The sequence below is a fragment of the Martes martes genome (genome assembly GCF_963455335.1).
Source record: "Martes martes genome assembly, contig: SUPER_18_unloc_1, whole genome shotgun sequence".
NCBI lineage: Eukaryota > Metazoa > Chordata > Mammalia > Carnivora > Mustelidae > Martes > Martes martes.
The window spans coordinates 674002-818180 of record NW_027666704.1 but is presented as its reverse complement, the minus strand read 5'-3'; the positions used below and the strand labels follow the sequence as shown (position 1 = coordinate 818180).

At 46.6% G+C, this 144179-nt stretch overlaps 1 protein-coding gene across 1 annotated transcript; it reads left to right on the top strand.

The window, feature by feature from the left end:
• Positions 1–25538: 25538 nt before the first annotated feature.
• CACNG3 (calcium voltage-gated channel auxiliary subunit gamma 3) lies at positions 25539–105461 on the top strand (the record flags this gene model as incomplete). Its single annotated transcript, XM_080831709.1, has 4 exons — positions 25539–25749; positions 94896–94979; positions 99724–99864; positions 104950–105461. 4 exons carry the CDS (start codon positions 25539–25541, stop codon positions 105459–105461), a joined length of 948 nt encoding a protein of 315 aa, XP_080687835.1.
• Between the last annotated feature and the right edge of the window lie 38718 nt (positions 105462–144179).

Below are 144179 nucleotides of genomic sequence, written 5' to 3'. Positions count from 1 at the left end.
GAGGCAGTAACGCCCATTCATCCCATAGTGCCAAATCCATACACTATTCCCAACCAGGTCCCTGGTGACACCAACTAGTTTACAGCACTTGACTTAAAAGATGCCAGTTTTTGCATCCCACTAAGTGAGGAAACACAGCCACTATTTGCTTTTGGATGGACCTCACCTTCAAGCCCACAGGCTGCTCAATTACCTTGCCACAGGGATTTAGAAACAGTCCTCTCCTATTTGGAGCTGCACTCAGCAAAGATCTCCGTGATATACCCTTGTCTGAGGGGACAATGATTCAATATGTAGATGACATTCTAATCTGTATTCCCACAAAGGAGACATCCGATAAAAATTCTATAACTTGACTTAATTTCTTAGCAGATAGAAGGCATCGTGTATCCCCTAAAAAGGCACAAATAGGATACAAACTGACACTAGGTCACCGTATTCTATCTACTGATAGAAAAAAAGGCTATACTAGATCTTGAGCCTCCGACTACAAAAAACCAACTCCGACTTTCCTAGGTACGGCAGGTTTTTGCTGCCTATGGATTCCCGGATTTGGACCCTTAGCCAAACCATTGCATGACTCAGTTAAAGGCCCCGATGAGGAACACTTGCTCTGGACTAAAGCTCAGCAGGTAGCCTTTCAAACATTAAAAGCTAAACTTTTTTCAACTCCAGGCTTGGCATTACCAAATTTAGAAAAACCTTTCCCTCTATACGTAGCAGAAAAGCAGAGCCAAGCCTTGGGAGGTCTCACCCAAAAATTAGGAAATGAAGCAAGATTGGTGGGCTATTTTTCAAAGTCACTTGACAACATAGCCCCAAGGGTGGCCAGCTTGTCTTCAAGGGGTGGCTGCCACAGCCCTCCTGGTAGAAGAAGCCTCAAAGCTCACTATGGGACAGTCCCTCAAAGTGATGACTTTGAATCAGGTCCAGAGTGTCTTAGAGACCAAGGGCCACCAATGGATGATGGGAGGCTGCCCTACTAGATACCAGGTTATGCTTTTAGATACACCTGAAGTAATACTTAAAACTTGTCAGACTTTAAACCCACCTACTCTTTTTTTTTTAAAGATTTTATTTATTTATTTGACAGAGAGAGAAATTACAAGTAGGCAGAGAGGCAGGCAGAGAGAGGGAGAAACAGGCTCCCTGCTGAGCAGAGAGGCCAATGCAGGGCTCGATCCCAGGACCCTGAGATCGTGACCTGAGCCAAAGGCAGAGGCTTAACCCACTGAGCCACCCAGATGCCCCATACTCTGGTTTCTCTTCAGATCATATAAACCCACCTACTCTTATGCCTGGACCTGACCATCATACTCTACAGAACGTAACTGTTCAGAAAGCATCGATCTTGTCTATTACAGCAGGCCAGCCTTAAAAAGACTCCCCTATTAAAAATGCAGGTGATAAATGGTTTACTGATGGCAGTAGCTTCATGGATAAGGGAGGGAAAAAAAAAGGCTGGATATGTTATAGTCTAATTAAAACTACTGAGGCAAAACCCCTTCCAATAAATACCTCTGCCCAAAAAGCTGAAGTAATGGCACTCACCTGTATTCTTCAATTGGTAAAAGGTCTAAAAATTAACATTTATACTGACTCCAAATATGCCTTTCTGGTACTAGATGCCCATGGAGCTCTTTGGAAGGAAAGAGGATTATCATCAAGCCCTAACTCGCTAATCTAATATGGCCCTGAAATCGTTACCCTTCATGAGGCTGTACCCCTGCCCAAGGAAGTAGCCATGATTCACCTCAAAGGACATCAAAAGGGTATGGCCTTAGAATCTAAAGGAGATATTTGAGCAGACTGTGCAGCCAAAGAGGCAGAAAAAAATAAACAGATATTAAGCCTTATGCCAGTCTTAACTCAATGGAGTCCATAACGCCAGTCTACCCAAACCAAGAGATTCACCTTGCTCTGGAGGATATACTAAAAATACACAGGATTGGCTTGTTAACAATGGAGGGAAAATCTTTATACCCCAAAACAGTCAATGGACGGTAATACAGGGCCCACACCAGGCTACTCATTTGGACAAAGACACTTTAAAACATTTAATTAAAAATATTTGATATTTTTAATTAAAATATCAAATATTTGATATTTGATATTAATATCAATAATATCAATATTATTTATAATATTTATATTATATACATTTTATATATATTTTTATATATTTTATATTATTTTATAAATAAATTATATATCTATATATTTTATATATTTATATTTATTTATATTAAATATTTATTTATATATATTTATATATAATATAATATTATAATATTTATAAATATTTATAATATTTATAATATAAAATAATATCAATATTATTTATCAATAATAAATATCAAATATTTGATATTTGATATTAAAAATATTTGATGGGGGCGCCTGGGAGGCTCAGTGGGTTAAAGTCTCTGCCTTCAGCTCAGGTCATGATCCCAGGGTCCTGGGATAGAGCCGAGTGCATGGGCTCTCTGCTCAGCGGGGAGCCTGCTTCCTCCTCTCTCTCTGCCTGCTGCTCTGCCTACTTGTGATCTCCATATGTCAAATAAATAAGTAAAATCCTTAAAATATATATATATTTGGGGCACCTGGGTGGCTCATTGGGTTAAAACCTCTGCCTTCAGCTCAGGTCATGATCTCAGGGTCCTGGGATCAAGCCCCACATCGGGCTCTCTGCTCAGTGGGGAGCCTGCTTCCCCCATCCCCTGCCTGCCTCTCTGCCTAGCTCTGATTTCTGTCAAATAAATAAAATCTTTTAAAAAATTAAAAAAATATATATTTGATGGAATAAATTTAACAGCCACAATAAAACAGGTCTGTCAGTCCTGTATTGTCTGTGCCCAAGTAAATCCAGAAGGTGCAGCTCGCCCTCCTATTTTAAAACCAGTCCGAAGGCATGGATCCTATCCAGGAGAGGACTGGCAACTTGATTTCACACAAATGCCACCTTGCAAAGGCTATAAGTTTCTATTAGTGTTTGTTGATAGCATCACTGGATGGATCGAGGCCTTTCCACATAAAACTGTAAGAGCCGTAGAAGTAACTGAGATTTTGTCACGAGAGATGATTCCTAGATTTGGCCTTCTGTGATCCCTTCAAAGTGACAAGGGTCCTTATTTTATAGCTCAAACAACTCAACAAATAGCCCAAGTCTTAAAAATTAAATATTTCTTCCATTCAGTGTGGCACCCACAATCCTCCAGGAAAGTAGAAAAGGCTAATCATACTTTAAAACACCATCTTGCTAAACGTAGTCTAGAAACCCAGGAAAATTGGGTTACTCTCTTGCCAATAGGACTTCTCAGGATGAGAATTGCTTCAAAACAACCTCTAGTGCTCAGCCCTTTTGAGTTATTGTATGGAAAACCATTTCTTTTTGTAGATCTGTTATGAAGATTATAATGCTTTATCAAATTATAGATGAAGATTATAATGCTTTATCAAATTACTCACTGGAAGCTGGTTTACGTCGTAAGTTACTCAATGAACATACTAATCATATACTCCCCAAACCTGATTTGACTATAACTGAAAACCTACCCCATGTAAATCCCAGAAACATGGTTTATTTAAAAAATTGGAAGCCAGATACAGCAGAGAACCTAAATCCAAAGTGGAAAGGTCCATATCGGGTCATACTATGTACTCCCACTGCAGTAAAGCTAGAAGGGCACTCTTCATGGGTTCATGTATCTAGAATAAAACCTGTACCTCTTTCACAGGAACGCAGTGAGCAAATGAACATGCCTTCCTGTGAACCCATAGAAGATCTCAAACTCCTCTTCAAATGAAAATGAAGGTTGTATATTTTCTCTTTATTTTCCTTTCAACTATCTGAACTGACAGTTCCTTTCTACAGTGGGCACAGCAGTGTGCTGAACTACAAAATCAAATGGGTTGTTGGATGTGTGGAATTTTCCTATGTCAAGTACATCTGGGTTACCTTGGTGGGTTTCCCCTTTGCAGGGCACTGATTGGCACTCTCAGTGTGTCAGTATAATCAATATAATACATGATTATATTTCAGAAATAATATATATAGTATGTATTGGGATAAAACTATCACTAATAAAAATGTTTCTTCCTGGCCCATGATCAGTAAGACAAGGAGTCACCAGGACATAAGCAAACGTTTTCATAACCTCAAACTATTAAATCTTAACTGACCTTACAAACCCACAAATTAGTACCCACCGACCAGTGCCTAAGCTACAAAACCCCACTTGTCGCTATACTAAGGATGGCATATATCAAATTTGGAATACATATTTGTGCCTCACACCCACTATTGGACAGCTCAGTCAAAAGGCGGTTTTTTAAAAAAAGATTTTATTTATTTATTTGACAGACAGAGATCACAAGTAGGCAGAGAGGCAGACAGGGAAGTGGGGGGCGGGGAAGCAGGCTCCCCGCTGAGCAGGGAGCCTAATGTGGGGCTAGATCCCAGGACCCTGGGATCATGACCTGAGCCGAAGGTAGAGGTTTTAACCCACTGAGCCACCCAGGCACCCAGTCAAAAGGCAGTTTTATGCTGGGAGCAAAGAAATTATACATATAATACTTGGGCAAATAACACACAACATCTAGGACGGCTATCATTAGAAACATGTTCCCAAATAATAGTACTCTGGGCTACTGACCGTTCTGCTACTGACTGGGTAAGACGACCTGGCATCAGATGTCTAGCTCCAAATGGAACCCACTGGGTATGTGGAACTAACCTGTGGCCCTGGCTTCCTCCGGAATGGATAGGTCACCTTAGGTTTTGCCTGGATTCATGGATGCAATGCTACAACCACCACTACTCTAGCTAATCTCCCCAACTTAAAGCAAAGCTGGACATGATCTGTTTTTAAATGGTATGATCACTTAACATCCATCTTTGTTCCATCCGTAGGGCTAGAGAGTGTCATTTGGCGTGTAGAAGGCCTTAATAAACATACCATGAAGGCACTCAGTGATTCACTAAATAGCATCTCCTTACTTAATACTGAAGTCACACAGATGCACAAGGCGGTCCTACAAAATAGAATGGCCTTAGACACCCTAACAGCAGCACAGGGTGGCACATGCACAATTATCAAAACAGAATGTTGTGTGTACCTTCCAGATTATCACAAAAAAGTCACAGGACTAATAAAAGATAAGAATGCCCAAATTGGGGCTCTACAAAGTCCCTCTTTCTCTCTCAGTAATTGGTTAAGTTGCTGGCTTAAGCGAGGATTACGGTCAATGATTAAAGTTTTCTTTGTTGGACTTCTCATTCTTATACCCTCACTAATCTTAAAGTGTTGCCTTCTTCAAAGTTTCTCTACTTGGTGCCAAGACTCCACAGCTACAATGACTTCACATCAACAGATGATTCTAACCACTCACAGAGATACTTCTTTACTGTCAGCATTGGATTCAGCTGCCTCCATCGTTCCCAACTCTGCCCTACACATAATTCCCCAGCTGACCAACGTGACCCATAGGTAGAGACAGCTGTACGCCTCTACTCAGCAGGAAGAAATTACAGAAGATGGGACCGTCCACCTTCAACACCTTATAAAGATTTAAGGGTCAAAATAGTTTAGTGGGGAAATGAGGAGGGAGCAAAAGGCTAGCTAAGGACAAAGCAGAAGCTGGCACCCTATACACGCTCCCACCCTGGTGTGTGTGACACTCCTCAGGCACTCCTGGCTGCCCTACAGGAAGAACAAATGGTTAACTAAAGAGATCACAGTCCTGCGGGACAGGAGTCTCCCTCAGTTTACAAATGTCCCAGTGACTGACAATAGCCTAACTTCCAGAAGACCATGTTGGTACCTCATTAGAGAAAAAACAAACTACAAACTACAGCTTGGCTTCACAATAACCAGGCCTCCAGGATCCTCAAAGTCTTTTTTACCATATGTCAGCCCTGCTGAACACCTCCTTTGTCCTCACCTCCCCAACCCCTGAGTATATAATCAGACACTCCTTGGGATCACAGGGCAGCAACTCTTTCTGCCCACAGGTCCTGTCTCCATACTTTTACAAAATCACCTTTTTGCATTAGAGACATCTTAAGAATTCTTTCTTGGTCGTCAGCTCCGGACCTCACTTAAATTCCAAAACTTCATCACATCCATGTCTCTGTTTTGTTCTAAACCGGGGGTCTCACTGGAGCCCGACAAATGACTTAGGAGTAGCACAGGAGAAATTCGGTTCAAGATGGCGGACAAGTAGGGGATCTACATTTCCTCAGGTCCCAGGGATTCAGCTAGTTACCAAACCATTCTACAAACGCCTACGAACTGAATAGGAGATTGAAGAAAAGAAGAGCAGCAAGTCTACCAGCAGAAAAGCGACTGCTTTCTGGAAGGTAGGACGTGTGGAGACATGAACCTGAGGTGACATACGGGAAGAGAGACCATGGCGGGTCGGGGGCAGCCTCCGTCAGCCAGCTACTGTCTAGTGACAGAGCAGCAAATCACAAAATGGGAACTTTTAAAATTTGCTCTGGTGAGGAAGGTCGCTCTGGCGGCTAAATGGGGGGTGGAACTGTTGCTGGGACAGTGTGGTCTCAGGACTCTTGGGGTCACAGAAAGATTGGGGGTATAGGAGTGGGGAAGCCAGCTACAAAGACAAAGCCGAGGAGGGGGCTCTCACCTCGGGGTTGCTATAAACCATTATATGTGGCACAGTCGGGCCACTACGTTTTGGGCAGTGACCCAACAAGCGGCAGATTCGGGAGACTCACCTTCCTCTCCTGTGATGAGTGGCGTAGGAGCGCGCTGCAGGGATCTGCTGGGCTTGGAGACTCCAAACGGGGCCGTGCGCCAGAGACAGAAATGCTCCGTCACAGGTGGGGTGAGTGTGGAGCACGGCTGGAGACCAGGGAGACGGGAGGGATTGACCGCTTTTCTCCGCCCTGAGCTCTCCGCGCCTCCAGGCCGGATATTAGGAGGCCGCCATTTTCATTCCCATCCTCCAATGCTCTACGGAAGGCGTTCAGGGAACAAAAGCTCCCAAAAGCAAACAGCAATTGGCTTAGCCCGGCCCCTGGCAAGGGTGGTGCAATTCAGCCTCAGGCAAAGACATTTGAGAATCACTGCAACAGGCCCCTCCCAGAGAAGATCAGCAAGAACATCCAGCCAAGACCGATTTTACTGATCAAGGAGAATTACAGAACACCCGTGCTGAGGGAACACACCACATAGAATTCATGGCTTTCTTCCCCATGATTCTTTAGTCTTTCAAAGTTAAATTAAAATGTTTCTTTTTTCTTTTGCTAGTTTTTTTCTTTTTTAATTTTCTTCTTTCCTTTTTCAACCAACTTCTTATCAATCCTTTTTTTAAAATCCCCTTTAATTTTCATTGTTATATTCCTATTCCATTCCTTCATTATATTCACCCTTATTTTTTTTTAAGATTTTATTTATTTATTTGACAGAGATCACAAGTAGGCAGAGAAGCAGGCATGGGGGTGGGGGAGCAGGCTCCCCGCTGAGCAGAGAGCCCGATGCTGGGCTCGATCCTAGGACCCTGGCATCATGACCTGAGCTGAAGGCAGAGGCTTTAACCCACTGAACCACCCAGGCGCCCCCCTTATTTTTGTATATATTTAAGTTTTCCTTTCTTTAAAATTCTGGAAGGCAATTTCTTCTAACACACCAAAATATACCCAAAATCTAGTGTATAGCTCTGTTCTACTCACCAGCCTGATCATATATATTTTTTTCTTTTCCTCTGGCTTTGGGTCTCTTCTGATTTGTTTACTGTATATTTTCTGGAATTGTTGTTACCCTTTTAGCATTTTGTTCTTTCATTCATCTGTTCTTCTCGGACAAAATGACAATGTGGAAAAACTCACCACAAAAAAAAAAAAAAAAAAAGAACAAGTGGCAGTACCAGCTGCCAAGGAGCTAACTAACACAGACATTAGTAAGATGTCAGAATTAGAGTTCAAAATGATGATTAAAAAGCATAGAAGATAGTAGAGAATCCCTTTTTGGAGAAATAAAATCTAACCAAGTCGAAATAAAAAAGGCTATTAATGAGGTGCAATAAAAAAAATGGAGGCTCTTACTGCTAGGATAAATGAGGCAGAAGAGAGAATTAGTGATATAAAGGACCAAATGATGGAGAATAAAGAAGCTGAGAAAAAGAGAGATAAACAACTATTGGATGACAAGGGGAGAGTTCGAGAGATAAGTGATACTATAAAGCAAAACAATATTAGAATAATTGGGATCCCAGAAGAAGAAGAAGAAAAATAGGGGGGCAGAAGGTATATTGGAGAAAATTATAGTGGTAAACTTCCCTAATTTGGGGAAGGAAACAGGCATCAAAGACCAGGAGGTACAGAGAACCCCCTTCAAAATCAATAAAAACAGGTCAAGACCCCAATGCCTAATAGTAAAAGTTACAAATCTTGGAGACAAAGAGAAAATCCTGAAAGGAGCTCGCAACAAGAGGTTTGTAACCTACAATAGTAGAAACATAGTAGAAACATCAGATTGGCTGCAGATCTACCCTCAGAGACCTGCAGGTTAGAAAGGACTGGCATGATACATTGAGGGTACTAACCAAGACAAATATGCAGCCAGGAATACTATATCCAGCTAGGCTGTCACTGAAAATAGGAGAAATAAAAAGCTTCCAGGACAGGGGAGCCTGGATGGCTCGGTGGGTTTAAGCCTCTGCCTTTGGCTCAGGTCATGATCCCAGGACCCTGGGATCGAGTCCTGCATCTGGCTCTCTGCTCAGCAGGGAGCCTGCTTCCCTTCATCTCTTACTCTGCCTGCCTCTCTGCCTACTTGTGATCTCTGTCTGTCAAATAAATAAATAAAATCTTTAAAAACAAAAAACAAAAACAAAAACCTTCCAGGACAAACAGAAACTAAAGGAATTTTCAATCACCAAACCAGCCCTACAGGAAATATTGAAAGTGGTCCTCTAAGCAAATAGAGAGCCTAAAAGTAACATAAACCAGAAAGGAAAAGAGACAATACACAGTAACAGTCACCATACAGGCAATACAATGGCACTAAATTCATATCTTCCAGTAGTTACCCTGAATGTAAATGCCCCAATCAAAAGACTCAGGATATCAGGTTGGATTAAAAAAAAAAAAAACCAAGACCCATCGATATGCTGTCTGCCAGAGACTCATTTTAGACCCAAAGACACCTCCAGATTTAGAATGAGGGGCTGGAAAACAATTTATCATGCTAATGGACATCAAAAGCAAGCTGGGGTGGCAATCCTTATATCAGATAAATTAGATTTTAAACCAAACACTATAATAAGAGATGAGGAAGGACACTGTATCATACCTAAAGGGTCTATCCAACAATAAAATCAAAGGATTTTAAATATCTATGCCCCTAACATGGGAGCAGCCAATTATATAAGCCAATGAATAACAAACCAAAGAAACAGATTGACAATAATACAATAATAGTAGGGGACTTTATCATCGCCCCTCACTGAAATGGACAGATCATCCAAGCAAAAGATCAAAAAGGAAATAAGGGTTTTAAATGACACACTGGACTAGATGGACATCACAGATATATTCAGAACATGCCATCCCAAAGCAACAGAATACACACTCTTCGCTAGGGCACATAGAACATTCTCTAGAACAGGTCACATCCTGGGTTACAAATCAGGTCTCAACTGGTACTAAAAGATTGGGATCATTCCCTGCATATTTTAGGACCACAGTGCTTTGAAACTCAAATTCAATCACAAGAGGAAATTTGGAAAGAACTCAAATACATGGAAGCTAAAGAGCATCCTACTAAAGAATGAATGTATCAACCTAGGGAATTAGAGGTCATGGTCTCAGGGTCCTGGGATGGAGCTCCACATCAGGCTCTCTGCTCAACAGGGAGACTGCTCCCCCCCCTCTCTCTGCTTGCCTATCTGCCTACTTGTGATCTCTCTGTCAAATAAATAAATGAATAAATATGCATGGAAACAAATAAAAGTGAAAACACAACTGTTCAAAATCTTTGGGATGCAACAAAGGTGGTCCTGAGAGGAAAGTATATACCAATACAAGCCTTTCTCAAGAAATAAGAAAGGTCTCAAATACACAACCTAATCCTATACCTAAAGGAGTGGAAAAACAACACCAAATAAAGCCTAAACCCAGCAGGAGAAGAGAAATAATGAAGATTAGAGCAGAAATTAATGAAATAAAAACTGAAAGAACAGTAAAACACATCAATGAAGCTATGAGCTGGTTCTTTGAAGAAATTAATAAGATTGATAAACGTGTGGCCAGATTTAACAAAATGAAAAGAGAAAGGACTCAAATCATGAATGAAAGAGCTGAGACCACAACCAACATTGAAGAAATACAATATAAGAACATATTATGAGCAACTATATGCCAATTAATTAGATAATCTGGAGGAAATGAATGCATTCCTAGAGACTTATAAACTACCAAAACTAAACCAGGAAGAAATAGAAAACCTGAGCCATTACCAGCAAGGAAATTGAAGCAGTCATCAAAAATCGCCCCAAAAATAAGAGTCCTGGGCCAAACGGCTTCCCAGGGGAATGCCACCAAACATTTAAGGAAGAATTAATACCCAGTTTCCTGAAGCTGTCCCAAAAATAGAAATGGAAGGAAAACTTCCAAACTCATAAGGCCAGCATTACCTTGATCCCAAAACTAGACAAAGACCCCATGAAAAAGGAGAATTACAGACCAATATCCCTGATGCACATGCATGCAAAAATTCTCACCAAAATACTAGTCAGTATGATCCAACAGTACATTAAAAGGATGATTCACCACAACCAAGTGGGATTTATTTCTGGGCTGCAAGGATGGTTCAACACCCGCAAATCCACAAATCAATCAATGTTATACAATACGTTAATAAAAGAAAAAAGAACAAGAACCATATGATACTCTCGATAGATGCTGAAAAAGCACTTGACAAAATACAGTATCCTTTCTTGATCAAAACTCTTCATAGTGTAGGGACAGAGGGTACATCTTGCAATATCATCAAAGCTATCTATGAAAAACCCACGGCAAATATCAAAACTGAGAGCTTTTCCCCTAAGGTCAGGAACACAGCAGGGATGTCCACCATGGCCACAGCTATTCAACATGGTACTAGAGGTCCTAGCCTCAGCAGACAGCAAAAAATAAATAAATAAATAAATAAATAAATAAGAGGCATCTGAATCAGCAAAGAAGCCAAACGCTCACTCTTTGTAGATGATATGATCCTTTACGTGGAAAACCCAAAAGACTCCACTCCAAAACTGCTTCAACTCCTGCAGGAAATCAGTAAAATGGCAGGATATAAAATCAATGCACAGAAATCAGTTGCATTTCTATACACCAACAACAAGACAGAAGAAAGAGAAATTAAGGAGTCGATCCCATTTATAGTTACACCCAAAACTGTAAGGTGCCCAGGAATAAATCTAACCAATTTGAGGCAAAGAATCTGTATTCAGAAAACCATAACATGCTCATGAAAGAAATTAAGGAAAACATAAAGAAATGGAAAAAAATTCCATGCTCATGGACTGGAAGAACAAATATTGTGAAAATGTCTCTATGCTACCTAGAGCAATCTACACATTCAGTGCAATCCCTATCAAAATACCACCAACTTTTTCCACAGAAAGGCAACAAATAATCCTAAAATTTGGTTGGGACCAGAAGAGCCAGAGGAATGTTGAAAAACAAAAGCAAAGCTGGTGGTATCACAATTCCAGACTTCAAGCTCCATTACAAAGCTGTAATCATCAAGACAGTATGGTGCTGGCACAAAAACAGACACATAGATCAATGGAACAGAATAGAGAACCCAGAGATGGACCTTCAACTCTATGATCAGCTAATCTTTGACAAAGCAAGAAAGAATATCCAGTGGAAAAAAGTCTCTTCAACAAATGGTGTTTGGGAAAATTGGACAGCCACATGCGGAAGAATGGAACTGGACCATTTTCCTTACACCATACACAAAAGTAGACTCAAAATGGATGAAAGACCTCCATGTGAGACAGGAACCCATCAAAACCCTAGAGGAGAACACAGGCAGCAACCTCACTGACCTCAGTCACACCAACTTCTTCCTAGACACATCGCCAAAGGCAAGGGAAGTGAGGGCAAAAAGAAACTATTGGGACTTCCTCAAGATCAAAGGCTTTTGCACAGCAAAGGAAACAGTCAACAAAACCAAAAGACAACCAACAGAATGGAGAAGATATTTGCAAATGACACATCAGGTAAAGGGCTAGTATCCAAAATCTATAAAGAACTTATCAAACTCGACACCCAAGAACAAATAATCCAATCAAGAAATGGGCAGAAGACATGAACAGACATTTATGTAAAGAAGACATCCAAATGGCCAACAGACACATGGAAAAGTGCTCTGCATCACTCGGCATCAGGGAGATAGAAATCAAAATCACAGTGAGATACCACCTCACACCAGTCAGAATGGCTAAAATTAACAAGTCAGGAAATGACAGATGTTGGCGAGGATGCAGAGAAAGGGGAACTCTCCTACACTGTTGGTGGGAATGCAAGCTGGTACAGCCACTCTGGAGAACAGTCTGGAGGTTCCTCAAAAAGTTGAAAATAGAGCTACCCTATGACCCAGCAATCGCACTACTGGGTTTTTATCCTAAAGATACAAATGTAGTGATCCGAAGGGGCATGTGCACCCCAATGTTTATAGCAGCAATGTCCACAATAGCCAAGCTATGGAAAGAGCCTAGATGTCCATCAATAGATGAATGGATAAAGAAGATGTGGTATATATCTATAATGGAATACTATGTAGCCATCAAAACCACAAAATCTTGCCATTTGCAACAAAGTGGAAGGAACTAGAGGGTATTATGCTAAGCAAAATAAGTCAATCAGAGAAAGACAATTATCATATGATCTTGCTGATATGTGAAATTTGAGAAAAAAGACAGAGGATCATGGGGGCAGAGAGGAAAAAATGAAACGGGATGCAACCAGAGAGGGAGATAAACCGTAAGAAACTCTTATCTCAGGAAACAAAGTGAGGGTTCCTGGAATGGAGGGATATGGGAGGGATAGTGTGGCTGGGTGATGGACTTTGGGGAAGGTATGTGCTATGGTGAGCTCTGTGAATTGTGTAAGACTGATGAATCACAGACCTGTACCCCTGAAACAAATAATACATTACACATTAAAAAAAAAAAAGTAATGGTGCAGGTGGAGGACCATAGGGAAGGCTGGGGAATGGGGTCGGCTGAGACAGGTGCGCCTCATTGAAGTGAAGAGATGTTAATTGCTGGCAGGAATGGAGGCCCGTATTCAATTCACTGCAATGCTAATTGTTAGACTGGCACTGCCAGACATTAGCAGAACCGGCATCAACCAATTTACAGATTCTCCTGGAGACACTAAAAATACAGAAGGCTATAGGGAGAGGTGACCCCCATACTATTGGAACCATTTTTGAAAACTGTTTCAGCGGAAGAAATAATTGCTCTAGTTTGTCCTTCATGGTGGGACATTTCAGTGGATAACTTTTCACCAGTAATGAGGCAAGCCGGTTGCATAAGATAAAATAAGATTTCATGTTTTACCTCAATCTGAACACCTCTCAGGTTCTGGAAAAGGAAGGCTGGATTATTTTGAAAAAATAATCATTCATCCATTTATTCGACAAATACTTATCCAGCACCTACTATGTGTTGTGTGCTATTATAAGTATGGGAATAGAGCAGTGAATGAAATAGAAAAAGTCTGCATCCATGTAACTTTATGTCCTCAAGGTGGTAAAAATAAACAAAAGGCAGGAACGAGCATTTTCTGGCCAATTTCAATGTTAAGAGTAATTAGGAATTTTGTAATTAGGACTCACTTGTAGGCATTGAAAAGCCCAACCTAGAAACAATATGATATCTGGGACTTTCTTCAAAATAATCCAGTGAGGAGAGACAGTAATGGAACACAGATAAGAAACACTATGGGCCAGTAACCGCTGCAACCTTGGGGGGTAGTACAGGGGCATTCATTCATTCTATTTTCCTCCCCACTTTCAGGCAAGTTTGAAAATTTTTCATAATGAGTGTGTTTCTAAGTTCAGTTCCATCAAAATCGAAGCTTCAACCTCCCATTCAATCCAAAGCCTTCTGCTGTCTCCAGACCCAGCCTGGCCATGAGTGCTGGGCCTCTGCAGGGGGGGGGAAGGAGGCTAAGGTATCCTCCACTCCTCCTTCTTCTCTAGTTGCTGGCTTCTTTGGAGCTCAAGATGGGGAAGGGGCAAGGGTCAGAGGGCAAGAGGCAAGACTTGTCTTTCTTAGACGGTGCCATGAGTGGTAGTTGTTGATGCTGCTCGAACCGAAATGCTGATCTTTCGTGTGAAAGGTCCCTTGAAGAGAGTTTGAGCTCAGGGATTTTTCTCAGTATCCATAGAGCACTCACCGCATCTTTGCAATACTGCACCCTGGTTGTCCTCTTCCCTCGCCCTGTAATGGAGAGATGCTCCAGCCAGCATCTTGCCTTCACAGTTCTCCAGGCAGGAACCAGGCATCCCTCTATGTCCGTGTGCTCATGCGTGCTCCAACACCATTCAACACTTGTCAATTTCTCTCAAGTGTTCCCTCCTGATGCTCTGCTCTAGCAACAATTAGTTCCAGGTGCCATCCTAGAGCATCCACAGCTGAGCAAGTACTGCGAAGTGAGATGTCAGTGTCCCCTCTTGCATATCCATAATCCCTCCAAGGAGTTGATTGGAACTCTTCTCACCTGGCTTGGTGGGTGAGCGCCATCCCCTCCTCCACCATGGCAATGGGACAAAAAGAGCCAAACCCCCTTTCTCACCCAGGTCCCATTATTTCCCCCACCTCACTGAATCTTACTCTTTAGTCCATAGAGTCTAGATGGGAGTCATCAGAGGCAGGACTGCAGGACCTCTCTGACCATCTCTTCATGACCCTGGAGGAGTTACTTGGCAGCTCTTTGGCTCCAGATGTGGGAATATTTCATGCTTCTTGTTTTCAGTCTTAGGACTTTGGCCAACGTTCCAAGCCATAGGAAAAGTCCTAAACCACATCCTGTTCCACTGATTTTTAGGAAGGCATCCAAAATAATGTTAAGCCTCTTAGTTATCTATTGAGGTGTTTATCTCACCTCTCGATAAAGACACTGAATCTCTAACTGCCTCTTGGGTCATTATGCTTTCCTAGGACAGAGTTCTCATGGAAAGTGATTAACCATGTAGTAGTCACCCGCATGTTATTCTGAAGGCAGTAGATTAAAACTAATCTCGTTAAGAGGGCTGGCTTCTTTGGTACCATTGTTTTATTTATAGTTACAGCTGACATTTATTGAGCACTTCATATACGCCAGACACTGTGTTAAGCCTGCATGTGTATCGTCATATGCAATCCTCATTATATAATAAGGAGGTCATATGGACCAAAGATATAGGTCCTATTATTTATTTACAATGAAAGAGTGGCCCACAAGGATTCCGTAGTTCTCTCAAGGTCACATAGCAAGTGATGCAATTAGGATTTGAATCTGGGTTTCAGCTGACTCCAAACCCATGCCCTCCACCAATTCTTTCTTCCAGGCACCAACCAAGAACTGTGTTTGGTGCTTCTGCCCCCCGAAACCTGTTTAGGATGATAGAAGAACAAAGGCTCTTTCTCCTAGTTTTCCTGGCAAAGTTTGTTCAGGATACCATTTGGGGGTGTCTGGTTTCCTTAGTCAGATCTCGAGGAAAAGAAAGAGCTCTCCTTCCACACCCCTCCACCTAGAAGGTGGGAAGGAGAGCAAATGTCCTGGAGAAGTTCGGGGCCAAAGGACTCTGCTATTTTCTTGTTTTCTTCCTGGTCTCTGCTGTAATTTCTATTCCATGGAGCAGAGCCAAGGCTCTGATGTAACACACACACACACACACACACGCACACACACACACGCTGATCACATCATTTCCTGCTAAAACATCTCAGTTCCCCACTGCCCTCAGGAAAAAGTCATAGTCCTAAGTAACCCTAGGCTGTGATGCCAATACTTTTAGCCTGAATTAAAGCAATAGCCTCCTAATTTGTCTCCAGACCTTCATTCTTGCCCTTGGAGAGTCTACCTCCTCAGTGGCCAGGGTAAAATTTCCAAACTATAGATCAGATCATCTTACTCTCCTGCCTGAATTCATGCAGTGGTTTTATGCTATTGAAGAATATCTGTTCACCCTGGCCCCAGCCCACCTCCTGACCCCACTTGCTATAATTTTTCCTGGTGGGTTCATAAGAACACACCATGCTGTCATTTCTGTCCTTCAATGAGCCACATTCGTGCTCACCTCAGGGCTTCTGCACCTGATAATCCCTTTGTCAGGGACACTTTCCCTAGATCTTTACAGGGCTGACTCCTCTACCCCTGACTTTACTCAACTTTGTTACCTCCTCAGAACGCCCTCCCTGACCATGGTACCTGGTGCAGACCTGCCTCCACCATCAACAGTGGTCAGATCCTATCAGATTACTCAATTTTGTGTCCTTCACAGAATTTACCAGTACTTGCATTTTTGGTTTGTTCGGTTCATGTCTCTCTCACCTAGAATGGAAGTTCCTTAGGGGCAGAGAGTCTGAGCTGCTCACTGCTTTATCCCCAGCAGCTACAGCAGGACCTGGTAAACCAGTGGCCTCAGGAATGATCAATGATCTAACATGGCTAAGAGACCCTGTGTGATCTGATGTCTTCTCATCTGTAGTACACCATGAACAGTCCATCAACTTGTTATCTTTCTTCTGATAACAGCACCTTGATTTCCTCTAAAGCATCAGCCCTTTATCCCACTGTCAGACTACAGGAATTAAGGTGAGGCTGATCTTCCTTGTTGTGCATCCGGGGACAGAAAGATAAGCCAGACCTGGAAATCCATGACTCGCGTTTCCTGGCTACCACAACTGATGCAGGTGGTTATGAACAAAATGGGTCAATGAGAAACCTGCCCCAGGACCTTTACTGTAACTGTTGATGGAGAAATGTCCTTTTTCTTCTGGGGTTGCTCAGCTGGGAGAATGCAAGCCAAGAGTTCTTTATACTTGAGAAGCAAGCGGGTCTAAGAATGGCCCCAGTCTACAGGGAGACAGGGAGGAGATAAAGATGCGGATCCCAGATCCAGTCATCCATGAACTTATCTACTTTGCAGTCACGTGCCCTGATGGATTGCTTCTGTTTTTTTTTCATACACTTGGAGTTGAGTTTCTGTCAGCTGGGACTAGAAGCTTCATGGCCAATAGCCTACTTCTCTAATTTCACTTCTTGTCATCTGTATAAATTGGGATTTATGTTCATCTGCTAAACTTGAAAAGGGATGAAATAAATGGAATCTATTTTTGTCATGTAATAAGAATTTTGGAGATAAGCAGTCCTGGCCTGGAATAAGAGCTCCTTTTAAAAGCAGAGACTGAGGTACATGCAGCAGTCAAGGTTCATAGGAATGATCAAATCCAATTGAGCAGGAATGACAAAAAAATTTTCTTCCCAAGAAGGGAGGAAGTTTCCTAGTGAGCAAGGAGAAACTCCCTTATCTCTTGCTTTCCATCACCTTTCTATCTGCCCTCTGGGAGACTCCTCGGTGCATCTCTCCCCCTGGACCGAGGTGGAATGGGGGAGGACAAGCTCTCCACTGAGCCCAAGGATCTTTTTGGCATTTTCTTGTTTTGGGGTTTAATATTCACAGGTTACTATGTATCAAGCTTGGGAACTATTTGGCAACATAGTTTCCCCCAAAGCAAATAAGCTTCAAGTATTTTCTGGAAGAGTATTCATGGCCAAACATCTTATCTGTGGATAATATTCAAGCATGAGGAGTCAGCCACACTAGCCCCACTGTATACACCTGCCATACTACTTTCATTCCTTCACAGTCATCAAGCACCATCTTTCGAACACGCTAGTCCAACTGCCTGGAGCACAGTTTCCCCGGCTCTTCACTTAGCTACTCATCCTTAAGGGTCTGGTGTAAATGGAACTTCCTCTGTGAAGCCTTCTTCAATGACCCTCCATGATAGTCATTGTCCCCAACCTGCTCTTCCGCTCACAGAGCACTTGCCAGCCCTCCTTGTTTTCTTTGGCAGAATTTCCTAGGAGTGGAGCCTGAGGCAGGATTCTGCTACCAGTGACTTACAGAAGGAGTGATCTTTTTTTTTTAATATTTTTAAAATTTAATTTAATTTCTTTTCAGTGTAACAGAATTCATTGTTTATGCACCACACCCAGTGCTCCATGTAATACGTGCCGTCCATAATACCCACCACCAGGCTCACCCAACCTCCCACCCCCCGCCCCTTCATAACCCTCAGATTGTTTTTCAGAGTCCATAGTCTCTCATGGTTCATCTCCCCTTCCAGTTTCCCTCAACTCCCTTCTCCTCTCCATCTCCCCATGTCCTCTGTGTTATTTCTTATGCTCCACAAATAAGTGAAACCATATGATAATTGACTCTCTCTGTCGCCAAACTGTGGAAAGAACCAAGATATCCTTCAGTGGGTGAATGGATAAGGAAGATGTGGTCCATATACACTATGGAGTATTACACCTCCATCAGGACGAATACCCAACTTTTGCAGCAACATGGACGGGACTGGAAGAGATTATGCCGAGTGAAATAAGTCAAGCAGAGAGAGTCAATTATCAGAAGGAGCAATCTTTAAGGAAAACCTGTGAGGGAGTATGGGGAGCAGCATGATGAGGCGGGCAGTGATTCTCCACTTGTGATTTCTCAGCACCCTTAGCGTCACCCAGGAACTTACCAGAAATGAAAATTTTCGAGAACCACGCTAGAAGCTCTGGGGAGTGGAATTCAGTGATCTGTTGTTCAGCCATTGCTCTAAGTGATTCTGATGCACACTACAAGTGTGAGAACCAGGGCGGAAAGGGACAAAATCAAACAAGGGTGTGGTCCCAGGCAAAGTCTAGCCCCGACGGGGCCCAGGGGAGACTCTGGAGCATCAGCTGCACCACAGCATTGTCCCTCTGGCAAGGGGGCGGCCTTTTGCGCCCTGTTTTAGCCCCTCATTGACTGCAGGTTGCCCCTGAGGGAGGGCCTGGGAGTTCCTTGGGTTCAGCTGCTCCTATCAGCGGAGAGCAATTCTCCCAAGAATGGGCAGCTGAGAGCAGGCAGAAGGGGCTAAAGAGGTCAAGAATGGGGTAGAAATGCACCAACCCAGTAAAGGGGATCCAGGCATCTAGGGGTCGCAGCAGCATCTACTACAGCGGTGCGATTATGTCAGTCCTCTCTAGTGGACTGAGACTTCCAGATGATCAAAACGTGTCTGTCTGGCTTATTGCTGACTTTCCCGTGTCTGTCGCAGTGTGTGAAATGTAATGATTCTCTTTATGCAATTAATTGATTCATCAAATGCTAATTGAGTGCCCACTATATTCCAGGCACTGTTCCAGGATCTCCTAATTTAAATGTGAACAAGACAAAGCACCTGTCCTCCTGGAATTCTTTTTGCTCTAGTTGGGGGAGATGACAACAAACACAGAAACATATATATGTACCTATGTCCATATGCATACAGATATCCATAGGATAATGTCAGATATTAATACATGCTATGGAGAAAAACAAAACAGAGCAAGAGGACAGAAGCATGGGTTGTTATTTTGGATAGAGCAGTTAAAAAAGGATTCTGTGAGAAGGTGACATTTGAGCTGAGATGTGAATGAAGGGAGGGATTGAACCAAGAGAACATCTGGTGGCGGCAACTCTTATGTAGATGCAAAATTATTTCGAAATAAATGTGGTTGGGTTTTTTTTCCTTTAACAAAAAGGATATCTCAGGGAAGAGCATTCCAGGCACAAGGAATAGACAGATGAGTCACAGGATACACCTGGCATTTCTATACCGATAAAGCAGGAGGTGGCTGAGAGAGAGATGGACAGGTGGCAAGCTGCATAATGTTTTCGTTTATTTTTTTAAACTGACTTTAAACATTTATCAAAGTATACATGCACAAGATTTTAAAACACCAAACAGGATGGAAGACCGTATCTGACTGGTCCCAAGGGACCAATCTCAAACCTGTCCCTCTCCCCCAAAGGTACCACAGTTCGGGGGCGCCTGGGTGGCTCAGTGGGTTAAAGCCTCTGCCTTCGGCTCAGGTCATGATCTCAGGGTCCTGGGATCGAGCCCCGCATTGGGCTCTCTGCTTGGTGGGGAGCCTGCTTCCTCCTCTCTCTCTCTGCCTGCCTCTTTGCCTACTTGTGATCTCTGTCTGTCAAATAAATAAATAAAATCTTAAAAAAAAAAAAGGGTACCACAGTTCGGCGTTTCTGTCTTAGTTCAAGTTGTTTCACCTCAAATACAGTCATAGGATATTTTCAGTTCCTTTGTTGGTTAGTTTTGTCATTGTCAATAACATGCTCCAACCAGCCTCTAGTTCTCCTTCCGTCAACTCCAGGCAGCATATCTTGGCTGTTCTGTTTGTAATATCAGGGTGCTGCATCCCTGCCATCACCCCCCACTCCCCGGTCCACCATCAGGCAAGTTTAGAAAAGTTATTCTCTTTTCACCTTCGTCCCTTGGAATAAGGGCATAGACAAAAGGTGAAGCTGGTTTGGTATCATTGATGCTTAGCCCCATTCCACTCCCATCAGATGGCTCCAGTATCTTCAGAGTCTCCCAAACCCTGCCATGTTGTTTTCTCATTCTTGATCCTGTTTTACTGCGGAGACCCTGGGCATCGTGCAGGGGCTCCGAATGTGAATTGTGCAGACTTTTTTAGTAGTCTTTTAAGATGGCACAGAAATTTCTCCTACTTGGGGAGCTTTCTTTTTCTCCCTTCCTCAGCTCACAGCGGCTGGTCCTGGTAGCCATGTTTGTACCACATGAACCTGTCTCTTGACCACAGCTGATTGGGCCAAGAAATGGCACGTGACACAAGCTAGACAAATCATTTTCTGTCCCGGAAATCTAGAATTGGGACTAAAACTTCTCACGTCGGTAGAGATGATGTAAACACTCAAAATATAGGTTTTATCTTGAAGATTGAAGAGTAGAGAAGGCAAAATGATTTTCTCTTTTCTTTAAGATTTATTTATTGATTCCAGAGAAAGAGAGCAGGGGGACAGGCAGAGGGAGAGGGTCTCAGGCAGTCTGACCCAGATGGGGCTTGACCTCACAACCCTGAGATCATGACCTGAGCCAAAATCAAGAGTCAGACGCTCAACCAACGGAGCCACCCAGGCACTCAGGCAAAACAGCTTTTCTCAACAAAAAAATAAGAGTCAGAGATGAAAAATGAAGTGACTGCTTAGGCTTCTGATGGCTTTTACTTCAAGTTCTTGCTGAGACCCGGTCGTCTTTGCCCTATGGTTCCTTGAAACACCACTGTATCCTTATACACGCCCCCCCCCTTCTTAAACAAACTCCAGTGAGTTTCCACTGTTTACAGCCAGTTTACAGCCAGTTTACCCGCTACTCCATAATGGGCTCCTCTGGGGATAAGAACCATATCTTCATGGTGGGCACTCAAGTAGCATTTATTGAGTTGAAACAAGTGTCAGCGCTCCTTCCCAAATGACACAACCACCTCCAGGGGGCGCTGACCCCTCCTGTGTTGAGGGTGACTCTAATATACAAATGGATACACAGAAAAGCCGGTATTCCATGCCAGCTACTCCGTTAAAGAGTCCAATAAAAAAAAAAAAAAAGAAGAAGAAGAAGAAGAAGCCTTAATAAGAGAATCAACATCAGTTTTAAACTCCTTCAATGCCTCCCAATTTCCCATCACAAAAGTAGGATCAGAAAGGATCACCCTCAAACAGAGAGGGCCTGGCTCCATCATGGTAAAAGCTAGTGCTTTGAATCTCTTGGGTCCCTGATTGATCTGGTGAAAGAGCCCTCTAGTGGTAGAAATGAGCAATTACATCTAGGCTTAGAGGATGATTCCACACACCCCAGTATATCCACCTACGCAGTCAATTGAATGAAAGGATGAGGTCACCCCCTAGTAAGTGGGGAGTCATCATGGGGAACTAACTGATGGCCTCCCTACCTCCACACTCCCACTCCAGACAGGTGTTCTGACTTGCTCCAAATGCAGGCTCAGGACTTCCTACATTCTGTGATTAGCTTTGGCCCTGAGCAGAAGTTGCAAAGGGTAATCCTCCCTTTCCAAGCCAAAGGCTCAGTGTAAAGTTCTGTCTTATAACAGATGTGTCTTTCTCTCCTCCAGAAAAACTGTCTACATCCTGACCTACACTAATCACCTCCATCTGCCTGAGCTCCTGACCCTTCTCTCCCTACCCCACACTACCCGACTTGGTTACCCAGTTCCTTCTGCTGAAGCTCCTGGGTACAACACCTTGTCTGTCTGGCTTTATATCACAGAGCTGTGGAGTGGAGCTGAAGCTGCTCTCATTTTACTGCAGGGCTGGTGAATGCAGTGACTGGAGCATACTCTCCTTAAGCCCAGAGCCCACTTACCTTGCATCTACATGGTCCTTCTTTGAAAAAGACCTTTCTCTTCCTTACTGGAGTAAGGGAAGAAAGAAACAGATCCTGGAATGGCTGTTTGGCCATTTTTTAAAAGATTTTATTTATTTATTTGACAGACGGAGATCACAAGTAGGCAGAGAGACAGGCAGAGAGTGAGGGAAGCAGGCTCCCCGCTGAGCAGAGAGCCCGATGTGGGCTCAATCCCAGGACCCTGAGATCATGACCTGAGCCCAAGGCAGAGGCTTAACCCACTGAGCCACCCAGGCGCCCCTGTTTGGCCATTTTTAAGGTATTTTATATTATTTAAATTTCTAAGAGGAGGGTCAGAAAATTTCACAAATTTAATAGCACCTCCCAGGAAAGATCAAATTCACCTCCAAGATACAGATAGTTTTTTACCAAAAAAAAAAAAAAAAAGCCAAAGCAGAACATTTGAATAGGATGTAAGTTTTCTTTTTTAAGAAAAAAATTAAGTAACTTATAGAAGGTCTTGGATACCTTTCCCCATTGTCTCCTCTTGTTCTTTGGAGGGTAAGGTGAGCCAGGCCTGAGTTTATCTGTTCCACTTTGGTTATGTGGCAGAGTTTTCATATTTCTACTTCCTGCCCATAAAGCAGTGCTCATGACCCATGATATATGCATAAGCAATTAAATGAATACAGGTGCACAAACATGCACTATTCCTATACACGAGCATGCCTACCCTCCCACGCACACAGCTATGCATTTGCAGCAAAACTATTCACATGGCCCACAACACTGCATACAGGTATATATATATATATATATATATATGTATATATATACATATATATATATGCATACATCCTTTTCTTCTGCAACAAATTCACAGGCATTCAGAACTCATAACAGCATTGAACACAGCACAGGTCAACATTTAAACACTGCAACTGGATATTCAAACCTATGTATGCATGGATATGTTTATCTACCACCAAGAATCAAGTCTTCCAAGTGACCTCAACACCAAAGAAGAAAAAGTAGCAGAGTCACTGAGAAGTTGTGATCTACATTTGAGAAGTCTTCGATATATTGCTACTACTCAGTCGTCTGCATAGAAGCTCTCCGACAGATAGCCAGAGATGGCACCGGGAGACTCTATGTGTCTGTGATGACCTCCCATTTTATTTTCGTCCAGTTAAATAACACTCAAACATGACAGCTGGCAGCAGACGCATCTCAGAAACAACCCAAGCAACCTCAATTCCAAACACCCGGCCTCTGGGTATCCCTCCCATCATGCCATAGGAAAATAATAATAAAGGCATTCTGTGGACTGCCCTTAGCTCAGTGTGTGTTCATGCATATACCAGAGTACACGGTAATAGAAAGACGGCTGATTCTTTGCAACACTGACTATTTCCAAAGGGAGAGTCGTATTAACTTTCAAGTATGCAATGGCATTTGCACTTCACACTAACAAGGAAAGCAGACCTGATTTCTCCTGCTTCATGGTCTAACTTAGAAAAAGATGCTAACAAATGAACATTCTAGGGACCTTTGGAAAGAATCTGACATTTTCATTGACTCTCCCACCTTGAATCCATCAACCCCCAGCCCCACCCCCAACACACACAAATGTAAGAATGTTAAAATATATGAGGTGTATTCAGAGACCAATATTTCACACCCCGTCGCCCCAAACCTGGGATATGTGTACAACAGAGTCCATACACGTTTCAGTCCCTTCTGTCTTTTAGGAATACATGATCATATGTATATGAACAGTTCCGGGTCTGATCCGAGCACGGATCAGAGCTCTGTAAACCAGAGCTCCAGAGAAAGGAGGGTAGACATATTGGTTTGTTTTCTGGGGAATCAAATTGAGACAGACTATACACAGATGTGCCTGTGACAACACTTTTTACCCGCCCAAGGGAGACACAGCTCCGTCGCCCGGAGTCGCCGGTCCCTTTAAGAAGACTCCGGTCTTCCCCCCAGTGGGCTCCAGCGGCGCCCGCAGCAAAAGGCAAACTTGCCTGGCTCATTGGTGGGGGGGAAACGCCGCGCTGGGTGGGAGCTGAGAGCGCGCCAGAGTGCGCTGCGGGCTTCTTTCCCCTTCCCCTTTCCTTAACCCTTGCGGGAGCGGAGGGACAGGGCGGTGCTGCAGCACCGACGAGCCGGGGCGCTGACTGCCGTGGGCTCCGGAAACTTTGCGCCGAGCGTGGGATTGACTAGGCAGAGCCGAGCCGGCTAGCTGGCCTGGAAAGGGACGGGGGAAGGGCGGCGGGAGGGAGGTCCGACCCTTCTGCACCCCAGGTCTCTAGCCCGGGGCGCTGGAAAGGCGGGGGCGCCACGGCCGCTGCGGCGGGGGAGCTGTCCCTTCAGCACCATGGACCTAAAGCCTGGGCGTTAGGGAGGCGGAGGCGGGGCAACAGGCGGGAGCTGTCCCTTCAGCCCCGCGGACCTTTGCCCTCAGATGAAACCGCCCGGCCCCCGCCCCAGGACTCTTGTCTTTTCTCCAGTTTGAGCGGGGGTGTCAGGAGCAGGCGGAGAGCTTTCCTGGGAGGCTGGGGAAGCAATGAACACTCTTCTCAGCGACTCGCCTCCCAGCAGTGCTATTTTTTGCCATCCGCCCTCACCCCCAGCACACGCGCTCGCACACACACGCACGCACGCACACACACACACATAAACCTCTCTGGATTTCTTTGCCTAGAGTCTCCCGGGGCTGTGAGGAGCCAGGCGCATCTCAAACCAAGCTGGCAGCTCCAGGCTCCGGAGCCATGCCCTGCACGGACCCTCATCTTTACCAAGCTCCTGAGGAATGAAAGGAACCCAGGGATCCTCAGAAGGCAGCAGTGATGTGGACCAACCCCCTGGAACCTGCACCCTTCCAAGGGCCATAGGCGACCCAGGGAACCGGAGAGAGCTCCAGACAGGAAATCCCAGCTTTCCCAAAGTCCCTGTGGATGCTGACAAAAGGAGACCCGAATTTTTGGAAAAGCCTGCCCTAGGTTACCCAGCTGCAGAGTGATTTTCCCCTCTGGCATTGAACCTACCGCTCCAACCCCCAGCCATCCAGAGTACCATGAAGAATTATGAGGATGTGTGACAGAGGTATCCAGATGTTGATCACCACTGTGGGAGCCTTCGCAGCTTTTAGTTTAATGACCATTGCAGTGGGCACGGACTACTGGTTATATTCCAGAGGTGTGTGCAGGACTAAATCTACAAGTGATAATGAAACCAGCAGGAAGAATGAAGAAGTAATGACCCATTCGGGGTTGTGGAGGACCTGCTGCCTAGAAGGTATTTACAAATTCCTCTCAATGGCCCTAAATAATGCAGTTTCTGATATTCTGATATTCCGGTGGGTGTTTGGGGAGATGGAGGCAGTGATGGGGAACGAGGAATAGTTTGAATTATTGCTGAGAATGTGCAGATGTCCAGATTGTTCCGGCAAGACTAATGCTGTGTGGGATGAAGAGGTCGAGTCTTGTTGATTGTTTTTGGTTTAAGCTTCAGGAGATGAGATTTTGTGGTACTCTTAAGCAGCTTCTGCAGTTGAGCAAAGTCTCCAGATCCAAAATTCCTAAGCATGTTGTGAACTGCTTTGATCTGTGGCTTGTGATGGGGTCTTGGGCTCTGCTTAAATTGCATTTCAGTGGGGGATGGGGGGAGAGGGAGCGAGGAAGAGAGAGGAAGGAAGAGAGAGAGAGGGAGGGAGAGATGGAGAGAGAGACTGTGAGCTAGGCTGGCACACTCTGAGCTATTTCCTTATTTCTAACATAGTCTTATCAGTTTCTTCTGAGTTCGGTCTAAGTAGATATTTTCATGAACTTGCATTGCCAACAAGACTAACATATGTGAACCCCTACACACACACACACACACACACACGCACACACATGCACAGACACGTTTTAGCAAAACTTCCTTATTAATACATGTTTCATTCACTCTTTGGGATCAAAACAAAACTGGAGTGTTAGTATTTGATATCCACCTGTCTTCTTTCTTAAATCATCTCCAAACTCAACAAATATATTTTCATGACATTTGCATAAGATCAGTTCTCCAAAAATCACAGTTTCTAATTTAAAAAAAAATTGAGAATTTGCTCTAAAATATAACGAAGAGGACAGACCAATTTTTAGAATGTCAAGCTCTTGGGTAGCCTGTCTCACTCTTCAACTTGCTTTCACTACACCAGAAGTCACTCTCAGCAGCGCTGGGCAATGCCTGAATGTCAGTGGTAGTAAATAAAAAGATAGAGAAGAAGATCAAAGCTCTTTCGAGGGGCCTGAGGGAAGGCACTGGATTAGAGGGGCAGAAGGGAGTTTTCTCAGGCTTCTGAGCAATCCGTGAAGCTTGTCACAGTGATGAGCAAGGAAATCTGGGTTTCCTGTATGTTGCCCTTCCCTGTTTGCCATTGGTTCTCCATGCCTGCATTCCCACTGGCTGGCATTTGTCAGGGCTTTTTGAGAACTTGCATTTATGTAAATCACTTAGGAAATCATGCTATGACATCACTTGCTAGTGTAATATTGCATCATTCCCTGGCCTTCTTCCCATGTCCTGACAGTCTGAACAACTGCTCTCCTGACTAGCACTACTATAATCGATTCTGTTTCCAACACAAACCTGCAACTGGTGGAAATCCCAGGTAGGAAAAGACTACTTTAAATGCAACAAGGATCACTGTGCTTGAAGTCAGAAGACCTGGGTAGTGCTGCAAACTATCTGTGTGACCTTGGCTAAGACATTTACCTCCTCCAACCCTCGCTTATCAATCTGGGAAAAGATTACTTTGGAATAGGTGATCACGAGTTAGCACTATCCAAAGCTCTTAGTGTATCCAGCGTACCAAAGGAAATTTTAGAACAATTCTCTCCCAAACATTGACAGAAATCTAATATTTGTGATCATTGGTGATCAGATGTGGTGAAGTCATTTTCCTTGGGGAAATTCCACAATTCTCTTTCCTCTATTGACAACAAAGAATTGAATTACCTTTTGTAAAGCTGTGATTTGGTGGATGTCTTGGTATCTACATGGTTCTAAGAATGACATGAGAAATTTGAGCCAAACAAGGTATATATGTAGACCATGTTTCAGTTATCTCCGGTTCTTCTGACTCTTGGAACAAAACCTGGGAATGTACAATTAAACACCAATTTTGGCTTCCCCTATTAGGGCCTAAAATCCCTAAATCCTTTCTCAGAATCTTTCAACTGATGGTTTCTCTTTTCTCCAACATCATGTCCTACACCCACAGTTTGTACAAAGAATTGGAACCCCACCCAGGCATTCTGTGGGCTTAGTGGGAGAAGTGAGAATTTGAATCAAGATGGAACTGGATGCATCCAAGATATGCTCTTGGTCAGGTGAATTCTTTTGAGAAAATTTGTTGCAGTCTTCATGCAATTTGGCTCAGCCATATTTTTAAATATTTTTTGAAGTATTAAATACAGTAACTTTAATGAGTCACAGTGAATTTTTAGCTATGTGTACACCCATGGAACCAACACTTAGCTGGGCCTGGCTGGCATCTGAGCCAAGGTTTTTCTTCAGGTACTGAATATATCAAGTGTGCAAGGAATTTCAGGAACCTCTGATTTCCTGCATGCAGTAGGCAGAATCCATCCTCTGGGGTAAAGGTGTATCACCGTCTCTCATTCAGTATCTCCTGTCTCCTAGAGTCTCAACATCCTCACTCTTCTGGTCCTTTAGTGTCAGAGAGTAAATGGAGGTCCTGCAGCTCAGTGTTCCCCGATATCAAATTAGAAGAATCAGCTCATCCACACTTTTTGAAGAGCCATGAGAGAATGTGGCTCTTTTGTCCAAAAGAGAATGCTCAGGAGGGACATGACAGCTGTCTGCAAATATCTGAAGGGTTGTCATGTGGGAAAGAGATTTGAAATGTTCTTTGTGGCCTCCAGGGGGTAGAAGTAAGATCTAGAAGAAAATAGGTTTTACCTTAACATAAATAACCATGCCATGTGGAGTAGGGAGCTTTAAGAGGTATGGGTTCTCTACCACCAATGATATTCAAGAATAAGGAAACTACATCAGTGTTTCCAAACTTTGGTAGTCATCAGAATCACATAGGAAGCATTAAAAAAAAGAAAAAAAAAGATTATTAAGCCTCACAACTAGATTCTCTGCTTCCATAGGTCTGTGGTGAATCTGAATTTTCTGAAACTCCTCCAAGCAATTCTGATGTTAAAGCCAACGTGTATTGAGTATTTACAATGGGCCTGGCAACATTGTGTGTGCTAAGAAGGATCACATCGCTCAAAGGAGAGAAGGGATGTTTCCAGTTTTCATTTCTATAACTCACCAGAATGTCATTTATATTTAGTACTTACTCTGTGCTAGCACTGTTCTGACAATTTTGAAAAATTAACTTTTTCCTCTTCAGAGGAGCTCATTGATGGAGGTATTATTATTATTGTCCTGGTTTTATAGGTGAGGAAACTGAGGCCTAGAGAGAGTACAAGACCTGCCCGAGGTCACATACCCAAACTCAGCAGGCACTCCTTCACCTAAACCATGTTGCTTCTCAGAGCGTTTGCTAGAGCACATTAATTCACGCTCCAGTGGATAGGTTGTTACTGGTACAAATATTCGCTTGTGAGAATGTCCAGACACAGGGTTTTTCCATTCAGAAGCCTCAGGTCCCAGAACACTCAGCATGCCTGTGCCTCATCTGCAGGGGTGCAGGAGACATCAGACAGACACAGACTTGGAGATGGCAAAGGACACGTTTTGAATGAAGAAACAATCGACCTATGTAGAGACACCCACATTCAGAAAGCCTGACTCATTATCTGTATCTGGAAAGCACGCGAGGCATTCACAAAGTAGGGCCCCAACTTGCTGCGTGTTTTCAATGACAGCATGTGGATTTGAATGAGAACATTGTTTGGTGTACGATTTCCCCCATGAAGAAGACCCAAGCAAAGTGATGTATTTACAGAGTGCAAAGACCCCACAGGCCTGGTAACAAGGGACCCTGAGCTCTCGTCGCATTTCTGTCACTACCAGTTACAGGAATTGTGCATATTCTTTTCCTCCTTTGGGCCTCAGTTTACCCAGTTCTGAAATGAAAGCTTCAGATAAGGTTAGGGAGTGAACAAATCCCAGTGTCCATGTAGACGAGGCAGGTAATGTTAACAGTTGAAACAAGCATCTCACTGTTCTATGGGGGGAACGTCACTGCATGTGAGAAGATATATGGTAACTGAAACATGGTCTCTGTGTGGGGGGCAACAGAGAATGGTGGGGACTGAGGCACACTGGAGTACACAAGCTCCCATCCAAGGGTCAATTACTATATGACTTGAGTTGATTTTTACCCTGGGGAAATGTGTGCCAAATTCATCCCAATATTCCAGATATTTAAAAGCCACATATAAAATCTCTTAAGTTTTAAAATGTGGCCAACTAAATTAACTTTTTAAAATTGCACTGCCTGTCAGCCCAACCTTTTCTCATCGTTGAATCTGACCCATGCGCTGCCAGTTTAAAGGCCCTTTTAATCCAAATTTCTGTTATTTCCCTATTTTATTCCTGAATTGTTGTCCATTAGTCAGTGATCACTTTTTCAGTTCATTTTTTAAAAATTCTGACTAAGAAAATAAAGCCCACTTAGCTTTTAGGACAAGGAACTTAAAATTATGGAAAAGAGTTTCCATAAACTGATATTTCTTCTACAGATGGGCCTGGACGACATCAAACATCTGGCTGAAAACCTGAAAAAAAAAATTAGCCAGTCATTAGAAGTTCCCCCATATTTCCAAATCTCCAGATGGTTGACTTTTTCAGCCAGATGGGGTTGCAGCTTTATTTATGTGTTCAGAAGCCTTCGGGGAAGCTGCAAAGATGTGATTAAGGACAGGGATAAGAGAAGGACATAACTGTGGTTGAGTATTTCCTGTGTGCCGAGCCCTGTGCTGAGTGCTCTCACATACGGTAACTCATACACTTTTCATATGTCCTATCTCCCTCCAGTAGAAGAGAAGGACAGGGATCCTTGTCTGTTGGGAGCACGGCTCTACCTCTACAGCTTAGCAACAGTACCGAGTAGTCACTTCCGCTCCTCTCCTCTTACATCTGATGCTGCACCTTCCCTTAGATGGGGGTGCAGAATGCTCTGACTCTCTTCCCTACTCTTGACCTTGTTCCTGTTCCTTTCCCTGCATGGTTCCTCTTTGCTTCTAAAGCCCAAGAGGTAAACAGAGGAGAGAAGTGGACCGGAGTCTTAAGGCAGAATGTGGGTGAGTGACTATGCCTGTGTTTGTGGGACCAGTCAGGATTGGGGAGGTGGCAGAGGTTGAGGTGTGAGCATGATAACATTCAACCAGAACATGTCTGTATAGCCATATTGCTCGCTAAAATGTTGAAATACTTGCCTACTTCTTGGTAAACAGCATCTGGCCCAAGTCCCCCATCAACCCTCCCCCTCCCACCACCACTATAGCTACCCTAGCTTATTCTGGAACCTCCCAGACATCTATGAGATCTGTCCAGTAAAGGGTTAAGACCTGGCGCAACAGAGGCCATCGTGATCCGGACCCAGTGCTATGGAAACATCCGTTCTGACTGGCTGGTCTCATGTCCTACCTGTGATAAAAATTCTGAATCTTATTCCTACTTCTGTCATTGGTTGAAAAGACCTACTCCTCTTCTTTCTACCTCAAACCCAGCCAACTACCTTTGGACTCAAAGATTCTACCCATCTTAAGAAGTAGATGATTTGAAAATAATTCTGTTCACTTCATCACTTGAAATTTTATTTTCTGAATTGGAAAAAAGGCAAGGAATCTGCATTCCAAGGTTGGGTAACTAGTGTGGGTTATTAACATGGTGACTAGTGTGGGTTACTAGTGCGCATCAAGAAAAAATAAGAGAAGAAAAAAAACACACAAAAAAGATGACTGTGTCCTTTGAATGTTCTCTTGGAGCAGTGTCTAACAATCTTATCAGAAGGGTCATCTGATTCTTTAGAGAAATGTAATTTTGTTTGACTTAGTTTTATTATAGATAAAGGGCCAGTGGTATAGTTAGATGCTTACTTGTAGAAAATTTGGAAAGATGCACATGAATTTGCTCATTAGAGGTGCAAATGATTTCTGTTCATCAGAAGAGATAAGCTCAAATGTAGATTTATTGCCCTCCCTCGAGGACATGAATCAGTTTTACATCTAACTTGACATTCTTACTTCAGAAATTTTTTTCCCTGAAAAATATATATAACATCCTCCTTTGAACTAGCTTTGTCATTCTGCTAGTTCTCTCATTGATGAGTTGAATTAAATTTGACATGAGCTCTTTGTATATTTTAGGAAAATGATGTTTCTAACTATTTAAAAATTATACTCTGACATGTGGAAGCACCCCCAGCAAAACCAATGTTTCTGAGGTTAAAGAGACTCCCACAAGACTCCAAAGTTATTTTGTGTTTTCCTCCATCCACACGACCCTGCCAGAGCCCACTTTTTAGTTGTAGGAGCAAATGGGCCTTTAATCATTTGGGAACTGTTCTCTGACCACAGAGACTGGGAGAACAGCAGGGGTCTTGAGGTCAGGTGGACCTGGGTTCTTACCTGGTCCTGGTGTTTATTGGCTGCAATGCCTGGGAAGTGGCTTCACCTCTGAGCATGAGTTTCCTTGCCTGTAAAATGAAGACACACAGTAGCAAGCCCTACCAACTGTTTCTATTTCTGTGCTTCTTGTGGTTCCTTCATTCCTTCAGACCTCCAAATAATACATTGACCAGTAGTCCACTGACATCCTTTTTAGACAACGACCATTCGCAAAGACAAATGATAAGCTAGCTTTCTTACGCCACCTCCCTTTCTCCCAAAACTTGTGGTTCCTCAGCGAGTTGCCTGTGGCTCCAAGAAGAATCATTCACAACGATGGAGGGTGCCTGCAAAAAAAGAGAGGCTGGCATCACGTTCCTGGGTTGGAACCTGCTCCTCTGGCTACTTCAATAAGGAGGCTGAGAGACGGAATAGCAATACGGCTGCCTTTGCGGAATGGGGAGGTTCGACAGGTTGTGTGGATCTGGTAGTGAAGGGCTAAGCTTGAGCCATTTGGGCAGTATCCCACCTAAGAGAGAAGCCCATTAGGCACGAAGACCCCAGTCAGAGCTACATAACGTCATGACGATGTTGCCCTGCACGGGGCTGCTGGGTCTAGGGGTGAAGCAGGGACTGAGAGTGGGTCCCCACCCCATTCCCCAAACCATGCACCTTGGCCCAGAGCTGAGTCCATCCAAAGGAAGGAGGACCTTTAAAAAATGTTCACAGGGTACTGTATGATTCAACTGCAGGTCCCCCAGCATGGCGCCATGAGTTACCAGTGATGGGGGTACCAAAGGGGGATGGAAGAGACTGGCTCAGACTCCAATACCCCACATGGGGGAGGGAAGTTGCCGTGGGAAGGCCCCCTAGGGTTCTCCAATCACCAATGCACGCGCCTCCAAAAGTCAGTCACCATGTCGACCCCTGTCTTGCAGAGAACCCTGACGATCAGTGTTGGCTGGGGAAGTGGTAACAACAGACAGTAAAGGTTTGCAGACTCACCCAGCTAAGTGAAGTGACATTTTGGCCATTTCTTTTTCCTTCCTGCTCCCTGCCACAACACACCAAAGGCGCTAGAACCGAAAAGAGGAATGGGTAGAGAGAGCGCATTGCAATCTGGAAGTTTTAACAGGCAAAAGTGAGTGGAAAGTTATGACCTCCACCCAAAATGTCATTAAGAAAATGAGGGGTTGGATATAACACAGTTGAAAGCTAAAAATAAAATAGTTAAGCGTTCAAATTCCACTAATTTGAGATTCTTCAATAAACAGGGTATATGCCATCATGTTTTGTCTCTAAAATTCTAAAGTTGGAAACCCAGTGGTGTATATCTGCTGTGATCCATAACTGTATTTCAGGGGTTGGCAAACTATAACCCATGGGCCAAATTCAGCCCATGGGCAATTTTTGTAGAAACCACAGGCTATGAATATTTTGCATTTTTAAGTAGTTGGAAAAAATTAAATAATATCCAATAGATTTCGTGACACATAAAAATGATGAGAAATCCACAGTTCAGCATCTATACTTTTGCCTGTTGCCAATAAAAATTCTATGGAAATTTGTTTTCTCTCTTGTTATATATGTATAACATATAGTATCCTCAGTTTTGCTGCTTGGCCTGCAAAGCCTAAAATATTTACTGTCTGGCCCTTTACAGAAGAAGTAAAGTTTGCCAACTCCTGTTATATCTCAGTGGAGAGGCATGGAGGAATCTATAATAACGTTTTATTTCTAGAAGTACCCTTTGTTTTCCTGAGAATATTGGTTGTTGGGGCAGCGGTGGTGGGGTTTTTTTGTACTATTAGCCTTTATCCCAGACTCTTCATCGGACCAGGTGTTCTGTGAGTCCTCTTCTCTTTCCCGCAGAACTTGCACTTAGCTCTTTGCCTAGTTAGTACTATTTTAATGCTTCCTGAGACATGGAGAGGTTGAAAGAAAGTCAGTGAGATCCCTCCCTTGTAAAGGGCTCCAGGAAAATGCAGCCCCTGCCACGGTACACAGGGACCGACGTCTGTCCGGGCCGACCAGAGGGGAAAACTTTGGGAGCCGGTGTTCTGATGGTAATGAAAAGAACAGGACACCAGAGAGAGGGTGAAGGTAGACTCGATCAGACGAGGTCACCGAGTGAGGGTGAAGAAATTGACGTCCACCAAAAAAGAGGCAATTGGTATTGGAAGTCAGATAGAAATCCCCCTCCATTTGCTCTCTGGATAAGGTTCAGCAAGCTCATGAAAACATAAGACAAATATTCTGGAAATGGGTGCTTTTATGGAGATAGACTCATCCTCCATAAATGTTAAGAAACACTAAAGTAGAGCCTAGGGCAGAGGTGAAAGCTGGCATGACCTGAGGATCTCCCAAACCAAGGTGGGAATTGAAGACGTAGAAGTACACAAGGTGCGCCAGAGAAAACCCAGTGGGTATGAAGAGGGAAAGTGACAAAACCCCAAGGAGCATTAACACTTCAGGGGCAGGAAGCAGAGGAGCTGGTGAAAATTGGAAAGAAAGGCAGAGATGAAGAGGAAGTTATCAGGATTTGACTCACATTTTAAGGGGCTGCAGAGTCTTGCTCTAAAAGGGTGGAGAACGGTTCAGGCGAGACTAGCAGCTCTCCAGCCCACGAGGTTTGCATGAGAGGACCCATGTCCAGGGCATACCTGCCCTTCCACCTGGAATCAGTAAACAGGTGGGGCGTCCATAGAGATCCTGGGGGCTACATCCAAGGAAGCTGCAGAAGGAGAGGCTGGGCCCTGAAAACCCCAGAAAGCAGTGCCAAGGAAATAATAAATAGCTAACGCTTAATGAACACCTTCTGTGTGCCAGGCTGTGATTACTAGGGCAGACCATGCGTTTATTTCTGGACTAACCCCTGAGCATTGATTGATTGGTTGATTGATTGACTGATTGATTTAACAGACACATACTATATCTGCTACTGTTCTAAGTGAGCACTTGGCAAATATCATTTGATATTTAAATTACGTGTTCAGGAGGTAGATACTGCTGTAATCCCCGCTTTACAAATAGGAGAACGGAGACCCAGAGAGCACACGGTTGGTAAGAGGCAGAGCTGGGATTCCAACCCTGTCCCTGTGCTTCCTTTCGTGACTGTACTCCAGGCTTTTGGATAAGCACCTAGTGTAAACAGATGCGGCTCATAATAGCCCCGAGTACTGCTCAGTATAGACCTGCGCCACCCACAAGGAGACTGAGGCTCATAGAAGTGAGGTAGCTTGTGCTAGATCGCCCGCTAGTGTGCTCCCCACAAGCTTCACCCTCAACGCCACATTGCACTGCCTTCGCTGAAGGACTGGGCTGGTGGGCGGGTCTCCTCCAACCTGCTCACTCCTTTTTGTTTTTTGGGTTTTTTAAAAAAAGATTTTATTTATCTGAGCGAGTGAGTAAGAGAGAGAGAAAGAGCAAGCATGAGCTGAAGAGGAGCAGAGAGAAAGGGAGAAGCAGACTCCCTGCTGAGTGGGGAGCCCGATGGGGATTGATCCCAGAACTCTAGGATCATGACCTGAGCAGAAGGCAGACACTTAACCGGCTGAGCCACCCAGGCACCCCTCCGGCCTGCTCACTCCTATGTCAAGAAGGGTTAGGTGTCAGTCACTGGCTCTGAGCCATTCAACAACCAGAACATTTGTGTAAAATAATTACCCCAGCCTTTCCCAATTTTTATTACAAATCTAGCAAGGTCAGGGAAAAGAAACCGTAAAGCTAAAAATATTTAGATATTGTAGCACTGGGCTGCTGAGAAACGCCCCCTCTGGAGATCAAATGTAAATTTTCTTTAAATGGCAACACCAATCATTTGGAAGTGAGAAGAGCCGAGTTTCTGATTAGATGCAAGTGAGCAAAACATTGGAGATTTTTGCATCTTCTACACTGGATTTGGGTGTCTGCAAACTTGGGGATGCCATTAGGTTCATGGCTGTCCCACTTCCCAAGCGGTAAACTTGGACACATCATTTGTTTTACTTCTTCAAGCTTTTGACTCTGTGTCAGGCAGGAATCAAGTTCTGGTTTAGGGATCTGCAGCAGATTCTCGTGCGGCACTCAAAGAGCGAAAATCATCTTGGCAGAATACAGACACCCACTAGACATGCCATAGACCAATGCACCAGGCCTGGTTCTTGATGACCTTGGGCTTGGAGAGGCCAGAAGTGGGCAACTGAGATGAGGTTGAGGCAAGCAAAGCCTGATGCCATATACCTACCTTTCAACCTGCATGTTTTAAGAAATACCATCCACGATCTTTTTGCTGCCCAAATACACTACCAACCTTATTTTGCTGAACTGGCACATAGTAGAGGCTCAATAAATACGCAGTGAATTTGTTCCTTGAGGGTAGGCAACCCAATTACCTTGAGCTTCTCCTAGTGAACCCATGCTAATCACTACCAATCACTCTTCTGGTCTTAAGTACTTATAAACCACTTTTAAAATAATGTGTCCTATAATTGCCATCTTAATTATTGGTAATTCAGTAGCCTGTATTTTGAGGAAGTCTGGCTTCACGGTCTTGAAAATCTCTACATCATCTGTCCATCCCTTCTTTTCCATTTTTTTCCTCAACGATTACGCAGAGTCGTCCAATAATCCAGGTACAAAGCTGGGGAAAGACAAAAGTAAATACATGTTGTGTGGACATATTGTGGGCAAATCCAGCAGACACTGTTTCCATTCCTTGTGCTTCAGAGTCTATCTGTACTTGGTTACCTGCGTGTTCGGGAAATAGAATCTCCACCACTCTGCATTTTGTAGCATATGCTATGCAGCGTCACGCAAAGCTGCTTTGGAATACAATAATGCCTACCTGTAAAAATGCTTCCAAAAATCACGGGTAACTGTTGAAGCATCTTCTACCATCTCAACTATTACAAAATCCTACTGTCACCTGTAGAAATTAGTTTTGGCATGCAGCAGTTCGTACAGACGCATTATTTACAATAAATCGCTGTGACCCTTTGCAAATTGCAGGACGACAGAACCAATTAGCTGTTTATCAGCTTAAGATGCCTGAAAATATACCCTACCGAGTAAGTCCTGGTTTTTCAAAATATTACTTTTCACCGAAGACAAATCTAGCTTGTGATCAAAATGCTCTAAGTGTTTAGACAAAAATAAAAAGATCAAATCAAGAGGCAATGATGTTAATCTGAGTCAGAGGTCTACTGCACAGCATAGTAATTGCCCTCCTCTGCTTTTTCACTCTGTGCTGAGTGATGGCTTAGCTCCTGAGCACGGGGGAGATGACAGGGTTAGGTTCCAAGAGATAATAAGGTCTGAACCAAGGAAAATTCAGTCTGGACCACCTCCGAAGGTGATATTCCAGTTATAGTTCCTGGATCTGGGCTGCAGCGCTTAGGTAGTGGACGGTCCCAGCCAAACTGTCCAAAAGCTCGAAGGTTCACTGGAGTGGGAAGGGGAATGAGATTGTAAATAGGGTGATCAAGGTAGGCTTCCATGAGAAGGTGACATTTAATCCTGGGTATAAAGGAGATGAGGAACCAAGTCAGGTGGCTGTCAGAAGGAAAGAGCACTCCAGATGGGAAAAAGCAGCAAGTGCAAAGGCCCGGGGGTGGGACATGGATGGGGTGTTCAAGGAGCAAGGGAGTCACTGCAGCTGAAGAGGATGATGAGCTCAGAGGAGGGAGTATATCAGTTGAGGGGTCTAGACCCCAGATTGTGGAAGACCTTGAAGGATGTTGTAAGAACTTTGACTTTGACTCTGAGTGAACTAGAAGGCTTTGGAGGTTTTGAGCCGAAGACTGACATGTTCTTGAGTTTGCAACGTCCGGGTCTTTTCAAAGGAGTTCTTTGCTGCTTGATGGAAGGAACGCTTTGTCCTGTGACTTCCCTTGCTTTTCGCAGGCAAGAACTTCAGCTCTAGTCTTTAAAGTTTTTGCCTCATCTTGCCCTGTGGCTTCTCGAAGACTGGGCACAGTGGAACAACATCCATTCACCATCACCTTCCTTCTTCCCCTGAAAGCAAGCCCCTGGTCTCTTATTGTTTTCAGTATTGTATTTCTTCCCATGGGGAAATGGGGGGGGGCGGTTAACAGTGTTGTGGAAGTTTCTCATGTTTATTGAATCTTGCAAAGCTCTTTGACTCATCCTTCCCGATGGGCAGCCCCTCCTAACTCAGATTCTCAACCTCCTCCAGCTCAGGCCAACATCTTCTCCCACTCTGGTACCCCTTCTCAGCCCGGAGATCCAATAGGGGGTGTGAAGAGAGTGGTTTGCATGTGGGAGAACTCCAGCCTGGCTCCTGGCTCTCTACATCCTTCCTGAGCACCTACTAGGTGCTAGACTTTATGCTAGGTGCTAAGGATTCGGCAGGGAATAAAATAGACAAGTTCCCGTCTTTGGGAAGTTCAGAACTGTAGAGGGAAGACGCTGAGAAACTCCTCTAGGTGAACAGAGCGGGGTACTCCTGAAAGAGGGAGTAGGAGTCCTGGGTTAGTCAGGGGGAGGAGAGGCTCGCCACAGAATGTTCTCTTAGGGGCGTGCATCTTTTCAAGGGGTCTGGCCTACAACAAATGCCCAAAACACATTTGCCAAATGCCCTGCAAGGCTGTATAGGTTACACAGAGGAGAATGGACTTCTCCTGAGTACTGAGGGCTGGAATGGAAATGAATTCAGAACTCCTGGTTTCCTATCCTTAAGCAGACGGAAAAGAAAGCAGGGCAATAGCCTACTTCTAGAAATCCATGGAGACAAACTGAATGACTACACATTCCTCTTGGTTTAAACTCTCTTTTAAACTCTCTTTTTAAAAAAGAAAGCCTGGATATTTGATTTTTGTCATGCTTTTTGAGTGACATATTTTTCTTATTGTATTTTCTTAAAACACTCTTAACATCCAAGTAACGCAAAAACACATTCTCAGTATAAACTTTTTTTTTTCTAAAGATTTTATTTATTTATTTGACAGAGAGAGAGCGAGAGAGGGAACGCAAGCAGGGGGAGTGGGAGAGGGAGAAGCAGGCTTCCCGCTGGGCAGGGAGCCCGATGCGGGGCTTGATCCTAGGACCCTGGGATCGTGACCTGAGCTGAAGGCAGAGGCTTAACGACTGAGCCACCCAGCTGCCCCCTCAGTATAAACTTCTAAAGCAAAACAGATAAGGGTTCCTCTGTACTCTATCTGTATCACCACCCCTCCTTGCCCCCAGATGACTGTTACTTCCATGAACCTCTAATAAACATCATTTCCCTGTCTGCTCTACCACGTCAAAGAGATTAGAAAGGGTGTGTTTTTCTCTTCCAGTTCAAATCCTTCACAATTTACTCAAAAGCTTTTAAAAATTATCTTATAATTTACTAAGGCGTTTAATCATGCACATTATTTTTAAAAATTAAATCACGCAGAAGGGTTCTTAATGACAAGCACCCGTCTCGGGGCGTTTCCTCCCCCTCGCCCCAAGTTCTACTGCTCAGAGCAAGGGTGTTTTCCCCCTCTTTAACCATTTCTGATTCAGCTCTTGCGATGGTTATATCTCTATGTCTAGGTAACATCCTAAGATCCTCTGTTTCTCGATTTATAAGCTATTGACTTTCTGCCATAATAGGTGAGGATTTAGTTAAGACATTCCATCCTCTGTATTGATATCCTTTCCAATTTCTAAAAATGGCATAAATCCTTATTTCCTTTCCCATCCACCTTCAATAGAACGTGTCAGCTTCCCGCTTTCTAGAACGGTGGTGTCCACATTCCCCCTTTCCTCTTACCCATTGCTTTCTCTTTGTCGAGATTTCATTCCATTTGCATTTGACTCTGTAACTATGCTAATGCCCCCCATGCTGGGGCTATGGGTCAGTTCCGAAGTTTGAAAGCCAATGAAATTATTATGATTAGGCAGACAACGTTCAGTGCAAAGCTGTTTTCTAGGACTTCATTTTCTCTTTGTGGTTTCAATGTCACCATCTCGTGGCCATTCAAAAACAAAACATAACAAAAAAGGTCCAAATGGAGTCTTTTTTTGGTAACAACTTATCCAGTTGTTCAAAATCATGCCACATATTTTTCTGTGTCACACTTGGGCGTTTTGGTACAGTTTTCATTTTTCCCGGAGTTTCGTGAAGACTCAAAGGTTTGTTGTTGTTGTTTCTAAGCAGGTCATTTTCTGAGCAAAATTGGGCTTTTTAAATATAAGTCCTAAGGTGGGGGAAAGAACCTCAAAAAAATCATACCTCCCCCTTCTTTTTTTTCTGCTTTCTCAGGACAGTGTAGTACTTAAGAGCTCACCTCTACGCCAGATTGCTTGGGCTCAGATCCCGGGTCAACAATGCATCAGCAGTGTGCTAATGCTACCTAACCTCCCTGTGTCTCTGTTTTCATCTGTAAAATTGGGGTATGATTGCCCGTCCTCATAAGGTTGCTATAGGTATTTGATGAGTTTATACTTGTACGGCACATAGAACAGCGTCTGGCACATCTAAGTACTAACTTGGTGTTGGTTGTTACCATCTTCCTGTGGTAAACAGACTGGACAGAATCTGCCCATCTGCATCGTTCTGCCCACAGCAAGGAACCCTCCAGAACATGGTTACCACCATTCTGCTTAGTCCCCCCAAAGCTTCACATCTTTGCCTTCTGGGGGCAAAGCCAGTGATAACAGCTGATGGAGATCCTACGGGGGAATCAGATTCACCGTCTCTAGTGACATCGTAAGCCTGACTCTTCTCATTCTGGTTGCTGAGGTGGCCAAAACCTTAAAGAATCTGTATTGGAGAACATCCCCCAGAGGAGCCACATTGAGGACCCGATTAGCCCTTGATGAATAACAATGGCAAGTGCATATCAAGTGCTTTACATGCATGATCTCAGTTCTCTCAAGAGCTCCATGGGGTGTTATACCCATTTTACTGATGAGCAAATGGAACACAGCAAAGTAACTTCCAAATTCTCCCAGCTAGTGAGCAATGGAGTTGGGACTCAACCCTGCGTCTTTCAAGTCTGAGAACCGAGGTCCTTAATGCTGATGGAAGAGCGCAGTGTTCTCACAGTGTGTTCTGTTAATCCCCGGCGGTAGAGGAGGCCCCCCCCCGAGACCATTTCATGGGGGTCTACAAGGTCGGAACTACTTCCGAGTAGTAATAAGATGTGATTTGTCTTTTTCATGGTGTTGACATTTGCACGGATGATGCCAAAGCAGCAGTGGGTTAGGCAGCCAGAGCCCAAGCTCCCACAAAGGCTGCAGCGCCAACCGATCCTAGTTGTCACTGAATTCATCACCACCACTCCCTCCCAGTGAAAGAAAGTGCTAGTTTCCCTTTAAACATCCTCAGTGAAACAGTAAAGAAGTATTCATCTTATTAAATTTTATGACATCTCCAACCTCACATACAACAAAATGGGAAGGACCCAGAAAGTACTTTGGTGACGAGCCAAAACCCACTGTTAGTCTCCAGCAAAACCACTTGTGCAACTGAGTTGTGTGCTGAACTGGCTGCAGTTTTTCCATGAAACACCATATTTACTTGAAAGAATGACTGACAGGCAAATTATGGTTATTCAGGCTTGGATATTTGGCAGACATTTTCTTGAAAATGAGCTAAGTGAGCCTGTCACTTCAAGGAAAGCCAATGATGGCATCTGTTGCCAAGGATGGAATTCAAGATTTCAAATGAAAATTACAATTATGCTGGTATCTGCCCCCTTGAGTGAATGTGACTTTTTTTTTTTTATATTGTGTCATGACATGCGCCGAATTTGGAAGACCTGTATAACTCAGGGAACCAATATTTGTCAAATGACCAATACATGATGTTAAAGAATTATCCCTGGGTAAAAGATTCGGTCAAAATATGGCATTAGAACAAGGATTTTCATGCCCAAGAGCATGAAAAGTTAATTAGTATGGCTTCAGATTCCACACTGCAATCAGCCTTTAAGCTTGTTGAGTTTTGGTGTAGTATCAAAGAAGAAGATCCACAATTATCTTCAAAGGCTATTCAGATACTTCCGTCTTTGCCAACCACATATCTGTGTGAGGCTGGGTTTTCTTCCTGTGCTTCAACCAAAACATTTGGCAGCAGATCAAGTACAGAAGCATATATGAGAATCTGTCTTCTATTAAGCCAGACATTAAAGAGATTTGCAAAAATGTAAAAACAAATACTACTCTTCTATTTTTTGCAGGGGGGGGGTTGGGTGTGGAAAATATCATTATTTTTCATAGAAATATGTTATTTCTGTTAACATGCAGTTGCATTTAACATTATTTGCAAATGAATTTTAAAATAAATATTTTTACATGTTCTGAGTTATATTTTCCAAAACAGGAAATATGAGCAAATATAACCCACGTTAACAATGGCTCAATAATTTGCACAAATATAACGGAGTCCTGAGACCAAAACCTTTGAGAATCTCTGCTACAGCCTATTTTAATTCTGTTGACAACCTTCAGGTGGTTGAGGAGGGAAACCAAGGAGCCATTTTCGTACTTTTCTGGGAAGATTTCCTTCTAGTTCTGCCTTATCTTCCCCACTGGGAGATGAAACAGTCCCTTGGCGTGTTCCAGTCCCTCTGCTCTGAGTTCTCTTTAGCGGTAACTAAGCTCTGCCATTGTTCTGCCATCACTAGGATGTAAGAGGCAACGTGAAGTTCCAGCAAATGCTGAAAGCAATGTCTTTGATTAAAATGCAACCCTGCTGATATAAAGTCCGACAGGGCCTGAAGGATTCATCACGCCTTGTGTCTTTGTTCGCGAACGCCAACAAAGCTCATCCAGGACTCCACAAAGAGCTGGAGGCTCAGGATCTGTGGAGAGATTCCTTACATGTGAGACAAAGCAAAGTGCAGGAACACTGAGCTGATTCCTCAGGGTTTTAGTGGATGGGGGCTTGCATTTATAAACTGTCTCCTCTCTACCTATAATCAAAGAACGCTGTGCATGAAGATGGAGAGTTTAGGGAAGGGAGGGGACTGCAGGGCTGCCATTGATCGGGCATATCTTCTGGCCAGTCCCAGCGTTAGGCATTGGGAAGCAGAGAGAAACGAGAAATAGAAGGGAGGTTTGCGGATGCTGCCAGGAATGTCTGCTCTTGTTGGTCTGTTGGTTTGCCACCCCTACTCTGCTGGTAAGAGTATTCTGATCTGCTTTTTGGGCTACCATGTCACACTATCACTCCTTCCTCCGTCCATGTGGCTTGAGTGGAAATGACTCCAGCCTGGCTCTCAGGATGAGCACGTTACCCAGGAATGACCTTGAAGATTATCAGAAGGTATCAAGAGTTTATGCTAAGGCAGTGGTTCTCAACAGAGGATGATTTTGCCCTTTCAGGGACATTTACCAATGTCTGGTGACACTTTTGGTTGTCGCCAGGTGGGGGTGTAGGGGAGTGCCAGTGGCACATAGAGGGGGAGGCCAGAGATGATAGATGAACGTGCTGCAATGCACAAGACAGCCCCGCATGACAAACAGCTATCCAGGCCCCAATATCAACAGTGCTAGTTGGGGTGGGGAGACCTCATTGGAAGGTCATGGGAAGACATGGAAGGCTTTTAAGCAGAGGAGTGATGTGCTCTGAGCCAACATTTTTTAAAGTAGAGTCAGGTGCCATGTGGAAACAGATTATAGAGATTTCAAAGTGAAGCTTAAGAGAGGCGTGCCTGAGTGGCTCAGTCGGTTAAGCATCCAACTCTTGATCTCAGCTCAGGTCTCCATGTCACAGTCCTGAGTTCAAGACCCATGTTGGGCTCCATGCTGGCGGTGGCGCCTACTTAGAGAGACAGATAGATAGGTAGATAGATAGATAGATAGATAGATAGACAGGTGATAGATGAAGTAGAGACATAAGCCACGAGACTATTGCAATAACTCCAATGATAGAAGATTCTAGAAGTTTGATCTGGAAATACATATTTGGAAATTGTCAGTGGCAAAGGTGGGACCTTGGGTGTGAACAAGAGCCTCCACTAAGGCTGCAAAAAATAAGAGACCCAAAGACAAAGCCCTTCGCACAACCATGTATATAGCAAGTTAATTAATGACTTATGCGCCAGCTCCTATGCTGTCATTTACATGATCACGTTTGTCCCTTTTGACAAGGCCTACCGTTCCCAGTTTTCAGGTAAGAAAACTCAGAAACAGAGATTAAGTAACCCGCACAAAGTCACACACCTAGTTATCACCTGAGACAAAATGAACTCACAACAGCACAACTCCATGGCCTTTTCCTTTAACCACTAAACTACTACCTCCCTGGGCTGAGAAGTATCTTCCAAAAGAAAAATTATTTCTCTCACAAGAGCTGAAGGATGAAGGGGAGCTAGAGAGATGGACAAATGAGGCAATGTTTCAGAAAGAGCACGCGCGGCGGTCTCGAGGCTAGAGAGAGCATGGCGTCACAGGGAAAGCCAAGCATTCAGTAATGGCTGGAGGAGGATGTACATTCACAGGAGGGGTAAGTGACCAGGATAGCAGGGGCTATGTCTTGCCGATCTGTGGAAGGTATGTTAAGTTTATCCTGAGAGCTATAGGAATCCTTTGGAACATTTAGGATGGAAGTTTAAAAATCTGACATGATAGGGTTTTCATTTTTGAGGCTCATTCTTGTTGCCAAGTGGACAGTCGATGGGGGGATAGGAGAAGAATACTTGAAGGCCAGCTCAAAGTCCTTCATGCAATAATCCAGGGGCAGTGGTGGATTTCCCTACTGGGGAAGTGAGTGGTGACAGAGACACTGGCTGTGACTTTGGGAGATGCTTTAAAAACTGGAAACAACAGAATTCCCTCTTTGTTATAGGCCAAGTGTAAGGGGAAACGAAGTCAGGGGACTCCCATGTTTCCTGCTTCAACCTTTGAGTGGATGGTGGTGCCTTCTACTGATGGAGAGTTTGTAGGGGGAGCTGGTAATTAGGTTTCAAACATGTTGAATTTGCAGCTTCCCATCTCACATTCAAGTGGGGTGTTAAATGAAGGCAACTGGATTCACTAATCTTGAACTTATAAGGGACGTTTTATCTAATTACTTCCCCATATTCATCGCTGTATTTTTTGATGAGGAAACAGTCAAACATGTATGTTCCAACCGCTGCTAATTCTATTACAGACGACCAGGGAAAGGTTATTAGATGAGGCTCTGTGTGACAGGGGAACTGATGTTAAAAGTCTGAATGCAACACTGGGAGGTCGTGGCCAGTCTAGCTGGGCATAGATAGAGTTTACTGGTCGTGGAAAGCAAGCTGTGTGTACCCATTGTCTCAGCCCCTCTCCTTCCATTTCTGACTTGTCTGATTTGGGGTGAACATTAAAGAATCTATTCATAAAGGGTGACCTTTTGAGGTTTGAAATGATGGTTTCAGCTTATTTCCATTCCAGCCCTGGGGCTGCTGCTTGAAGGTCATGAGCTTGTCTCTAGTCCGTGCTCTCCACCAATATTTGGAAAAGGCCAGTGTTATCTTTATCCTTAAAATGCCCATCATTTGGATGAAGGATCATCATTCATCATTCTGTGACCACACACTGAGAATGAAAAATGTAGTGAGTGCCGAGTTTGTGTTAACAGCAAGACCCAGTCTATTCTGGTGCATTGGGGAGCATATTGTCTGAGGTCGTAATAGTACAATAATACTGCTGGGTCGTGTAGAGTTCATTCCGTTGCAAGTGACAGAAAACCCAACTCTGACTGACTTAAGAAAAGAGAGACAGAGAGACAGAGAGATCTCTGTTGGCTCACATAGTCCGTATGGTAAAGGTATAGCTTCACACAGGGATCAAGCTCACACGCACGCTATTTCTCTTACCATTCTTTCCCTGCTTCCTCTCTGTTGACTTCATTTCATAGTAATGGATGAGTGCTCGTTCATAAACTGGCCCCCACACCCGGAGGGCAAAGCGAGACCCAAGAAAGAGTCAAACCACTCCAGACTGGAAAAGGTGGCAGTTTTAACAAGCAAGGGAACTTACATATGAGGGTTATCTTGAGCAGCAACAAAACGAGGAATTCTCTGCATCTCCCGCCAGAATCTTAAAACGTACATAGAGGCCTTAACTGGGTTCAGTCACATAGCCAGTCGGGATGGTCTCAGTACCACCTTACTCTCTCAAGGCTACCTCCTTGCAAAGGGCTCCCACTGTGGGGAGAGTGGGCAGAGCATAATACATTCCAAGGATGGGGGTGGGAGCATGAGGAGTCTCCAATTGCCTGGGTCCAGCTCATAGGTCAGCCTGCAGCCACATCCTCTCAATGACCTCCTCCAAAATTGAGAGACTCAGGGATACAATATAGATAACATTATGCAACTCTGAGGGCTATATTCTTCTTTGCTTGAATCCAGGCTTAGGGCATACATTTCTTTTGCAGCAAGTGAAAGTCTCCTTGCCTTTCATTGGCGCTGGTTCGGTCACATGTCCGTTATTGACCCAATCATTGTAGACCAGGGGTCCTGAAGAGCTGATTGGCTCAGGGTTGAGTCTTGTGTTTTAACCTTGGTAGGAGAGGCATAGACCCCAGAGATAATTATGAGGATAAACAACAAGCATTATTGATTAATTACTACATCTCAGGCATTGTTCCAAGTCGTATGCTCCTTGTAACAACCCTTAGACGTACCTACCCTTGTTATCACCCTTCTAATGATGAGGAAAGCCAAAATACAGTGAGGTTAAATAACTTGCCCAAGGACCCACAGCTGGTAAATGACAAAACCAAGGTACAGAGAGGCGAGGTAACCTTTCTAAAGACGCGCAGATGGAAAATGATGGAGCCCCAGTACAAATTAAGGCAGCCTCCCACGGCGCGGGCTTTAACCCTAAATTAGGATCCAGTTACCAGATGTCTGCTGTCACTCAACACTTTATAGTTACAGAGGACTTTCATATGTGACTTCATTTTTCCTCCCAACTTTAGGAGTGATGTAGGACTTGGGAACATTATCTTCATTTTCTGATGAGGAAATTGAAGTTCAGGTTGCGTGGTTTGCTCTAACTCAAACATCAGTGGAACAAGAGCTAACACCCCAGGCTCATCCTGATTCTGCAGTAAGGTAGCCTAAGAATTTAATAAATGCTGGGGAAACCACAAAGGCCTGGAAACGTGCATTGGGCTCCTAGCAAGCTGATCCTGAAGGCTTTACCCCTTGGTGCTTACATGTTATTTTCCTTCTGTGTTTGTTGTAAGCAGATAGGAGAATCCCAAGAATGTGGACGCAAAGTTGCCCTACATATTTAAACACCAAATTAAACTATTTATGAATTACGAAGAAGTCAAGCCACACAGAGTTGAATTAGGACCTTTATCTTTTATTAAATTCACACACACCCATGTCATAATTCCGTATCTGTTTCTGGATTTTCTATTCTTTTCTTTTAATCTATATTTCTATTTCTGAGGCTCTATATCATATTGTGGTTTGAATTAACATAGCTTTATAAGACACTTCATATGAGGACATGTTTTCCATCCCCATGCTTCTTTATCAACATCTTCTCAGCTCTTTTTTTTTTTTTTAATTTCTGTTGTTCAAACCACACAGCCTGTGGTATTTTTTTTTAAGATTTTATTTATTTATTTATCAGAGAGAGAGAGCAAATGCAGGCAGAGTGGCAGGCAGAGGCAGAGAGAGAAGCAGGCTCCCTGCCAAGCAAGGAGCCCGATGCGGGACTTGATCCCAGGACTCTGAGATCATGACCCAAGCCGAAGGCAGTGGCTTCACCCACTGAGCCACCCAGGCGTCCTATCTTCTCAGTTCTTATGCTTTGATTTTTCGTGAATTTTCTGACCGTTCTATCAAGTTGCCAGAAAAACTGGAATATTATTAAAATTTTAATTAATAGAGTTATTTGGGCGCAATTGACCTCTTTCGAACATTGAGTCATCCACCATTGAAAAACATAACATACCTCCCATTTGTTAATATTTACTTTTATGTCTTTTAGAGACTTTCATTTTCCTCGTTCAACCTGTGCATTGATTGGGTACATTGTTTGTAGGTAGGTTTTATATTTTGGGTTACTAATGTTAGTGGGTGGTGTTTCCCAAGATATTTTCTGAGTGGTTAGTGCTACTGGTATGTGAGCGATTTATTGATCTGTAATGATCTATTTGTAAGCTGCTTGAACTTTCTTAGTGGTGCCAGATGCACTGTAATTAACTTAATTTGGTTTTCCAGGTAAACAATGATATCCTCTGCAAATAACAGAAATCCACCCCACCCCCGCTCTTTTTCCTTTGAGTCTTAGAGAATAGTGTGAAGAAGCCGTGATGCTCGAGGACCACCTTGCCTTGCTCCTGACCGTAATTGTAATGTCTTGCAGACAGTGTCTCTCAAAGCGCGCTTGCAGATTTGCATATAAATCCCAGAATTTGTGCAAACCTAGTGCATTTTAGCATTTTAGCCAACTCCCGGGGGTGATTCCTGGTCCCGCTACAGGGAACCACGGCTCCAGGGTTTCACCAAGAAGCCCAGTATTTGCTATTGGTTTAAAATGTTAATGTCTCGTTATCATGCTATGGAGTTTTCCATCAACGTGTAGCTAAGAAAGAATTTTAATTGGGTGTAGAGGTTTCCACGTTTGGATATCCGTTGACATTGTGAGCTTTCTGTCCTTTGGCTGGCTACTAGGCGAAGTTAATGCCATTCCTATTAGCAAACTATCAGTCATTCTTGTACTAAATCTTTTTGAGACACATTTTTATCTTTGATAATGCTGAAATAGATTTGCTAATATGTAATTTAGGGGTTTTCCTCTGTCTTTGTCCGTGACAGTTGCCTTTTTGTATGCCATTTGCATCAAGTTTGGGAATCAGAATGGTAGTAGCTTGACAAAATGATTTTCTACGCTGTGAACTAGATTCCGCGGCATGAAATTTTTCATATAAAACCTTCTGGGCCTGGGGCTTTCTCAAAAGTAGTTCTTTGACAACTTCTCTCATGTCTATGTGCCTATAACCTTTCTCTGGAGGCTTTTTGTTACCTAGAACATCATTTCACTTCATAGGAATATATAAATGTTTTAGTACAGAGTTGAATGGTGAAGGTAGCTAGTCAACTACCTTTATGCTCTTGGGAGTTTTTCACCCAGATTTAAATTTGCCTCTTGTTCAGGTTGCCATGCCTTAAGGTGAAGAGGTCCTTTTAGGGATCCAACTGTCATTCAGCAAAGTCACTAGACCTCCCCACCACATGTCATCTGCCGGGGTGACTGACTAGCTCACCACTTCAGTTTACACAGTCATTGATACAATGACTGAAAAAGAAAAGTTGAAGAACAGAGCTCTGTGGTAAAGATTTAGCTAAGCATGATTGCCATCAGATGCTTTGTCTGAGTGGAAACTCACTTCAAGTTTGGCGAGCTCCCTGGAAAGCCAGACCCCATGACACGGACTGAGTCAGTGTTCACTCATGTACTTCACACCCACTGAGGACTTCCTCTGGGTCAGGAAGGCGCCGAGCTGGTCTGAGACAAGCAAAGCTGAAAAGGTGTGACCCCCATTCCTCACGACTTGGAGTATCAAGAAAATCCTTCTTTATGTGATCCCCTACAGCACAAGGTTGTCTCAGACTTTTATGATTTCCTTACATCTGCAAATAGAGATTAAATTCTCTCTTCAGAAATTATAAGAGTGGGGCTCCTGGCTGGCTCAGTCAGTAGAGCAGGTGGCTCTTGATCTCGGGGTTGTGAGTTTGAACTCCACATTGGGGTGCAGAGATTACTTAAATAAATAAACTTTTTCAAAATGTGTGTTTAGGGTGCTGGGTGGCTCCGTCGGTTAAGTGTCTGACTTTGGCTCAGGTCATGATCTCAGGGTCCTGGGATCGAGCCCCATGTCAGGCTCCATGCTCAGTAAGGAATCTGCTTCTCCCTCTACCTCTGCTCGTTCCACCCCCCACCCCCCACTAATGCTGTCTCTCTCTCTCTCTCAAGTGAATAAATTAAATCTTTAAAAACAAACAAACATGTGTTTACTCTAAGCAGTGAAACGATCTAAAAATAGAAAAACAAGTAATAATACGTCCTGTTCAATTCCCACCCTGCCCGTTCTCTACCACACTCCAAAGGAACCAGTGTTAACATCTTCACTCTCAGAATGCATACATACATGCACAGGGTGGGGAGAGGGACATCATGTGATGTTTAAAATTGAATCACCCTGGAAATAGTCTGCCACTTGCTTTTTTCCCGCAATACATCCTGAATAGCCTTCCAGGTCGATATGCGCTGATCTAACTCGATCTTGTTGATGGTTGCATAATATTCCACAGAAGGGAGTGGCTTCGGTGTATTCAACTATTTCCCTATTAATGACCTTGTTTCCAGTTTTGGTTTGTTTCCAGTCATTCTTACACATGCATTCTTGTGTAACGGGTGCTTTTGTTTGTATGGGCTAGATTAGTCAAAGCGAGACTGCTAAATTAACAGAGGTATGGGGTATGATCTTAATAGATAGGGACAGGTGTTATCCTGAAAGATCGTAGCAACGGGATAGTTATCAGGGAGATGTCTTAATTATCAAAATAAAATACCCACATGCACAAATTCAAAGATTTTGCTTTGAAAGGAGACCCCCTAGAATGGGTTGAAGAATAAATGCAAGGGGCACCTGGGTGGCCCAGTGGGTTAAGCCTCTGCCTTTGGCTCAGGCCATGATCTCAAGGTCCTGGGATCGAGCCTCGCATCGGACCCTCCGCTCCGTGGGGAGCCTGCTTCCCCCTCTCTCTCTGCCTACTTGTGATCTCTCTCTCTCTCTCTCTCTATCAAATAAATAAATTTTTTAAAAAAAGAATAAATGCAAGCTCTTGAGTTTCCATTGTCCTTAGCAACCCCCTGTTGCCACCTCCATGCCAGCCCCCAGGGGGCACTGCTCTGAAAACAACAAAACAACAAAAACAGCCAATTTATTGAGGGATTCCCAAATCATACACTAGTGCCTTAAGTGCATGTTTTTCATTTTACCCTCCTCGCCATGTAAGAGATAGAGCCTATTAACTAGCATCTTCACTTTACAGAAATGGAAACTGAGACCTAGAAAACTTAAGTCACTTATTCAAACCCACACATGCAGTAGGTAGGAGAGCTGGAATGTGATCCCTGTCCTGCCTGGCTCCAAACCTGGACTCTTACTCACTGTGTGGGATTTCCTCCAAGGATCTCATTGCTGGGACTCTTACATATGAATCCCAAAGTGGCACAAACATCAATGTTCATCTGGATCCCTCCTGCTGTGAAGGAGGAATACTGCTCTATAAAGTATTTGAAGTGATCCTGACCTCCAGATGGGGCCTTCCTTATTCAGAGGAAACTAAGTGAGCTCCCAGGGCACCAGGTTGACATGCTTGCTTGCCCCTACTCACAACGTAGAAGCCACCTTTCTTCTCTCTCTCTCCCTCTTCATTTCTTTTTCTGCAGCAATTAAGAGAAATGGAAACCCTTGGTTTCACCTCTCCCCATTCTCTCCTGACAGCCAACCATGACTACGGTTAAAAGTATAGACTCTGGACTCAGAATGACCTGGTTGCAAACCACTTTGGGGCAGATATCCTGAGACTCTCTAATCTTCTGGTCTCCCTGGAAGCATAACCATCCTACTCAGGGCTTTGCCTTATCTATTAGAAGATCATCTCCTTGGGTCTAGGTCAATGCCCATGCTTCTTGGCTCACAGGTCCTGAGGGAACCTGTATTAAACTGCAAATATTGATTCTCAATAACTAAGTTCAGTGATGTTTTAAAGTAAAGTTGAGGGCAATATGGAGAAGAAAAATGAATTCACATTTACTAAGAGTCTATGTGCTGGACACTGAGGTGGGAGTTAGTAACCATGAACTCAACCCTGTGAGGTAGACATAATTATTCTCATTGTACAGAGGAGAAAAATGAAACTTGATGGGTCAGTCAGACCTGCTAAGTTTGCAGAGCTAAAAATGATGGTGGTGGTGGTAGTGATGATGATGGTGGTAGTGTTGATTGTGATGTTGATGATGGTGGTGGTGATTGTGGTGATGATGATGGTGGTGGTGGTTGTGATGATGGTGATGGTGATGATGATTCTGATGATGTGTTGATGATGATGACGGTGGTGATGATGGTGTTGGTGATGATGGTGATGGTGATGATGGTGATGATGATGGTGATGATGGTGATGGTGGTGATGGTGGTGGTGATAGCTATTGTTTATTGAACGTTTGCTGTGAGTAGGCATAAGGCTAAGAGCCTTGTTTACATTCTCTCATTTAATCCTCACAAAATCCAGCAGGTAAGTCCTATTAATATCCCCTTCTCTGATAAGAAAATCAAGATCCTAAAAGACTAAGTGACTTGTTAAAGGCATTCAGCTAGTCAAGTGTTGGGGCTGAGAAGTGAACCCAGGCCATTCAGATTCCTTAGAAGCATCTCTTTACCTTACTTGGGTAGTGAAGGCCTCAGTGGTAGTTATTCCAGGTAGACATTCAGCTTTTTGGACCACTCCCAAATGGAGTGTCGGGCAGCTCTACAGAAGGCCAGGCCTTTGGAAGAAGAAACCAGATTCCATCTCCGCTTGTCTTCATCCCTTCATCTTTTGGGCTCTGTGGGCAACACTTTCATGGCAAGATTCTGCATCCTGTCTCGTGGTCATACGTACCGTCTGTGCTTGGCACAGCCGGCTGTCTCCATGGAACATCTGTGGCTCACTACTACTGTGAGTGATTCTATTTTCCACACATCTCCAGCTCGTTAGAAAGCAAGGCTCCTATTTGTTGGTGGATGTTTGCAATCTGAGTCTAAAACACTGCAAAATGATGATTGAGCTGATTCACACTGGGGAAGAGTCTCTGACACATAAACACACACACACACACAGGAGACACCTAATTAGTGAGGGCTGAGCTCGCACCTGATCCAGTAGGTACACTAACATTGTCCATGGAGGGGCCATCTGGCTCCCAGTGACAGTTGCTGAGCTGGGAGCTTTTCATGCAGTGATGGTCGTCCTCCCTGGCCAGAGCTGCACTCCAAATGTCCTCTGGGCCACCCAGCCAGCTGCGGTGTCAGTATTTTAAAGAAACACTCTCACTGCTCACCCAAGGTAGCAAGAAAGCTGAAATAAACAACATCCACCCCGGCAGACCCAGGGGTCTACACAGAGGAAAGAGCTTCCCCCTCTCCTCCTCGATGCATATGCCTTAGAACTTCCTTAACGCTCCTCCCAGATTTTCCACTTCTGGTCTTTGGCCAAATGCAATCTTTAAAAATACACATTTGGCAAGAATCTGAAAAAAAAATCCCTTCAGATTGTTATATGATGGTGGGGAAAAGACACATTTTTTTAAAACTCTAAAAAAAGCACCTTAGCATTTGTAGGCTTTTATAATTCTGAAACAGCTGAAATGCTAAAACTTTCAAGTTGGCAGGATTGAAACTGAAATCTGCAAAGCCGGTTCAATTTGACAAGAGTGGGAGCCTTGCATTTCAGAGGGTTTTGATGAGCCTGTGGGCCTGAGCCATCAACACAATGGGTGGCCACCCACTCACAGGGAGCCCTTCATGCCTGGGTCCCCATCTCCCTTCTAGCTACCTGCAGCACTCACTCTCAGAGACGCTCCCGGCTCTGTCCAAGAAGGCAGCCCCATTGCTCTGGTAGCTGCTGTTAGCTTAGCAGACTGGGTAAGGATTCAGCCCATGGAGCCAGACCACCTGTAGTCCTGATTCCACTAATTCATAAACTGTAGGACCTTATTCAAGTTACTTAATTATTCTGTGCTTCAGTTTCGTCATCTGTAAAATGGGGCTACTAGCTACCTAATGGACCTGCTGTAGGAGATAAGTGAGTTGACTATTGAAAATGCCTTAGAACAGTGTCAAGTACATGAGACCCATTGTCGTGTTGGCTGTTACTTGTTAGCAGAGAAAGCTCAACTGCAAAGAAAGATTTGGGAAAGTGGCTAAGAACAACTGGAAGTGTAGTCCTGGGGAGGTCAGTGGGGGTTAGAACCTAGCACGTCAGGAGTGAGGTTAGGACAAAAATCACTATAGATGGACTGTAGACCTACTATGTGTCAGAAGCTTTACTGAGATTCAAGAGTAATATTTAATATATTTGTTGATTGATACCCATCTTTCTCCAGAAAGGATTTAAGGGAGTTTCTAGGTACACAAAATAAGAAAAAAAAATGGGTCCAATTTTTAAAAAGTGGACTAAGAAAAAAAAAGGGAACAAGACAGAGCCAAGAATGAGAGTAGAATGTACCTCATGAGGAACTACATTCTTGCTCAAGGCAGTTCATAAAGCTGTCTGTGAACCAAGCTTCCTCTCAGCCCCTTGACTAGGGGAAGCCTGGTCCGTTGCATGCCCGTGGTGCTCAGAATATGGGACGTCCGGTGGTTAAGCCATCCTGCCGTCAAACCCACCGGGCTCACAGGCTCCCTGATTCGTCCCTGGGCAAATTGCTGAATCTCTTGGCGTTTGAGTTCCTCCACTGGAACAGGGATAATAATTGTAGTCATGACCTTATTTTGAGGGCAAAATGAAATATTCTTTGTAAAGTGTTTATCACAGCACTGGCCACTTAGTTTAAGTATTCATTAAATAGTTGCTAGAATAAGTAACTTGAAGAATTTATAGACACGTACCACTCTCCTTGGTACCAAGATCAGATAAGAATATCTTCCTTCCCTAGAAGATCATGTTTCACGTAACAAACCAGGGCTCATGGCAAAACCTCAACATGGACTGATGGCAGAATCCCCAAAGCCACAATGCATCGTGCTCAGGAGCAGGACAGAAGCATGGGTTCGAGTCCCGGCTCTGCCATTAACTAGCTGTGTGATCTTGGGCACATTGCTTCACTTTCCTAGTACATGGGCCCTTTGTCTGTAAATTGGCAAAATAACAGTACCTCCCTTATAGGGTTGTGATGGGAATTAAATGAGATAATAATAGCTAAGACATTCAGCAAAGTTCTGGTAAGCATTTTCCACTCAATGACTGTGTTGTTGCCGTTGTTGTTGAAGTTAACACTGTGAGTCATCCAACGTTAGCCCAGCTTGATCCAGAGGGATACTCAGAACACCTGGGAGGTGGGTGGTCTGCATATCCTGAAATCTTTGCCAAATACTCTCCTCTCAACAGCTCTTCTGTACTTCCGGTAACCACCTTGTGACAACGCACTTGAAGACTGCGCTCTTGGGCAAACGTTCAAGAGCAGATGTTTTACCTTGTCAACTGATTACAAACCATTCAGGCTTGATTAGTGAGGGGCAGAGGCAGTATCCTGTAGGAGAAGAGGACAAAGTAGTCCTATAAGAACCTGGGCCTGAATGAAAGGCCATTTCAGTATTCTCCTTAGAAAAATAGCATTGTTGAAAGCCAAGCGCTCAGGGTTGAGTTATTATGGCTTAATGGTTAAAAAGCCATGGGGCGTTGGGGGCGGGGGGGGGATGATTTGTCAGATGGTTCTGGGTTCAAGACCTGCTTCTGCTACTTACTGGCTGTGTGGACTGAGACAAGTTACTTAGCCTCTCTGTGCCTCCGTGTCATCCTCTGTTCAACAAAAGGGAATAGACAATAATATCACCAACCTCATATGGTTGCAATAAGGACGAAGCAGATTGGCACATGTAACACTCATTGAACAGGGGCAGGCCGAAAAGCCAGCCTAAGCATTTAGTTACTATTATCACAGTTATTGACGATGTAGGGACGTGGGGACGACGGACGAGACAGACTCCTGGGCACAGGTGGAGCGGATAACCGGGTACGTGGAGGTGGAAGGCAATCGGCATGAGCAAGGTGGCAGCTAAGTTTAGTGCTGGAGGGGAGGGATTTGAATATGCATGAACTGTCCTCCCGCTGTGCCAAGCAGCTTGATTTTTCAATCACTCCTCACGGGGAGTCATGAATGGGGAAACAGAGTCAGCAGGAACCCCCCTGAGGAGTACAGCCTGTGCTTGTTTGCTGTGTTCCGGCCACCAGGTTCCCCAAACCCCTTTAGGGGACCAGAGAGAGACCTCCCTTCCCCGTATTAATGAAACCACCTGCTTAGCGGCCGTGGATCAGCAGGGAGCCGGGCATTGATTCCTCCCTGACGTAAACAACACCTGGTTTGGGGTCGTAGCTTGGACACGACCAGAAGTGCAAGAGCCCTGGCTGGTTCCCTGGTGTCAGCCCGGAGCTGGTATTCCTCTGAGTCCTGCCCTCCCCACTTCCTCTCTCCCATCCCCTCTCCCTGGCCTCTCTCTTCTCTGCCCCTCTTCTCCGGTTCCCTCTGTATCTCTCTCCCACAAATCTATATTCAGTTTCTGTCTTCCAAAAAGAAAAAGTGAGTAGGAGGACAAATTGTTTAACAGCAATGCAGCTATTTTAACAAAATGCTTTTTCCTTTGAGTCAGTCCTAAGACATTTGGGTATAGTCTAAGCCAGAATGAACCAAACAATAACCCTAAAAAATGAAACAGATTCGGGAAAATAGCCCAAACTCCACGGACAGGATGGGGAATGGGGAGGGACAGAGAGGAAGTGACTCCCTGACTCTTGTGGGTGGGAAAGGAAACCAAACCAAGGTGTTCGACTAGAAGACAGGAAAGCTGGCAGGCCGGAAGTGAAACATTATTTCCGTTTGGATGTCAAGTTTATTCCATGCCCAACATCTGGCTCTTGAAAACGTATGGATAATTGTGTAGACCTGGTTTTCCAGACGTTGGCCATTCTGAACATGGGTTCTTACCCAAGAAGTCCTTGTCCCTTTGACTTATTTATTTTTTTTAAGATGTATTTATTTATTTGAGAGAGAAAGAGAGAGAGAGAGAGAACAAGCACATGTGAGTGGGGGCAGGGACAGAGGGAGAGAGAGAGAATCTCAAGCAGACTCCTCGCTGAGCACAGAACCCACCTCGGGGCTCCATCCCAGGACCCTGAGATCATGACCTGAGCTGAAACCAAGAGTCAGACACTCAACCGACTAAGCCTCCCAGGTGCCCCTGTCCCTTGGATTTAAAGATCCTGGAGCTGTCGGGAAAGTATTTGAAGTCCCCACCGCTAGAAGAGCCAGAGTCAGAGCTCTGGGCTCAGCTCTGCTCCAGCTTACTCTGTGCCCTGGAATAAATCATGCCCTCTGGGGGCCCCTATTTCTTTCTTTATAGAATGAGAGGGTTAGATGACCTTCGGGTCTCCCAGCTCTCTCATTCCGTGTCTGGTTCTCTGGTCGCTCCACAGAGCCAGCTAGGAGCAGAGGTCCTGCTGCCGTCCTACCAAAATCTGAATCTTCCTCTATATCTGGCAGCTGTGAGTCTTTGAACAAGAGACTCCGGAACCCTTGGGGGTCGTCTGTTTCCTCATCTGCAAAATGGGTATAACAGTAAGGTTATTCGCTCCACTTTCTTTTCCCACCCCACCGAAATGAGTATATCAGAATGCAACTGAGAACAGAGCCTGCCCTCGTTTTTAAAGATAAAAAGTACCTCCCTTGCACATTTCAGAACCTACACAATTCTCGGTAATAAGATTCTTGTGATACCCTCTATAACTGATGGGGAGATATTCTCCAACTCCGATCTGGTTCCATTTCATTTTGAGCCCCAGAAAGCTGACGACCAGAGAGGTAAGTTGGCCGGGCCTGTGTCAGTCAGCAGGTGCTCTAAGTGCTGGTGGAAAGCACCAAGGGGGATTTAAGGAGGAGAGATTCTCTCTTGCCCATGACCTTGCACCTGGTTCCGGGATCCATACTGGAAACATTGTGGATGGGGAAAACAAAACCAAAAACCTTGAATCAAGAGCCTTCCATTCCTCTCGCCTCTTATCCCAACCGTCTGAGCCCCAGTTTCTTCTTCAGCTGTAGCAATGTGTTTTCATAGAAAACTGCACTCGCCTCATCTCCCTTCGGAGAAAATGTGCTGCTTCTGGAAAGATATATTCTTCCCACAAACAGTGTTGTGCACCTGTCGTAGGTCCAGGAGCAGGAAGGCAAATCTAGGTAGTGAAATTGCCTCCTTTGGCTTATCTGCAAACTCTTTGCTTAGAGAGGGCATCGGAAGAAGACACCAGAACATCTTCCCTGTGGGCGGCTGGGCCAGCAATCCCCTTGGCTTAGGAATGAGAAATCCCCTGAATTATCCAGTGTGAAGGGACACAACACCATCCCTGCTAGCAGCAGAGCTGCCTGTGCCAAAGCCGCGGGGTTCCCAGCCGCCATTCATTAATGCTGCCCACAGGCCAAGGGAGAAGTCTGTCTGCTCCGCCGGGCAGAAGGTCCGGGTTCCAGGGCACTGGAGGAGATAATTGTCTTCATAGCCAGGAGATGCTTGGCAGGGAGGTCAAGTGACTTTAACACTCCAAAAAAAGTCCAGGCAGATCATGGTGATAAAACCTATCGTCCTTAACTCCTGGCTAAACAAACAAATGAAAGATATTTTAGAAGCAGCACGCTACAGTAGAAAGAGCGAGAGGGGTCTGAGACCTGGAATCTTGCCAGTGACGAGTCCTGTGCCAGTGTATCTGGTAACATGAGGAAAATGACTCTTGCCCTGCATATTCTATAGGGCTTTTATGACAATTGAGTGAGACACTGGGTGTAAAAGGACTTTGAAAACTGTATTGTGATTCGTTCGTTCCTTTTTTCGTTCATTCATTCATTCATTCATTCACTCAGATAGATAGGAGTGTGCACTAAGTGCTGGGCTTTGGGGATTGAGCTGTGCTAGGTGGCAGCTGCCCTCACAAGGCGCTTGGGGTGAAGGACAGCTGTGCCACTGCCCCAGCCCAGGAATGGTTTTTCAGGAGCACCCTCCAGAGGCCAGGTTCTAGAAGTCCATGTGCCCGTTCAGCTGGAAGTCCATTTTCTTTCCTTGGGCCCTTCCTTCTAAGTCTCCAGGTGGCTTCCTGGGGTCCAGATGTCAGTCCATCTTCCTCCAGAGTCGCTGCCTGAACTGGAGCCCAGGGAGATGTCACCCAGGAGGCTACGATGTGTCACAATTGCCACCGTCGATTCTCGCTTCTGCAGGGATCCCCACTGCCAAGCCACCCAGCCTGTCTCCCGGGACAGGAAAATCCCAAATAAATTCTCAACTTGCTACTCTTGGCACTGACAGCAGCTAGATTCCGGTCTCCAGAGACAGTGGGATTTCTACCCAGGCTGCTGTGATCCTTTGAAGTGTGAATGTTTTAAAAAGCTGACATTTATTGAGTGATTTAGTGATTTCTGGGCTGGGTATTATCCTGAGTGTGTTTCATGCAATAGCTCATTTAATCCTTCAAACAACTCTGAGAGGTAAGTGTTAGGATTAAACCCATTTTGGAGAGGTTAAGTAACCTCCTAGGTCACCCCTAGAAGGGACAGTGCCAGGATTTCAACCAGAGCCATCACCTCCAACCACTAAGCTCCATGGAGGAGCTGAGAAGGAGAATTTTGCAGGAGGTGTAGCACACCAAAACAAGTTCAAGTTCAAGCCTGCCCTCTGGATGGCAAAGTCAGGAGTATTCCCGTCCTCCACCAATCCATGACCATCTTTCCTCTGTGTGTGTGTGTGTGTGTGTGTGTGTGTGTGTGTGTGTCTTCCCTTTTCAGTGACCTCACTTCCGGTCTTGTCTCCCTCCACCCTTGGGCTGGCTTCCATCTGGGGTGTGGGGGGGTCCACCCTGCCTTCCCACACCAGCAGCTGAGCAAGTTTGCCTTGACAGGGTTCCACAACTTTACATCTTTGTCTCCTTCTACGAATCTGTCCTCTGAATGTGCTGCTTTCCCGGAACCACAGATCAACTTCAACTGTGCCTCTTGCAGAAAACAAAATTAAACCTCTTCCTCACCAGACACCCAGCTGTGCACAAAAAAATTAATCAATTACTTTTGAGATAAGAGCTGCAAAGGAGAAGCTCAGGGGGGCAGTGGCAATACTCCTGTTATCTCTGAAAACACTCCTCAACTAGTCTCTGGAAAGGGACTTTGGGCTTTGCTGGGAATGTGTGCTCATCCCAGTGGGTGTTTCCAGACCTACAGGCTCCCCTGGAATGCCTCTCTCTCTCTCTCTCTCTCTCTCTCTCTCTCACACACACACACACACACACACACACACACATGCATGCACACACATTCCCTTAAGTGATGATATTAAAGCATTAACCCTCCTCACTCCCTGGTGTGCATGACAACTATGACTGTTTCTGAAGAATGAAATTTGCTTTCTATTATAAAACCAGGATTATCACAATGCATGGAAGGGAGGAGGGAAGGGCTGCCTGGTGCCTGTGTGAGTCACAAACGTCCCAAGGCAGTGAATGTCCTGGACCAGAAAGGGCTCCGTCATTCATTCAACGCCTGCTGGTCATTTGGGTCTGCAAATGGTCCTTACCTCCAGCTGCCCCTCACCCAGGGACAGGAGCTGCGAGTGCAGCTGGCAGGGCGGTCCTCCATCTGGGGAGTGCTCACAAGTACTGATGCCTGCCCCCTCCTCCAGACCCCCTTGACCCTGAGTCCCAGGCGATAGCTTGGTTTGAAGCAGCTCCGGAAAGTGTGATGGGTAGCCGGAAGGAGGACGGCTGTGCTACAGAAAGCAAGTCCTCAAAAACCAAAATAGAAATCCTCTCCGCTTAGAACGGGAAACAAGAGAGGGCACAGAGCGAGCAGAGCGGGAATGCATGTTTCCCTCCGTTCCAACCGTTCATTCACCGGCTCACGCAGCAAGTGTTTATTGAGAACCTACTGCACGCCAGGCAGCTGGGAGAGTCCCCCAGACTCGGCAACCTGAAGGAAGGGGAACCTCTCAGAGAATCGTCCAGGGAAGGAGCCTAAAGATGGTCAGGGAGAGACTGTGGACACACCACTGCAAGGGTCTAGACCCTCTCCCCTGTGTGAGCCGTTTTGCTCTGTTTCTCAGACGTGTTCTGCAACAAAACCCAACCACTCTCTGAGAAGGATCTTGTGTCTTTTCTAGGGGCCTTGAGAAAGGGAAAGCTGGATTTTACCCCAAAGGTTCTTGTCATGGTGGTCAAGTGGGGGTTCATGGCCTGGGCCTGGAAGGCTATGTTTTCTTTTCTTAAAAAAGGGGGGGGGGAGGTGCCTGGGTGGCTCAGTGGGTTAAGCCTCTGCCTTCGGCTCAAGTCATGATCCCAGGGTCCTGGGATCGAGCCCCACATCAGGCTCTCTGCTCAGCAGGGGGCCTGCTTCCTCTCCTCTCTCTCTGCCTGCCTCTCTGCCTACTTGTGATCTCTGTCAGATAAATAAATAAAATCTTGAAAAAAAAGATAACTAACTAAATATATAAATACACATAATATATGCCTATATTTAATACATATGTATCTATAACTATACCAATATACATATTATATATAAACATACGCATATGTATATAAACATGTATGTTTATATCTTCTTTTTTACTGTAGAAAATGCATATTATTCACTATAGAAAACTTAGGAAATAAAAATTAGTTTGAAAGTAACAAGTAATAATTATCCTCATATTCTCTTAGCACAGATACAACCCCCCCACCCAGTGTATACATTACCTTATCTCTTCTCCATACCATTATTTCTAGCCAGAATGAGATTATACCACACATTTTTTTGGCAATGTGCTTTTTTATTTACTAAAGTATCAGCTTTTCTACATTGATAGATGTTTTGCTGCCTCATTTAGTGACCGGATAGTATTTCATTTTATGATGCACCATAATTTATTCAGTTTATCCCCTGTTATTGTCCATTTAGTGTGGTTCCAGTTAAAAACAATAGACACACACATATGTCACTGTAAATATATTCTTGCACATGTTCAGGATTATTTCTTTGTGATAGCATTTTTAGAACCAAGAGAGCACTGAGTTAAGAGATGAGCATATGTTTACATAAACTTTTGACTTAGCATAGTTTTTGGTTTATAGAAAAGCTGCCAAGATAGTACAGAGAGTTCCTGTATATGCACATTCAGTTCCCCGTGGTGTTAAGAGCTTACATTAGAAGGACACACTTAGGGGACACCTGGGTGTCGGTTAAGCACCTAGCTCTTGATTTCAGCTCAGGTCAGGTCATGATCTCAGGGTCATGAGATCGAGCCCAGTGTAAGGCTCCCTGCTCTGCAGAGAATCAACTCAGGATTCTCTCCCTCTCCCTCTGCCCCTCCCCACCCCTCTCAAATAAATAAATAAAATCTTTTTTTTTAAAGGATTCATTTGTTCCAATTAATTAACCAATATATATTTTTAAAATATTTTATTTATCATTTATTTGTCAGAGACAGAGAGAGAGAGCGCAAGCACAAGGGGAGCAGCAGGCAGAGGGAGAAGCAGGTTCCCTGCTATCCCCACCCAGGGCTCCATCCCAGGACCCCGGGATCATGACCTGAGCCAAAGGCAGACACTTAACCGACTGAGCCACCCAGGCGCCCCTACTATATTGACACCTTATTAACAAAAACCCTATTTTATTCTGATTTCCTTGGTTTTTACCTAATGTCCTTTTCCTGTTCCAGGATCCCATCCAGGACACCCCAATACAGCTAGTCATCACATCCCCTTAGGCTCCTTTAGACTGTGGCCATTTCTCAGACTTCCCTCGTTTTTGATGACCGTGATGGTTTTCAGAGGTTCTGACCAGGTATTCTGTAGAATGTTGCTCAGTTCGCCTCCATCTGTGTTTTTCTCATGATCACTTCAGGGGGTGCGGGATTTTGAAAGGAAGACCACAAAAAGTGCCGTTCTCATCACATCGAATCAAGGACGCGAGCTATCCACATGACATCATTGTTGATGTTGACCTTCATGGCTGGGTCAGGGTCATGTTTGTCAGGTTTCTGCCCTGTGGAGTTGCATATCCCTCCCTTTCCATACTGTGCTATTTGGAAGGAAGTTACTCTGCACAGTTCACACCTAAGGAGTGGGGAGGCCAGCTCTGCTCTTGGAGGCGGTAGTAAGTATGTAAATAATTTGTAATCCTTCCGTACAGGAGATTTGTCTCTTCTCCCCCCCACTTGCTTATTCGTCTATTCCTTTATTCATATCACTGTGGATTTGCAGATATTTATTTCCTACTTTGGATTTTAATCCATGACTCTACTCTTTATCTTGTTGCTCAGGTGGTCCCAGCTCTGGCCACTGGGACCGTTTTCCGTTGGCTCCTGTGTCCTTTTGATAGATCCCCATTGGTTGATATCTTGAACACTTCTTGTTTCCTGGCCTACAAGATGCCCCAGGCTCATGTTCTGTGTTCCTTGCCCCAGCCCTGGAAGAGATCATTTCTCCAAGGAGCCGTGGTTCCCCGATTGGGAACCAAGACCCAGGTACCGGTTATGCTCCCTGCACCAGCATATGGTAGACATGAGCTTGGAAATGCACATGTGTATACAAGCCTATGTGTACAGACATATCTATAGTTAGTCCTATATTTCCCCATCTATAGTGATACTAACCTAAGCATGAGTTTATCGTCCTGTCTCGAGTTCAGATCCAGTATCCCATGGTTCATTCCAGTCTTCTCTCTCCTTGAAGATAACCATATCCTAAAGTCTTTTGATTTCTATCACCACGTGACCTTCCATGAACTTATTCTGGGGGGAGGACAGGAGCGAGGGAAGTATGCCCTGAACCTATTTGCTGCCCATCAGGCTTTAATGAAGTCTGTTGCACACACGCACAGTGGACGGAATGATGCCTCCTAGGATAACATTGCTCATGCTATTTGAGGGACTTACAGTCCCTTTTGCTTGAAGAGATCAAAATCTGAAAGTACTTGTGTGCACGACTCACCCACTTTGAGAACCAGAGACCACTGACATCAAAGAACTCTGGGTGGAAAGCTGTGGTTATTTCTACATTTATTTCTTGCTTTGTAGACTCCCTTTTTTGAGCTATGACTAAGATCTTTGATCCGAGTGGCTTCCAAACTGCTTTTAAGTCCAGATAAAGAGTCAGTCTTTTGTTCCCAACCTGTGGACCTGGGACCCCATGGGGCAAGCAACGGACTCTGAAATCTGGAGACAAAGGCCACAAGCTCAGGTGCTTACAGAGCTGGAGGGGTTATCACAGGGGAAGGGGTTAAGAAGAGGATGGCAAACCAGAAATCACATGCCCGATGCAGGAATGTGGGTCCTTGTTGCCAGGTCCTCTGACTTTTTGGAAGAAAGCCAGAATTCTAGATTTTTGTGTGAGCCCCTGCAGTTTTTAAAAAAAAGTTGGCGGGGCGCCTGGGTGGCTCAGTGGGTTAAAGCCTCTGCTTTTGGCTCAGGTCATGATCCCAGGGTCCTGGGATAGAGCCCCACATCGGGTTCTCTGCTCGGCAGGGAGCCTCCTTCCCCCGCCCCTCCCTCTGCCTGCCTCTCTGCCTATTTGTGATCTCTGTCAAATAAATAAATAAAATCTTTAAAAAAAATTTGGCTATGATTGTCAGTCTTTCCAAAATGCTGCCAGAGTCAACCAAAAGATGTCTCTGGCAGGATATGACCTTCAGAACCCCAGTCTGGGACCTTGGTATTTGTACTCCCTGGTTGCTAGGGGGGAAAAGAAAGCATCATAACTCAATTATCTGGGGATCCGTGGCCATCCTTTTATAGTGAAAAGTTTGGGTAACATGGGGTCATTTTGTCTTGCAAAAACATGCACTTTCCTTTCTCTCTTGGGTCAGTCAATGAATTTCCAGACAAGTGAGGATCTTTTCTCTGGAGGCTGAGGGATTAAGCCTGGAACGTTAGCCAACATTGGAGGTGGCAGTCACCTCTCTGGCAGTGTTGGGAGGAGTGCGGTGTCCCATAGCCCAACACGGTCACAGAGAGTGTGTATGTGCAGGGAAGGACCTCTGCCCACTCTGCGGAGGGATATCTTTAATCCCCCATCTTCTTCACGGCATCCTTTGCTTCTCTGGCTCATGACTCTTCCAGAACCATGGGGATTGGTCTGAAGGCATTGCCCAAGGTAGGGAGTGGGGCTTGAAGAATTATTTCTCATCCAGCAAGATCAGCTCTCCGCACAAAAACCATACTTCCTTCACCCACCTTGGCCTCTCTTTCACCCAAGAGAGCGCGATCAGTTGTCAACAAAAGAAATGAGCCATCAATGATCATTTTCTTATGGTTTAAAACAACCGTATCCTTTGCTGGTTCTCTGAGCTCTCCCAGACCTGTACCTTCTTTCTGCTCTGCTTGGGATGTTGATCTGGGTTTGAAAATCATTACTTAAGAGAGTTATTCCCCACGGGGTAGTTCTGAGTATCTATCTAGTGAGATGACATCGATAGGGATTCGAGATTAAAGCCTTGGACACTGTAAATTTGTAATCTCTCTTATGCTCTCCCAACGCCCACAGCCCCTAGGGCCCCAGGCAATGGAAAAAGCAAAGAAGTCGTTCTGCCTTCCGCGTTGATTCCTTTATCCCTTATCTTCCCGTGCCGGCTCTCTTCTCCCTCCAATGCATTTTCCGTGTGGTCGCCTGAGGAATCTTTTGAAAACATCGAGAAGGTCGTGCGATCCTCCTGCCTGCTCTTCTCCAATGGCGTCCCCCGCCCCTTTAAAAATAAGCTTCCTTATCACAGCCCCAAACCTTGCTTCTCCAAGCGTGGTCCTTGGACCGGGAGCGTCAGCGTCACCTGGCAGCTGGTTAGCAACGCAGCTCCTGAACCCAACCTACTGATTCAGAGTCTGCATTTTAACAAGATCCTCTGCTGAGTGGGATGCACATAAAAGTTTAAGAAACTTACGTGTGGGCTTCCAGGCTCCAGACGAGGGGCTGTTGCCCATGGTTGCATGTTTCATCACCTGGAGTTTTAAAACACATTCGTGCCTGGGCTGTAGCCCACCGTGATCGTGGTGGTGGTGGTTGGGGGAGGGAGTGTAGGGGGTCCAGGCACTGTCTGTTTTGGGCTTTTCTTTTTTTCCTGTTTAAAGATTTTTTATTTATTTTTAGAGAGAGAGAGCAAGCAAGGGAAGGGGCAGAGGGAGAGGGAGAGACGCAGACTCTCCAAGAGCTTGACATGGGGCTCGGTCCCACAACCCTGAGATCATGACTTGAACCGAAATCTACAGTCCAACGCTTCACCAACTGAGCCACCCAGGCACCCCCAGACACTGGTGTTTTTTTAAAAGCTGCCCAGGGAGTAGTGAAGTACCGACCTGCCCCTTCTGCCCCTTGCTTGCCTCTCCAGCTTCTGTCCCATTTCTTCCCCCTTCCCCCCTCCAGCCACAATCAACCCTTTCTCATACTCCAGAAAACTCTACGGTCCCTCACCCCTGCATTCCTACTGCCTAGAAACCTCTTCTTAGGAAGGTCATCTTATCATCTAGGAATCTACTTCAATGTCACCTTCTCAGGGAACCTTCCCTGACTCTTCACCACCCCCTGACTGCCCAGGATCCGTACCCCACGCCCCTGTTTGATCTTCTCCATAGCATTCATTGCTATCTGCAGTTGCCTCAATCTTATATTCATTTGCCTATGGACTGGCTGCTTTCCTTCATGAGAATTTCAGTTTCGGGAAGACAGAAACCTGGTGCGTTTCAGTCACCCCCAGGGCTGGATTCAGAACAAATGAAGCATGTGCTTTGGGCCAGAACACATGGGGGAGTAGAGAGAGAGAAAAGCTTTTTAAAAATGAGATTTGATATTTCAAAAACTGACCAGAGTAGTCATCATGGAAAAAATTAGAATGTGTTGTACTTTCTCGTACATATGTTAAGGAGAGTGGTTTTTCTAATTGCACATGGAAAAGGGTACCATCATCTTTTTAGGACTTAGAGCTTTTTAAATTGTTAAGCTTTTAAAAAAAAATCAAAGTGTAACACACATACTGAGAACGCATCCCACGCATACAACTTAATGAATTTCATAAACGAAGCACACCTGGTCGCCAGCACCCACCTCAAGAAAGGGCACCTGCTCAGCCTCTCTCCCCCACCTTGTGGTCACCACCGGCTCTGAACTCTAACAGTGGAAACTGGGTGCTTTGAAAGTTTTAATCCAACGTCATCACCTCGGAGGCCCAGGGACAAAGCAGTGCCCGAAAATACTAGATGACCAATCAGTGTCCGTTGAGTAAACTAATGGACTAATTGGTTACTTTCCTCTGATCAGCTCATGCACACCCTGTCTGGGGAATCCGGAGAGTGTGGCTCTCAGAGGCTGAACTAATTCGAAATTTTTTAAAAAGATTTTATTTATTTATTTGAGAGAGAGAGAAAGCCAGAGAGAGAGCACGAGCAGGGGGAGGGTCAGAGGGAGAGGGAGAAGCCGACTCTCCGAGGAGCAGGGAGCCCGATGCGGGACTCGATCCCAGGACCCTGGGATCATGACCTGGGCTGAAGGCAGATGCTTAACCGACTGAGCCACCCAGGTGCCCCTGAACTAATTTGAACCCAAAGAAGTGGGAGGCTTGGGGCCCACCTCAGTCTCCTTTTGGATGCCAGGCTGTAAAGGGAATAGGTATGGAGCAACTGGTATGGAGCCTTTTAACGGAACCTCCCCCCTCCCCTGGGAGAATTTCTTTGGTGCCTGCCCTGGTGTCGAGCGGTGCCACTGCTGTTGTGGGGATTATGACTTCCCTGAGCTTTTCTTGGAGTCCCTGTGCTCCCTGCCCTTTAGTTTCTTTGCATTTGACTGGGGCTTCTATTTGGCGCCATTGACGCTCAGGGTTCCTATTCTTTCTTCTGGGCTTTTTGCTTTCTCCCTTCTGGCTGATGAAGCCGCCATGATGGGCAAGGTAGAAAGTCTGAATGGCAGTTTCGGAAGCAGAAAGGTCCTAAACCCCGGGTTTCCTGGGTAGCAGGAGTGTTGGGGGGTGCTGACCCCAAAGGACAGGGACCACCCGGCCGTCCGCGGGCTATTAACTCTTCCTCTGTCCATGTTCCCCACCTCACACCTTTCCCTATATGGCCAGTTTCTTCAAATTCCAGTCTTCCCCAACTGTGTGAGATGCTTTTCTGAACACCAGCTTCCCCTCCCCCATCCCCCGACCACACACAAATCCCCCGGTTTGCTTTCCCTGTGGCACTCTGTGCTAACTCCAGCATAGTAAGGACTCTCCTAACACTGCCAGACCCTGCGCTGCGCCTGCCGCCTTCCACCAGTCCTCGCCCCCCTTTTATAGATGGGGAAAATGAGGCTTCAGAGGGTGACTTACCCAAGGTCTCTCGGCTAGCAAGCAGCACTCCACTCTGATCTTTGAGGAAGATGCTGGGGTGCACCAGCACGAGCTCCCTCCCCTTCAGCCCTCCTCCTCCCCATGCCAGGATGGCACCTGCTGGCCCAGCCGGTTCACAGCAGAGCCCCTAGCCCAGAATTGCCCTCAGCCTAAGGGAGCGGCTCTGAGCCAAGGTCACACACCTTTCCCAGAGGCATCCAGCTGAGATCGAGGTGGGGAGGTAGGGGCCCTGCCTCTTGGATCTCATTCAGGACGCTCTAAAATGCCTTCTCATTCCAGAGTGCCCGTGGAACAGCTGAGTCCACATCACACCCCGATGGCCATTCCTCTCTCCCTCTCATTCCTCGGGGACGGGTCCCAAGAGCTCACCCTTATGAGCCTCTGACACATAAATGTCCTAGAGATTGTGTACTCAGAACACAAACTAAGACAGCTCCCAAGTCACTGTGCTCCTCGGCTCTGTCATAAGCTGTACCCATGCCCTCCCTGTCACAGTATCCAGCGGACAGAGAAGGGACAGAGCAGCCCAAGCCCCCCACTTCTCCGTTCCAAGCACTTCCTGGAAGACCCGGAGGCCCCCACATAGAACAAAATGCATGCAGGGAACATAACCCGGTGTGTGACAGGCCAAGGCCTCGTCCCCCGGGGCAATTTCTTGCATCCTTTGCATTTCTGATTCAGGGCTCTACTTCTTGGGGTTGGTGGCATCTCCTGAAACAGGGAGTGGGTTGCAGATGCCTCCAGCAGTCCTGGGCCTGCAAGAGAAGCGTCTCCCTGTGTTGTGGCTTCATCTGCCTCCTCTCTGCCCTGAACCCTTGACTTGTTGGTGGACTCTCCTTTGCATCTGAAACTCCTGGGCATGGGACAGAAACTTTGTCTTTGTGGACACGCAGGAGACGTTGCTTGAATGACAGATGAGCTGGGGACCCACAAGGAAGGCCAGTAAAAGTGTAATGACCACACATGTTGTGGGCTGGATGCCAGGTCACCCCAAAACATGCCCCATTTCATCCGCAGTAGCAGCTCAAGCCCCTAGGGAGAAATGCAGATGATTCTTGTTGCTAGGTGCCTGGATGTGGCTGTTCCTGAAGCCATCTCTTCTAGCGCCTGTGGCTAGCCAGGGCAGGCACCAAACATTCATCACCCTCTTCTGTGCTGGGGAGTCTGTACCACTGGGCAACTTGGAGGTTGTGGCCTCGTATTTTTCCATCCCGACCATCCTCCCTGCAAGCTGTCCTGAGTCGTTATTCCTGAAGCTTCTTGTTCAGGCCTGAGACCATTGTCAGCACTTAATTGGCTAATATTATCAGTGGTAAAAGCTAATTGTTTTTAAGCATTGACAATGTGCCACTGGCCGACCGACCTCTGCCAAATTAGCTCATTTAACCGTCATAACAACTCTAAGCATCATTACTCTCATTTTGCAGCAGTGGAAACTAAGGCACAGAGATGTCAAGAAACCGGCCTGTGGTCACACAGCTAAGAAAGCAGTGGAGCCCGGCTCTGAGCGCAAACACTTCACCAGTGCTCTGTATCTCTCCAATGTACACAGAGTTCAGGCGTTTGAACAAAGGAAAAAGGACTAACGAGCATGTAGGGTAGAAAAAGAAGGCAACAAACCAGTATTTCCTGCCTCATGTGCTAGCTACTCTCCCGCGCTTTATGTCTTTTTCGCCCAACAGCAGTGCCATCAAGTAGGGAAGGCTCAGAGAGGTTAGGTAACTTGCCACAGGTCATCACAGTAAGCATCAGAGCTGGGATTCAAACCTAGGCCTCCTAACACCTGTCAGGGCAGCTTCACTCTTTACAGAAAGTTCTGGGCCATGAAACGTGTTCAGTAGGAGAACACCACCAGATCTGCTTCTCACTCGGGCTCTGACCTCCTGGTGAGCCAGCTATCATTTGTTTGTCTTGGTTTTGCACACATGTTCTAGCACAATGCCGTTTGAGTGAGCAGATGAATTACAGTTCACGTACTTTCACGCAGGGGAGGCTGGAGCCTGGTGGTTCTTCGTAGAAACAGTGCGAGAACATGCTGTGTGAGTAATGATTTCTCCACGAAGCAGGGAGAATGCTCTTCTTCCAGAATAAATCAGATCATGTCCCACCATGGATGGTGGGGAAGGCATCTCTGGGGAGGTGACATGGGAGCTGAGACCTGAGTGGGAAGATGAAGCCAGCCGTGTGAGCATGCACAGGTGTGTTGCAGCCAGACGGAATGGCATGTGCTAAGGCCCCAGGGCAGCGAAGAGCCCGGTGTGTTTGCAGCTGGTGTGACTGGGGCACAGCGACCAAGGGGGTGGCGTGGTGGGAAATGAGCCCTGGAAGTCAGAAGGGATCATGATGGAGGGCCCCTTGGGCCTGGTGGGGACTTTAGATGTGGTTCTAAATGTGATGGAAGCAGGGCAGTTGTGGGAAGTGGGTTTTCTTTGCAAAACCTCACTGGGGGCAAGAAAAGAGGAAAAGTAGAAGCAGGGAGACCTTGGAGGTGCTGGGGGCTTGGACCAGGGAGAGGAAGAAGGGTTCCCAGCAGTGACTTGCTTTGGAGAGTGACAGAATCTGCTGACAAATTGGACCTTTGAGGACAAGGGAAAGCTATCAGGTCATCAACGTTTCTGAGATTGGGAAGAAATCTCATGAAAGAAATCAAGAAATCATGAAAATAGCTATCACTTACACAGTGTTTACCCTGTGTGTGGCCCTGTTGTAATCATTTACCACGGATACCACATTTATGCCTCACAGCCACTTATGGGTTAGGTAAGGCTGTTATCCCCATTTTACAGATGGGGAGACCTGAGGTACAGAGAGGTTAAGCGATCTTCCCAAGGTCACACAGCCAGTAGGAGGTGCTGCAGGGATTTTCCCATCTGTGAAATGACAACAACGTTAGCATCCCATGGGGTTATTATGAGTTAATGTCTGTACAGTGCTTTTTAAAAATACCCAGACAATTTTAACAGCTTTTAAAGTATGTGATTAAAAAAACAACAACAGGGGTCCCTGGGTGGCTCAGAGGGTTAAAGCCTCTGCCTTCGGCTCAGGTCATGATCCCAGGGTCCTGGGATCGAGCCCCACGTCGGGCTCTCTCCGTGGCGGGGAGCCTGCTTCCTCCTCTCTCTCTCTCTGCCTGCCTCTCTGCCTACTTGTGATCTCTCTCTGTCGAAAAAATAAATAAAATATTAAACAACAACAACAACAACAACAAACAAACAACAAAGAAAAAATAGTGGTGGTGGGTGGGGGGCACAGGGAAGAGACAGGGGCTTCTCTAGGACAGGCTTGTTGTCCACAGACCAGGATGTTTCCAGCATAATCAGTCATCATGTCTGTCCCTGGACCTGAAATATTTGGGGGTTGACTTGGAAAAATGTTAGAGTCAGCCTTTATCAACCTGCCCTAAATATGGTATCAGAATCAAAAAGAAGACATCAGAGCTAAACATTGGTTGTAGGCTGGACTGTATGGGGCCGTGGGGACACACAGGTTGGACTATAAACCATGGCCTCCTGTTCTGAGGCTGCAGGTGGGAAACAGAACGGAGTGTGAACCCAGCCCCTGGGCGTCTGTGCTTGGCTGGTCGGTGATCCTCTCTTATTGACCTGTCCATAATTCAGCCCCAAATCCCTCCCCATCTACACAATCTTCGTCCCTCCCCGACTTGGCTAAGTTGCATAGCAGAGAGGAATAGGGTGTCCCAGTCCAGAGATAGGCCCACCTAGGTTTGAGGCCCAGCTCTGCCACTTGTTTGCTGGGCTTCCTTGAATGAGTCACATGCCCTCTCTGAGCTTCAGTTTTCTCAGCTATAAAAAACTCGGATGAAAACAACAATATGTATTTACAGTGCTCTTGGAAGTACATGGAAATGTATTTCTAGCACCCAGGAGGCAGTGAATAAACAGCAATCAGTGTATATAACGATTTGCCTTTTTAAAAAAAATAATAGTAGTAGCTAAAACTTTCACGATTCTAAGGGCTTTACAGATAGAAACGCATTGATTTCTTACAAAGACCCTCTGAGATGAATCTGTATCTCCAATGTAAAGATGAGGAAAATGAGCCTCAGGGAGAGAGAGCAGGAACCCGATACTCTGGCTCTAGAGTCAAGGCCCCTTAGCACTCTTGTTGTTTAAACCTCTATTTTTCTACTCTTTCCAGGTTCAATGGAAAGATGAAACTAGCCAAAAAGAGATCTAGCCTGTGTTCAGTGGCCCCAAATGGAGCTTCTCTCTGGTAGCCTTGGGTGGGCTGCCGAACTGGCAGCATAATTTACGGGGTCTAGGGCCCAATGGAAATGGGGAGCTCCTTGGTCAAAAAACATGAGGAATTTCAGGACAGTGAGAACAGAGCAGTAAACCAAGCACAGGACTGTTCTAAGCATAGGACCCCGCGGCGGGGCTCAGGGCCCGGGCCCACAGAGCTGGTCCCACACAGGGTACGGATCCCCTCCGCCCCCAGGGCAGCCCAGCAGCTGCCCCCGAACCTGGGCCTCCTGCCTAAGTGAGTAGCCTTGCCCTTCTGCACGCCCCGCCCCCTCACCCCGGCCACAAGCCCTGCCCTCGTGGACGAATCTAGAGAAAGGCTCTTCCTCGGGCTGAACCCAGTGCTTTTCCCCAGGATTTATTAGCCATCAGAATGTTCCGCGTGTGTGGGTGCCACAGCTCTCACACATAGATAGATGTGTCCCGGTGTTCCCACCGACTCCCCAGCGGCCGTGTGGCAGCTTTATTCTGAAAGCCTGCAAATTCTCCAAGGACTCTCACAGCTGCCCGCGCCTCCTTCCCCTCCTCTGTTTCCTCCTCCTCCTCCCCTTCCTCCTCCTCCCCCTTCCGCCACCACCCCTGTCCATTTTCATGCCAGCCAGGTCCCCCCCACAATCAGGAAATGCAGGTGGTGTTAGCGGATAGAAAACGGGAGCCAGTGGGCTCTGGGCACCACGGTGTTTGAGAAGCCACAGGCCCCAAGCGCGCAAGGTTGTGGGCCCCTGCTCCCCGCCCCCACACAAGGGAGCCGCAGATCCAGGCGCTGACTCTGATTCTCTGTGGGGATCACAGGCAAGCTCCCGAAACTAGGGAGTGGCCCGTGGCCGGCCCACCTGTACCCCAAGGAGCTGATGGCTCTAGTGGGGCCACTTCCGAGCTCCAGTCGGGCTCCGGCGCCTCCCTCACTCAGCACCCCCAGCCTCATCCCCATGGCCCGCAGAATTATTTTTGGAACTCTGTTAATTCAACAAGTCTTCACTGAGCACTTCCCCGGGGCCGGCCACATTGTCATCCGGCCGCTTTGTCTTGTTTCTCTGGCTCGAGATTTAGCCGTCTCTGGGCTCACCCAGACATTCCAGGACAAAGGTCTTCTCCAAATCCAAGGGAGGGACATTTGGACTTCTCGGGAGTATCTCCTCCTACTCTGATCACCACCCTCAACATCCCCGGCATCCAAGGTTCACCGAGAACACTCTTGAACGCGTAGTCATTCAGGCTCCGGGCTCTCCGGGAGTCGTCTCAGCTCATCCTGCAACACACCTGGGGGGCCTATGCTCTGATGCTGCCTCTCTTACAGAGGAGGAAACGGAGTTTCAGAGAGTGTGAGGGATCCAAGGTCACACAGGGGCTGGGCTAGAGCAGTAACCTTGAGGTCTTCCCCACTTGGAGGATCTCGGGAACCCTTTGCACCTTCTCCGCCCTGAGGGTGTCAAGAGCAGGCACAGCCATCCTTTCCAATCCCAGGCAGGAACCCTCTCCCCCTCCCCCGCCCTGCCTGGGGATGCCACCCAGGCTTGTGCCGGCTCCTAAAACACAACTGCCCCACGCCTTTCACTCGGTGCCTTGGCTGGGGATTAGGCTCAGACTTCCGGGCAGCCCAGCCCGATGCCCAGCGCTCCAGGAGCTCCTCTGAACCCTGAACACTCACTGCCCGCTCCAAATGGATTCCCTCTTTGTGAGTCTGTGCTCTCTCTCCCCAATGAGACAAAGCTCCCGCGGGAAGGTCCTGGCCTGCTTCCTGACGTCCCCCACAGAGCCAGCCTGGTGCGGGCAGCCATGTTGCTCACTGGGGCGACAACTGATGGATCGTCTGTGGCTTCATTCTGCTCTGGGCGCCTTTCCAGATGGCCTCCCAGCAGCCCAGCTGAGACACCCCAAGATTTCACCCCACCCCCCTCCAGACACCCCCAGCTCCCCAACTTGACTCGAGCTGTGCCTTGTCTGCCCTTGGCTCCTGGGAGCGAGCGACAGTTCTGCACACTTGGTCCGGCATCCCCCGAGGTCTTATTATGGTGGCCCCTTGGGGAGTGGAAAAAAACAGACCCAGGTTCAAATTCCAGCTCAGTGACTTGGCTGGGCCAGCCTCAGATCACTTCCCTCTCTTCCTTGAGCTGTGGGGCCCTCACCCTTGAGACGTGGGCCAAAATGCACAGGGAAAACCGTGGCAGGAGCAATGCCTCATACAGTCCTGGGACAAGGACACCACAAGTAGGACCAGCTTCCCAGACTGGAATGAGGCAATGCCTATGAATGAGAGGCTCCCCCGCGTGACCCACCAGGCTGCAGAGTGGCCATCATCATTATTATTGTCCACAGAGTCTGTGTCCCAGGCCTAGGCTAAGTGCCCTATTTATATCATCTCATTGATTTGTCCCCCTCAACTTTTCAGTTGAGAACACTGAGCTTAGAGATGTTGAGAACCTTGAGAACAAGGTTGCACAGGCAAGATGGGGGCAGGCGGGTGCGAAGTTGGGGTTGGCTATTCTTCAGCCCGAGCTCTTGACTACAAGTTCTCCTGCCAGGCTGCCTCTCTCTGAGGCCGCTGGACAGCACCGATGCACCTCGTACAGGAATCAGACAACGGGAGGCGAGGCGAGTAGAACAGAGGGGATGGGTGTGCCCCCAGCTTGCTCCAGGACCAGAGCAGGACATGCAGGAGTCTCTGCTCACCAGGAGGGCTGAGACCCCAGAGCCACAGGGCTGAAGGGAATGAGTCTCCTCTTTCTGCTCAGGCCAAGGAACAACTCTGGTAATGGGAAGTCTGGAGAGCCCAGAGCCTGGTGTTGGCATGTGGAGCGTTGGCCAGGTTTGGAAGCCCCAAGAGGCGGCCCAGCCCCATCTGGGCTGGGGAACCCGTGTCTGTAGACGGCACCCGTGGCTGTAAGGGGGTGAGGAGCCCCTTCCAAGGAGCACTGCCAATGCAGTGGGGGTGGGGCCTGCAGCATAGAGAGACCCAGGACAGCCAGCCGCAGCGTCTCCTGGAGCTTGCGAGAATGCTGAGCTACAGGTCCCGCTCCAGACCAGCCCGCTCAGAATGTCTATGGGAGGCTGACCTTTAAGCAAGTGCTGCAGGCAATTCTGCACCCCCTGATGTCTGAGAAGCACTGCCCTTGAGGATTCTAGCCTCTGGGCCTTTTCACCTGCCGGCCACCCCACCAGAATTCTCTCCCTCTTTGTCCTTAGCGTGGCTGGCTCATGTCCAGCATCCTGCCTCAGTTCAGACACCCCTTAAGGGGCTTCCCACCCATCCCACTGTGACTAGCGATCGTGGATCCTATTTATTACCTTCATAGTATGCCCCCTGTGCACTGAGGAGCTTGCTCCTAGCTCCTTCTCCCCCCACCTCCACAAAGCAGGGATTTCATTCATCATTCATTCATCACATCACCTAGAGCCCAGCTCCTCCAGCCTCTGCCCAAACCAGCTTCTAGGCTCACCACCCCCCTGGTTATGAAAAGGTGCCTCCCTCCAGACGAAGTCTCAGCAACACAGACCCGAGGCCCTGGTGGATCCAAAGGAAATTTCCTGTTACAGGTGGGGGCAGGGGGGGGCACTGGCAAATTGGGGCTGCTCTCATCCCATGAAGTGGGACCGTTGATGTTCCCTGTCTCCAGGCATGGAACTTCTGTGCTGCCCAGCCCCGATGGAAGGGGGTCCCTAGCCACTTCCTTCTACCAGGGAGCTCCCCGACAGCCCACCAGCAGGAGGCTCCCAGGCTTTAGGGGCACCTGCCTCGCCCAATGCCTGGTATCCAGTCCAGACACTAAGTAACATCCCGCCACATGGTGAGAAAGCTATTTTCTTTTCAATTCACAGTATCCAGCTAGAATTTAATAACATCACTTTGTTTCCATTGTATTTATTTTTGCAATGGACTTCTATTTATGGCCAGCGGTACTTGTACTTGCTTTCCATTTACAGTCGGGTTATAAAGTGTCCTTTGAAAATAAATCTCCATTTAAAAAAAAAGTGAGTTGATTTAAAGAGCAATATAAGACAAATACCCAAACATAGGATATAAATACACGGAGAAAGGCAGAAGAATGGAGGAATGTGTGGTTTGTTGTAGCTGCCCCTCTGGTCTCTTCCTCAGGCATTTCAGGAATCAGAATGGTAGGATTCCAGAAAGGTGCTAGGGGATGTCTCCCGGAGGTGGCTGGGAACACCTCCGGAAGGGCACCCTGTGGTCAGATAGGTACAGTCATCACTCGGCAGCAAACCTTGAAAGAGTTCCAACAAGTGAGACCAATAAAGACCACAAGTGCTTGCCCACGTTAGCTCAGGTCAGGTTCCCCCATCAGACGAGTCCATGCGACAGCCTCACGATCTTGCTCCCAAATAAATGATAAGGTGTTTTTATTTGTTCAGGGCTGTTTGGGATTCAGAATTTTGAATTAGGAATGGTAGCCCTGGAGGGAACCTGGGGGGCTCCGTCGGTTAAGTGTCTGACTTGGGCTCAGGTCTTGATCCCAGGGTCCTGGGGTCAAGCCCCATGTCAGGCTCTCTGCTCAGCAGGGCGTCTGCTTCTCCCTCTCCCTCTGCCCTACTGCCTTCCCACACCACCCACTCATGCGTTCTCACTCTCTCCCTCTCTCTCAAATAAATAAATACAATCTTTCAAAAAGGAATGGTAGCCCCTGGAAATGATACTCAAACTAATCTAAGCTGGGAGTTAATGAGTATTTCGCTGTTCTATCTGCTTCATTATGGTGATTATACCCATTTTTCAGATGAAGAAACTGAGGTCTCCAGGGATTAACTCACCTACACAGCTAACACAATGGTGGAACCTGAACTGGAAGTCAGACAAGTAGGGAGGGGGCAAAATGGTCCAGAATTCACACCGAGCCACCCTCGTGCCCTATGATGACTCCCACTCTCCTACTTGGTTTGAAATTCTCACATCAGCATCGTTCCTTAGTTTGGTGAGAAATAGAAGACCACCTCCAGGTGCCCCAGAGAAGCGCAGCCCAGCCAGCACCTGAGAACAGCTTTGTGATCTCATTAACACTTCCACGGAACCCTGGGGCACCCCGGGCACCCACCAGAAATGAGCTGTAATCTTCATGGTCATGGTTTCTTCCAGCCTCTAACCTGCCCTTTCCCCCTTAAACATACTCTTGATTGCCTCATTTTCCCCTTTAGCTACCATGTTTACTGAACACAAACCTCACACCAGACAGTGATCAGGTAGACATTTCTTCACACATTACCTCTGCTTTTAGAATAATTTTGAATTTGAAAAATAGGGGAAAATGGAGCCAAAAAAGCAAAAAAATCACTCATTATCCACTTTTACAAATAGAGAATAAGAGGCAAAAGTTGTCCTCCCAATTCTGCCACTCAAATTCTATCCCCTCCCCACCCCACAGAAGTAACCACTGTTGAAAGTAACCTTCTCAATCCTTTCCTATGCCTGCTGAGACATATCTATATCCAGATCTGTATCCATGACGATTCTCCATCTAAATCAATATCTACCTATCTAGCTGTCAATCCATAAAATAACCTATGTACAGTTGCTCAGGTGGTGCACTACTCAACTCCTAGCACCACCGTTTACGTTAACTGCCTTATAATCCATTTGCACACATTTTTTACTTACACAGACGAGATGAGGCCTTCCATATAGAACTGCAACTTTTAGAAAATACACCCCTTATGGATATCTTTGCTGGTCACCCATATAGTGGGAGTGATGGGTCCCTAAAAGGTCATAACATGATTTACTTCAGTGAATCCAACCCTTCCCACCATAAGATTTGTCTAAGACTAGGGCGCCTGGGTGGCAGAGTCAGTTAAAGGTCAAACTCTTGATTTCGGGCTTGGGTCATGATCTCAGGATCGTGACATTGAGCCCCACATCAGGCTCTGCGTTCAGCACGGAATCTGCTTGAGACTCTCTCTCCTGCTCCCTCTGCCCCTCCTGCTCATGCTCTCTCTTTCTCAAATATTTAAATAAGTAAATCTTTTAAAAAAAATTGTCTAAGATGCTTCCAAGCTTTCTGGCTCTTACTCTGCCCCTTGAACACTTACAGCAGCCCTCGGAGGATGGCGTCCATATACCCACTTTAAGGTAAAGAAACTAAAGCTCAGAGAAGTAGGATAACTTGCCTGAGGATGAACAGCCAGTAAGTGGTAGAGCCAGCAGGCAATCCCAGGCTGCGGTGACTCTATGTTTATGTGAAGCACTTGATACTCAGCATGGGTCACAGCAACTCTCACTAAGTCAAGGTCACCATCTTCCCAGATTAGTATCAATAAATATCAACCCCGTACCCCAGAGAGAAATCTGACCTTGGCTGGGAAGGACAAAGGGAAGACAACTAACCTTTATTTAGCACCCAGTATGCGTCAGGCACCTTAGTAGGTGCTTCGTATACAGTATTCTATTGAATTCTGAGAGAAAAACAATACTAGTAAAGCCGTTTAGAAAGCTACCAGTGTCCTCGATTATGGAAAACTCAAGTTCAGGCAAAGTAAACCACTCCAGGGGGAAGTGGGGGAGCTGAGATTCAAACCCACTTCTTTGCCTCTATTTCTACCGGATACAGACAGCAGCTCACAAACTCAAGTGTGCATGAATGCAACTTCATTCTTCTGGCAGTGAACTTAGAGTCTTAAATTTCCTTCCTCAGCCTGCCCCTTGCCCTATCTCCTTTCCTGGTACCAGTCCAGTCCCACAGGCAGGAAACTGAGACAGCCCTGATGCTTCTCTCCCTCCACATCCACCACCCCAGATCTTGCCAGCTCTGCCTTCAAAATTTGGGATTAGCCAATTAGCCAATTGGCTTCTTCCACCTCCTGGGCTGCCTGTTCCCACCAAGCCACCACCAGCCACTGCTGTCACCAAGGATTGGGTGGCCCCAGCTGCCCTTGGTTTCACACTGCCACCCCCTCTGATGGTGGGACCATTCTCCACCCAGCAGGCAGCCTGAGGGTCATTGAAAGAGTCTGCATCAGGTGGTATCACTCTCCTGCTTATCCTTCCTCTCTGAGCCCCCACTGCATTTGGGATAAGACGGTGGTGCCATTCCATACTTCACAAGACCTTGCTCTCCTCTTCCTCCTCCTTCCTGCTCCCTATTGGGTCCTCTCTGTCTCTCATGGCCCATGTCTCTTGTGCCCCAAGTCATTCCCACCACAGGCCCCAGCACTTCTTCTTCCCCTGCCAGAATGCACTTGACCCTGGTTTGGAATGGAGCTGGCTCCTTCCCCATTCAGCCCTTGGGTCACACGTCCCCCTGAGAGACACCCTCCCAGATTGGCACCCTAAACCCCTCATCCTGCTTTAAATCCTTCATAGCTCTGACCACTGTCTGAAATCATGTGTTTAACTGTTCTCCCACCACCCCCTCCCAGGAGGGCCCCAGGTGCTCTCCGGGTCACGGCACAGTGGTCACCGTGCCTAGAACAGTGCCTGGTACCCAGTAGGCAGGGGGCTAATAGCTATTTACTGGGTGATGTGAGTGAATGAATTTCTGTTACAAGCCCTGTTCCACTGGAGGATACAGGAGTTTCATCATAGCCAATCTCCTTCCATGAAAGGCACCTAAACCCTGAGGGCTAGGAGGTGTGTGGGTGCATCTGGTCTGGGTCCTCTTGTAGCCATCATCATCTGCTGAGCTATTCTCTATTGCTGGGGCAAAGCAAAGGATGATACCAGTAAGGGTTGGAGAGCATCCGTTGGTCTATGAGATAGCCACCCACCACATCCTTCACCCTGCTTCGTTCCTCCACACACTGGAGACGCAGTGCAGTGTACAGCTCTGTTCCTGGGGGACGATACTGAGTGCTGCTTAAGTGCAGGTTCTTCTGACTCCAGCATCTGAGTGTGCTTCCTTGTGACTAGCTAAGCAGGCTCTCCCAGACCCTAATTCCTCCATAAGGTCTTCTCCAGGCATGAGGGCTCTCAGCCATGCTGCAGCCTTGGCCCAGCATGGACCCTTCCTTTTCATTAAGTAGGGGTCTCATCCTTAGGAATCCAGAGCTCCTCTTCCTTTTACTCTCTAAGTTTTTCTTATCTACATCCTTCTCAAGTATCTCTTGTGTAAATGAATGAGTGTGCTTCCTGCTGCAAGGACCAGGCTGGCCATCAGCCATTACCAAATTTCAGCAGTTACTGATACATCCAAGAGGTGAAGCTGATTCAGGCATGGCTGGATCCAGGGTCTCAAAGAAGTTCATCAGGATTTGATCTCTCATCACTCCTTTGTGGTTTCAACTTCCAGCAACTGTCTGAAAGGCTACCTGTTGAAAAGAACCAGGGGACTCCAGTGCAAAACAGATCTGTCTCCCAGTCCTACTGGCTTTGCCCCAAAACTGCACCGCAAACCCAAGACCTCAAATGACCCTTCCTGGTCTTGGTGTCCGTGTTTGTGAAATGCAGATTCCTTGCCTTACCCTTCCTACCTCACAGGCTTGCTCTGGGAATCAAAGGACGTGATGAAAGCAGGTGATTTGCAGACTGTGGGTCACTGGTCCTGGCACAGGAGCGGTGCTCAGCATCGTCCCCCAGGAACAGAGCTCTATGTTCCCACCTTGGATTCACCGTCAAGCTTGCCCTCTCCAAGAGGAAGCCCTTGGCAGCTCCAGCTCCAGCCTACTGTCTTAGCAAGCCAATGGGAGAGAACATGTTTCTTTCTCAAGAGCCCTAGCCAAGCCTTCAGAACTACCCTCCCTGGGCCAACCAGGTCCCGTGCCCATCCATCCCTGACTCACTCAGGTCGGGGAGGTGGAATTTGTTGACTGGCCAAATCTAGGTCACGTGCCCTCCTTTCAGCCAACCATAGCAGCCAAGCAAATCTGGAACTCTGGTAATGACTGAATCGCATGCCCACCACTGAGCTGACCGTGGGCTTCCAGCCCACCACACACACAGGCTGCATTGAAAGAGAAGTGGTTCCCTGCAGTGGAATCAGGGTGCCCTTTGGCAGAAGACAGGAGAACGCATACATCTCAGACTGTGGGAACAGACATCCCCTCCAGAGTCCCCGTACTGACTAGTGACCTCAGCCTCCCTGACCATCAGGTAGGGATACTCCGTTCTCCCTCCCCACAGACCCCTCCCTGGTCCATGACCCCTGATAGTAGGCTCCGGGCCTGAGGCTGGCTGGGATACCCAGGGGACAGGAAGGGGGCATGGTGAATGTGCTGTGAGCTCGAGCATCCTCCTCACAAGGAATGATGCATGTCTCTAAAAAAAAATAATAATAATATTCCACAGTCCTGGGAGAGAGAAGAGGGAAAGGGATAAGCAGACAGCCCAGGCTCTCAAAGGTTCTGGAATAAAAGGAGGGTCTCAGCCAGTGAAGAGATGCCAGCCAACACTTCTCAAAGAAGAATCTAGATTTGGAGGAAATGCTCAGGACTCACCCCTTCAGTTACCTATTTGTTTATTTGATGACCTACTGTGTGCCACGCACTGTGAAGATAGCAGGGAACAAGATGGTGATGCCCTCTTGGAATTTATAGTAGCAAAGAATAAACAGACCTGTAATTAAACCCATAATTACTTATTTATAATATGCCCCTCCCCCCTCAAAGAAAAGCATGGAGCGCAGTGGAAGTAGGTAATTCGACGGCAGCAGCCTGAGGACATGCTCATGGTAAGCTCTTTAAGACAAGTAGGAATTAATCAGATGGAGAATGGATAGAAGAAGGATGCAAGGGGCAGAGAAGAGGGGCAAAGGTCCTGAGGCAGGTACGAAAAACACAGCTATGCAAGAGGACTGTGGGTAGAAGGAGCTGCAGCAGGACAAGGGCCAGATCACACAGAAGCATGACTTTTGCCATTATCCCACTAGAAGCCGCCTTGTCTGAGGTTCCCGCGGATGTAACACACAGCAGACAGAAAGTCAATCAATAAGTATGAATTATCTACTTTGTACGAGGTCTCGTGTACGATGTTTGAGATACAGCGGTGCTTATATGCCAGCGAAGGGGTCTGAAAATAAACAAGGCAATAAATATAAATGAGATAATCAGCACACTCACATGTAACCATAAGCTCCATGGAGGAAGCGACTGGAAGTATTTAAGGCAGCCGGAGATCTAAAGGCTCACAATGAGCCGGCTCCGCGAAGGGCCAGCAGAGAGTGGTCAGGAAGACAGGGCAGCAAATGCAAATGCCTCACAGACATAAAATGCATGTTAGAGGAACAGGAAGACCAGCAGAGCAGGAGCCGCGGTTCTCAACCCCCTGCACGTTCGAATCCAGGACCAAGAGCCAGGCCTGGCTCCTCCAAGTGTGGTCCCGGGAGCGGCAGCATCGGCAGCTCCCAGGAGCCAGTTAGAAATCCCAGACAGGGCAGAGGCTCAGGCCCTCCCCAAGACCGACAGGCTCTGAACCGGGCTTTCCATGGCATGCCCAGTCTAGTCACATACATAGCACAGTTTCAGCATGGCTGATCTAGAGGACAGCAAGAGGGAAAGGTGTGAGCAGCGGGTTCTACTCTAAGCACACGGCTTTGTTCCAAGGACAACGTCAGTGTGCTCACACACACCGCACACACCCTCGCCAGCACGCGCATCTATAGTCACATCCACACCCGGGCACCACACACATCCAGTCTCTGCCTTTCTGGGGTGCATTTTCATCCACCTCTGCGAGCCCCAGATGGCCCCCTCCACCCACAGCCCTACCCCACCACACATGCTGCGGCCCTTACGCACCCCACCCAGAGACACCCCGCCACACCTCTATCATACTGCAGCTCAAAAAGTCTCTGGTGTGTGAGTGGGCAGGGGAACGGGGAATCTTGAAAGGGAGACCTGCCTTCTTTCTCCTGCCCCAAACCCTGAGCCAGGCAAGGAGCCCCAAGCAAAGCTCAGACGCAGGGGAGAAACCACAATGTCCACACAGGTTGCAAGGTTACCTTGCAGAAATAAATCCCAGTGTGGTGTTTGCTCAAAATGCCAGAACTATTCCTGGATGTCAGGTGCAGTTAATGGTTGCCATGGCAACCACCCATGCTTAATGAATAGAAGAGAGTAAAAGATGCTGGATAAATGTCAGGGCCTGGGATGGATTTCCTTGGGAGCAAATCTGTTAGCGCTGGGCAGACCTGACCAGTGAAGGTTGAAATGAGCAGTCCAGGGTAGCGGGAAACAGATCCAGCAGGCTCCCTCTCCCTTTTCTCCATTTAGCAGAGTCAGAATGGCACAAAACATCAAAAAGCATGACTTTCTGGAGAGACAGTTTACAGGTAGGCTCCACTGTGGTGGGTTTGATATTGCAACATGTTTACAGAGTTTGCAGGGGCAGAAGTCTGAGCCCAGCTCTCTCAAGAGTTCAGAAGTGCCACTTCTTTAAAAAAAAAAAAAAAAAGAGTCTCCCGAATTATTGTTTTTTAATGAAGGGAGTGCCAAATCAGTGTTTAAAAAAAAAATAAAATAAACTTTTAGAAAGACAATGTCAAGAAGATGAGAAGACAAGCCACAGGCTAGGAGAAAATGTTTGCAAAAGACACATCTGATAAAGGACTGGTTTTTATTTTATTTATTTATTTGAGAGAGAGAGAGAGAGAGACCATGGAGTGAGGGGGATGTGGACAAAGGGAGTAGCAGACTTCCTGCTGAGCAGGGAGCCCAGCTCAGGGCTCGATTCCAGGACCCTGAGATCATGACCTAGGTCCAAGGCAGACGCTTGACCCAGGCACCCCTGATAAAGGACTGTTAGCCAAAATATGCAAAGAAGTTTTCAACTCAGCAATAAGAAAAGGACCCGATTAAAATAGAACAAAGACCATAACAGGTACCTTAGCAAAGAGGATATCCAGATGTCAGATAAGTGTATGAAAGGTAGCTCCACACCATACATCATCAGGTAATGCAAATTAAAACAACAAGGTACCTCGACACACCCATTAGATGGTCAAAATCCAGGACAGTGGAGGCACCAGATGCTGGTGAGGTTGTGGAGGAACCGAAACTCATTCATTGCTGGTGGGAAGGCATCAACAGAACAACCACTTTGGAAAACCGGTTGGCAATTCCTTCCAAATCACACTGACTGTTGCCGTGTGATATGGCAATTACACACCCGGGGGTTTACCCAGAAACTCCTTAGCATTTATGTCCACACAACCACCTGCACACGTATATTTATAGCAGCTTTAATTCGTAGTGGCCCAAACCTGGAAACCACCTAGATGCCCTTCAGTAGGTGAAGAGATGAATATACTGGGGGTGCCTCCGGACAATGGAGTATGGTTCAGCGCTAGAAAGAAATGTGAGCTATCAAGCTATGAGAAGACACGGAGGAACCTTGAGTGCATATTGCTAAGGGAAAGAAGCCCATCTGAGAAAACCACATGCTGGATGATTCCAACTCTGATGTTCTGGAAAAAGGCAGAAGTCAGAGAGCAAACGGAAGGGTGCGGTCATGAGGGGTGGAAGTTGCACACTGAACGTCCCTCAAGCATCAGTGTGTCTCCATGACCGTGTGTGGAGCTGCATTTGGGAACGATGCCGAAGTCCACTGACACCAGTGAACGTGACTCTGTCCAAAGGACAGGCCCACTCTGAGCTCACAGCGGGTATCAGGGACTCAGGCTGTGTGGTTCTCATTTGCTGGAAGACCTCAGACAAATCCCATATGTTTCCAACCTCAGATCTGGTGAGAGGGAATTGCCATTCATGAACTCCCCAAGCTCCCAACCCCCCTTGCTTATCCTCCCTCCAAGGTCTCTAATCAAGGCTGAGTCCTTCGTGTGTGGGACAATGACCGTGTGTCCACCTGGCTACAGATGGTGGCTCTCAGACGCCAATGTGCATTCGACTCTAAGGCAGGATTAGGAATCTTGCAGAAGCGTGTAAGTGATTATGGTGACCACCCCAGCCTCATAGATAATCCACCATCAGAATAAAAATACTAAGCTATTCAATAAGGGAGATCAACAAGCTTCTGATTTTTAACATGCTATCTTAATGCTCGTTTGTAAAAGTCAAATATCAAATAACTTCCAACTGTCATTCTCTCTCTGTACCCCTGTTTTGCTGGTACCCCGAGTACACCCCTAATTGGCTAATCCAGCTCCAGAGCCTATGCAGTTCCAGTGCTGTGTTGGGTGCCAAGATGGGCGGGGAGCCAGAGGACAGGTGTAGACCAGAACCATCTTGGCCAGGATGGGCAGGGCTCTGGGCTGCAGGCTCTGGGCTCTGGCACTGGCTAGGACCTGAGCTCTGGGCGAGCCTGGTGTTCCATTTGGACCTGCATTTAGGCAAATAATTAAGGACCAGGAAAAGCATTTTACCCTAAACCCACCCAGTGGGCTGATCAAGCAAGGTGCCCAACACCAGGCTCTTCGAAAATAAAGCAGGGCTATCAGCTGGGTTCCGAGAAGGACAGGTGGTACCCACAGTCCCTTTCTCCTGGATAAATTTTCCGTACTAGGTTCCAAGACAGGACACTCTCTCCATCAGGCATCTCTCTCTGGGCGGATGTGGGAAGACTCTGGCTGGCTTGCCTTTCCACCCCCAATCGCCAGCTACTTCTTCAAAGGGTTCACGGTGACTTTCAATGATTCCTCTGAAGGCATATTCCATTCCCACTCCTCAGCAAGCCCCTGGCGCCCAAAGAGATCTTTTAAAACTATAAATCAGATTGTGTTTCTCAGCTGCTTAAACCATTGTCTGGCTCCTTCAGAGACTTGCTGTCCCCCTACTCACCTCTCTTGGTTCCAGAAACACACTGAGCATTATCCTTCCCCAGGGCCTTTGCATATGAGATACCCTCTTCCTAGAAAGTTCTCTCAAATCTCCCCATGGTTGGCTTCATCTTGTCACTCAGACCGCTTTGTCAGAGAAGCTTTGCCTGTCCATCCAACCTCATGAGTGTCCCTCTCCGAGTGACTCCCTCCAGGGTATAGTATTTTCATGGCACTTGACACTATCTGAAATGACCTTTACCTTTTTGCAGAAAACTTTGTAGCATTTTTTTCTTCATTCATCGCAGGTCTTTCCCATTAGAATATAACAGCCTTGGGGCCCCTGGGTGGCTCAGTCAAGTAAGCATCTGACTCTTGATTTTGGCTCAGGTCATGATCTCAAGGTCATGAGATGGAACCCATATCGGGCTCTGCATTCAGTGGGGAATCTGCTTGAGATTCTCTCCCCCTCCCTCTGCCCCCCTCCACTCACACTCTCTGTCTCTCTCAAACAAACAAAACAAACAAATAAAATCTTTAAAAATAGATAGATTGGGGCGCCTGGGTGCCTCAGTTGGTTAAGCGACCGCCTTTGGCTCAGGTCATGATCCTGGAGTCGCAGGATCGAGTCCCTCATTGGGGTCCCTGCTGAGCAGGGAGTCTGCGTCTCCCTCTGACCCTCTTCCCTCTCATGCTCTCTCTCTCATTCTCTCTCTTTCAAATAAATAAATAAAATCTTTTAAAAATAAATAAATAGCTATAGATACAACAGCCTTGAGATCCAGAACCTAGCCTATCTAGTTCACTGATAAACCCCCAAGTGTCCACAACAGAGCTTAATGCAAAGCAGGCAACCCCATAGACATCGCCGAATAAAAGAATGAATCGGGATATGCACCAGCCACGGCTCAGTAACATCAAAAGAGGAAGTTTCTTCCTGCTGAACTCACTCACTCCTGTGCTTCTCTTACTAGGAGCAGCAAGCCGTAATTGCTATACGCCACGTGCTTCTTCAGACCGATTAGTTCAGGGTCCCCACTATCCAGGAATTCATCCCCCAAATCCTCACACGTGCTAGGTTGCATGGACGAGCAAGCAAACTCCATCTTACTATGAATATTTGCATGAATGGCCTGACCACTTACAAAACCAGGCTCAATGAAAACACCTCCCAACCCCATCCCATGCCCCTCCCCACCCCATTCCATACCCCGCAATCCTCGGTCTTTGTTGGCAGCCTCTCTCAGATTGCTAGCTCTTGTCAACATGGGACAATCCAATGCAAATAGAGGCAAAACGATTGCAAAGTGAGATTGCAGATCTAGCAAAATACACAGAGCTTCACGGTAATGGAGGTGAGGAGTGACGTGCTATGCCAGCCGTGGGCCCCCGCGAGGGGGTGGTAGAGGGACACCCGTTAGCAACGCAAGAACTAAAAAACCAAGAAGTATGATGAGCTAGGCACATCCCATGATTTGAATATCAAAGGATTAAGAGAAGCTCTTGAGAGAATGATGATGTGCTCAGATATTTTTTGCAAAAAAGGACCTACTTTATGATCCTGCTGTGAAAGTCAAACTTTACAATCCAGCTGGGAGAGTGAAGGATTTCATATTGGACTGTCGTGTGATTTTTATCAGAAAAAATTATGTTCCCTTCCCAGCGAAAATCAACACAGCTTACTTTTTTGTTCGTCCTGGTACATAGTTAGAAAAGATAAGACAAAATAAACATGTTCTCACAAGCGATCATTTCAATTTCAAGATACAGGTGGAAGGCATGTCTTTGAACCTCATTATTTACTATGAAAGAAACCTCCCTGCTTTCGAGGGGACTCACCTGGCAGGCGGTGGTTCTCAGCCTCCACTGAACAGTTAGACTCATCTGGGGAGCTTGGAAGACTCCAGGTGCCCAGATGGATTAAGTAGGAATCTCTGTTTTCCTGCATCCACCCCAGTAATTCCCGTGTGCAGCCCATGTTGAAAACCACCGCTTTAAGGTCTTCTCCTCTGTAATAGAGATCTGCTGTTACACCAAGAACCTAAACATGCTTACAGTCGGCGGTCAGTTTTGCTTTCTTGAGTATTCCCCGTGCATAAACAAACCTGATACTCATTCTTTCCTGTTTCCTTGAGGCCAAGTCATCACGACAGAGACCTAACAAATGGACGCAGAGCTCTGGTCTCCAGCTGGCCTTGGTTTTGAGCTCTGAGCTGGACTATGGGAGCTCGAAATTTGGTTGCCCCCACTGGGCTGGTGGCTGAGATGGGTGCCAAGTTCCAAGCACTGGGTTGGCAGGGTGTCTGGGCTGGACCAGGTGCTGAGCTCTGCCGCTGGGCTGGGTGGGCTGGGGAGGCGTATCTGCCCTCACTCTGAGCCCATGGTAACTGTCCAGAGACTACTCAGAAGTGACGTCCCTGTATTAGGTTTGGGGGTGGGGGGAGGGTGCCACCCCACTAAAACCTGCCCCGGGACCACCATTGTGGGGCACTCACAGTCCACAGGGGCAGGTGTGGAGGGTCCCTCCAGGAAGAACTGCTGGAGGTTCCGCTGACGTTGGAGGAAGGACAGGCAAGGGACAGGGACAGCAGCCCCTTCAAAGGGTCTCCCTTCAGGACTGCAATCTTGAGAAGGTCGGGGGAAGTAAAGCAATGGCTCACCCCCCCCATCCCCCCCCACTCCCCCACCCCCGATCTGTCTGCCCTGGATCCAGGATTTCCGGACTTAAGGCCAAAAGCACTTAAGCAGAGCTGTCTTTAGATGACCCAGAAAAGCTCTCTCTGGCCCTTGCCCAAACTTGGCATAGCAGGTGGTCTAGGCTTGTTCTCGCTACAGTGTGACCTGGTAAATCGGCCACCATAGGCTCTCTTTCGCCCTGCTGGCCTCCCTTCTGTTCCTCAAATGAACCAAGCTCCTTCCTGTCTCAGAGCCTGTGCACCTGCAGCAACCTCTGCCTGGAAAGCCCTTTCCCTGGCTCTTTGCATGACCAGCTCCTTCTCTTTGTGCAGCTCAAACACCCCCCCCCCCCCGCCAGCGCCAACCCTACCCCAAAGGGCTCACCGTCGGCCCCCACCCCATGCACGATCACCATCATCTCATCTGCTCTGTTTCCTTCAAAGCACAGGGATCTTGTTCATCTCTTTACGAGTCTGTAGACTCTTCCCCAACAAGAATGTTAGGTTCTGAAGCCCAGAATCTTCTGCCTTGGCCACTAGTGAATTCCTAGGGAGGGAGGGAGTGAGAAGGGAAGGCAAATGTTGAACCAGCCAATCTTCACAGCTCAGATCTCAGAGCCACCGAACCCCAGTTCCCACCGCCTTACCACCTCTCCCCTGGAGGCACAGGATCTGCCTCCCAGACCAACCAGTAAACACCCCAAGTTACTCTGAGCTCCCAAATGACTTTTCCGCTCCCACTCAACCACGCTCCTGCTACCGCACTTTGCCTGAAGCAACACACCTCCCTTACTCTGACGAACTTTAAACTACCCTTCAGATCTCAGCGTAGACACAATTCACTCGACGTTCAGTTAACAGAAATCACCCAACCGAGTTACCAGGTGAGCGAATTTTCGGGGATGAGGGAAAGGCTTTCACTTCCAGTCTTACGCCTTTCTCTACATACTGTTGGAATTTTCCAATTATGAACACCTCTATTCTTTTAATTTAACTGGGATTAAAGGAACATGGGGTAACGGACTGCTTCTTGCTTTCCCTGTGATATTTCTCTGCATTGAAATATATTCTAATCAATGTTATTTTTAAATGTCAGTACCACAATGATTTAATTATCATCACTTCCTTGTGTGGTTTAGTATCTTGAAAGAAGTCACCTGACTGAGCTCTTCCATTCATTCTAATATTTTGTCCAGCAAACTGCCTGGAGCTTTCCGAGTAAGACTATTCTCTCACCTGGAAAAAAAAAAAAATGATAACTTTGTCCTATTTTTTCCTATGGCTTGTTACTCTTAATTCCATTTTATTTCTTCTTGCACTAGAACTTACAGAACTGCAGTGAATGAGAGAGGCAATGGTGAGCATTTTATCGTCTTGATTTTAATGGGAATATTTCTAAGGTCTGACCTTTTATTTTATTTTTATTTAAAGATTGATTTACTGAGTGAAGAGCGTGAAAGAGAATGCAGGAGAGGCAGAGGGAGAAAGAAAGTCTCAAGCAGACTCCGTGCTGAGTGTGGAGCCCAGCACAGGGCTTGATCCCACCACCTAAGCTGAATGCTTGACCAACTGAGCCACCCAGGTGTCCCGCTACGGTCTGGCCTTTTAGAAGGAGTTTTGGTTGAAAGGAAGTCCCCTTCTTCTTAGGAAAGATGTGTTCTTCCGTTGTCTGAGCCAGAGATAAACCTATCGGCATAATCTTTTCTGGTAAAAACTGGTCTCTGCGATGTATTCACTTCAGCATGTCAGGAACTGTAGCCTGGCTCTATTTTCCATTCCAGACTTCTTCCTGGGGTCCCAGGGTCTCGTGGCCCCAGGGTCGCTGCATTCTCACAGCCTAACTCTCACATCTGCCTCACCCTGCCTTCTCATCACCTCCCCCCTGTAACCACTGAATCTGCTCCCAGACCATCCCCCAGTGATCCTCCTCCTAGTTGACCACATTCCCAGGTTCTGCTTCTCTCTGCCCTAGGGCCTTGGCTTAACCTGGGCTGGGACAGTGCTTGTCCCTGAGTCCCGACTTCGTCTTTGCAGGGTCTATGTTTTCAACATCTCTCTCGGTTCCATCCTCTGCAGCTCATGGGCAAGTCCAACCCCACCCTATCTTTCTTAGGTTTACTGAGATGGGGAAATACTCCTGAGAAAATGTGAGAACAGCATGATCTCAATTTTATAAAACCATTTGTGTGTGAAAGCTTGGGGGGGGGGGGTCCTAGAAGGAAATATACAGAAATGCTAAATAGTGGTTATTTCTGGAAGCTGGCAATATGCTCCTTGTATGAATGGCCAAATTCACTTTTTGATGAGTGTATGACTTGCGGTGCCAGCAGCTTTGTCTTCCGCGTGGAGTCTTCCTCGGGGAAATTCTTGATTCCCTCTCGTTTTATATTGCTTTTTTAAATCTCATCATGGCACCAATGTGTCTCGTCTGGTCCTAAAATACCTACTCAAACCAATGGTAGTAATAGCTAGAATTTATTGAGTTCTTACTATGTGCTAAGAGCTGTCCTAAGTGGTTTACGTCATTGCCCGCTTAAAAGCGTACGTGCTGAGAATGCCAACCGACTCTCCGTCTACTCTTATAGCCTCAGTTAATCCTCGTGACAACTCCACGACGTTGTTATTATTACTATCATCATTCTATAGAAGAAGAAACTGAGGTTTGACGGGGGTCATTCGCCGTAGGTACGTCAAGTGCCGTGAGGCCAGGTGGGGAATTCGACCAGCTGGAAAGTTCATCCCCGGGGTCTGCACGGGTCTGCAGATGCCCAGCTTCAGGGGACTGTTTACGTGTGCAAATGCGGGACAGGGCGCCCCATTTTTTTAAAGAGAAACTGCCAATGAGGCTTTCATCTGACAGATCCTGAATTTTAAATTGCAGCAGCATATTGAATTTTTTTAAAAAAAAAATGCAACAAAATAGGCACTAACATACTGCAGGCAAAAATAAATAAATAAATAAATAAATAAAACAAAACAAGCCAAAATGCCAAACAAAATATTCTGTGACCCAGATTTGCCCTAAACGTCATGTCCTTTAGAAGAACCAGTCTGGACGATGTCCTCTGGTGCCCCATAAGGCCCAGACACCTCTGTGTGTCCTACCACACAGGACAGGGCTCTTTAGACCCTGGATCAGCACAATCTTCCTCAGCCAGAGAGCAAATATTTTTGGCTTTGCTGTTTCTGCCGCAGCAACTCAGCTCTGCCGTTTTGGGTGGACGCCGTCAGCAAAGGGGCACGGTTGTGTTGCAATACAATCTTGTTTACTGACGCAGAAATTTTAATTTCATATCATTTTGTGCTTGTCGTGAAACGATATTCTTCTTTTGCTTTTTTCCCCCAGCCATCTAAGTACGCAGAGACCATTCTTAGGCCGGGGGCTGTGCGGGAACAGGTGGTAGGCTGCTTTAGACCCTGAATACTGGTGACTGTTTCTCCAGGAGCTTGCGGTGTTCGCAGCTCTAAGCTCTAGGACCCAGCTGCCCTCTGCTTCCTTGGGGAAGGCCCTTGGCACAAGCAGGTGCGGGCATGTGTGTGGCTCCTCATTCCCACGTGGTTCTGACTGGTCCGTCTCGGTGGTGTCCACATTCCATTTTCACCCGAACCTTTTCTTCCCATGAACGCCTTTGTGGGGGCGCCTGGGTGGCTCAGTTGGTTCGTGTCTGCCTTCGGCTCAGGTCATGATCTCAGGGTCCTGGGATCGAGGCCTGCATCGGGCTCCCTGCTCAGCGGGGAGTCTCCTTCTCCCTCTGCCCCATCTTGTGTGCTCATGCACATGCTCTCTCTCTCTCTCTCTCTCTCTCAAATAAATAAATAAATAAATAATAAAATCTTTTAAAAAAAATAGAAAGAAAGAAAAAAGAAAGCCTTTGCAGTGTATGTCAAACAACTAACAATAGTTGGTCCCACAACCACCGCCTTTGCCCTGCTCGGTAGACCCCAACGCAGATTACGGAAAAACCACGGTTGATGGAAAAACCACCGATCCCGTTCATTGCCACAGTCAAGAGCTGTGGATGGACCCCAAAATTATCATAAAGCCGCCTGGTGACAGACGTTGCTGGAAGAGAGCGTAACTCACCCTAGTGGTTAAGAACTTCCGCTTCGGGGTCGGGCAGAGTTCCATCGAGCCTGCGCCTTGTAGCCGTGTCCCTTCACTGAGCCTCTTTCCTCACCTGTCAAAAGGGATCGTGATACCAGGTAGCTCATAAGGCTGTTTTGAGAGCTGAAGAGGATAAAGCACGTACAGGGCTTAGGACGGCACCCGGGACGTGGTCCGGGCTCCGCGTGTGTGACTTCTTCTGGCTTCTTATCCAGCTCCCCGGGAGGGAATGGGGATTATACACGAAGAGGAGTGTGTGAATGGAACGCTAAAATCTAAACAAGAGAAAAACAAAGGTGTTTTGTGTTTGTTTTTTTTTTTTTTTCATATCAGGGAAGAAGTTATAACTTTGTGTTTTCTTCCAAGAATATCCTGGAGGCTGCCAAGTCTTCTCTCCAGGACCCCTCCCCCACCACCCCCCATCCCCCACCCCCCACCTCCGCCTCTGTTGGTGCTGGGTCCATTCTTTGCCTGGTGAGCGGAGAATCAGAAGCAAGAGGGTGCTTCACATACGGCATCGTGTTTATTGGGAAATGCCTCTGGCTTGGAGCCTACTTATAGCAGGGGTTAAATGCATGGCACTCTTTATTATAAGATAATTATTGACATACTAATAATGGCCGCCATCCACAGTGCAACCGTGAAAACCACAGGCTTTGAAGCTTGGATTCAGATATCGATTCCTTTCCTCTCCAGCTGTGACACCTCAGCCTCTTCTGTGATCTGGGTTACCTCATCATCAAATGTCAGGATCAATAGCCCCTACCTCCCAGGGCGGTGGACAAGAGTAAATGAGAGAAGGGAGGTAAGGTTTCAGCTCTGCGCTTGGCCCACGGGGAAGCATTAATAAGCGCCGGCCGCTATCACGGCACGCCTAGAGTTTTGCAAAAAAATGCGACAATGATCTCATCGTCATACATGGCCTTATTTAATCCTTACAGTAGCTTGGCTGAAACAGGAGGGCAGATCCGCCTGGTCTGCGGTCCACGACGCCGCCCTGCCCCTCCCCCTCCACACCCGGTTCTCAGGCGGCGACAAGAACAGCGATGCGTTCATTCCGTGCTGTGTTACAGTGAGGAGTTCGGAAATTGTTGTCATTTATAAGAACTGGCAGAGCCATTAGCTGCCCCAGAGATCGGTTAATTGGTTGGTTAACAAACACCCACAAGGATTCTCAAACACCCAGAATGATTTAAGTCAAACTGATATTGAAGAAAGAAAAGGAAGCAAATGCTGGCAGTTTCCCCCAAGATGAACCTGTGCGGTCTGTGCCTCCTGGAAGCCGTGGGCCACACAGCAGAGCACAGCGGGCTGTGACCAGGGGCGGGGGGCGGGGGCTTAGGGGGCCTTGAGGGGACAGTCCTGTGTCCGCTAAGAGCAGGATCAAGGACAAGGGGCTACTCCTGAACCCCTGCCCACAACTGACACTCGGGAGTCCCCCAACCTTGGTTGGAAAGCAGGCTTTCCTGCAGACCGTGTGAGGGCACGCAAAATCCTCGTGCCCAGGGGCACCTGGGTGGCTCAGTGGGTTAAAGCCTCTGCCTTCGGCTCAGGTCATGGTCTCAGGGTCCTGGGATCGAGCACCGCATTGGGCTCTCTGCTCAGCAGGGAGCCTGCTTCCTCCTCTCTCTCTCTCTCTCTCTGCCTGCCTCTCTGCCTGCCTCTCTGCCTACTTGTGATCTCTGTCTGTCAAATAAATAAATAAAATCTTAAAAAAAAAATCCTCATGCCCAGTTTCCTCATCTGTAATGGGAAATTAACGCACAAATTCCATTTCCTTCTCCTTTCCTCTCTCGCCCAATGGAGGGTGGGGGATAGATAAGGCAAGACAGTCCTCATAATGAATGATTGTGTTCCATGGCTATTTGCTCTTCTCCCTAGATCCCAACATCATGCAAAGTCTAGGAAGCAGATTTTCTGGGAAATGAAGTCTTCTGCTGCTTTTTTTTTTTTTTAATTAATTTTCCTCCACTGCCGGTCTCTCTTGTGTGCCCTAGGACAGGTGCAGATGGACCACCGTATGCACAGCCTGCAACAACCAGGAAAGGTTCTCCACTGCGGAGGGTGAGGACCCAGGGGCACTGGCTCCTCCCCCCAGCTCAGGCCCACATTTGTTTCCACAGGGGCTTTCCGAGGAGTGTGCAAGAAAATCGATCACTTCCCCGAAGACGCTGACTATGAACAAGACACAGCGGAGTATCTCCTGCGTGAGTTCCCACTTCTGGGGTCTCCCCTGGAGGGGGTGCGGGCAGCCCTGCTGTCGCCCGGCTGCCTCTGAGGCTCCTCGGTACCCATCCCTGGAAATGGATCCTTCCAAAGGAGCTTCCGGGGACCTTGGCTACTAGACAGAGACTTTCAAGTGATTCTGATATCTGAGTCTCTTTAATGTCCATGAACTAGAAATACAAGGGGGAGAAGTAGGTGAGTCAAAACTAAAAGGCTCTTTTTAGTCTGCTGAGGAGAAAATCCAAGGGATTTTCTTCAACCGGAATACCAGTTTTCACCTTCCCGAGAGAGCTGAGTCGAGGTGCTAATGGGTGATGAGCTAATGGGTAAAGCACAGTCCTAAGGGGCAAGCCCTGGGAGGTTAAATGCAAACCCAAATGCACCTCTCTGCAGTCCTATTGGGGCAGGGCCAGCATCTTCCTGGGACTGTCCCCAGGTTGCTAAGCTGGATATGACGTGGGATAAGGCAGCACTTGGGAGGCAGCAGAGTGCAAGGTGGCTTAGCGCGAGGGCTCTGGGTCCTGGTTGACCTGGGCTTGTATGCCCTGTCTGACTCTCTACTGGCTGGGTTAAACCCGAGTGCACTGCTTTCTCTACCTTTCCATCTCCCAACTATCCTTCTCCAGTCAGAAATGGAGATGATAGCATCATCGATGTGACAGGCTCGTGAAAATTAAATAAGCTCACGTGCATTATGCTCAGCCCGGGGCCCAACGTGACGTCAGTGAAGCAATATAGGCCGGCCCCTCTCTGTTGCAGGGGACAAGCACTAACACAGTCCAGGGGCAGATACGCACCTGCTGTTGATCCAGGCCCAGAGGGACTTCGACACGTCACGTAATCTAAATGTAACTTCTTCAACAAGAATGCGTGTCAAGTTCACTCAAAGGGGAATTTCAAAGGCGTTGACTAATCTATTACTAAGGAATATTAAGTGTAACGTTTGCCCCCTTTTTAACTGTTATTATAAATAAAAACTTTAAGAAATTGTCCTACGCAAGATTATGTTTGTAGCTTGTAGCTCAAGAAGAGTGGTTTTAAAATTAGAACCATTTGTGGCCGTGCTCACACCTGTTAGTCTGCAGATGAATGAGCCCTGAATCGTGTAACAATGTTAGTTATGTAGTTATTATAGCAGGGTCAATTAAGAAAGTCAGTTTTCAGCTAATTTTTGAAACCTAAACACACCATTTCCTTTTCTAGTCCTTATGCAGCTACTAGGATTTACCCAAATGCCTACTAGGATTTGTGCCAGCAGCTCAGGAAAACTTGGTACGGGAACACGGGGCCTGCCTAGAGTTGGAGCTCTGTGCTTGGACCTCCTCCGAAGAATAGCTTGAAAGTCATCTCCGGTGGGGTTTTACTGAGCTCCCATCATTTCTCTTTGTTTTTCCTTCCTGCTTTAATGAAACATTGTGATGTTTGCCCTGCTGGAGGTGAAACAGAGCTGTAACTTCTATTTCACAACTCCCCAGACGGATTTTCAGTTTTTCAGCTTCAGATTTTGAGCTTCCCTGAGGTGGATTGCTTTTCCAACAAAATACTTGGCTCCTCTCGGGAAAGGTGAGGTCCTCGCCCCTCCCACAGTCCACCCCTGCCTCACCATTAGCCACAGAACCAGGCTAAGATTCAGGGGAAACCTCTACGAGAAGCCTCTACGAGCACACAGATGTCCTGTGAGGATTTTGGAATCCTTGACCCCAGCACACAGAGCCAGGGCACGTTCTTATGGGGCTCTCCAGACCCCTCCAATGTGTCTCCAGACCTCTCCACTCCATTCCTGCTGTCACCGCCCCGTCATGGGACTGGGACTCATGTACTGATTTTTCTGCTGTTTCCTCGTTCTTGAGTGCTGTTGGGACAGGTTACAGCTTCACCATAGAGCATAAGGCTCACTAACCCACAAGACCTACGGACAAGAGACTCCCCATAATATAGCCCTGACTTGGCCAGGTCCTACTCCGATGCCCATGGTAGAATTACACTGCAACAAACGGCCTTCCCCACCCTTAAGACCACAACATACCCCCAGGTAGCTGGGGGTAGAGAAACGGTGAAGGAAGGAAGGCGGGGAGGAAGGGGGGAAGACAGTAAAACCTTTTTGTTTTGAACCCACCATGTGCCCACGGGTTTAAATGAAAGTAGAGTAGATAACCCTGACTCGGAGAAAATGGCAGAAGCAAATGTCCTGAGGCAGACACCTGCAACCACATATCTCATCTGTGGGCTAAACAGTGGGGTCTGGCCACCAGTTGGTTGCCACAGGGCTACTTCAGCCACAGTCACAAATCTCACAGCCACCCATTTCAATCTGTGCTTTAATAACCAATGCAGTTCAATAGCGTCAAACATCCATAATTATTTCCTTTGGACATAATCATATTTACCAAAAAATTTTTTTGAAACTACTCTTTTAATCGATTGATCTTATCCCATTGAATATTCAAGCAATTCCTGTCAATACACAATGCAAATGAACACTTTAAAAGTTTGTTCACATTCAAGTTTGTTTGAAACCACTGAGGCAGATCAACCCCTATTTGTAGGGCCCTGGGCTAAGGGTCCAAATGGAAACCCATAGGTCATATGCGTAAATATCGAGAAGTTATAAAGAAGCTATGCCCACGGTTGGGCTCGTGTATCCACTTAGGACCCCAGAGCCCCCTCCCCGGGGTTACCCCTGACCTGGGGACTAAAGGAAGCAGGGGGTCCAGCCTTTCCCAAAACTTGACCATGGAAGCAGAAGAATGGGAGGGTCTGCCCAGATCCCAACACTGGGTGATTTGGGGTAGCTGTCCTTAAGCAAAAGCAAGAACTTTTCATTTTCTTCTCATTAAGAGAACATCAACCCTGTGTGCCCTCAGACTCTCCCCCCCATTGCTCCATCACCCCTCACAGGCCACCCTCTTGGCTAAATCAGCTAGCAAACTTCCAGAAAACTTTTTCCATGAGACCGAATAAAACACCAGTCATCACGTTGTAAAAACCGCCTGGCTGTTGGCACGTAAGCCCCTCTGTGCAGTGGGGGACAGAAACAGCGGGAGGTGGGTTGCCACAAATACAGGGCTTGAAAGCCTTAAACTTTCAGCTTTGAAATCCCCAAGGCCAAAAATGACCTCGTGTCCCTTCCTGGTGCGCCATCCCCCCTGCTGCACCTGCTCGTGCCCCGTGGCATTCTGGGTGGCACCAGGTACTCAGCGGCCGAGCTCCAGACAGAGGCATTGTCCTCAGCTGCTCTGTCTCCCACTGCCCACTGCCACTGGTGGCTCTACCTTAGAAATATATCCTCAGTCCCACAGCTTCTCACCACCTCCAGCCTACCACCCCGGCCCCAGCCAGCTCACATCTGGCTTCCATGGACTTGCGGCCCCAAGGGCTCGCCCTTCCAAGAGCCCCACAGTGTTCAGCGCTCTCCCATCACTATCTTGACATTTTTCATGATTTTGGAACAAGAGGCCTTGCCTTTTCATTTTGCACGGGGTCCTGCAAATTAGGCAGTTGTTCCTACCTGTCAACTCAACTGACTTGGGATCCCATGAGGCTAGGGATCCCTGTTCTTTTGTACACTAATGAACACAGAATTTGTTCAACTGGTATATTCTGGTCTGGACATAGAAGGAAATACCCTTATACCGGTTGGGTGAATACTGGGACCCCCACCTTTATACTGGTTGGGGGCATACTGAGGCCCCCCTCCCATAAAATCCCTCCCTCAGAACCTTAGGGACCCCAGGACCCAGCACAGCACAAGTGCATTTAATAGGTACACAGTGACATCGTTGAATGAATAAATGAACTCATTTGTTCCTTCGGTGACTGAGTGGATATTAAGTAAGGATTGCCAGAGCCAGTGCTATGCAAATGTAGGTGTGTGCCGGGAAAGATTCTGCATTTTGGTGAACAGCATGTGATCTGATGGGAATCTTTGGATGCGGGGCTGGCACCATAACTGGCAGGGTCCAGTGCAAATGAAAAAAAACCCCAGGTTCCTCATTCAAAACACAGGCAAAAATGCTTTTTCTTTTCTTCTGTTCTCTCTCTCTTGATGGGTCATGGTGTCCTTTATTTGCTATTTCATGTCAAACTACCCCCAGGGTTGGGGGCACAGAGACAGCCAAGAGGGGAATGCGTAGCTTTGCGTGCCTGGGGTTTACACCTAACCCTGGTTCTTCCTTTGCCGGTGCCCAGCCCCCACCAGGAATGAAAGCTAGCAGTGATCCCTGGTTGGGGCAGGAGAATGGACAGCTAAGGTCCCGACCCCGGGGGAATGGGGAGGAAGAGAGCTGATGGGTGGTGTGGGGTCCCCTGTGAGTCAAGGCTCCAAGCCCCCCACCGCATGCCCCATTTCCCCATCAGATTTCACTTCTAAAACATAACGCGAGGGGCGCCTGCGTGGTTGACCGTCCAACTCTTGATCTCAGCTCAGGTCTTAATCTCAGGGTCGTGAGTTCAAGCCCCGCGTTGGGCTCCATGCCGAGTGGGAAGCCTACTCAAACACACACACTCCATTCAAAGACAAAATGATTAAGAACTTCAGGATGGTGACTGCAGAGCCTTACCAGCAAGCACAGGGCCCTGAGCAACGGTGCTAGTCTTACGCCCATGTTGGAAGCATGTCCTGTCCTGCTCATGTGCTATTTTCCCCCTGGCACCGCGTGCCCCAGGTTGGGTGGAGCCTGGGGCCTACAGGGACGCAGTTGGAACCGTCCCCCCTTCTCTCCGCAGGGGCTGTGAGGGCCTCCAGTGTCTTCCCCATCCTCAGCGTCACACTGCTCTTCTTTGGCGGGCTCTGCGTGGCAGCCAGCGAGTTCCACAGAAGCAGACACAATGTCATCCTCAGCGCGGGCATCTTTTTCGTCTCTGCAGGTGAGCAGCTGGCCCCCGCCCGGACATCCTCCCAGACACCCAACCCAAGCCGGGCCCGTGAGGACAAAGCAGTGCTATTCGGGGTTCCGTGCAAGGGAAGGGAGAGAAAATACTCGACTTGTGTTAAGCATGAGGAGCCAGAGACTTTCATGAGAACCAAAGGTGCTGACATGCTAGTGGGGGCACGATGGAAAGGCGAGGGGAGATGGTGGAGAAGGGTCAGCAGAGAGAGAGAGAGGCTGCTTAGTAAGAGAGCGTGTGTGACCCTGGAAAGACTTGGGTTTGAACCGTGGGGGTCCACTGATACCCAGATTGTTCGACAGATCCGTACGGTAGTATAAATGTATTTTCCCTTCCTTAGGATTTCCTTAATGACATTTTCACTGCATAGAAGACATAGGACATACAAAGTATGTGTTAACGGACTGTGTCTGGTAAGGCTTCCAGTCAACAGTAGGCAATTAGCAGTTAAGTTTTTGGAAAGTCAAAAGTTAAACACAGATTTCTGACTGGCGGGGGGGGTCAGCACCCCTAACTCCATATTGTTCAAGAGTCAACTGTCTGTGTTCACACATAGAGGGCATGTGTATGTAATGTGACTGGCTCAGCTTGGCTCAGCTTATTTTAACACGGTCCAACTTTCTGTTCGCTGGGACATACTCACATATGGCTCTGGCTGTTTGAGACATGTCAGCGTTCCAGGGGCTCAGATTCTCATATTGTTCAAGGCATCTCTGGGAGCAAGGTAGGAAGCCAGCAGCCCCAGATGCTCTCCAGGAAAACCTCATAATCAGTAGCTGGCCTGACCAGAAGGTGGCAAGAGGGATGAGAGACAGTCTTAGTTCAGGAAGGGGTCCCCTGCACTGCCTTCTCTCTCCTCCCTCCTCCGCCCACCCCATGTGTTCTCTTCCCCTTGGATTTACATCCTCTCCCTAACTAATAATAGTATCTACTTCATGGTGTTGTTGCAAGGAGGCTGAGCATAAGAAGCACAATATTTTTATTTATTTATTTATTTATTTATTTATTTATTTTGGTTTACTTATTTAATTTTTTAGTAATCTCTACAACCAGCATGGGGCTCGAACTCACAACCCCAAGATCAAGAGTTGCGTGGTCTTCCAACTGAGCCAGCTGGGGCACCTCAATATCATTTTCCAGTCCTGGAAAAGCAGTAAGAATATAGTTTCAAAGTCTGAGGCCCAGCATCCTGCTCCCCTCCAAGACCTTGTTCCCATTTCTTCCCCCACTGTGTCCCCTTCTGGGAAATGAGAAAGCTGGACTGCATCCAGCTCCAAGTCTCTGGACACCAACTCCAGCAACAGACCAGGGAGGGAGCCGCCATCTTGCCATGGGGGTGTGGTCAGCCCAAAGGTGGCCGCGGCCCCTGACCTCGCTGTGTGCAGACTGATGGTAACGACTGGCAAACCCAGGGCTTTGTGTGGTTTTGAGGCACTTTCTAGTCACTGGTGGCCCATCCAGACCCCCTGGGCTCTGACCCACCTGGAGGGAATTGGATTGTGCTGACATTTGGGTTTCCCGTACAGAAGATCATTATTTTGTCCCCCAAGGGGATTGTCAGGAAAGAGTGTGTCACCAGCAACATTTTTTCTCACGAGGGGTACTGTGAGAGATGGCAGGTGGACAGGACACATGGGAACCGCGAAACAGGCAGGGCAGGGGTCAAAGCCCTGAGGGGAGGCGAGAAGCTTGGGATCTATTCCAGGATACCCCCCATCTCCCCAAGGAACCTGAAAAGCCTCAGCTTTTCTACCTATAAAATGGAAGTTTCAGAAGAACCTACACTCTTTAAAGCTCTTTCTTGCTCGGCTATTCTAAGGATTTGTGGCTTGGGGCAAGCAATCAAGAACTTTTATTGAACACCTAGTACCGGGCAGGCACCATGCATAATGCTAAAGAGTGAGGGCTCTGAAGCCGGCTGTGTGGTGCCAATCTTGGCTCTGCTACCTCCCAGCTGTGTAACCTTGTGCAAGTCTCTTAACGTCTCTGTGACTTCGTTTCCCTATCTGAAAAGTGGGGGTAATAATGTCCGACCTCTTGAAGCTGTTAAGAGGCTGACATAAGCTGGTATCCGTAAACTGCCTAGAACAGCACCTAACACAATCTCACTGCTTACTACGTAGTAGCTGAGGCACGAGACGTTGCGCTGTTGAATTCTCACGCCAACACCATTCACTTTCTCGTTTTGTACATCTGCACTGCACACTCGCTCCAGTCAGACTCTCAGCGAGGACATGAGGCCATCGCAAAGAATGAGACCAAGGTAGATCTGCCCTCAAGGAGCTGAGAGTCCGGGGGATTGCCCACCCACCTCTCGTCCTTCCTAGAATTTGTTCCTGAAATCTAAATCCACCATGGCCAAGAGACACTGCTGGGTTCAAATCCCACCTCTACCATTTCCTAGCACTGTCAACATGGGAAGTGATGTACATTCTCTGAGCTCAGTTTCCCCATCTAGGAAAGAGGGTCAGGGGTGCCTGGCTAGCTCAGATGGAAGAGCGTGCAATTCTTGATGTTGGGGTCGTGAGTTCAAATCCCACGTTGGGTGCAGAGATCACTAACAAATAAATAAACTTTAAAAGAGGGTTAAATTTTTTTTTATAGCAGGTCTGTTGCAATACTTGAGATGGTGCTTATTAAGACTTTGCCCAGTGCCTCGCGCATGGGAAGCCCCCTATAAGTAAATGGCAACCCCCTTCGCCCTCCCGCCTCCTTTAACCTGGTCTGACATCTAAGTCTCTCTTTAAGTTGCTCCCCCTCCTCTCACCCCATCGAGACTTCCTTTGGGGGCTTCCCAAACTTTGCCACCAAAATTTCCCTGCTAGCAGAGAAGAAAAAAAAAAAAAATGGCCCTGGGGAGTGGAGGGTAGGGTAGGGGGGCATTGCTAGAAGCAGCCTTCAGTGAGCTGAAATGTCTTTGAAGTCTGTCTCCCATTTACACTTAAAAATTCATGTGAATTCTGCTCTCTTCTCCTTATTATATCCGTGTTCCTTTTAATATAAAAGAATGTGTCTTCCCTACTAATCTTCAAGCCGAGTTGACACTCCAGACAGAGGAGCAGTTTTTCATCCCGTGGTTTCCTGCAGCCTGACATACGGCTGTCTGTGTCAACCCCCGTATTTAGAAATAGCTCAGTAATTAGAACTCACACCCGACCTGCTGGATGCCTGCACAGGGTAATGCCAAGAGGAGACAAGGCAGAAGCAGACCACCCCACCCCGCCCCCACCGTCTTCTAGAAGCAAGTCCTAGATGGAGCAGGCCAGAGATCATAGTCAAATACTAACTCCCCCTTAATACATGTGCCCCAGTGAGTCAGAACGGCCCAGCTTTAACCCTTTAGTTGCTGGACTGTAGGGAGATCGTGGGGGCCCCCAGGAAGAGTCTGGGGCTGTAAGGACCAGAGATGGAGCACAGACGGCCAGTAGATACGGTTATTTACCAGCTGGTGCTAGGAACTGTAACGAGGGCCAGTCCCCATTTAGCATCACCTAAATTTGGAGACAAGGAGATACCAGCTGATACACCAACCTCCCTGAGTCATTGTTGGCATCAAGGCCTAGATGAGGCCCTTGAAGCAAAGAGACAAAAAGAGACATTCCACCTTTGAAACAATAATGTGAGAAAGGTGGGGTGTCCAGCTCTTGGTTTCGGGGCTCAGGTCATGATCGCAGGGACGTGAGATCAAGCCCCACGTCAGACTCGGTGCTCAGCGAGGAGTCCACTTGAGATTCTCTCTCTCTCCATCTGCTCCCCACCCCCTCATTGGCACTCTCTAAATAAATAAATAAATAAAATCTTTTAAAAAAATAACGTGACAAAGGTGGTCAGAGATAATCACACCCCTGGGCCCTCAGGTTCTATTGTTTTCTTACCACTCCCTAGAAAATCAGTTTACCTCCAGGTGACCATTTCCAGCACCTCTCCATTGGCACCTGGGGCTCGCTGTCTGCACACCTTGCCTGCTGGGGACAGCGGCTGCATGGTCCCTAATTCCGATGCTCAAATGACAGCTTATCTAAAGCACTATCTTATCCTGTGCAGATGAAAAGACTTAGGAAGCTACTCTCCCTGCCCCTTGGGTTCACTAGCTCCCCACACTGCAAGGGCAGAGCCATCTACATCCACCGGACAGCAGCATTTGGACCCTCCTTAAGCACGTCCGACCAACATGTTCACATGTCCCCTCTTCTCTAAACCTGTTATCTTTGCTGCCTCTTATTTTAGCTCAAGATGCCACCAACCTCCTCGTCAGCCCAGTGAAAACCTTAGCAGGCCATTCTCCATCTCCTTCTCTCACCCGGTGCAACCCTATGCAAGGTCCCCTTGTCTTCAAACCCCAGGGGCTTACCTGGTCCGCCTCCCTTTGCTTCTGAACTGCTTTATATGAGTCTCTGGCCGAGCCCTTCCTGTATTTTGCTCTAATTGCCTTTGTGTGTCCATCTCTCCTACTAACATGGAGGAACTCAGGAGCAGGGACCTGTATCTCCCTCCTTTTAGCATCCTCATGATTTAATGCCAAAGAGGGTTTTTGTTTTGGGGGGGTTTGTTTTGTTTTGTTTTGTTTTTTAAGATTTTACTTATTTATTTGACAGAGAGACACTGAGAGAGGGAACATAAGCCCGAGGAGTAGGGGAGGAAGAAGCAGGCTTCCCACTGAGCAGAGAGCCCCATGTGGGGCTCAATCCCAAGAGCCTGGGATCATGACCTCAGCTGAAGTCAGGTGCTTGACACCTGAGCCACCGAGGTGCCCCGCAAAGATTAGGTTTTGATGGAATGAATGGCTTGTAAGGGAAAACACAAGCATCCTGAGCCTGCCCACACTTGCTATCGGAATAGGGTATATTCTGTAGCTAAACGCATGCCGCCCGGGACCGGGCAGCAGCATCCCTCATTTCCCAAGGGACACGCCGTGCGAGAAAGGCCATAAGGTGCATTTCCAGCCATAAACCCATTCTCCTTGCCTCCCTGTTCCTTCCACATTTTCTACAAATCCTTCAAGGCTCAAACGACAGTTACCTCCACCATGTACAGAAGGTGTCTTTTTCTCTTCCCCTCTCTTAGGGTTAAGCAACATCATCGGCATCATAGTTTATATATCAGCCAATGCTGGAGACCCCGGGCAGCGTGACTCCAAAAAGAGCTACTCCTATGGCTGGTCCTTTTATTTCGGGGCCTTTTCTTTCATCATCGCAGAAATTGTGGGAGTCGTGGCTGTGCACATCTATATCGAAAAACATCAGCAGTTACGTGCCAAATCCCACTCGGAGCTCCTGAAGAAATCTACCTTTGCCCGCCTTCCGCCCTACAGGTATAGATTCCGGAGGCGGTCAAGTTCCCGCTCCACGGAGCCCAGATCCCGAGACCTGTCCCCCATCAGCAAAGGCTTCCACACCATCCCTTCCACCGACATCTCCATGTTCACGCTCTCCCGGGACCCCTCAAAGATCACCATGGGGACCCTCCTCAATTCCGACCGGGACCACGCTTTTCTACAGTTCCACAACTCCACGCCCAAAGAGTTCAAAGAGTCGCTGCATAACAATCCGGCCAACAGGCGCACCACGCCCGTCTGAACTTGACCTCTGCCCTCTGGCCTCCAGCCCCAGCACAGCCTGGGGGCAGCGTACAGAGGCAGCTTTGAGGTTGCATGGCATGGTCCTCGTGATGGTATTACTTTTTACAAAGAATGAAACCAAATGGACTCAGCCCTCTCCCACACTCGGCCCCTGGCCCTCCCGGGTCCTAACCCACCTTCCCCCCCCTCCCCCCCCATCTTCCCCAACTTTTCAAGCCCATCCCATGATGTCATTTCTCTCTCTGTGTATCTGTGCCAGATGTTTTCCTCTCTTCCTTCTTTACTGGAAGGACCTGCACATTCTTCCCTCCTTGGAAGAGGACTTTACTCAAAGTCACTGGTGGTGGCTGGGGGGCGGGGGTGGATCCCCGAGTCCCCAGGCGCGTGCAACTGTCCCCACTGCCCACTCACACAAATCCTCGGGACACCAACCGCTCAGGTGGCCCTGAGGGAGGCATTCACCTTTACGTGTTAGAAAAACATGACCAGAAATCAAGATGTCAGAGCCCCCAAAGCAGCTAATGTAATAAGCACCCATGTTATTAAAGGTTTTGCCTTGTTGTAACCAACCAAGCTGGGGGTGTTCTGTTTCTTCCGGCCACTTCCTGCGCAGACTTGCTGCCTACCCATGGGACTGGCTCTCCTCTGTGTTGGAAGCGGAGCTTTGCTCATCTAACCGCCGGGAAGATTCCCCGCCACCCTGTCCCCCCTTGAGACCAGCAAGGTGCCCCCGCCAGTGTCAGAGTGGGCCTGTCCCTCACCAGAATCCCTGGAGGCCAGCTGGCGGCAAGCGTGTGTCCCCAAAAAATCTGGCCCTGGCTCCCAGGAGCTCTAGGAGCTGGGACGAGTCCACCTCGCCGCCTTCAGGCCTCAGTCCTCTCACCTGTAAAATGGAACACGGTATAGCGCCCTCCTCCACACAGCTGTGAGGCTCCCATCGAGTGCCCTGAGTGAAATGAGTAGCACATGGTGAAGAATTGATATATGCAGTTTTAGCGTTTGGATGCGTTCTCAGCAGCGTGAGCGTTATCGGAGTCAGCTTGGGCTGCTGTAACCCAAAACACCACAGACAGGGGGCCTGATGCTGCAGACGCTTCCTTCGCACCGTCCTGGAGGCTGGGAAGTCCAAGCTTGGGGAGGGCACCCGCAGATTTGGTTCTTGGTGAGTGTGGGTGAGGGTCCAGACTGGCTGGGGTCTGGGGGCGCTGTCCAGGGAAGAATTCTCCCCAAGGTGGAACAAAAGAGATAAAAGGTTATCAAATACACTGCAAGGGAGCCACGGGCAGGGCAGCAGAGAGACTGCCTGCCACGCGGTGGTGGTGAGGGGCCATAGTTATAGGGCAGAGCGAAGGAGTAGGGCAGAGCGAAGGAGTATGGGGGCAGACGGAATTTTCCCTTCCTTGGAAAGCTTAGGTTGGTTGTAAGTCGTCCGTTGGTCGGTGAGGGCCTGTGGCTTAATGAGCCTGTTTGCGTTCAGCCTGCTGGTCGCCGTGGGCCCTTTTGCCTGGTTCGACTTTCCATGGCTTGAGCCACTTGCTTAAAAGCAGCCTCTCCGGGGCACCTGGGTGGCTCAGTGGGTTAAAGCCTCTGCCTTCAGCTCAGGTCATGATCCCGGGGTTCTGGGATCGAGCCCCGCATCTGGCTCTCTGCTCAGTGGGGGGCTTGCTTCCTCCTCTCTCTGTCTGCCTCTCTGCCTACTGGTGGTCTCTGTCTGTCCAAAAAAAAAAAAAAAAAAGGCAGCCTCTCCAGGGAGGGTTCTCCTCCTGGTTTGCAGAGGGCCGCCTTCTCGCACGGCCAGCGGAGCGCGGCGCTCTTGACCTTGATCTTGATTTTGATCTGTCTCTGTCTCTGTCTCTCCTTAGGAAGCCACTCATCTCAGCACAGGGGTCCCACCCTCATGGCCTCATGGACCCCTCATTACCTCCCAAAGGCCCCATCTGCAAATACCAACACAATGAGGGTCAGGGCTTCCACGTATGAATTCAGGGGGTGGGATACACAGTCCACAGCAAGCATTATTGCAAGAAGACAGAAGCCGAATGGGAACAGTTCTATATGGGGCGGTGGGGGTGGGAGGGGGGCTTCTGCTGCCAACACCGACTTCCTGGAGTGCGTTTTTGGCCCACGCCCCACCATTTCTCACTGCCCGCCTAGCTGTCCCACCTAGGGCTCCAGTTCCCGCAGAGGGCTCAGGCAGGGTCCCGAGAGCTCAGGCTTACCGCGTGCTGCCAGGTGTGGGGCTGAGTTCTAGCATGGTACACACCATCCCAGTGACCGTCCCCAGTCCAGTTGCCAAGGAAGAGAGGTTACGTGACCTGCCCAGACTTCATCCCCACTGCGGGCCGGGAGCCCCAGGGAGCAAGGCACCTGCCTGCACCTACGAGGTCACTTTGCCCAGCACAGACTCCCGCCCACTGGTTTCTTTTAACGCTTAAGAGTCATTGCATGCAAATCACACTCACATACATCAAATGATCTCCTTGAATCCTTAAAACAGCCCTGCGTGTAGTAGGATTTACTCTCCGCGTTTTGGCAAGCGAGGAAAGGGGAACAAAGAAAGTGTCTTAGGTGCTAATGAGCAGAACTGTAATGGATGCCCCTCTTGGCTCCCGAACTTGAGTGACAGCTTCATCTTCCAGCATTTTCCAGACCTGTCATCGGGGTACTACGCCGACCCCTGAGAAGTTCCTCGTTTTTCTTTAAACTAACTCGCTTTTTACTTCAATAAATGGATCTGGCAGTGAACATTCTGTCACTCCCTGAAAAGGAAAGGGGGAGTCGTGAGCTGTAAGCAAGTGGCAACCGGGAAAATAAATACAATAAAAACAAAACAATCATGCCGTCTTCTAGCTGCTGCCTGATCTTTGCAAAAAGGATATAACCAGAGTGTTAGGAAGATCTTCAAGATATTCTCATACCAGAGAAAACGCTTCCCTCGGCTAATCAGAAACCTCAAAGGAGCACTGGGAAAGGGGGTGGCTTTCTCACTGTGGGATCAGGTCCCATTGTCTCATCCCCTCCCTTTGGGCATGGAGGCTCTGGGGTTCCCTTGGAGAGGGAAGGATCTGAGAGACGGAGCACGTGGGTGACGAATCCTGTGAAATGGAACAAATGGCAACCTACAGACCTGGGAACCGGGACTTTGTCAAAAACAGGGCATCTGGGGGCGCCTGGGTGGCTCAGTCGGTTAAGTGTCTGCCTTTGGCTCAGGTCCTGATCCCGGGGTCCTGGGATTGAGCCCCACCTTGGGCTCCCTGCTCAGTGGGGAGCCTGCTTTTCCCTCTCCCTCTGCCTGCTGCTCCCCCTGCTTGTGCTTGCATGCTCTCTCTCTCTGTCAAATAAGTAAATAAAATCATAAAACAAAAACAAAAACAAATAAACAAACAGAAAAAAATGGGGCATCTGGGGAAGCTGATGGGGATGGAGAGAAAGGTCCCAGGGTCTTCAGTAGGCGGACGTCTGCTCTGTATACAGTACAAAAGGCCAGAGAGCAGGAGGAGAGAAGTCCTGACCGCTGGAAGGACCCCCTGCCTGCCCCTCCCATGTCCCGCACCATCTAGGTCTGCTCCCTGCAATGCTTGGGCATGTGCGGCCTCAGAGAGCTTTTGCTTAAAGACTGCTCAGCTGGACCTAGCTGGCTGGCATCAAATAAATATTAATACCACTCACAGTTCGCAGCCAGGATCCCAGCCAACCCTTGTCATTCAAATCCCTCCCTGTGAAGAGTATGCTTGGTCACTGGGCCCCCACCCAGGGTGCTGTGAGCTTCACTTATTTTGTATCATTTAATCCTCACCTTTGAGGGTTTATTGTTAAACCCCCTGGATAGATGTTGAAACTTGCCAAGAGACAGCAAAGCAGGTACTGAGTACTCCCCGTCTGCCCTGCTCCAAAGCATACGAAAGAGCCACTCCCTAAGTTGTGCTGGTCACACTTCTCAAATGTCTTGCCCCCATTACTGAGATCCTCATCTGCTTCCCCAGGTACAGCTCTATTTACCAAGGAATATAAACAGGGGGCTCTAATTCTGATGGAGGCTCAAGGAAGAGGCAGTAGCACTTATAATCAGACCTAAAGGAAGAGTTAGAGTTAGCCAAGTAAAAAGAGGGCCACGTGAAGGGGCAAGAGTAGCATATGCAAAGGCCCTGAGGCTGCAGAGACCACCCCCGACCCCCCACCCCAGCAAAAGCCAGCAAATCTGGAGCTCAGAGTGAGAGGGAAAGTAATAGTAGGTGAATCTTAAGGGAAAGCTAGACCTAGAGGTCATAGATTGCAAGCATGTTAGGGATTTTGAACTTGAACCCTAAGTACACCAGATACAATCTAATACGTACTTTCAGAAGGCTAATGTTGGGTGTCCAGTAAAATACTAGCTTCCTAAATCTTACCTTTAGAAATACTTCTCTAAGAGCTTATATCATTGCCTGCTTTATCCACAGTCTCTAATATGTGGACATGACCATGAATTGAACATGAACTTGCCCTGGAGCACAGCTGGCCAGATCACAGACTACACCCGATTTGTAGTTAGCCAATCTTTTTTTTTTTCCCTAAAGATGTATTTATTTACTTTAGAGGAGGGGAGGAGCAGAGGAGAGAGAATCTCAAGCAGACACCCCACTGAGTGTGGAGCCCCACACAGGGGCTCAATATCACAACCCTGAAATCATGACCTGAGCAGAAACTAAGAGTTGGGTGCTTAACCCACTGAGTCACCCAGGTGCCCCATAACAGGTAGCCAATCTATTCATTGGATGCCCAGTGGCCTGGGCTTTGCAACTTGACTTTAAAAGGTAAACCGAGCCAATCAGATGGTCTCTGCTGGGAATTCTAACTGAGAGACACAGAAAGCAGCTGCTAGTAGACCAGAGGAAGCAGAACAGAAAAGGTACAAGGAAGCCTTGGGACCAGGGCAGCCAACAATGGGCTAAACGCAAGGTCAAAAGAGGACAACCCTGTAAAGGCTTCCCACTGTATGTAAATAAAATCCAAACTTTTGCCATCGTCTCCGGGGTCTTGCATTATTGAGACCATGCTAATCTGTCCAACTTTATTCTTCACTTTTCACCTTGCTGCCTACCCTACATTCATGTGTCCTCTCTTTTCAGTTCCTAGATCCAGCCAAACGTATTTCTGCCTCAGGGCCTTTGCACCTGCTGTTCTCATTGCTTGAAATCTCTTCTAGCTTTTTAAATGGCTGGCCCTTTCTCACCTCTCAGGTCTAAGCTGACAAGTAACCTCTTCCTTCACCAGTTCTCAACAGGAGATCTGCTATTTTTCTTTGGTATAGTCCATACTTATTTCCTTGATAGTTCAAAAGTCTGTAATATTTGGTGTGTATTTGTTTACTGACTAGAAGGTAAGTTTCACAAGAGGCACATACCTGACTGTCTCGTTCTCCACTGTTGTCCTCCTTGTCAAGTGTGGAGCTTATTCATCTGGTGAATGTTCCACCATGTGAAGGAAGCAAGCAAAGGATGTGAATGCATTAAGAACTGTTTAGAAGAGCGGTGCCTGGATGGCTCAGTTGTTAAGAATCTGCCTCAGCTCAGGTCATGGTCCCAGAGATCTGGGATCGAGCCCCGCATCGGGCTCCCTACTTCGTGGGAAGCCTGCTTCTCCCCTTCCCACTTCTCCTGCTTGTGTTTCCTCTCTTGCTGTCTCTCTCTGGGTCAAATAAATAAATAAAATCTTTTTTTTTTTTTTAATGTTTAAAGAAAAGCCATCATATCACAAGGAGAACATGGTTTCTTTGGTTTCTCAGAACTTCCTGTCCCATTTCCTCTGGGACACTTTTTTCTGCATCCCTTCAACAATCTCCCCTTTTCCTTGAGCAAGCCCAAGTGCCCGTCTGTTCCTAGTAACCAAACGAGCACAGACTAGAACCTGTGCCTCTGGAGGCTTCCAGAACTGGAGAACAGCCAGCCATCTGGAGATGGCTGAGAGTCCTTCTTAGGACAGCAGGACAGCTGGAGCAGAATGGCATTTAGTCAGGATGTTTATACAAGGGAAATCAGAACCTCAGAGCCAGTTTGGCTAGGAAAGTGCCAAGACAGAGGAAGAACTGGGGATCCGAAACCAGGTGACAGTGTCTCAGGGCTAATGAATCATCAGTGTAGAATCAAAACCACCCTAAGGCAATGATGAGGCCAAGTAGCCAGGCTGAAAGCAAGAAACTCCTGGATGGTAGGTTCAAACTGTGGAATGCTGATTGCTTCTTTGGAAACAGAAACAAACGGAGACAAGAACCAGTTTTGCGATGGTGGTCTGGATTTCATGGGTCTTTCTCTGATGCTGTAAATAAGAATCACTGAGGGGCACCTGGCTGGATCGGTTGGTGGAACATGCAATTCTTGATCTTGGAGTCATAAGTTCAAGCCCCACGTTAGGTGTAGAGCTTACTTAAAATCATCATCATCATGGGGTGCCTGGGTGGCTCAGTGGGTTAAGCCTCTGCCTTCGGCTCGGGTCAGGATCCCGGGGTCCTGGAATCGAGCCCCGCATCGGGCTCTCTGCTCAGCAGGGAGCCTGCTTCCTCCTCTCTGTCTCTGCCTGCCTCTCTGCATACTTGTGATCTCTGTCTGTCAAATAAATAAATAAAATCTTGAAAAAAAATCATCATCATCTTTGGGGTGCAGGTAACACCCAATTTTAGTTCAAATAGTTTGTATTCCTTAGATAGGCAAGGTTAGTCATAGAAACAAACCCCAAAGTCTCAGAACCTTACTTTCTTGCTCACACAAAGTCCAATATGGGTTTCCTAGCCGAGCAGCTCTCTTGGATGGCTCTGCTCCAGGCTCTAACTCAGGAAACCAAATTGCTTCTGTCTTATGGTTAAGTCACCTCGTGGCTCCAGGGCTGATCCTGATGTTATCCACCTGGGCAGATGGACTGAAGGGTAGGGTAGGACATGAAGGATCATTCATCTGATCTCAATCACCCCGATTCAGAAGTGACCCACTTCCTGTCACATTCCATTAGTGAGAACAACTCACATGCTTCCATCCGGATTCCAGGGAAGGGGCAGCTAAAAATCTCATCCATGGTTGGAAGAGTTTCTTCTGTTGGGGTTCAGAAATGTCCTGCCCCCTTTGAGGTCCTTCTACCCAGACTAAAGAATCAAACTGACATAGGACAGATTAACGGGAGAAAATCAAATTTAATAGAGTATGTGTGGGGAATCCACACAGACATGGAAATTCCAAAGACAGGCAAAATCAGATATACATATCATTCTGAAGTAAGGAGAAGGGGGCAAGGGTTATGAAAAAGAGTACGTGTTTAATAAACAAATGTTTCCGGATCACTCAGGAACAGTGGGCCATAGAGGACGTTGATGGAAGAGATCTCACTAGGTCCCTCCCTGTCCCCCATACCTAGTTTCCATCATAATGTGCTTATCTATGGTGATAGCTCTCTTCCTGGAGCAGTTTCTCCGCCTAAATTCTTTTTAGGCAGTTGTGGGGGAGGTACAGAGCTTTTCCTGAATCTTCTGGGTTCCGATTGCTTTTTTTTTTTTTTTAAGATTTTGTTTTATTTATTTGACAGACAGAGATCACAAGTAGGCAGAGAGGCAGGCAGAGAGAGAGAGGAGGAAGCAGGCTTCCCGCTGAGCAGAGAGCCCGATGCGGGACTCGATCCCAGGACCCCGGGATCATGACCCGAGCTGAAGGCAGAGGCTTTAACCCCTTGAGCCACCCAGGTGCCCCTTCGGATTGCTTTTTAATTCAAAATAGTCTTCATTCCAAAGTGGCCCACCTTGGGCCCACCTGCACCGTGGCCTCCACCCTTACAAGCAATAACTCCATATAACATAATAGAAGGTATGCATGAATCTTTGGCAGGTGATTAGTCCTCTCTACCATACAACCTAAGAACCATGTATCCCCTGTAAAAAGAAATCCCCAGATAAAGGGGCCCCAAGGTTAGTTCTTTCAGCAGCTCACACAGATGGGGTCACATGTCTGCCTGAGCCCGTCATCGATAAGGGGGATGATGGACTCACCCAGAGGGACCAGGACCAGTGGTTCTCAGCCCTAGGTGCTCATTAGCTTCACCTGGAGGAAATTTTTAAAAATACAAATGTCCAGACCCCACTGCAGAGATTCTTGCTGGGTGGGTGTGTAGTGAGCTTGATCTACAGATCCCTACACTGATCGTTTCAGGACTAAAGTCCATTCACATTCTTGTGTAGCTTGATCCATAGGATGTTTTGGAAAAAAAAAAAAAAAAAAACTGGGCACTTACAATGATAAAGCAGACGGGATAAAGTGTAGCAACTGGTGAATCTGGGTATAGGTTATAGAAGCCCTTGATGCCATTCTTGGCATTTTTTTTTTTTCTATAGGCTTGATGGGGGGAAGTAGGAACTTACACCGGAAAGCCAGCATCTTTGGCTTCTTTTGGAAACCAGAAAATCTGGGGAAACCGGGTCTGTATGCCCATGGAAGACAGAAAGCAGGCCCGAGTGGTACGGGCCAGACCTCGGATCAAGTACGTCCGGCGCCAAGGGCCTGGGTATCGGTATTGCTGTCGGTAGCTCAGGTGAGTCTGAGAATCAGGCTCGGGAATCACTTCCCGAAGTCTCCTCCATTTGCATCTGTTTTCTTCTCCCCTGTTCCATCCCTTTCCAACCTCTAAGTATAGCTCGGATTATTTTTTGCCAAACGCGGCACCTTGCACTTGCCCACACTAAAGCTCATCCTTGGCAATTTCTCGGCCCACTCACACAGCCTGGTGCGATCTTCCTGCAGCTCGTCACCCGTGGCCTGGCATTTCACTACCTGGCACCGCGAAGCGTCACCACGGAGTGTGGGGCTCACACCCCTCACTCCTCCGGATCAGTTAGGCAAATGTCACGTAAGACCAGCCCCACACTGACACCCCACTGTTTTCCATCAATTAATTAACTAACTCATGACAACCCAACCAAGTCTCTGGCTGCAAGTGAAAGAAGCCAACTGTGGTTAACTTCCGCAACAGAGGAATTTCGAGAGGAAAACCAGGGCTTGGATCCAGCTGTGCTGTTGACATCTGGGGCTGGATAGCTCTTTGCTTGGGGGTTGGGACGATGGAGGGGTATGGGAAGGGGGGGGACAACTGTCGTGTGCAAATGCTGTTTAACAGCAGGCCTGGCTTCTACCCCACCAGATGCCAGGAGCACAAATCCCCTCCCCCGCCCCCCAAGTGGTGACAGCCAAAAATGTCTCCAGACGTTGCCAAATGTCTGGGGTGGGGGAAGGGGAAGTAAAAGTCTCTCCCAAAGGGAAAGCTGAAGAATCAAGTTTTAGGGGGAAAAAATGGCAATCTGAGTCATTCTAGGGTTGTAGACAGTAAGGACTCATAGACGATGGAGTTTGAATCCCGGCTCCTAGTTGTGTGACTTTGGACGAGTTACTTCAACTGCCCTGTGCCTCAGTTTCCTATTCTACAAAACAAGATACTTGGGATAGATTGGTTTATGCCGTAGACACAAGCAACCCCAAGATATCAGTAGCGTAAAACACAGGTTCTGGGTCCGCTGTGGTCAGCCAGGGCTCTGCTCACATTGGCCGCTGTGGGAGACTCAGATGCCAGGGGCTCCACCATCGGGACATTGCTGGTCAAAGTGATACGATGAAAAGAAAGACAGATGATTCGCTGGCTCTTAAATGTGCCTGCCTGGACATGAAACACAGCATTCCGGCTCCTAATCTGTTGGACTAAATGAGTTACGTGGCACTCCTGGATTTGAAGACAGCCAGCCAAGTGAAAACCTACGACGTGCCTTGAGATAGAAGAGCAAATGCAGATTGCAAAGTAGCACTAATGTTGGACACAAGTCATAGTAATACCGACTTTATCAACGTGTTGGGAAGGGAAAATAGTTAATACATACAAAGTTCTTTGGACAGTGCCTGGTATTGACTAACTGCTCGGTACATACTAACTTTTTGTTACTTTTTGATTCACTGAGAATTTATTGAGCATTGCAATGGTCAGTTTTATGTGAACAACCCAGTTATCCCATCCAACACCAATGCAGGTGTTGCTGTGAAGCAGTTTTGCAATGTGATTAATGTGTATAATCACTCGACTTTAAATAGCTTATTAGCAAGAATCTGGGTGGGCCTGATATAATCAGTCGAAGGGCCTTAAGATCCCAACCAAGGCTTTTCTTCTTCTTTTTTTTTTTTTGTTATTTTTAAAGAATTTTTTATTTATTTATTTGAGGTGGAGGAGGGGTAGAGGGTGAGGGAGGGAATCTCAAGCCAGCTCCATGCTGAATAAGGAGCCTGATGCAGGGCTCGATCCCAGGACCTCGAGATCATGATCTGAGCTGAAATCAAGAGCCGGCTACCTAACCAACTAAGCCACCCAGGTGCCCCAGAACTGAGGCTTTTCTAAAGAAGAAATTCTGCTCATGCAAGGCAGCATCAGCCCCTGCCCAAGAGTTTCTAGCCTACCCCTCATAATGGTCCACTCTCCAGATTTCAGATTTGTCCAGCCAGCCCCATACTCACATCTGCCAATTCCTTGCAATAAATCTCTTTATGGCTTTAACCCTTAATATCCTTTCCCCTCCATGCCTCTTCCCCTCTCCCTATTGTCTTGTTAAAAAAGCATAAATCCTGGGGTTTATTCCTCATTTCTGGGGTTGACTCGTCTCTGTTTCTAACCTTTTTTGTTCTGACTCCCAGCCTCCTTGATAGAAGTTTCCTGGCCTGCCTCACAGGTCTTCATCCTCCCCAGTCTTTTTCTCTCTCCTGCTACTGCTCATCTCTTCGAAGACTGGCCACTTCCTCAGTGTTGAGTGTCCCAAGGGCTAACAGAGCTTGGAAGAACAGAAATATTGAGCTACATGACCTTGACCTACTGACCCTGCTGCTCCAACCCCACTTTCCTGTCTTTAAAAAAGACCAAGTTTAAGTCCCTGCTCTTTGACTTTAGGCAAGTTGCTCTTGATACTTTAGTCTACTCAGCTGCTAGAGGGGATCAGGACATGTCAGCTCAAAATATGCCCCACCCTCCTAGCATACAGAAGGATTATTCTGAGCTGAAAGCAATCAAAAAACAGTAGATTTAAGAAAAATCTCTCTACCCTCCCCCTTTCTGCCTAAAGGCAGGGCCTAAATTTCCCTTTGTGAAGCTGTCCCCCAACTTCTCATTCCCACACCAGGAAAAGGAAATGAGTCTTAATTGGAACTGGAAGTGGCACCAACTTGAACCCTTATAGACAAATCTTACTGGAATAACCCTTACCTTCCTTTAGTTTTCCCCATATATTTAATTTCTCACTATCTACTGCCCTTTGAAGCCCAAAACTCTTTCCTTTTGGCGTCACTTCTCCATAAATTTATCACCCTTTCTGAGAATGGTATATAAGCTCCTGGGCCTAACCACTTTGAGTTTTTACTCCTTTTCTGTGAGATCTTAGTGTGCATGGAAAAAAAATTATGAGCATCCTCTCCTGTTAACGTGTTGTTTGTCAGTTTAATTTACATGACCCAGGTACAGAACACAAGAGGATAAAAGGAAAAGGTTTTCCTTCCCTATACTCCAAAATGGGGATAACAGTAGAATCCACCTCACTGGGTGAGGTGAGGACTACAGGTGATGCTTGTGTGGCACTTAACACATGACCAGCTCATAGCCAACGCTTGAGAAATGAAAACCTATTGCCAGTATCCTTGTTCCTTAAGGTCTCAGGACAATTTAGGGAACTCAGAACAGCTGAGTTGCAGAAACTTAGTGGATTTTATTAACCACAAGGAAACAAGCACTCCCCACTTCAAGTCTATCTCAGAAAGAAGAATTTCTAAAACTCAAATCTGAGTTTTCTCCCTACCCTGATCCAGTCTGGCACCCCACGGTCAACGTGATAATTATCACCCACCCAGTGGAGCGGAGATTCACAGGAAGCCGCGTGCTTTGAAGTGGCTCAGTTTACCTACACTTTACATATCAAGAGGGAAGAGAACAATCATTATTGGCAAGAAAGATAGGAGGAGTGGCAGAGGTCGAACATTCTAAAGCAATCAGTTGGGACAACAGAAGGAACAGAAGGAATGACATTATGCAAATGGCAGCCATTCTACCCTGGAGAAGATAATGTCCTCTCTGAACACAAAGGAAGACAGTTAAAGCCGCCCAGTTCATTCCAATTCTGTTTGAATAGTAAGCTTCCTACTGATTAATATTGGGCCCGGGTAGCATCAGTTCTCTGAAACATTAACACTTTCATATTCCTCAAAAATTATGTTAGCCTTGACTGTATTAGACTTTAAATATTTCACAACATTGGGCCGGAGTCAGTAGAGTAATAAATCTTAACGTTTCTCCAAAATAACTCAGAACTGGCTTGAGCCCACACCTCTACCCTATTTGACAGAGTTTCCCATGTAGCCTTTTGAGGTCTACCAAAGCTGGGGTGAGGGGAGGTGCTTTGATTAGTAAATCAATCCTCAGGGAAGCAAGGAGCAAGTGTCTGATTTCCGCTTCCTTAGGAGAGAGCAAACTACAGCTGAATTGGAAGAGCATTCCCCTTTGTCCTCGCACCCCTCATCTATGGGACCAGGTTCCTTCCTTCTCTCCATGTCCCAGGAGAAAGAGAGATCAGAGCTCATCCCTCCCCACCAGCCGGAGAGCAGAGGACAGCGGCCACCGGGAATCTGCAAGCCTGGGGCAGCTCCGGTGACTGGGGCTTGATTATTTGCTGGACAGGGAGAGCAGATTTTAAGGAAAGGACTTTTGGGGACGTAGGCAGGCTTCAGAGTGGGAGGACGTAAGGACAGGATTGAGGGTGTGAAAAAGAAAGCCACAGGGCCAAGGCGGAGTCACTTGCTCCCCCAACAGCAAACCAAGATTTAATTGCAGGTTCTCCCTCTCTCCAGAATTTTAAGCCAATCAACCTAGGATTTTTCTGATCAGCACCAAGGAGGTAATAATCTCTCACCTGGGCTCCCTTTCCTGCATCGTAAAATGAGGGAATCCTCCTAACGAACCCCCCTGCCCTTCCCTCTAAGGGAAGGTGACCTTGCCTGAACAATCCTTTCTTTTCTTTTGCTAATAACCTCCTATCCCTCCTTTCTCCCTATAAAAATTTTCCATCTTGTAGGACTCCTCAAAGCTCACTCTACTTGCTGGACGGAATGCTGGCTGAGTCATGAATCACTTGATAAAGCCAATTAAATCTTCAGATCTACTTGGTTGAATTTTGTTTAACACTTGAGAAGTAATAAATCTGGCCTTATTATGCTAAAGACACAGCAACCTGGGGCGCCTGGGTGGTTTGGTCGGTTAAGTGTCTGCCTTCGGCTGGCTCCCGTCATGATCCTGGGGTCCCAGGATTGAGTCCCACATCGGGGGCTCCCTGCTTGGCAGGGTGTCTGCGTCTCCCTCTCCCTTCACCCCTGCGCTCCCTCTCTCTCATGCACTCCAATAACTAAAATCTTAAAAAAGATACAGCAACCCTTTTGACTTGGGTTTTACTACAGTGCAACCCCACATTTACTGAAAATGCCTCTACTTACCCTCCAGATACGTTATTCTCAACCTGGGCTACACATCAGAACCACCTTAGGAGTGTCAAGAAGGAAAACAGGGGGCGTCTCGGTGGCTCAGTCATTAAGCGTCTGCCTTCAGCTCAGGTCATGATCCCGGAGTCCCGGGATCGAGCCCCGCATCGGGCTCCTTGTTCCGCGGGAAGCCTGCCTCTCCCTCTCCTGCTCCCCCTACTTGTGCTCCCTCTCTCATTGTGTCTTTCTCTCTGTCAAAGAAATGAAGTCTTAAAAAAAAAAAAAAAAGAAACGAAACGATACGCCTATTTCCGGTTTGTAAACATGAAACATATACTTGCCCTACATTCTGGCAATGCCGCTTCCAACCATATGCCCAGGAAAAACAAACACGCCCAAAAAGTGAGTTACACCAAACATATGTCATAAAAATGACCACGGGAGCTTTTATTACAGTAGCCAAAAGTGGAAAACAATCAAATTCCTATCATAAATAGAATGGATGGATGGATTCGGACTTGCTCAGTCGATGGAGTGGATTACAGCTACCCCAGACAGCACAGACGAATCTCACAAACATTAAGTGAAGTTCAAGTGTAGACATAGGTGATGAAGTAAGAATAGTGGTTCCCTGCAGTTGGAGGGGGGGACGTTACCGCCTGGGAGAGACATACAGGAGCTTAGGGAGTTGATGCTAGAACGTTCTATAGCTTTTTTTTTCTTTTAAGATTTAATTTTATTTGTTTGTTTGTTTGTTTGTTTGACATAAGGAGAGCACAACCAGGGGGAAAGGCAGAGGGAAAGGGAGAAGCACACTCCCCACTGAGCAGGGAGCCCACGATGGATGCCCAGGCTCAATCCCAGGACCCTGGGACAGGGGGGGCTAGGTAGGGAGAGATAGATGGGGTATTCCGTAGTCAGGCTCACAGAAATCCCCAAAACATGGAGGTATAAGGCAACCAGAGATAAGGGAACGCTCCAGACTACTCTGCCCTAGGTGTCCAAGGGGTAAGTCTTATTTATGACAGTATCCTATGGTCAACAGAAAATAACCAGACCCTAAAAAGAAACAAACCATTAAAGATGTTATCCCTGGTCCTTAATCAGTGGTGTCGCCAGTAGTGAAGTCAAAAAGATTTAAGTTTGCTGGTTAGCTTTCCATAAAAGACCAACCCTATAAGCCCTCAGTGGCAACCCTGTCAGCTCCCCTCTCACTCCTGAAGTTTGTTTTTTTTTTTTCCCTGTACCCTTGCTTCATAACACTCTTGCTTTACTCACTCTCCTTTGTCTGCGATATTCATTCTTTGACTCCGTGAAACAAGAACCTAGCTCTCCCTCTTCAGGATCCTGACCTGAGCTAAAGGCAGATGCTTAACTGACTGAACAACCCACGTGCCCCCAGAAAGTTCTATAGCTTTATCAGGATGGTGGTACATGGGTATATATTTCTGTAAAAGTCCATTGAGCTGTACACTTAAAATTCGTGTCTCCTACTACAATACGACTCCATACAAGTATTTATAAAATTAGCAAAATTATATAAAATACAAAATCGCTTATGCCAGGACCCTGGTCCCTGAGACTCTGATTCGCTTGACTTTGGGTGGGGCTCAGAGACAGGGATATTTTAAGAGTCGGAGGATTTTTTTCCTTTTTCTCTCCCCCTACTATCATCAACATTAACATTGTGTAAGTTTAAGGCATACAATGTAATGATTTGCTATGATGTATATGTTGCGAAATGATCTCCACAAAAGGGTTAAATAACACATCCACACCTCGCATAGTCACCATTTCTGTGTGTCTGCGTGATGAGCACTTTTAAGATCTGCTCCCTTAGCAACTTTCAAATATACAAAACACTCTTGTTAACGGTGGCCACTGTGGTACAGATCACAGCAGGGGAGTTCAGCTTGAGAATTCTGCCCCCGATGAATGGACCTATGCTCAGATAGCATCTCTCTAACCCTGCAGACCCCTCCCACCCTGCAATCGTGGGGAGAAGAGGGGAGAGTTTGGGCACATGCAGGAATCTCTGGTCAACCGGAAGGAAGGAGGCCATTTGGCCTTGTGGCTTCAGAGTTGCTGGCTGCCCTGTGTTCCAGATCTTACCACCCGCTGATCTGTGAGCCAGAAGCAATGAGTGCAGGAGGAAAAAGAGCAGGAAGTACACAGGGGACCTACCCCAAGGAGGTCAGCCTCCATTCCACTTCACCTTTCTGCTGCATGGGAAGGCAGAAAGCCCCTGGGAGACGAGCCAGCCTGCCAAGCAGCAGGTCCTGCCCCACAACCTTGGCTGCCCATTCAAATCATCTAGGGAGATTTTTTTTAAAAATCCCCGATGATGCCCAGGCTTCATATCAAAATCTCGGCTTGGGGGTGGGGGCAGGCATCAGCCCTCAGATGATTCCATTTTGCAGCCAAGGTTGAGAACCACACCCCCCTACCCCCTTCCCTGCCCATGCCCCCACCCCCGACCCCCCAGTGAACACTATGCTAGAGCACAGTGACCTTGGCCACCACCTGAGAATCTGACCCAGACAGAGTTTTATGAAGCAAGGGTGCAGAAAAAAAGCTCTCAGGAGTGACAGGGGTCCCAGCAGGGTTGCCAACGTGGGCCTCCACCGACAGTCTCTTACTTAGAACTGACCAGAGAGCTTGTGGCCTTATCACTCTCGTGATGTCTTGGTTTGAGGGAGGACTAGGGATAGCGTCTTTAATGGCTTACTGCTTCTTTGGGATCCGGTTATTCTTTGTGGGTCACAACGTGATGGCCATAAAAAAGACCCACCTCTGACGCCCAGGGCAGGGTGGTCTGTTTGTTCCCTTCTCTCTGGTTCCCTTACACCTCAGCATTTCTGGGATTTCTGTGAACCTGGTCCTGTACCCTCTACCAATCCCTCCCTCCCTAACCCCCCCACCCCTCACTCGGTGAGACCCTTAGATGTGTATCGCTGGGTCATATACTTGGGGGATGATTGCCCATATGTATGGGGGTGGGTAGAGATAAAGGAAGTTTCCAAAGGAATTTTTCTATGTTAAAGTAGGCTTACGGGATACTGGGGGTCCGGCGAAGATTGCCTTTTGCCCCTCGCAAAGTGTCAACCTACAGGCACCTGAGTCCGTAGAGGAATGTCACTCTGCCCACCTCAAGGACTCGTCAACGGGCTGCAAGTCATAAGGAAACGGAGCAATTTTTCTTCTGCCTTGGTTTCCCACATCACAGCCGGAGACCTCCTGTCCCATGCCAGCTCTGAGAAAGGGGCCCTTCTGGGTGTCGTACATCTAGAACACACAGGGACCCTATGTCTTGTGGCTGGAGGACACGACCCCATGAGCCACAGCTGGTGGGCACAAACATTTGCCACTGTGCCGGCTTGTTCCGTCAGTCTACTTAGAATGGGGGCCAGGCTTCCCAGAATTGCCTTCCCTGGATGACTGCAGGTGAGAGCCACCACAGCGAAGCTGTGGGGGGTGTGGGAGGTATCCGTGAAGCGGTGCCGTCGAAAGTTCCAGAAAGTGAGAGACAGACGCAGGGGTGTTACCAGGTTCCAGCTCACCCCAGCTCTGCTCTTCCCGTGCCACGTCTCGTCCTTCTTCCTGAACTCCGGCCGCTGACCCCCAGGGACCTGATTCACCATGGGATGCTTCCGTGTGAACTCAGAGAGGCAGCAGCTCCAATGCGCCTACAGCCTGTCCTGGGTTTCTGCACCAGCCCCTCGGGGGTCTCACTCCTGGACCAGCAGGACGGGCTTCCAGGCTTCCCTACAAGCTCTGACTCATGTCCCTGTGTCCGTGCTTCAAGTGAGCACCTTATCTCAGATCTCCCTACACCCTCCTGTTATTGTTTTTTTTTTTTTTAAGATTTTATTTATTGACAGAGAGAGACAGTGAGAGAGGGAGCACAAATGGGGAGTGGGAGAGGGAGAAGCCGGCTTCCTGCCGAGAAGGGAGCCCAGCACGGGCCTTGATCCCAGGACTCTAGGATCATGACCGGAGCCGAAGGCAGACACTTAAGGACGGAGCCACCCAGGCGCCCCTCCCTCCACCCTCTTTGTGGACTTTTAGTACCCCCCCACCCAGGTGGTCCCGGTTGGGTAAGGTCAAATTCTTATCATTTCTGATCACCCCTCACTGAGGTTCTGCATTTCTCACTCCCCCCCCACAGATACTTCCTAGAAAGGCAGGAGGGAGCTTCCCAGGATGTCGGAAATGTTCTAAATCTTGATCCGAGTGGTGTTTACATGGGTCTATATATATATTTAAAAGCTCATCAAATCTTAAGACGTGTACACTTTCCCATTCGCATGCCACATCTCGAGAATTTTTTTTCTTAAGAGTGACTCAAAAGACTTTATCAGCCAAGTAAATACATTAAAGGGTAACAATACGGAGACGGAATGCAAGCCCCCTGGGACACCTGCCTGGGCCCCAGAGCCTCCGCCCCAAGCCTGCCCTGCTCACCCCAGACCCCCGCCAGCCCTCTCCCCGCTCCTGCCGCTGAATATGTAACAGCCCCTTGCAAGGCCCCCTCTGCCTGCCGGCTTTGACAATAACAGATCATGATTACAAACGGCTTTCGACTGGAGAAAGATCTTTGGTCTTCATTAAGGTTTATTTGTGACTGTTCCAATGGTGGTTTCTGAGAGAAGAGAAAGAATGCCGATGGCAATTAGGCTCTCCTAATTGCAGTACTCACTGATTGCCTGTATTAAAAACATTTGAGGAAGTGTAGCAATTAGAGCTTCGGGAAATATTTAAAAACAAAGTGAAAAGAAGTCTCCCGAGTGCAAGGACACAGAGGCAGCCAGGAGCCCCTTGCCCAGCTAGACTGGACCCGGAGCAACCCTGGATGTCTGGGCAGCTCACCCCCTTCGATTATGGCCATGACAGGTCTGTGGAGAAAGAGGCAAGTTTCCACCCAGGCACCCTCTGGAGGCGACTGTGAATCAGCCCATGCAAAGGCAATTTCGCAAACGATAATAGTGTCAGGCGTATACATATATATATATACTCATTAGTCTGCTAAATCCATACAACCAAGCTGCAGCATTATTCCCATTTTAAAGATGAAGAAACTGAAGTTTCCATCTGCAGAGAAAGTGCAAAACTTTCCAAGGTCACACACACTGCAGGTGGCAGACCCCAACTCAAACCCAGGTCTGCTTGATCTCAAGGCACACGCCCATAACCAGTACACTTATTCCATGGTGTTCTCAATCCCCAAACCCTGGATTCCGCTAGCCACCAGCACCCAGCCAGGCAAGCTTGCTTGTGAGTTCACACCACCCCATCCCACCAACCCTTTACCATGTCTCCTGCAAGAACCCTCTCCCAGCCACCAAACTAGGTCACAGGTCCCCTTGCTCTCTGTCAGCCCTCCCCAGTCCTATCCAAGAGCTGGGGAGAAACTCTCAGCCTCTTCCCACAAAGCTCCTTGAGATCTTGGGGTTTCTCTGCTCCTTTTGCCAGTCAAGGTCAAGGGTCCAAGGTCTTCCATTTGTCCTTGGAGATCTACCTTAAAGAAGCTACTCGTGATCATGACTAATCTTAAAACGTTTACTGCATGGCCCAAATTTGCTTTTTCCTTTGGTCCCTTTGGTCCCTTTGGTCCCCCCCATGACCCTTGAACTGCAATGTAAGCAACATGAGGGAAGAGATTTGGGTCTGTTTTATTTCCTGTTCTAGCCCCAGCGCAGTAGGCGCTCAATAATTAACTGCCAAATAAATGACCACTTTCTTTTTATCCGACCAGAAATACATTCTCTACATTTCTTCTGGCATCGCTTGGTACGTGATGCTTTCTTAATCACCAAAAATGCATCCTCTGTACTCCTTTTTATCAGTCACTTGTTCTAGATTCATGGCTTCACGCCTTCTGACCAAGGCCGGATAGACTTGTATGGCCACCGTTAGAGCACGAGAAGCATTTGAACTTCTAAAGCCTGACTTACAAGATAATGACCTCTAGGTCATGGTTCTTGTGCCACCCCAGGTAAAGGTGTTCTCAAATTCACCTGTGCGGCACCATGAAGAAAAGGGGTTGTATCACACGTTGTACCGTGTCCATCAGGGAACAAGATTAAAACTTTATTTCCACCTCCTAATTGGTACTGGCACCCCAAGAGAAATACTGGCCCATTAAGTAAGGAATGCTAATTGCTTACTCACCTCCTGCTGACAGTGATGACAGGCTTGGTTAAGGGTTTTTATTAAGGCCCGTAAAAGGGAAGACAATGCGGCAAGCCTCTGGGTTGCCGGGAGAGACGGCACAGAGCTGCTGAGGGGTGCATTGGGGTGTAAGTGGAGGGAGGTGTAGGTGAATGAGGGAACAGGCTTGGGGGAGGGAGGGCTGTAGGTAAGATGGGATCGGCTGCAAGTAACACAGACCGTTTGACTTTCAAATAGTTTTGAAATAGGTGTTGTTAGGGGCGCCTGCGTGGCTCAGTGGGTTGAAGCCTCTGCCTTCGGCTCAGGTCATGATCCCAGGATCCTGGGATCGAGCCCCACATCGGGCTCTCTGCTCGGCAGGGCGCCTCCTTCCCCCTCTCTCTCTGCCTGCCTCTCTGCCTACTTGTGATCTCTGTCTGTCAAATAAATAAATAAATAATCTTAAGAAAAAAAAAAAAAGAAATACCTGTTGTTAGTTTAAAACGAACCGAATCCGTATTGGTTAATGTGCCACATTCTAAGCCCTTTCTGTGCATTGTTGCATTTATCCTCGTGGCAATCCCACCAGGTAGGAATTATTACCAGCCCCATTTGAGGAATAAGGAAAGTGAGGCCTGAAGAGGTCAAGTAATGCTCTGAGTCCCTTACCCAGTCTATCTCTACAGCACATCCCTTGAACACTATATATTATGGGATCAGCACTGAGAGGCTAATGGGCTTTATGGTGTCTGAACATTTCTCCACCACCCACCTATCTGTCTCTTGATTCCATCTGAGATTAATTTGCTCAGTGCCTACAGTTCCATGGTCTGTACTCAACACATAAGCAGAGTGTTAGAAAGTTCCCCTGGAGATGGCTGGGTGGCTCAGTGGGTTAAGCGTCTGCCTTTGGCTCAGGTCATGATCTCAGGGTCTTGGGATCGAGCCCCATGTCAGGTTCCCTGCTCAGCGGGGAGCCTATTTCTCCCTCTCCCACTTCCCCCGCTCATGCTCTCTCTCTTTCTCTCGCTCTCTCTCTCTAATAAATAATTAAAATCTTAAAAAAAAAAAAAAGAGGGCACGTATTGCATGGAGCCCTGTAGGGTGCATAAACAATGAATCTTGGAACACTGAAAAATAAAATAAAATATTTTTTAAAAAGAAGAAGAAGAAGAGAAAGAAAGTTCCCTTGGAGGGAACTCATGTGACAAACTGAGTATAAGCACCCATATCTGTGTTACCCTCAAAACCCAGGAAAGAAATCTGTAAACACATGGGAAAACAAGTTAAGTGTCACTGATAGTCAGAAATTTTAAGCAAAAGCTGAAAGCAGGTAAGCAGACAGCCAAACGATAATGGAAGGAATATGGGAGGAAACCATCACCAAAACCTTCAAGAGAATCTCCAGAGAAGGTAGGAATGTGGGGAGAGGGACTTCAAGCTGTTCCTGGATGGACGAAGGAAGAGTGTGGCCCAGGAGTCCTTGTCAAGGTGATTAACCGGGGAAATAAAACAAGCACACCAAGGCCTGTGGGAACAGTGAGATGCTTACCAGAGAGAGCACTGATAAGTAAGATGAATTGAAAAAGTCCCACATTCAGATATATACTATGGTGGAACCACCAAGAATAAAGAGAAAATCCTAAAACTTCCAGAAAGACAAAAAGTTCACTTAGAATCATTGTCCCTTATCTGTCTCCCACCTGTTTTTATTTTTAATGATAGAGACTTTACATCTTGAATATGTATGAATAGAAGCTAAAGAAGCTAAAGATATGAGAGGGCATCATTCATATAGCATGACCTCTGGTGAGGTGGATCGGATTGAGAAACTCTTTATCTTCTTCTCGCTCAGGGAAAAAACCCTAAAATGGGTGGAGATGCAGCTCAGGTTCAGTGGGATGGGCAGAGAATTGAGAAAGATCATGCCCTGGTAACCTCTGTCTCTCTCTTTTGAATAATTACTGTGTGTCAAGCACTGTCCTTAACATGTAATTCCTCATTTGAATCTCAAAACAACCCTATACACAGAGACTGGGAAAAAACACGGTGCCTTTGTCAAGGGAATAGTATCTAAAATATATAAAGAACTCCTATAATTAACAACAAAAAGCAAACAACTCAATTTTTTTTTAAGATTTTATTTATTTATTTGACAGAGAGAGATCACAAGTAGGCAGAGAGGCAGGCAGAGAGAGGGGGTAAGGCAGGATCCCCGCTGAGCAGAGAGCCCGACGCGGGACTCCATCCCAGGACCCTGAGATCATGACCTGAGCCGAAGGCAGTGGCTTAACCCACTGAGCCACCCAGGCGCCCCTCAATTTTTTTAATGAGTAAAAGCCATGGACAAAATTCATGACAGAACATCTACCAATGACCCATAAGCACATGAAATGGTGTTCATCGTCATTTGCTGTCAGGGTAATGCCAGTTAAGGGGGAAAAAAATTCAGAGTAGTGCAACCATTTGGAACTATTTGGAAGTTTCTTATAAAATTAAATATATATCGGGGTGCCTGGGTGGCTCAGTGGGTTAAGGCCTCTGCCTTCGGCTCGGGTCATAATCCCAGGGTCCTGGGATCCAGCCCCGCATCAGGCTCTCTGCTTGGTGGGGAGCCTGCTTCTCCCTCTCTCTCTGCCTGCCTCTCTGCCTACTTGTGATCTCTGTCTGTCAAATAAATAAATAAAATCTTTAAAAAAAATTAAATATATATCAACTATGTGGCCTAGGATTCCAAGTCTAGGTATTTTTGCATGACAAATGACAAATATGTCTGCCAAAAGACATACAACATGGACACATCTCAAAAATGGTTTTTTTTTTAATTTTTTCATTTTTTTATAAACATATAATGTATTATTAGCCCCAGGGGTACAGGTCTGTGAATCGCCAGGTTTTCACACTTCACAGCACTCACCATAGCACATACCCTCCCCAATGTCCATAACCCAACGACCCTCTCCCAACCCCCTCCCCCCAGCAACCCTCAGTTTGTTTTGTGAGATTAAGAGTCTCTTATGGTTTGTCTCCCTCCCGATCCCATCTTGTTTCATTTATTCTTTTCCTACCCCCCAAACACCCCCATGTTGCATCTCCACTTCCTCATATCAGGGAGATCATATGATAGTTGTCTTTCTCCAACTGACTTATTTCGCTAAGCATAACACCCTCTAGTTCCATCCACATCGTTGCAAATGGCAAGATTTCATTTCTTTTGATGGATGCATAGTATTCCATTGTGTATATATATACCACATCTTCTTTATCCATTCATCTGTTGATGGACATCTAGGTTCTTTCTATAGTTTGGCTATTGTGGACATTGCTGCTATAAACATTTGGGTGCACACGCCCCTTCGGATCACTACGTTTGTATCTTTAGGGTAAATACCCAGTAGTGCAATTGCTGGGTCATAGGGTAGCTCTATTTTCAACTTTTTGAGGAACCTCCATGCTGTTTTCCAGAGTGGCTGTACCAGCTTGCATTCCCACCGACAGTGTAGGAGTGTCAAAAACAGTTTTTGAATGAAAGAAGGTAGTTACAAAAGAGAACATACTGTATAATTTTACTTATGTGAATCTAAGAACAGGCTAAAACAATCTATGGTGATAGAAGAAATAGATTGAGTAGAAAATGGTACAAGTGAACTTCCTGGGATGATAGAAATGTTTCATACCTTGTTTTGGGATTGTTACACAAATATATACAATAGTCAAAATTCACCAAACTGAACGCTAAACACCTGTAAGTTTCATTCTATATAATTTATACTTTAATTTAAAAATACATTTTTTAAAAACCCCAGGAGTTGGGTAAAATATCAAAGCTCAAAGAAGTCAATCATACGGCGAGCGAGTGGTGTAGATATCATAACCAGATCTGGCTGATTCCAAAGCCCATGATATGCCCAAGAACAACTACATTAAACCATTTCAAAACATTTCTGCTAGGGCAATTAGACAAGAAAAAGAAACAAAAGAAAGCCCCAAACTGGAAACAACCTAAATGTCCATCAACTGATGAATGGAAAAAACACATACATAACCATACAAAGGAATTTTATTCAGCCATAAAAAAAGAAATGGAAATGTTGACACGTGCCACAATATGGATCAATGGAAAAAACCATTCTAGTGAATGAAGCCAGTCACAAAGACCACATACTGTGTGATTCCATTTATATGAAATGTCCAGAATAGGCAAATCCCATTGAGCTAATAGAAAAATTAGATTAGCCGTTGCCAGGGACTAGAGGGGGTGGGGCAGGGATAAGGAGTACTTGCTAATGGGTATGGGGCTTCTTTTTGGAGTGATACAAATGTTCTTAAACTAGAGAGGGTTAATGGTTGTCTGACTTTGTGAATATAATAAAAAAAATCATTGAGTTGTACAATTTGAAGGGGTGAATTTTATGGTATATGAATTATATCTCAATAAAGCTGTTACTTAAAAAATTCATCTTCTGGTGAGGAAGGAAGGATATGGATGGGACAGTGAGTACCGAGGGCTCAAAGTGAGTAATGAGGTTTGAAATCAACGGTGTTAGGCGTGTAATAGGATTGCTGAGCAGCGGTGAGGGCCTGTTTGAGACATAATACCACAAAATTGTAATGGCACCCATCTGTTGGGAACATCTCACACCTGTACCTTCTTTTTTTTTTTTTCAGATTTGTTTATTTGTTTGTTTGTTTGACAGACAGAGATCACAAGTAGGCAGAGAGGCAGGCAGAGAGAGAGGAGGAAGCAGGTTCCCTGCTGAGCAGAGAGCCCGATGCGGGGCTCGATCCTAGGACCCTGGGATCATGACCTGAGCTGAAGGCAAAGGTGCCCCACCCACCCGTACCTTCTAATCTACGACCCACAAGCTCAGAGGCCCCAGGCATTAGAGTAAAACCCCCAGAGTGGGTGCCAGGCCTGGGCAGCATCCAGTAGGAAGAGCTAGGGCAGACCTGCTCCTCCTTCCTGCCCATAACCCAAACACCCCTGTTTTCACACCCAGCAAGAAGAAAAACTGAGGACTTGGCTAACTATTTCTCAAGTGGAATTTCTAGAACAAAAATATCTCCTAAACCTGCTGCCTAAGCATCAGTCAGGGGACAGAATAAAAAGAAAAAAGAAAAGCAAGGCATTTTCCTAGTAATTAAATCTGAATTATTCACAACCTGTTAGACACTTTTCCCTCTGATGTAGAAGAATACATTTTCATTTCTCCCCTAAGTCCTAAATGCCTAAATGCAGTCAAGTTGAATTGGGGGCCGAGGGCTTTCACTTTCCAGAACGAGGCAGGGGCGTAGACTCTGTTCTCACCTCTGTCATCCACAGACCCTCCCCCACTTCAAACCCACCCTCCAACAGCTGCTCAAAGGGGCAAGTTTTATCTAATGACTTAATCCTCCCCTCTCTTTGATTAATTCCTCCAAGGCTTATATATTATGAGGGTTCTTTAAATTGTTGCCAGTGACCTAGTTTCAACTAACCGAGGCAAAGTGGGGAATTTATTGACCGAAGTAACTAACCCTTGGGAAGACCAGGGGTGCAGCTGCTTCAGGGACAATGAAAGTGGGGACTCATGTACCCTCCTGCTCCTGCTGAGCCCAGGAGTGCCCACCCATCCCCACCCTCACTGCACCCCTGTACCCCCAACACACATACACAAACCAGGTGGGTGATACTTCCTTTATTTTCAGAAACTGTTTTCTCCATGAACCTGAAAGCATGGCAATTAGTTGTGCCCAAGGTCCGATCTCATCATCTTCACCCAACATCTCGTCGTTTTAATTCAGAAAATTTCAAGGAAGTTTCTGATTGTCTTGGTTGGGTCTAGGTCCTGAAGCCGAAGGAGCAGGGTATGTTGCGGTTGGCAATCCCCATTCAAACCCTATTGTTGGAATGGGAGCAGGAGGAGCTCCCCTAAAGAAGGGAGGTGATGTTCCCAGTCAGAAAACAGTCCAGGGCAAGCAAAGCTACAGGTGGCTTCCCACCCTGGCTGCAGAATGGCATCCCTCGGGAGCTTTTAAAATACACAAATGCCTGGGTCTCGCCCCCAGAGAGCCAGTGTCAGTTGGCCTGGGGTAGGATCCCTGTATCTCTATTTTTTTTTAAGATTTTATTTATTTATTTATTTGACAGGCAGAGATCCCAAGTAGGTAGAGAGGCAGGCAGAGAGAGAGAGGAAGGGAAGCAGGCTCCCCACCGAGCACAGAGCCCGATTCAGGGCTCGATCCCAGGACCCTGAGATCATGACCTGAGCCGAAGGCAGAGGCTTTAACCCACTGAGCCACCCAGGTGCTCCTGTTTCTGTATTTTTTAAAAGCCCTCCAGGTGCCTTTTTTTTTTTTAAGTTTACTTATTTATTTAAGTAAGCTCTACACCCAACATGGGGCTCAAACTCATGACCCTGAGATCAAGAGTCATGTGCTTTACCAACTGAGCCAGCCAGGTGCCCCCTAAAGCCTTCCAGGTGCTTTTAATGTGCAAAGTTGAGAATCACCAGCTTTGCACACGAAAAACATTTCGACAAATGTTTACCAGGGATTTCAATCCATATTTCCATCCCTGTCTTCTCTTCCAGGCCCTAGACCTATCAACCCAGTGACCTCCTGCACATGTCCTCCTACCTGAACTCAGTATGTCCGAGACTCAACTCCGTCTCCCAGCACCTCTTGCTGGACAATGAGGGCTCCACATCTTTCACTGGGACAGAGGTTTTAGGAGTTGGACCCAGGTTGGGGAATTACTATTCGTCTGTGGCTGAGAGCAGAGAACAAAGGGTAAATGAAGAGAGTTTTGAGGCTCAAGGAGCTGAAGAATGAAGTCCAGTGGGGGGCCACAGAGCTGGATCGCCGGCAAAGAAGCAGGAAAATGGTTATAAGTAAGAGACTTTCAGCCCCATAACCTCATAGGCACCTCCTATACTCCATAAAAGCTTGGTGAAAGAAGCAAATGAACTGGAGGAAGATACTGGAAGCATCGCTGTGCCGAGCCTGGCCGACTTTACATGAAAAAGTTAGTGGCATTTGCTCACAGTGGAAGTTCCCTCATTTTAGCGTGCAGGAGAATATTCTGGGGCTTCTTTAGCCATATTGGCCGCCTCCTATTCCTGGGTCACTCCAAGCAAAGTCCTTCCTCGGAACCATTGTATCTTCTCTTCCCTCTGCCTCGAGCACCATTCCCCCCAGATAGTCACAGGATTCCTCTTCAGGTCTTTACTCAAACTTCACCTTCATGCTTCCTACCCCCTTTCCTGGCTTTATTTTTCTCCCTAACACTTATTACTCACCAGTATGCTATGTATTTTACTTAAATGTCTTGTCTATTTGGTGTTTCCCCATTAGCTGTAACATCCATGCAAACGGGGATTCTGTTTTGTTCGCTGGCATATCCAGAGCCTAGAACAGTGCCTGGCAGACAATAGCCCCCCCCCCCCACCCCCGCCACCATCACCCAGGAGATGAATGAATACGTAAAGCCCTTAAAATTGCAGCCTCTGTCCCCAGAGATTATAACCCAGCAGGCCTGGGTAGGGTCCAGGAACATACATGGGTACCAGGTGGTTCTAAAGGAGATGGCTAGAGGTCATACACCAAGACACGTTTCTTAGAGAAATTTAAAAAGCAAAACAAAACATGGTTTTGTCCGGACACAACTGCCTTGACAGAGCAGGGAGAGCCGGAGGCTGAGGACTTAGGGGCTCCAGGATCCTGGCCATCTTTCCCCGTTTCTTTCCTGTGCTAAGACACGTCTCACATCTGGTGATTTGGCAGAGGGAAGCGAGTGTGTGCAGGAGGCAGGGAGGTGGGCGGCCGGCTCCTTGGAGGATGCCTCACTGTGAGAGCCAACCTGCAGTTCTGGGCAAAGCCCCAGGTGGAAGCAGTACAGTTCCCGCCGCAGGACAAGGCGGTCGCGAAGCTGGAATCGAGCTCGGCAGGGACCGAGCTGGTACCCCACCACAGCCCACCGTACCCCACCCTCCCGGCCAAAACCCTGCTTGGGCTGCCAGGTTCCGCAGCCAAATGCTGCTAAATGCTTAACAGCCAGCCTGGGTCAGGGGTCGGGGGCTGAGGGAATGCACGCATGTACATACAAACTTAAGTTTATTATAAATTTTACCGATAAAAACTATGTGTATCACAGGCTTTGCAAGTAATAATGAAAGATAAAATGCCTCCATTGAAAAGAACTCAGAGCCCACGGTTTTTCTAAAATTTGACTGTGGTAAAAACATTTAACATGAGATCTGCCTTCTTAACAATAGTGATCCGAAAGCGCACGCGCACCCCAGGGTTTATAGCAGCAATGTCCGCAGTAGCCAAACTATGGGAAGAGCCTAGATGTGCATCAACAGATGAATGGATAAAGAAAATGTGGTATATACACACAACGGAATATTATGCAGCCATCAAAAAGCGACCTCTTGCCATTTGCCATGAGTTGAATGAAACTAGAGGGTATTATGCTAAGTGAAATAAGTCAATCAGAGAAAGACAATTATCATATGATCTTCCTGATATGTGGAATTTGAGAAACAAGACAGAAGATCATGGGGAAGGGAGGGAAAAATGAAAACAAGACGAAACCAGAGAGGGAGACAAATCATAAGACCCTCTTAATCTCAGGAAACAAACTGAGGGTTGCTGGAGGGGTTGGGGGTGGGAGGTATGGGGTGGCTGGGGGTTGGACATTGAGCAGGGTATGGGCTGTGGTGAGCGCTGTGAATTGTGTAAGATTGATGAATCAGACTTGTACCCCTGAAACAAATATTATATGTTAATTTTTTTAAAAGATTTTATTTACTGGAGAGAGAGAGAGAATGAGAGAGAGAGAGAGAGAGAGCACAAGAGCGGGAAGGGTCAGAGGGAGAAGCTGACTCCCTGCTAAGCTGGGAGCCCAATGCAGGATTCGCTCCCGGGACTCCAGGATCATGACCTGAGCTGAAGGTGGCGGCTCAACCAACTGAGCCATCTAGGTGCCCCCTCTTAACAAATTTTTAAGTACCATACGACCTCATTATCTAATGGCACAACACCGTACAGCAGATCGCTAGAACGTGTTCCACATTGCGTCAGTGGAATATTATACCATTGATTGCGAACACCCCGGTTCCCCTTCCTCCAGCCACTGGCAACCACAGGGCTATTCTCTGCTTCTCTGAAGTTTGACTATTGTAGATATATCTCCTATACGTGGAATCGTGTGGTCCTGGGCTGGTTTATTTCACCTGGCATAATGGCCGCCAGGTTCCTGTAACCGGATATAACAGGATTTATAGATTGCAGTGTTGCCTAGAGCAGGATTTCCTTCTTTTTAAGGTTGAACGATACTCCACTGTATGTTTATGCTACCTTTTCTTTGTCCATTCATCCAACGATGGGCACTCCGGCTTTTCCCACATCTGGATTACTCTGAACAGTGCTGCAATGAACACAGAAGTGCTGATATCCCTTCAAGCTCCTGATTTCACTTCTTTGGGATAAATACCAGAAATGGGATTGCTGAATCATATGGTGGTTCTATTTTTAATTTTTTGAGAAACGTCCATACTCTTTTCCACAGCAGCTGAACCATTTTACATTCCCAACCATACTGTACAAATGTTGCAACGTTTCCACATCCCCACCAACATCTTTTGATTTTCTTTTAATAATAGCTGTGAATGGATATCTCATTGTGGTTTTGATTTGCATTTCCCTAATTATTAATGATATTGAGAAATTTTTCATATGCCTACTAGCCATTTGTATGTCGTTGGGGAAAAAAAAGTCTGTTCAAGTCTGTAGCCCATTTTTAAAATCAGGTTATTGGTTATCTTGTTCTTGAGTTGTAAGAGTTCCTTATGTATTTGGGAAATTAACCCCTTCTCAGATATAAAGTTTGCAAATATCTTCTCCCATTCTGTAGGTTGCCTTTTCACTCTATTAATTGTTTTCTTTCCTGCTCACTGAATTCTTTTGGAATGCTTCTCTTGTATCTTCGGCCAACCTGTGGTTACAACTCAATCATGATGTCACAATATTTTGTGCTGTTCACAATGTAACCGCTACAAACATGACAATATGCTTTTTATGTTTAGCCTGCATTACTAAAATGTTTTCTCTATTACCTTCTAAAGTCTAGACATTTAATCAACAAAACAATAAGTCGACCTCTGATTTGAAGTGTTGGCTGATTTCCATGGCGTAAATACTCTACTGCTGCTGATTTCAAGCTTCTGATATTATGTCACTGAATGGAGAATTGACGGTTGCAAGAGATCCTCGGGAGTACCCCAGCTTATACTTTCACAATATTTATGTAAGTGTATGCTAAATAATATATAGTGTATATGTTTCATGGCACAAATATACATGTAAAAGTGTGTATTCAAGAACATGGTAATAGCAAAATGTAAAATGATCTGGAAGCAGTAAGTTTTGAGTGTTTATTACTTTTTTTTTAAGATTTTATTTATTTATTTATTTGACATACAGAGATCACAAGCAGGCAGAGAGACAGGCAGAGAGAGAGGAGGAAGCAGGCTCCCTGCTGAGCAGAGAATCCCAGGACCCTGGGATCATGACCTGAGCCGAAGGCAGAGGCTTTAACCCACTGAGCCACCAAGTCACCCCTGTTTATTACCTTTTAAGCTATAATTCAGTCTGGGGCACCAGGATGGCTCAGTTGCTTAAGTATCCAGCTCTTGGTTTCTGCTCAGGTCATGCTCTCATGAGTTGTGGGATTGAGCCCCACATGAGGCTCCACGCTCAGCATGGAGTCTGCTTCAGATTCTGTCTCCCTCCCCTTCTATCCCTCCCTGCTCTCTCACTCTCTCTCTCTCAAAAAAAGGAAAATCAGGGATGGAGAACACACTGTTCTTTAGGGGCTCCTAAGAGCTCAAGAGCTCCATCTAGGCTAGAGAATTGGACGGGAGGTGGGGCAGTGTCTCCAGTTTGGACAATGGTGGGAACAGGGAGGGACCTCTGGAGCAGAACGCAAAGGTCTAGTGAATTCTAAAGCAGGAAACAGTTACTTCATGTCTCCCAGCAAGCCTGGTAACACAATCAAAGTGACACAAATTCAAGATGGGGGTTTGCAGGAGAGCAAAGCCATCAAATTTTAAGGAAAACTTAACTTCGTAAATGCAAAGCATGCTGGTCATGAAACGGGACATAGAGTATGTTTCCAGTCCCCCTCAAAGAGGTCGGTCACCTGGTTGCGAGATCGTTTTCCCCTAGGACAGTGTCCTCCTTATCCTTGTATAGTGTATTTGTCCCTGGTGAGTTTGATCTTTCTTTTTCCTGTGCCCTGATGCCCAACTGCCCCCATGTGGCCCTTCCAGCCAACTTGGTAGTTGTTAAACTGTAGCAAATGCCGTCAGCCCAGGTGATTGATTAACTAACCTTTCTTTGTGTATCCACAGAGCATGCATTCTTTCCTAGAAAGAACAGAGTGCTCCTGCCCATCTGGAAACAGAAGCCAGACCCACCTGCACAACCCCCGGGGCACTTAGGAACCAGACCGATGCCCTTGCACAACCAATGAGCACCGAGATAACATCTACAGCAGACACCAGTCTGCACGTAATCAAGGAATGTTAGGGACCCCTGCACTGCCTTCACCAATTAACTGCCTTAAACCCCTTTATAACTTCCTGGGCTGGCAGAAATCCCAGACTTGATCTTTGGACAATAGTTCAGTTTCTCCTCAGGTGGCCAGCCTCCTGAATAAATCAAGCTCATCTTCCTTTCCAACCAAAACTCGGCTTTTGAGTTCCGGCCTTTGAGTGAAAGGCAACAGAGCTCGGGGTTTGGGAACAGCACTACGGGCTGGGCTCAGAGAGACTGTGAGTGAGGGGATTAGCACTTACACTGTGAACTGCCAGGGAGATCCCGGCCATTTCCAGGATCTGTCTTGTGCTTTGGACCAGGGCAGGAACTGTGATAATTGTGGTTTGTTTTTTCTTTTAAGATTTCATTTATTTATTTGAGAGAGAGACAGAGCACAAGCATGGGGAGCGGCAGGCAGAGGGAGAAGCAGGACTGCCCCGTCACTTAACCAACTGAGCCACCCAGGTACCCTGTGATAATCTTAGTTGTTTTGTCCGTCCTCTCATCTGTGCTGTGTAACACAGCAATCAGCAGCCATAGGCAGGTATTTAAATTGAAATTAATTAAAATTAAATGTAATTTAAAATTCAGTTTCTTGGTCCCACTAGCTCCATTTTGCCGGCTCCTTGGCACTTACGCTCAATGTTCTGTATCAGTGTTTCACCACCTTTTTTCCACTATTGCTTCCCCAGGAAGACTGTTGAGACACTTTTCCCCCCCAAGTCGCCACTGCCATAAAATTTTAATAACACACATGTACTTAATAACTGTGTGCATATGTATATCTGTGCTTCAAACATAAAACCAGAAAGATTTCACACCCCACCTCTAACTAGGAACCAACCTTTCCCCTTGGGGAGGCCGTGTGGCCCCCACAGAGAATGCAAGATTTGGATGAGGGCCCTAAGGTTCAAAATTTAAGGAGGCAGGGCTCCTGGCTGGCAAAGCCAGTGGAACGTGTGACTTCACTCAGGGGTGGGAGTTTGAGCCCCCACTGGGTGTAGAGATTACTTAAAAATAAAATCTTAAAAAATATATGTATACCTATTTTTAAGATATATATATAATTTTTTAAAGATATATATTATGTATATATATTAAGGTGTTCCGGGTGGTGCAGTTGGTTGAGCATCTGACTCTTGGTTTCAACTCAGGTCATGATCTTAGGGTCATGGGATCGAGCCCCCTCAGGCTCCACACTCAGCACAAAGTCTGCTTAACCTTCTCTTTCCCTTTCCCTCTGCCCCTCCCCTCTGTGTGCTCTCTTGCCCTCAAATAAATAAATAAATTGTTCAAAATATACACACATAGGGGCCCCTGGGTGGCTCAGTCAGTTAAGTGCCTGCCTTCAGCTCAGGTCATGATCCCAGGGTCCTGGGGTCAAGCCCCACATCAGGCTCCCTGCTTCTCCCTCTCCCCCTGTGTCCCCTGCTCCTTTTTTTCTCTCTCTCTCAAATAAATAAATAAAATCTAAACTCAAATAAAATATACACACACATATACACACACGTATTTTAATTTTTTTAATTTAATTAATTTAATTTAATTTAATTTTTTTTAATTTAAGGAAGCACTCACTCCTAGAGTTGTGAAAGTGGAGAGTCGGCCTCTCAAAGTAAGAGCCTCCTTAAATTTTGCCCCCTACCTGCCTCAGGTGCTTTATCCAGTTTCTAGTCCCTATAGGAACATTTCCATCATCAAGAAATATTCTATCAGATTAGAATTTTAGAAAGTTGGAACCAAGAGAGACTCAGAATTGGAGAAAATCCATTTGAAAGAGCTGGAGTTTAGCCCATGAACATGTCCAGGCCATAAGTGAGTGGTTCTTGACCCTGGCTGTCCATCGGAATCATCTGATGAGCTTTAAATCTCCTGGTGCCTGGCCCTGCCCCAGGCCAATGAAGTCTGAATCTCTAGGGACAGAGCCTGGCGATGGGGCCTTTTCAAACTGACAGGTGATTCTAAGGTGTAACCTGGGCTGAGACTCTGCTGTGAGTTCGGAAGACAGAGTCCGAGTTCCAGCCAGTGAATAAACCTTGGGGAGATTCCCACTGGCCATAGTTAAGCAGAAAAAGTAGAAAAGGAGCTCTAATGACTCTGTGGGAAGAAGGGATTAAGTTGATAAAGGAAGATTTGTAGTGTGAAAAATGTGGAGTAGTGGCATGTCAAGGGAATTTCATGTCATGAGTGTCCCGTGGTTTGGAGTCTGTTTATTATATTAACCGCTCTCTGGAGGGTCTGCCCAGACATGGAACTGAGCTCCATCGAGATGATAATTAACCCACTGAAGCTCCTAGGTCCAGGGCAGAGTATGGCCTTGTGGCTCATTTATTAACTTCTTTCCTCACCCTTTTCAGCTGCTTCTGGGGCCTATGCCAAAGAGATATTTTTAAAGGGTTCTTGTTAAATCGGGTGGTTACTTTTCAGTGGTCCCCGATAAACAGCACGAAGAGATTGCAGTGATGGAAGTCATGGGTTGGATTTTCTCTCCTCTGATGGGTGACCAAAGCCACACCATCCTTGGTGGCCCCAGGTCTGGTGGTCAAGCTAACTCTAGTTTAAAGGACTTAAACTGTGGAGGGGATATTTGAGTTCTAAGTGCCATCAGCCATCAGCCTCACCACAGACTAAACTCCAGCACACTGACATGCACACACGTCTCCAGAGGATGGGTGTTAGGCACTAAGATCTTAGCAGTACAAGTCCCAGGGTGTTGGAGGTAGTGTCTGGGCAGGAAGAAGAGAGAGGCAAGAAGCTCCAGCACCCACTTACTTGGTGTTTGTCTCTTCTCTTTGGATTCTTATTTATGGATCCCAATCTTGGTTTATTTCTCTCTGATCCCAGGTTACTAGTGCGCTTAGAAAGGGTCCAAGCCTTCTCCTAAGTAGAGGACCAAGGGGGATCTAGAGAGGGAAGGAGGTTATTGAGGTAAGTGCTGTGCTCTAGGCTTACATGCCTGTCAGCCTAACTCAACAAAGAGATAACAGTGCAGTCTTTGGCCAAAACTCTCATTGTAATAATAAATTTTTGGCTATGTCTGCAGGGAGCGGGGAGGCTAATCAAGCAGGATAGTCAAGGATTTGGGTAGAGGTTCATTTTTCAGCTTTCTCTTAATCACCACCCCAGATACAGGACAGGTATCAGGGCCCTTGTACACCTTAGCTTGGAAGGGGTTGTTAAGGAAACTAAGAGTTTGGACATTCACACTCCTACCCCAGTGCCCCCCAAATCTGTTGTTCCTACTGCGTTCCCTAATTAAATGAAGGAAACTCTCGTCGAACCCATCGCCTAAGCTCAAAATCTTAAGTCATCATAGACAACTTCCTTTCTTTCAGGTGCTTTAAGATCTCTTGGTTTTTCACTTTTAAACACCTCTCCCTTAAAACAAACAAAACAAAGCAAAACACCAGCAAACACCCGCTCCCTTTTATCCCTTACTGTCACACTGCTTCTGGCTACCATCATCTCTCTTCCGCACTCACAACAGTCTGTTTTATTTAATCTTGGAGAATTAGTGTTAACTGCATAAAATACGAATACATTATCATTCTTTAAAAATTCAAACAATACAGATAATCAAAAATTCAAGATGTAACCATGGTGATCAGTTGGAAGTGTTTTTTGTGTATTTTCCATGTATATCCACACAGAAAAAAAAATCTTACTATTTTTTGTATGTTGTTTTTTTTTTAAACATTTAAAACATGAATGGTGCCACAAATGGTTTTGCTACTTCCTTTTTTCACTTAACAATATGTCTTGGAGATTTTCCATGTCAGTATATACAGAACTACCTAATTTGGGCTGCTACATAGTATTCTGTGGTGGGACAGGCTTCCTCTAAGATGATTCCTTTCCTCGTTTCACAGCCTTGTGTAATCCCCTCTGTGATCACTGTGGTTAAGAGTAAGAAATATATATCTGGGGCGCCTGGGTGGCTCAGTTGGTTGAGCGACTGCCTTTGCGGCTCAGGTCATGATCCCGGACTTCCAGGATCGAGTCCCTCATCGGGCTCCCAGCTCCTTGGAGAGTCTGCTTCTCCGTCTGACCTCCTCTCTCATGCTCTCTCTCACTCATTCTCTCTCAAATAAATAAATAAAATCTTAAAAAAAAAAAAGAAATATATATCTGGCCTTTGTCCTAATTTCTGGCACAGACTTCCTAAAATCCTTGGAATTTCCTGGGATGACAGCAATCAAGGCGTCTTTTGTTGTCTTAATAAGGTGACTTTTGGAAAGGACTCAAGGATGGGGGCTGGTTGCCAGTGGAGCCAACCATGTGATTAGAAGGTTAGAAGTTTCCATCCCATCCCCAAAAGGCCCCAGGCCCTTACCTTCCCCGCCCTGGCCTCCTGAGAGGGAAGAGGAGCTGGAAATTAAATTAATCACCAATGACCAATGATTTAACCAACCAGGGGTATGTAATGAAACTTCCATAAATACTCAAAAGGAGGTGCACCTGGGTGGCTCAGTCAGTTAAGAGTCTGCCTTCAGCTCAGGTCATGATCTCAGGGTCCTGGGATCAAGCCCCACATCGGGCTCCCTGCTCAGCGGGGAGTCTGCTTCCCCCTCTGCTCTTCCCCCTGCTTGTGCTCTCTCTCGCTCCCAAATAAATAATCGAAAAAAACAAACCAAAACAACAACAACAAACACCCTCAAAAGGACAGGGTCTGGGGTGCTTCTGGGTTGGTGCAGGCACGGAAGTTGCTGTCGGGGTGGCACAGCCAGAGGTCATGGGAGCTCCTCGCTCCTTCCCACACATACCTTGGCCTGTGCCTCTCTTCCATCTGGCTGCTCCTGAGTTATATCCTTTTATAATAAACTGGTGATCTAGTATGTAAAATGTTTCTGCACTCTGTGAGCCACTCTAGCAAATTAATCAAACCCGAGCAGGGACTGGTGAGAAACCTCTGGTCTAGAGACGGTCAGCCAGCAGCATAGGTGACTTGCTGGACTTGTGGTTGGTTTCTGAAGATGTGAGGCTGGAGGCAATGTTGTAGGACTGAGCCCTTAACCTAGGGGATCCAATGTTCCCTCCAGGTAGATTGTGTCAGAATCCAATTGAGTTGAATGGAGGACAGCCAGCTAGTAATGGGGAATTCCTTGGTGCTGTTGGAAAACCCACAGATCAGACTTGGTATCGGAATCACACTCTCAGTTTGAGTAACTTGTCTCTGTCCAACAGCACATTGCAATGTTGAACCAATGTCACTTCTGAGATTATGTTATAAGGGATTATAACCCCCATCTTGCTCGTTGACTCTCTCTCTCTCTCTCTCTCTCTCTCTCTCTCAATGGGTTTCATGAAGTAAGTTCCCATGTTGGAGAAACCCATATAGGTAAGAATAGGTATCAAGGACCTGAATCCTGCCAGTGATCATGTAAATTCATTTAGAAATGGATCTTTCCCCAGTTGGGTCTTCTAATGAAACCCTAGCTCTGGCTAACACCTTGATTGCAGCTTGTGGGAAATCATGAAGCAGAGTATGAGATTAGCCTGTGTCCACAGTCCTGACCCACAAACACTGGAAGATGATAAATGTGTGTGTTTAAAGCTGCTAAGTTTGGGGGTAATATACAGCAGTAACTAACTAACTAATAGACATGGTATGAATATACCATATTTTATTTAAGTGGGATCCCATCATATGGTCTTTTAAGTGGGATCCTTCTTAAATGAACCACTTTAGCTTCTTCGAGAATACTTTACAAAACAGAAATATGATGTTATTATTCTGCTTCAAAGCTTCAGTGTGATGTGAATAAGGAGATTCTAGGGAGACGGCAAACTAGGCAAACATTCCCAGACCCTCGCATTTGCAATCTGTTCTTGGAGCAACATAAACACCAAGATAAGAGTTCGGATGGAAACTAGGTGTGTGAGGCTAGGGGCTGTTCCGAGCACTCCAGGGGAGGGATGGGTCTAGGGCTTTCTTTCTTGGACCACACTGGAGATTTTGGGACTCCCTGAGAAGAGATGAGTAGTGGACATGTGGTTCCTTTGGATGTCCTTGGTGGGGATTGCCCTATCTTGCTGATACCAGCAGACCTGAAATGAAAGTATAATTTGGGCTGATTTGATCTGTTTGAGTGATCGAAAGAAAATCATCTATCCCCTCCTTGGACCCAGATGCAGAAGAGTATAGCCACCTCCCCCACAACCCCCAGTGGAGGTGAGAGCATTTATGGTCTCATTTCCTACCAACACACACACACAAAACCACATGTACAAAAAGGAATCGTTTCAAAATGATGAAGGTTATTTGCCAAAAATGAGTAGCAACTTCAACATTAAGCTGAACTCATTTCTGTCAAAACCACCATTCTTGACATTACATTAGAGACCTTAACTAATGCAAGACATTGTTATTTGCTGTAATTTAATACTCCACATAAATATTGGAAAAAAGAGGCAAAAACTACATTATTTTCACCCAATATAATTGTCTATTTAGAGAATCTGGAAGAACTCTACCAAGAACTATTTGAAATAATTACTTTGGTAAGGTGAATGATAGTAGTTAAATATACAAAAATAAATAAAGTCATCACAATCCTGCATAAGAGGGAGGCAGAGTCAAAGATGTGGTAATGACGACAGAGGTAGGAGTGAGTCAAGGAAGGTGCCAAGAGCCACAGAATGCAGGCAGCCTCTAAAGCAAGAAAAGGCCAGGAAACAGATTCTCTCCTAGAGCCTCCAGAAGAAACATGGCTCTGCTGACTGCAGCCCTCCACTTTATTATTTTATATCTTTCTTTTTTCTTTTTTCTCTTTTCTTTTTTTTCTTTTTTCACCAGATCTTATTTATTAGAGAAAGAACTTGAGCAGGGGGAGAGGCAGAGGGAGAAGCAGACTCCCCATTGAGCAGGGGGCCCTACATAGGGCTCAACCCCAGGACCCTGGGCTCATGACCCCAGCCGAAGGCAGGTGTTCAACCAACTGAGCCACACAGGCACACCCGATTTTATGACGTCTGACCTCCTAAATTATAAGATAATAATTCATGCTGTTTTTAAGACACTAAATTTATGGTAAGTTGTTACAGCAGCATTAGGAAACTAATACATCATTTATACTGATAAATGATAGTGATAAAAGCTGTAAAATGCCTATGAATAAATTATTCATAGAAGGTACGTGATCTGTATAAAGAAAACTAAACTCTTATTAAAGGGCATAATGTAAGAGCTGAATAGCTAAAGACAAATACTGTGTTCCTGGGTAGGAAAACCTAATACCTTAAAATGTCAATCCTTCACAAACTAATATACAATTTTGAGTGAGTTCCAATCTGAATTTCAAGAGGGCACGTTAGGGGAAAGATGAGGGAACAAGTGGCTAAAATTATTCTAAATTTCAAATGTAAAAAATAAGAATCCGAAAATAGTCAGAAAAATAATGAAAAAGTAGGAAGTGGTACGACATACCTTACCAGATAGTAAAATTTACAATAAAGTAATTGAAATAAAAATAGTATCATACACTACA